Here is a 144,179-nt window from a genome sequence, read left to right on the forward strand (position 1 = left end):
AGGGAAGTGTTTTTAATAGGAAAGTGAACACAAGAACAAGGGGACACAATCTGAAGTTAGTTGGGGGAAAGATCAAAAGCAACATGAGAAAATATTATTTTACTTAAAGAGTAGTAGATCCTTGGAACAAACTTCCAGTTGACGTGGTAGATAAATCCACAGTAACTGAATTTAAACATGCCTGGGGTAAACATATATCCATCCTAAGATAAAATACAGAAAATAGTATAAGGGCAGACTAGATGGACCATGAGGTTTTTTTCTGCCGTCAGACTTCTATGTTTCTATGTTTCTATTTGCACTCTAAAACTTTGTTCTTAGGCTTTTTAATTACTATTTGTTACTGTTTTCCCCCCCGACTGGCTAAACTCCAAAGAAATAAAAAATTAATGGCTATTAACAGCAATCGGTACAGTCATAGTTCATTTCCTTGCCCACTTAACTGGGAGAGAAGCTTATCTCTACAGGTTTTCAAGTCTGACAAGCATTTCTATGCACTCTCATGCCAACCCCATTGGCAACTTGTAGATGTGTGGACTTGCACACCCAACTTGCCAAGATTGAGAAACAATGACAAAGGCTGTCATGGAAAGCCTTAAGGACGTTTAGTTAAAGGCATCTCATACCCTTGAATCATTTCCTTTTTTATAAACACAAAGCAGATCAAGAGCAACGTTTAACATAACTGCAATTTTGTTCAAGTGCTTTGAAAACCCTCGGACCAAAATGTCTCTTATAATTCTAAATAAGGGGGCACAAGTGATAAATGCCGCCAAAATAAGTGTCACTGAGAAAGAAATATGTATAGAATCTTGAAGTTTGCAAAAATAAAATAAAGGCCATTTTTTTAAAAAAAAAGCGCAAATTGGCCCTTTTTTGAAACAGCTTACACATAACTGTAACATATTCATCAGCTGGAAGGCCCAAATTAGTAAGAAACAAAGAAAAATGGAGGAAATATATGACTTCAACATTTTGTTGTAGGCCTCTCTTATAATTGTCACCACAATAAACTGCTGATACCTTGACCAACGGTAAATCTAGATCAGTGTTTCCCAACCTTGGCAACTTGAAGATATCTAGACTTCAACTCCCAGAATTCCCCAGCCAGCATTTGCTGGCTGGAGAATTCTGGGAGTTGAAGTCCAAATATCTTCAAGTTGCCAAGGTTGGGAAACACTGATCTAGATAACTTATTGGGGAACTTGTGTTCTTATTGAAGTTCAAGTTGCTGTTACGGTTGATCTTTCCTTTTCTTTATGTACTTTGTCGCATCATTTTCTCATTAGTAATTATGCAACACATTTTACCTGGTCCATCGCCCAAGGTCATGGACCTGCTTTGCAAGCAGAAAATTCTAGATGCCATCTCCTGAACCTTCCGAAGGCCGTGAGTGGGCGACCTGCTGCTTTGAGTTCTGCGCTGATTGCATCGCTGAATATCAGTTCTGATTGAAACAAACTGGCAACGCTGTTTCCAACTTAATGAAGTAGGCAACGTAAAACATATGATTTAAGGTCCTGTTTAGGGATTTAGCAGAATTAAAGTTTTTTTAAAAATTCCTTGCTGTCAAATACAGGGAAAAAACCTACAGTCTTGCTAGTGACGTGATCTAACCTCACCTCTTTGTTTCACTGCTACCTCTTTCTGACTTTCACCTCTCCTCCCAAAAATACACTATGGATCCAGGAATGAAATGCTGCTGGTTCAAACCAGTTTGGGAGAATCAATAGCGGACATGTGGCCCGGATTGCTGAACTGGTAGTAACCGCTGGCTGGCCATGCCTCTGAACTACTCACTCACCCTGTACCACCCAGTTTCTAGGTCTCATCCCCACAGCCTGAGCCAGCTTGCCTGCCCGAAGTGCTGCTCCCCTGATCTACCTGCCAGGTAAGCCTCTGAAGTTGCAGCCTACCTAGCTGCCCCTGCCCCCCACCATCACAACCTGCCTTCCCTTCTCCATTCCTACAGCCCATACAGTGAAGGGCTACAAAACGTTTTACTACCACACTGTGGGCATGGCTTATGCAGGACGCCCTGCATTTTCTTTCAACACCTTTCAGTGCAAATTGGGTGCTCTGGGATGGAGCTCTATTTTTGCTACCCCACTGTGTTCTCCCCCAATCCGGGCAGCAGCCCACCCCTGAGCCCATGGCCCTGGGATGCTTACCTGCCTTCCATATGGCCTTCCTGGTGTCCCCGTGGCCAGCTTGTGAAGGCAGAGAAGCAGAAGGCCACATTGAAGGCAGGCAAGCAACCTGCCTCCTTCCCCGCATGCCCACTTGCCTTCCCAGAGCGCTAACAAGGGCATTGCTGTTTACTTTTGTTTCATGTTGGGAGAAGGAAGAAAGTGAACAGTGGTGTCATGGCGGGGCTCCGAAAGGGCTGCCACTATCAGTCTTACCAACGCACTGGGTCTTTTTGGATGATGGATATGCTGATTAAGCCAGTGAAATATCTAGAAAGTAAGCTGAGGCTGGTAGTGGGCGGAGGGACTGAGACCCACTGCACTTGGCCTCAGGCCGACATGGTGACGCTCACTCGCCTTTTGGGCTTGACAAGCTCAGCTTCTGTGCTTGGCATCAACAGGGCCTTTGGCCAACTGTGACCCGCTTTTCTTTCCTTCCACTTTGGGTCCTGCTCCCTTTATTCAGCCCACAATGGGGGATGTGCTGCTTCCAGGCTGGGCCCCCCAAAAGCAGGGTGTGCTCTGCTGTTGTTGCTTGTGCCAGCATCGCATCCATGCAGGACAACTCCCTAGGCTATGTGCCCGCACCAGAGGTGTGTGTGTGTATGTGTGTGTGTGTTTATAAATGAGAACAAGAGAGAGGGAGAGGGAGGGAGAGGGGAGGGGGGAGAAAGTGAGAGGAAGAAAGAGGGGAAAAAAGGAGAAAGGTGAGAGAGAGAGAAAAGAGAGGGAGAGAAAGAAAGAGAAAGAAAGAAAGAAACATGAAGGAAGAGGAAGAGAGAGAGAGAGAGAGAGAGACAAGAAAGAGAAAGAGAAAAAGAAAAAGAAGGAAAGAGAGACAAAGAAAGGGAAAGAAAGACACATACAGAGAGAAAGTAAAAGAAGGAAAAAAAGAAAGAAAGATGAAGGAAGAGGAAGAGAGAGAGAAAAGAGAGATAGAGACAAGAAAGAAAGAGAAAGAGAAAAAGAAAAAGAAGGAAAGAGAGACAAAGAAAGGGAAAGAAACATACAGAGAGAAAGTAAAAGAAGGAAGGAAGGAAAGAAAGAAAGAAATAAAGAAAAAAGAAAGAAAGAAAGAAAAAGAAATAAAGAAAGACAGACACGCTTAGGACCACAATTGAGCCCAAAATTTTGGTTGCTAAGCAAGAGTGTTAATAAGTGAGTTTTACCACATTTTACAAGTTTGCCAAACCCACTTGTATAGCCCTGCCACACGTTGGTGGCATGACCACCAACTCATGCCAACCAAGCCACACCCACAGAACCAGTAAGGAAAAATTTTGGATTTCACCACTGTGTCGATCACCCTAAAAATAGTTTATAATTAATGGGAAATTTATGTATAATTTCTTTTTTCTTTACATATGTAACTGACTGGAAAAGGAGATAGAAAATCATTATTCCTTTGCCCAGCTTGTACTAACTTTATATTCAAAGAGGTGTAATAACTTGCCTTTCGTAAGCTTCTTAAAACCCACCTCTGTCGTCAGGCATGGGGGAATTGAGATATTCCCTTCCCCCTAGTCTTATAAAATTTATGCATGGTATGTCTGTATGTATGATTAGTTCTTTAAATTGGGGTTTTTAAAATTACTTTTAATATTAGATTTGTTTACATTGTCTTTTTACTGTTGTTAGCCGCCCCGAGTCTGCGAGAGGGGCGGCATACAAATCTAATAAATAAATAAATAAACAAACTGCATAATAATGAAGCAGGAGTTCAAACTAAGGCCTAATAAGCTTTTTAGATCCTGCTCGGTGCCTTTTCTATGTGTTTGTGAGAGTTGGCAAGAGCCAAATAGGTGCCTTTTGCAGATCATCCATCAAGTCAATAAATACTTATGATACTCTCCAAATAAAAGAAGCCCAAGTTGTGAAACATTATTACTATTTTACCTAGCTGAAAAAAGTGCTGTAAGATCTATAGCTATTTTGATCATCTCAGGAAAGCTAACAATCTGCCAAAACCTGAGCTGTTTTCATTAATCAAACACTTCTGCTTAATAGTTTATAATACGTTGGGATGGCTGACAGGTGTATTTTGCAAGGACACACAGACTGCTGCCAAGTTACAATTAACTTTTTAGAAAAAAAAAAGTCAGAAATTATAAATAACTATCAAGGCTCCAGATCATCTCCATGCATGAATTAACTCTCTGAGAGATATCTCTGGAGACATTCTGAAAATCATCAATAGCAATGAGAATCCCCAATAATCCAGCTTAGTTTCGATTTACCAGGGCTTGTTCAAAAATGATAAAATGATGTTTGACTAAAACTAATTTTAAAACATGAATAGAACTTCCCACTTTGTTCTTCAAACAAGAAAGGGGATTTTTTCATTATCGCTTTGGGAGTTTCCTGATCATTACTTCTGGAAAATCTAACCTTAACCTTCCTTCACAAATTCTTCATTGTGTGGCATTAGAGAAAAAAGGGTCATAGGTTCAATTTATTTTTATTTATTTATTTATTCATTTGTCCAATACACAAATACATAGGAAGAAAAATAGACATGTAGTAATATATATATAAGGGTAAAGTGAGCTTAGAGGAGAAGATATATGAAAGAAAGAAAATAGATATGATAAGTGAGAGAAAGGAAAGACAATTGGACAGGGGACGAAAGGCACACCAGTGCACTTATGTACGCCCCTTACTGGCCTCTTAGGAACCTGGAGAGGTCAATCGTGGAGAGTCTAAGGGAGAAATGTTGGGGGTTAGGGGTTGACACAATTGAGTCCGGCAATGAGTTCCACGCTTCGATAACTCGATTGTTGAAATCATAGTTTTTACAGTCAAGTTTGGAGCGGTTCGTATTTGAATCTGTTGTGTGCTCTTGTGTTGTTGCGGTTGAAGCTGAAGTAGTCATTGACCAGTAGGACGTTACAGCATATGATCTTGTGGGCAATACTCAAATCGTGTTTTAGGCGTCGTAGTTCTAGGCTTTCTAGGCCCAGGATTGTTAGTCTATTTTCGTAGGATATTCTGTTTCGAGTGGAGGAGTGAAGGGCTCTTCTGGTGAAATATCTTTGGACATTTTCAAGGGTGTTGATGTCTGAGATGTGGTATGGGTTCCAGACAGATGAGCGGTAGTCTAGGATGGGTCTAGCAAAAGTTTTGTAGGCTCTTGTGAGTAGTGTGAGATTGCCTGAGCAGAAGCTGCGTAGGATCAGGTTAACAACTCTAGAAGCTTTTTGGCGATATTGTTGCAGTGGGAAGGTTGAACTCATTCTTTTTAGATCATACTTTTTAAAACCAATTTTAATTCAAAACAATGATAAAAGGACAAAATATTTGACTGAGATGGATGGCAATAGAAATTGAAATGGGGGATAGGCTGATTTAGACCTACAATTTTGCTTTGTTTTTAGTTTTAGTGTTGTATTGGTATTTGTTTTCCATTTTACTCTTGTGATTGTTGTGTACAATATTCATTTTAATAACATGATTTTTAGCTGTAAACTCCCAAAGTCATTTGTGAGTTGGGTAGCCAGCCAACCAACCAACCAACCAACCAACCAACCAACCAACCAACCAACCAACTAAAGCTATACACCCAAAGATAATAATCATACTCACCATTTTAAATTTTTTTCAAGCATTCCCTATCACCCCTGTATTTCCATATGTTGATTACACTTCTGAAATGTTTTTAGATTTATTGGAACACAAATCTTACCATCTCCTGCCACACTATTTGAAAGTCATTAGGGTGGGTAAAAGTTACCTTAGTCCAGGGTTTCCTGACCTCTGGCCGTGGCCCACTATTGGGCCATAGCCTGTTTGAAAGTGGGTGGACAAGTGATAGGCAAGCAGGTGCACATGCAAAGTTCTACTCTTGTGAGTAGCGGGTCCTTACTCACACATATGAAACTGCACCGGTGTGTAGAGGATGCTTACACAGGGGACTTGTGCTCATAGACAAAGCTCCATTCACGTGAATGGAACTTCGTGCATGAATATACTCCGGTCACATGAGTGGAGCTTCATGCCCAAGTAAAAGTGCCCTCCGCTCATATGCAAAGTTCATTCTCGCAAGTGGAGGGCGCGCGCACCTGCCATTCAGACCAATGGAGCTGTGCCATCATGCACCTACCACTCCCATGTTTTCCCTCCCGCCCACCCACACCAGACCAGGCTGTCAAGGTGAAAAAGTTGGGGACCACTGCCGTAATCCATTAAATAAATGTGAGGAATGCCAAAGTAAAGGGGTATACTGTATATGATATAATGAATGAGGTGTGAGGAATGTGCACCTGAGATTGCAATTTTAGTTTGTTTCAAACTGATCAGGTTAGTTTACTTGTTTTGCATACTTCGAAGTACTCTTGTCAAATTTGGACACTGTCTTCTTTGTAAACAAATTACTGGCCTATGGGGGCAGATTATCTGTCTAGAATATCTAATTTGTGCTCTCCAAACAGAAATTAGGAGCCCAATTCAGCCATTCCATTCTATTGAGCTGTTGCACTACCAGAAAAATCCTGCAGGAAAAGGGCAGTATAGACAACCTTGGGATCTGGCAGGGGGAGAGCTGTGAATCATAAACAGAAATCTTCTGCTGTTTCCCAGCATAACAGATACAGTATGCTTGCTGACCTTAATAGAGACATTAAAGTGACAGGTCAAGGTAGTTGTGATAATGATAACTCAAATAAGCAGGGGATTGTGGCCGAGATGAAGAACTTACTTTGGAAAAGGGAAAATGTGAATCAAGTATTACATGTCCGTCATATAAGAAGAGCAAGGTATCCAAAAAGAGAAGCCACCTTCTGTTTGGTGATTCAATTGTAAGGGATGTAAATTTAGGAAAGGATATGGAGGTTACGAAAGAGGCCAGGTATCTGCCAGGTGCTACTGCCAGCAGAGACAAGAGGCTTATTGTTAAGATAGTCAACAATGCCAGTAAGGACTGTGATGTTGATGCTATTATACATCTTGGAACAAGGATGATCTGTCCCAAAAAGATGTACTTCCTGTGCAGAATAATTTCCAGAGCTTGGGGTATGAACTTAGTAGTATAGGTTGTAGGTTTATTTTTTCAGGGGTTTTTACCAGTGCTGTATATAAGGAACAAAAAGGGAAAGGCCAGCGTGTAGCAGAGTTTAATGTATGGCTAAAGAAGTGGTGTAAAAGGGAAGTCTTTGGTTTTATTAGTCATGATGTCTGCAACTGGTCCAATGGTTTGCATCAATCAAAGAAAGGGACTGAGTTACTTGGTATTAAATTCATAGATTTTTCTGTATAAGCATTTAAACTGAACAGCAGAGACAGAGAATTAGTTGATACAGAATATTTCTATCCTCAGCAATCTAAAATTAATATGGTTATTAATGCATGTAATATAGTTAATAATAATAAAATAATCACAATGACAGAATTGGACAGGACCTTGGAGGTCTTCTAGTCCAACCTCCTGCTTAGGCAGGAAACCCTACGCTACTTCATACAAATGGTTAACCAACATATTTTTTTAAACTTACAGTGTTGGAACATTCACAACTTCTGGAGGAAGTTCCACTGGTTAATTGTGACTAGAAGACTTCCAATGTCCCTTCCAACTCTGTGATTTTATTCTATTCAGAATAGGGAACAAGGAAAGTTCCGATGAGAGATCAGTTGCATTATGGACAAAGAAAGTTAAGGTTAGGGTCAGTGATGGGATTCAATTTTTCTTACTACCAGTTCTGTGGGCCTGGCTTGGTGGCATGGCAGGGGAAGGTTACTGCAAAATCCCCATTTCCTCCCATCAGCTGGGATTCAGGGTGCTGAGAATAGAAAGGGGAATGGCCAGTCAGAGGTGAAATTTAGCGGTTCTCCGAACTACTCAAAATTTACGCTACCGGTTCTCCAGAACTGGTCAGCACCTGCTGAAACCCACCTCTGGTTAGGATTAGGGTCAAGGCACTGCATAATGGGCAAAGAAAGAGATTCAGAAGGGACTTTCCCTGGTTTTAAAAGAGTTGATGGACTATTTGTACTTTCAGGCTTGCAAAATTCTGTTAATGTCTTTTTACAATAAAGTAGTATTAGCTCATCTAGCTGTGTATCCTATCTGCCTGGGAAGGCTAACACATGTGGCTGTTATTTCAACATCTGAAGTCCTTCCATAAAGCATGAAAGGAATTGTTGACTGAGCCAGATCATGAAATACTCAAAAAAAAAAGAAAAAAGAGTGGGGGAGAACAAATTTCATCATCTCTCAAACCACTTCTGTTGGCAAAATAAGAACATATTGCTGAGCTAATATAATCAGAATTGCAATTATACTTCATGATACACCTGCTAAGGATTTGTTTTTGTGATTATCTTAATGTTATTGTAGACAACATCATTGCTATGGGAGCTGTTCAGGTGTTAGCATTCTTGAGTAGCAATAGAAGTTGGATATAATCTGTTTTTGATCTCTGCAACCTTTTTCCCCCCCAGAGGATTATTGTGCAGTCAGTCTTTATTTTAAATCTGCCAGTTCTGAATGTCAGCAATTGAATAAAGAGCTGAACTTCATCTGCTGCAAGCAAGATATCCTAAACATTGGACATCTAGGAAGTTGACGAAAACTAGTTTGGAATAGATGGAAAAATAGCATGAATGGGATGGTTTATTTAGCCATGGTTCACTGAAAACCACCACAATGTTATTTATTTATGAAATTTTTGTATCAGTTCAATCGCAACTGACGCTAAATAGTAAGTTAGTCCCCAACTTACAATCACCATTGACCCACAATTTCTGTTGCTAAGTGAGACAATTGCGATCTTTTTGTGATCTCTTAAGATGTGTGACATCTTATGATTTTTCTTGCCACAGTTGCTAGGTGAATCCCTTAGTTGTTAAATTAATAACACAGTTGTCAAGTGAATCTAGCTTCCCCACAGATTGATTGTCATAAGATCACAAAAGGTGATTACATGATTCCTGGAAAATGCGAACACCATAAATATGAGTCAGTTGCCAAGCATTTGAATTTTGATCAAGTGAGCATAGGGATTCTGCAACGGCCATTAGTATGAAAAATCATCAGTCACTTCTCTTAGTGCCATTGTAAGTTTGAATGGTTATTAAATGAACCGTTGTAGGTCAAGTATTATCTATATACAGAAGAATGCAAATAGTAACATTATACATAATGAATGCCAGTAAATAAACAAACCAATAAAGAAGTTGCCATCATTCGGAATACATCACCTGAAGATCATGAAGGAAAAAGACATTTACAGCTTTTGGAGTATGCTTGCTTTGCTGTCCCCACCCACCAGCCATATTAATATAAAACCTCCTGTTTGAATGGATTGGTTATTCAGAGCAAGATACCCAGGTCCCAAACAATGTACAAATTCTAGAACAGGGTGAACCTTTTTGGCACCAAGTGCCAAAATGAGAGTGTGTGTGTGCACATGTGCCTGGTGCGCATGCTGGGAAGATGATCTTCTGGTTTGCAGTGTGCCACCTGGTCTTCCAGTTTCTGGGGTGCATGCATGTGTGAAGCCCAGCTGGCTGGTGTACATGTGGGTGCCAGAAACTGGAAGATCATCATCCCGGCATGCGCATGCACATCAGGCGGCTCTTCTTCCAGTTTTCATTTTTCCAGTGCTCCCACATGTGTGAAGATCAGCTGGCTGGTGTACTGGAACCCAGAAGAGCAATGGATGATGGCTTGCATGCCCGGAAATATGGCTCTATGTGCCACTTCCGGCATGCATGCCATAGTTTTGCCATCACAATTCTAGAAGATAGAACATCTTGGATTAAACCTGAAAACATACCAGTATAGTATTACAGGCAGTGTCGTTCATGTAATAGTGATTTACAGGCCTCTATGTTGGTTGAGGCAGGCAGGATTCCCTTGGGTACCATTTGTTGGGGATCAAGGGAAAGGAAGGGTTTTGCCTTCTCTTTCTGCTCAAGATCCCCATGGACAATTGGTGGCCACTGTATGACACAGAATGCTAGACTTGATGGGCTTTGGCCTGATTCAGCATGGCTCTTCTTATGTTCTTATGATGTACTATGACAATTGAAAGGCCGGCATGCCTTAGCAGCTTGCCGGCATTTGCCAAAGGGGCTGGATAAACAGGACATCAATTATTCAGGTGAGGGGCGATGGCGATCATTTACAGCTGCTTGGGCACCTCCCATGCTGCAATGCCAGTCCTTTTTCCCTTTTGCATTACCTCTCAAGTTGGACAATAATGGATCTGGGGTATTAACGGATGAACAATTGCAATTCAGAACAGTTTAATTTGTGGATCGTCTTCAAATCAAGTAAAACATGGGGTAGTTTTCAAATCAGGTCAAAAATAGCTTTCCAGTCAAATAAAATGAGTCAGAGAACTCCAATCAAGAAAAAAAAAATGGCACAAGCAATGTCACCTCTAATTTTTTTCTGGTGTGGGCGGAAAATTATAGTGTCTGAGCGGCAGTCCCTTTGGGACTGGGCGGCACTCTTTCCCTCTCACTTTTTTCCTCTCGGCTTCTGGGCAGGTTTGAAAAACTCTGAGTTGATGATGATTTTTAAGTGAGCGATTGCTCACTGCTCAGCTTAGAGGGAACTATGGGCACAAGTCATTGTATCCTGTACTATACTTCCCATTCCAGGAAAGCAGGAATGAAAATAGCTGGAGGCTGTTAGCCCTGATGCTGATGTTCCTCCATATTTAAACTGTTGATCTCTTACCAACTTCCCATTGGGTTCCATCTGCATCCAGGGGCGTTGTTGATACTCCTGTCCATGGACACAGCTGTTTTAACCAGCAGCTCAATTGGTTTCAAAACACTTTTCACCTCACTATGTTTGCCTGCCTCACAACTGACAGCATACATCTAAATTCCTTAACTATTTATTATGTTAGTCAACATACATTGATTATGTTAGTCAACATTACATTGATTTAATCAATCATTGAATAGCCAGTTTGTAGACTAAATATACTACATAAAGATAAACAGTAAAAGATAAACAGTAAAATATCTTAAAAACTAATACAAATCACCCCACTGACAATACTTTACAACAAGCTCAGTTTGTAGACACTAAGCTAACTAACTATGAAGCAAAATACCTGAATTCACAAGTCATGTGCATAATATCTGCCAGTATATATACGTTGATAAGAGGGTGGACAATTTTTTAAAAAAATGTTTAATTCTTTGGACGTATACTGGGAACAACAAGATGACTCAGGGCCTCGTGTTTCCTATATTGCATTAGTTCTGTTTAACGGATTTCCTGTGTGGTACAATTTCTGGCCTCATTTTTGCTGGGTTATCTGCTTTGCATTTTTCTTTCACATGCTTTGCCACAGATTCACTGACTGGTTTTCATATTAGTCATTTCCAATGTATCTTTGCTTGCAAAACCAGTAAATGTTCTTTTAAAACATTGAATAGAAATTTTGAGAGACCACCGCTCATAACATTGAACTTTTCACCACTCATAACACGACTCATAACATTGAACTACTCATAACATTGAACTTTTCATTCTTATGTTGTGATCTATTTCATGTAGATAAGCAATATAACAGACTGACTGTTCAACATTTCATTTTGTGGCAAAGTCTGTAGATTATACTATTTTTTGTGTTCCTTCGAGCAATGGGACAGATGTGGTATACTAGTGCTAGCAATCCTGGAAGATGTAAAAATTGGAAGAATTGGTCCTTTTCCTATGAATGATGGTGATTATATACAACCACAATGTTCAAACAACCCAAATACATATTTTCCTCTAATGTTTCTTCATCCTGAAATTGGAGTTGATTAAAAACAAGCATGTGAATAATAAAAGTATAACTATTTGCCTTAGTGCCCCATATATACTTTGTCTGGATGTTTGTATTGGACCCAAATCAGCATGGCTTTACTGAAGGCAAATCATGTCAGACTAATCTCATTGATTTCTTTGACTATGTCACAAAGGTGTTGGATCAAGGTGGTGCCGTGGATATTGCCTATCTGGACTTCATCAAAGCCTTTGATACGGTTCCACATAAAGAGCTGATAGATAAATTAGTGAAGATTGGACTTAATCCCTGGATAGTTCAGTGGATTTCAAGCTGGCTAAAGCATAGATATCAGAGAGTTATTGTTAATGGCGAGTATTCTGAGCAGAGACAGGTTACAAGCGGTGTGCCACAAGGGTCTGTTCTGGGTCCTATTCTTTTTAATATGTTTGTGAGTGACATAGGGGAAGGTTTGGTAGGGAAGGTTTGCCTATTTGCCAATGACTCTTAAAGTGTGCAATAGGGTTGATATTCCTGGGGGGGTCTGTAATATGGTAAATGATTTAGCTTTACTAGATAAATGGTCAAAGCAATGGAAACTGCAGTTTAATGTTTCCAAATGTAAAATAATGCACTTGGGGAAAAGGAATCCTCAATCTGAGTATTGCATTGGCAGTTCTGTGTTAGCAAAAACTTCAGAAGAGAAGGATTTAGGGGTAGTGATTTCTGACAGTCTCAAAATGGGTGAGCAGTGTGGTCGGGCAATAGGAAAAGCAAGTAGGATGCTTGGCTGCATAGCTAGAGGTATAACAAGCAGGAAGAGGGAGATTGTGATCCCCTTATATAGAGTGCTGGTGAGACCACATTTGGAATACTGTGTTCAGTTCTGGAGACCACACCTACAAAAAGATATTGACAAAATTGAACGGGTCCAAAGAAGGGCTACAAGAATGGTGGAAGGTCTTAAGCATAAAACGTATCAGGAAAGACTTAATGAACTCAATCTGTATAGTCTGGAGGATAGAAGGAAAATGGGGGACATGATCGAAACATTTAAATATGTTAAAGGGTTAAATAAGGTTCAGGAGGGAAGTGTTTTTAATAGGAAAGTGAACACAAGAACAAGGGGACACAATCTGAAGTTAGTTGGGGGAAAGATCAAAAGCAACATGAGGAAATATTGTTTCACTGAAAGAGTAGTAGATCCTTGGAACAAACTTCCAGCAGATGTGGTTGGTAAATCCACAGTAACTGAATTTAAACATGCCTGGGATAAACATATATCCATCCTAAGATAAAATACAGAAAATAGTATAAGGGCAGACTAGATGGACCATGAAGTCTTTTTCTGCTGTCAGTCTTCTATGTTTCTATGTTTGTAAAGCTATTGGTGAAGCCCTACTTCATCTCAAAGTATCCACCCTTGAAAAAACAGAAGACAAAAATCAACTTCACTAGGATTCTAATATATTTTATTTACGACTACTTCAAAAAGGAACAAAATTCAAGGCTCTTACCATATTCCATACAAAATATGACAAGCAACTACTAAGTGCAAAACTGTTTGGGTAACATATAAATATCATCTGACATCTGATCATTTTAAAAGAGATTTTGAGTGCACATCTGGATCAACAGACCATCTTTGTGATCCTAAAATGTCCTCAGTGTTGAACAAACATATTGGTTTTCTTTTGATTACAGTTGCAATGTGATAGGAAGTACTGTGAAGCATATTTGTTTGTCCAAATACAAGGGAAGCTGGGTAGATCCTCATTTGCAAAAATGCCACACACCTTTTTCTGAGATCTTTCAGGTAGTGATACTTTAAGGGGAAGGATAGCTTAATAGCTTCCCAATTCCAGCCGTGGTGATTTTTAATTTATTGATTGATTACTTTGTGTGTGTGTGTGTGTGTGTGTGTGTATCAATAAAATATATCAATATATCAATAAAATTAACTGCCTTGGAAATGGCCCTGGGTTGGGCCAAGAGGCAAAAAAGGAGCTGTGATGTTCCTTCAATATACCAGGGTGATTCGACACAAAATGTAACCCTTCCCTGGTACAGAGCTGAAGGGATTGGATACTGTAGCCTAGAGGATAATTCTCTGCCTTACAAGGCAAAGGTTGCAGGTTCAAGTCCCAGTGGGTATGGCTAGCTGATGAGACCAAAATAAGGCCGAAATAGATCTATCCTAGTCTCCCTTAATTTTCAAATTCATCTTAAACATGTGACACACACACACACACACACACACACACACACACACACACACACACATATATATATATATATATATATATATATATATATATATATATGTAGATTGTTCTGAGTTCGGGTTTTGCCCTGTGTAATGTTTTGCATGTCTATGCGACGTTTCGGCGAAATCACATTCACCATCTTCAGGCTGAAGTTCCAATCTTTGTGTTGTTGTAAATGGAATGTTAGCAACTGACATTTCTTCCTAGTATGTAGTGTGGGGGTGGAGATTTGTTTTGAATGTAGCAAATAGATTGGGTGATTATGTTTCAGTGATCTGATTGGTTGGTGTAATCATAGTTATTAGAAGGAATGACATGGAGATTTTTTTGAAGTGTTTTGTTTAAGGCTGATTTCCAAATATAAAATTCTAAAATCATAATTATTAGAAGGATTGACATGCTGATTATTATGAAGTGTTTATTTTGTTTAAGGCTGGTTTACACATTACACAGGGCAAAACCCGAACTCAGAACAATCTACATACATATACCCGTGAAAATTTACGAAAACAAATATCTTGCCTCTACGGGGAGGACACTTTCCTACTGACTAGGACCTATGAAAAACTTGAAGTCAGAAAAGCCTCCATCTTATGTGATCTCACATTCCTACGCAACTGCAGGGACAAAAAAATAATTCCCAAATAATTCCCAAATACATTCCAACATGTCATTCCTTCTAATAACTATGATTACACCAACCAATCAGATCACTGAAACATAATCACCCAATCTATTTGCTACATTCAAAACAAATCTCCACCCCCACACTACATACTAGGAAGAAATGTCAGTTGCTAACATTCCATTTACAACAACACAAAGATTGGAACTTCAGCCTGAAGATGGTGAATGTGATTTCGCCGAAACGTCGCATAGACATGCAAAACATTACACAGGGCAAAACCCGAACTCAGAACAATCTACATACATATACCCGTGAAAATTTACGAAAACAAATATCTTGCCTCTACGGGGAGGACACTTTCCTACTGACTAGGACCTATGAAAAACTTGAAGTCAGAAAAGCCTCCATCTTATGTGATCTCACATTCCTACGCAACTGCAGGGACAAAAAAATAATTCCAAAATACTTCCAACTAAAATTCCACCCAAAAACCCCAACCATAGAGAGGATCCTAAAAAGAACTGAATTAGCCCTAATCAGAAATGAACTCCACAAAAAAAGATTCATACTTGATGAAATCAACAAAAGTCTACTCTCTCTTCACCTTAAAATCAGCAACCAAATACACCCTATACTCTGGGATAAATTCAAACAAATATCAATCTGGAGAGCAGAAACAGAAACCCAATACAAGACAGACACACATAATAAGAAACTCCAAATACTAGAGGTACAGCAAAAACCCAGCCCTCCACAACAACTTATGACCAAAACAGTACATAACATATCAGACAGGATACTCACCACTACAGAAACCAATATTCTTTCAAAAGGATTTAATTTTGCAATAACTCCAAGACGCATACCAACTGAAAACATCATATGTGGAATTGAAACAACTTTAAATAAAATCAACCCAGATACTGCTAACAAAATCAGACTTAAAGTCACTAATATTCTCTGCTCTAGTAAACCTCCTAAAAGCAACATACAACAGGAAGAAAGAGATGCACTTATCAATCTGAAGAAAAACCAGGAAATAATAATCCTCCCAGCCGATAAAGGAAACTCCACTATAGTGATGAACACAGCAGACTACAAAGAAAAAATGACAAATCTACTACAAAACCCGGCCTACAAACTCCTAAGCACAGATCCTACCACCTACCTAGAAAAAAACCACCAAATCTAAAATCAAGGCCTCTCCCATCAGCGAAGAAATCCAGCAAAAAATCATCCCCAGAGAAAAATCTTCCATATGTCCAAAACTCTATGGCCTTTCAAAAATACACAAAGAAGGAATACCTCTCAGGCCAATAGTCAGTTCTATAGGCTCCCCTCTACAAAACCTTGCCAAATTCTTAGCCAAATACCTTCAACCATATACAGAAACTATTACCTCATATGTTCAAAATTCATTCCACTTTATACAAATAATTAAAAAACAAAACCTACAACCCGATGACCTACTTGTAAGTTTCGATGTCGTGTCCCTGTTCACACAAATACCTATTAAAGAAGCCTTGACAGCTATCCAGGACAAACACAAACCCCCCAAATATATCCTAGACCTTACCAACCACTGCCTGACCAATACATACTTCATCTATAATGAACAAAGATATAAACAGATAGAGGGAGCCCCCATGGGATCACCTCTATCACCTGTCATAGCCAACCTCTATATGGAATATTTCGAAAATAATGCTTTAGAGCAAGCCAAATACAAACCCAAACTTTGGCTGAGATATGTTGATGATACCTTTGTAATTTGGCCACATGGTAAAGAAAAACTAGACAATTTCCTCACACATCTCAACAGCCTACACCCCAAAATACAGTTTACTATGGAAACAGAAATCAATGATCAACTTCCCTTTCTAGATGTACTGGTCTATAAAAAACCCAATGGCAGCCTAGGACATACTATCTACCAAAAGAAAACCCATACCAACCGTTATCTAAATGCACACTCACACCACCACCCCGCACAAATCACCTCAGTGGCCAAAACTCTCATCACCAGAACCAAACGCTTAGCTGACCATGAGCACTTAAAAACTGAATTGAACAAACTCAAAGATGTACTAATTTCTAATGGATTCAAAGAGAAAACAATAACAAACCTAATCAATAAAGAGACACCCCCCAAAAAACAAGATCAAGAACAGGACAATGGCACCACCATCCTTCCTTACATCAAAGGCACCACGGATAAAATTAGTAAAATTCTGCACAAACATAACATCAAAACCTCATTTTGCACTAACCAAAAAATATCTAATATCCTAAGGAGCCCCAAAGATAAAATCCAATTGGAATACCAAGGAATCTATGAAATCCCTTGCAAAACATGTGCAGCCACATACATTGGACAAACTAACCGAAGAGTGAGCCAACGCATAGCAGAACATGTGAATGCAGTCAAAAAACAAGAAAAGACCTCCTCCCTTGTCCAGCACATTAAAAAAACAGGGCACGAAATTGACTTTGAAAAAACTAAATTACTCCACAAAACAGAGAATTTATATAGAAGAATTTCTCTAGAAGCTATCGAAATTGAGAGGAGACCCCTTTGTCTAAATAAAAGAGATGATACCTCCCGCCTGCCAGAGATTTGGAAACCAGCCTTAAACAAAATAAACACTTCATAATAATCAGCATGTCAATCCTTCTAATAATTATGATTTTAGAATTTTATATTTGGAAATCAGCCTTAAACAAAACACTTCAAAAAAATCTCCATGTCATTCCTTCTAATAACTATGATTACACCAACCAATCAGATCACTGAAACATAATCACCCAATCTATTTGCTACATTCAAAACAAATCTCCACCCCCACACTACATACTAGGAAGAAATGTCAGTTGCTAACATTCCATTTACAACAACACAAAGATTGGAACTTCAGCCTGAAGATGGTGAATGTGATTTCGCCGAAACGTCGCATAGACATGCAAAACATTACACAGGGCAAAACCCGAACTCAGAACAATCTACATACATATACCCGTGAAAATTTACGAAAACAAATATATATATATATATATATATATATATATATATATATATATATATATATATATATATACAGTGAACCCTCGAGTTTCGCGAGGGTTCCGTTCCAGGACCCCTCGCGACAGTCGATTATTCGCGAAGTAGCGGCACGGAAGTAAAAGCATCATCTGCGCATGCGTGATCTCTTTTTTAAAAAAAAAATTAAAAAAAATGGCCGCGCATGCGCAGATGGTGGGGCGACGGCAGTTCGGAGGCTGGCAATGTTTACTTTCCATGCTGGCCACCCCCCACCAGCGCCTCCGAGCTCCTCGCCGCTACACCCCGCCCGCCCGATTCGCCCCTCTCCCCTATTCGCCCCGTTTTTTTGCCCTGCCCAAGTTGCTAGTCTTCAGTTGCTAGTCCTCAGTGAGGAAATTTACTTTTTGATCCCAGACTTCATTTTAAACCTGGTTTCTTGCATTGCCCAACCAAGTTGCTAGTCCTCAGTGAGGAAATTTACTTTTTGATCCCAGACTTCATTTTAAACCTGGTTTCTTGCACTGCCCAACCAAGTTGCTAGTCCTCAGTGAGGAAATTTACTTTTTGATCCCAGACTTCATTTTAAACCTGGTTTCTTGCACTGCCCAACCAAGTTGCTAGTCCTCAGTGAGGAAATTTACTTTTTGATCCCAGACTTCATTTTAAACCTGGTTTCTTGCACTGCCCAACCAAGTTGCTAGTCCTCAGTGAGGAAATTTACTTTTTGATCCCAGACTTCATTTTAAACCTGGTTTCTTGCACTGCCCAACCAAGTTGCTAGTCCTCAGTGAGGAAATTTACTTTTTGATCCCAGACTTCATTTTAAACCTGGTTTCTTGCACTGCCCAACCAAGTTGCTAGTCCTCAGTGAGGAAATTTACTTTTTGATCCCAGACTTCATTTTAAACCTGGTTTCTTGCACTGCCCAACCAAGTTGCTAGTCCTCAGTGAGGAAATTTACTTTTTGATCCCAGACTTCATTTTAAACCTGGTTTCTTGCACTGCCCAACCAAGTTGCTAGTCCTCAGTGAGGAAATTTACTTTTTGATCCCAGACTTCATTTTAAACCTGGTTTCTTGCACTGCCCAACCAAGTTGCTAGTCCTCAGTGAGGAAATTTACTTTTTGATCCCAGACTTCATTTTAAACCTGGTTTCTTGCACTGCCCAACCAAGTTGCTAGTCCTCAGTGAGGAAATTTACTTTTTGATCCCAGACTTCATTTTAAACCTGGTTTCTTGCACTGCCCAACCAAGTTGCTAGTCCTCAGTGAGGAAATTTACTTTTTGATCCCAGACTTCATTTTAAACCTGGTTTCTTGCACTGCCCAACCAAGTTGCTAGTCCTCAGTGAGGAAATTTACCTTTTTGATCCCAGACTTCATTTTAAACCTGGTTTCTTGCACTGCCCAACCAAGTTGCTAGTCCTCAGTGAGGAAATTTACCTTTTTGATCCCAGACTTCATTTTAAACCTGGTTTCTTGCACTGCCCAACCAAGTTGCTAGTCCTCAGTGAGGAAATTTACCTTTTTGATCCCAGACTTCATTTTAAACCTGGTTTCTTGCACTGCCCAACCAAGTTGCTAGTCCACAGTGAGGAAATTTACTTTTTGATCCCAGACTTCATTTTAAACCTGGTTTCTTGCACTGCCCAACCAAGTTGCTAGAATAAAACCCCCCAGCCCTCACCTGTGTTTGAATTTCATTCACTCACTCAGTCATTCATTCATTCTTCTCTATGCCACTCAGTCCCAACACTGTCAACCCACAAATTACCATTTCCCATCCCCTTAATGTACTGTACTGTACCTCTACCTGTACCTGTACTGTACACATTGAATAACACACTTAGTCATCCTGATAGAAATAACAAAAATATTTATTTACATTTTTACATTTTTTGGGGGGGGTTAGCATAACTAGGATAAATCTGGATCTTCTTCTATCACCATGTCTACAATGGACGCTGCAGGTGATGTTGTGGCAGACCTCTTGGTTCTCGTGACAAACATAGTTATGGGCAGTTGTTGGCGCTTTTTCTTTTCCTTGGCTAACAAGGCTCTGTATGGTGCAATGGTGTTGTCAAGGGAGGCCTTAAATTGAAAATAGCGAGTCATGTGGGGATCCCAAAGTTCCGCCATGCGTTGGAGATTTGCAGCAGCTTTGTTCATTTCTGCAAGCCGCTCCAGCGTTAGGCCAACATCTTCTTGTTCCTCACCTTGTTCAGCTCCCTCTTCCTCCTCTTCTTCACTCGCTGACCTGGTCAGCTCCTCCAGATCTTTGTCTGTCAGCGGTAGGCCATGCTCATCAAGCAAACCATTGACTTCCTCTGGTGTCATGTCAACGAAGCCTTCTCCACCCAGTGCCTGTGCCAGCTTCACAGAGTTCTGGACTGCAGCATCTTGAATTTCTTCGGGAGCAAACCCCCTGTGAGCATGCACCACTTCTGGCCACAATTTCTTCCAGCAGGCATTCATTGTCTGCGACTTCATATCCACTAAGGCACTCTGAATGTTCGTCAGACAAGATGCAATTGTGTACTGACGCCAGTAGGCCTTCAATGTGAAGTTTGCATCAGCATCCATTGCTGCCACGATGCTTGCAAGAGAATTGCGCATGTACAGTGCCTTAAATGCGCGGATAACACCTTGATCCATTGGCTGGATAAGCGATGTGGTGTTTGGTGGCAAGAATTCGACTTGCACCCCATCATGTTCATGTTCCAGGTCATCATGGCCTCCCGCATTGTCCATTAGGAGAAGCACTTTGAAATTGAGTCCTTTGCCAGCCAAATAAACCTGCACCTGTGGGATGAAGCACTGATTAAACCAGTCCCGCGTGAGGGGTTTTGTAATCCATGCTTTAGGATTATGCATCCAGTACACTGGCAATGAATTCTTATTTCTGTTCTTGAGGGCTCTTGGATTTCGTGACCTATAGATTAGCCCTGGCTTCAGCAAAAAGCCTGCTGCATTCCCACACATGATCAAAGTCACCCGATCTTTCATGGCCTTAAAGCCAGGGGCTTTGGCTTCATCTTGCATCAAGAAAGTCCTTGAAGGCATCCTCTTCCAGAACAGGCCTGTTTCGTCCATGTTGAACACCTGTTCTGGAAGGTAGCCCCCTTCTGCAATTAGCTCTTTAAACGTGCCCTGGACAAAGTTTTCGGCTGCACCTGTATCTGCTGAGGCAGCTTCTCCGTGCAATGACACACTCTTCAGGCCATAGCGCCGTTGAAATTTTTCAACCACCCTTTGCTTGCTGTGAATGTGGCTGGGGCTGAGGCTGAAGAAGCAGATGTTGACGGCTGGGGGTCTCCAGGGTCATCAGCGCCTTCATCTACAGAGAATGACAGGAAAGGGAGAGAGAAGTGACTTGAATGAAAGCATACAGTCCTTCCTTCCCTTCTCTCCTTCCCTCCTTCCTTCCCTCCTCCCTCCCTTCCCTCCTTCCTTCCTTCTCTCCTTCCTTCCCTCCCTCCTTCCCTTCTCTCCTTCCCTCCTTCCTTCCTTCTCTCCTTCCTTCCCTCCTCCCTCCCTTCTCTCCTTCCCTCCTTCCTTCCCTCCCTCCTTCCCTCCTCCATCCCTTCTCTCCTTCCCTCCTTCCTTCCTTCTCTCCTTCCTTCCCTCCTCCCTCCCTTCTCTCCTTCCCTCCCTCCTTCCCTTCTCTCCTTCCCTCCTTCCTTCCTTCTCTCCTTCCTTCCCTCCTCCCTCCCTTCTCTCCTTCCCTCCCTCCTTCCCTCCCTCCTTCCCTCCTCCCTCCCTTCTCTCCTTCCCTCCTTCCTTCCTTCTCTCCTTCCTTCCCTCCTCCCTCCCTTCTCTCCTTCCCTCCCTCCTTCCCTTCTCTCCTTCCCTCCTTCCTTCCTTCTCTCCTTCCTTCCCTCCTCCCTCCCTTCTCTCCTTCCCTCCCTCCTTCCCTCCTTCCTTCCCTCCTCCCTCCCTTCTCTCCTTCCCTCCTTCCTTCCTTCTCTCCTTCCTTCCCTCCTCCCTCCCTTCTCTCCTTCCCTCCCTCCTTCCCTTCTCTCCTTCCCTCCTTCCTTCCTTCTCTCCTTCCTTCCCTCCTCCCTCCCTTCTCTCCCTCCCTCCCTCCTTCCCTTCTCTCCTTCCCTCCTTCCTTAAAAAACACTTAAATACACTTATAAAAAACACCATTCCTTACCTCGGTCTACCCCATCTGCATCTGTGTGTTCAAGACGGTTGTACAATTGCTGTGCCTTGGTTCGGATAGTGTTCGTATCCAAAGCAATGCTCTTTTTTCGGCAGTCTTCTAGCCACACAGACAAACCAGCTTCCATCTTCATAAGCCGTTTGTTTCTAGGCGTCACTACTCTTTTGGCAGCCTTGTTGAATGATATCAGAGAAGTTTGCCTTATCTTCTTCTCATCTTTCTTAATGTATCGCACAGTCGATTCGTTGAGCCCATAATGGCGACCAACCTCTACATTAGAATGTCCCGCTTTCAGCATGTCCAACAGTTCAATCTTTTCCTTGATTGTCAACATCTTCCGGGTCTTTTTAGCATCGCCTCCACTCCGCATTGAACGTTTAGGTGCCATCTTCAAAGAAGATCCAAACAGATCCAAGGCACAGATGGAAGACACAGATGCAAAGCACAGCAACTCCAAGGCAGATGGTAGACACAGATGCAAAGCACAGCAACTCCAAGGCACAGATGGAAGACACAGATGCAAAGCACAGCAACTCCAAGGCAGATGGAAGACACAGATGCAAACCACAGCAACTCCAAGGCAGATGGAAGACACAGATGCAAAGCACAGCAACTCCAAGGCAGATGGAAGACACAGAGGCAAAGCACAGCAACTCCAAGGCACAGATGGAAGACACAGCTCGAAGGAACGGCTCGAAGGAACTGCTCGAAGGAACTGCTCGAAGAAACGTCTGGAAGGAACGGCTCGAAGGCTCGAAGGAACGGCTGCAAAAACTTTTGCAAAAGTTGCAAAACCGATTGCAATTGCAAAGCTGATTGCAATTGCAAAGCTGATTGGCCGAGATTTCGGCCAATCAGCAATGACGCATGACGTCATCGGGCGGGAAAAACCAAGCAGTTTTTTTTTTTTTTTAAAAAAAAATTTTCCGGAAAATCGCGATGTAGCGCTCGCGAGAATCGAGATGGTAACAATTGGTTTAAAATAGTGAAATAGCCCTTTCGCGATCCTTGAGGACGCGAAACTCGAGGGTTCACTGTATATATATATATATATATATATATATATATATATATATATATATATATATATATATATATATATATATATATCACATCAGCTAGCCATACCCTCACTGGGACTTCAACCTGCAACCTTTGCCTTGTAAGGCAGAGAATTAACCTCTAGGCTACAGTATCCAATCCCTTCAGCTCTGCCCCAGGGAAGGGTTACATATTTTTGTGTCGAATCACCCTGGTGTATTGAAGGAACAGCATAGCTCCTTTTTTGCCTCTCGGCCCAACCCAGGACCATTTCCAAGGCAGTTAATTTTATTGATAGCTGACAATTCTATCTATCTATCTATCTATCTATCTATCTATCTATCTATCTATCTATCTATCTATCTATCTATCTATCTATCTATCTGAGCAACCATGGGAGAGTTAGCACAGGTAGCGGTGGTAACAAGTATTGGAGTAATAGATCCATGATGGTACAGTGATTAGAATACAATATTTATTGCCAGCAGTTCAATTTTCACTGCCTCAAGGTTGACTCAACCACCCATCCTTCTGAGGTGAGTAAAATGAGGACCCAGATTGTTGGGGGACAATATGCTGACTTTGTAAATCTCTTAGAGCTTTAAAACACTGGGAAATTGAATATAACTGGTGTAGGGAAGACCAGAAACTATTCCTTTATTTTTTTTGCTCTCCCCACACACCCATTTACTTATCCTTCTCTTTATTATCTTTGTCTGTTAAATTTGTGTTTGTATTTAGTCTTGGAAAAAGAACTTCAATAAAAATTAATTGAAAAAACAAATAACAAGCTTTCCATATATGTGGAGTAAGGATCGAGGCTTGTTGTTGGTCTTGATGCAGAGCCTGTGGAAGATTGAAAAAGGCTTCCTGGATCTCTACTCTGCATTTTTGAATTGACAGAAGTCAGTCTGATCATCTTCAAAGTATTTTTGAAAGTTTGGGAACAGACGTGTTAACTCTGTGGAAATAATCTATTTCTCTTCTTTGTTCTCTTATCAGTATTAATGTGTGCAGTCCTCTTCCCCGATTATAGACAACTGATGAAATAGACTTTGTTAAACCAAAGCTAAAATTTCCATAGTATATGCTTTGGTAATCTTTAAGGTGCCATAAAATTTTCTATTTGTAATAATCTTCAACCACATAAATAGGAGAACAAGCTAAAATCCAATAAAAAGCTGTTGGATTTCCTCCAAGTAAACATAGGGAATTGGTTTTTCTCTTGGAGTCGCTCTCTCCAAAAATCTCAGTGTATTTACTAAAGTGCAGTTTTTACAAAGACTTTAGGGAGAATCAGTACAATTAAACCAGTTTAAATTAGGACAACCTTTTGCAAAGCAGGACAAGATTGTTTGGAAAGACTTTAAATAGTTGTGTAAAAAAAAAGGAAGAAAAGCTTCTGGCAAGTGCATTTTGTCATGCACACTGTTCAGCAGTGGAAGCTTCTTTGCATATTACAATTGTGATTGCAATATCTATGTTCCCAGATAGTAACCTTTGAACATTTCAAATTCGGGGCTGGTGGGTGGGGGCTGGTAGTGTTAATCCTTGGCAAGCTCTCTCATGCACAATGGCTGTGCTGGCTTCATTGTGCAACATCTGAAGGGCCATATTTCCCCTACTTTGCTTTAGTAGTGACAAGATAGCTAATTGTTTTGCTAGCATAACGCCTAAGTTTTACATGGGGGAAAAAAATCTATATGTGCTGAAGTTCCAGTAAAATGCAACTAATAACCACATAGAAGCATTACCAAAATCAAGGCTGGTTATGATAATATCGGGAACTAAGTTTTCTCCTTTATCAACAGTAATAGAAAAATAATCTTATTCCATTTGCCCCCCGGTTAGGAAAATAATGTAGTATTGCCTCCGTATAGAAAGTAATGGATTTTTAAAAATGTTTCTGCATTAGGTTCAGAGTCTCACAATTGATACTTTCCAGAGGTACTTTCCATGATGGTGAACCTATGGCATGCGTGCCACAAGCGAGCTCAAGTCCTGTGCGCAAGCGTGTGGCGGCCAGCTGATTTTCGGGTCTTCTGAGCCCAACTAGCAGTCAGGAAGTTTCAGCCTCCAGAGGGGGCGGAGAAGGCCTGATTTTTTTTTGCCTTCCCCAAGTTCCAGAGTCTTTCTAGGAGCCCGGGTAAGGTGAAAATGGCCAGAAATGAAGAAGAAGTTCACAAATGGGCATTTCTGGCCTCCGGAGAGCCTCCAGGGGAGAAAGGCTGTTTTTACCTCCCCAGGCTCCTAGAAAGGCTCTGAAGCCTGGGGGAGAAAAAAACTCCCAGAACTTCTAGTTCAGCCAGTGTCAAGGTTCCAAATAGCATCCAAACTAAATCAGAGTCCAAGTCAAAGTACTCCTCAAAGTTCCATTTTTTTGCTGGAGCCATCCTGGCACCTACACTGAGAAACTAGAATCTGAGTTTCCCACTCAGTTAAAAGTTCACATCCCTTGTCCCACATCCACAAACTTGTCACATTGCCCACTCAGATTGTGCCAGTATGGCAAATCCTCCTTTCACTTCCGCCCAGGTGGGTGGGCATAGGATGGCCTTGAACCACTCGAAAGAATGCTTTATGGCTGCATCTGTTCCCTCATGAAAACCACCCCTCCCAAGTTCCCATAAACATCGGGCCTTCTGTAGGTAGTGTGGCAAGCCATTATTTTATCACCAACTTCTGTATGGGCTTGACAGCCAGAACCTGGTAAATGGGCCATTCCTGGCTTCTGAAGGGCCTCTGGGGTTGGGGTAGGGGTAAGACCATTTTTGCTTTCCACAGGCTCCTAGAAAGGCTCTCAAGCCTGGTGAGAGCGAAAAACAGGTGTGCCATCGCATGCCAGGAGCAGGGATTTTTTTTGTCATGCATGAATGCGCAGAGTGGACCACATGGAGTTATGGGTGTGTGTACACATGCACATGGACCCCCCAAGCCTCCTCTTTTGGCACACGAACCAAAAAAGGTTCACCATCACTGGGCAGGGTTATGACACAGCAATTATTCTTCCTATTAAATTGCACATTCTATTCATTCTGTATTTGCATGGGGATGAAAATGGCATTTACCATTGAGTGTAAGACTACAATAAGAATCTTTATCACATTAAACCTGAAAGACTTTCCTGGAATTTTACTTAATCAGAAATTTGAATTGGTAGAAATGCTATTTACCAATGTTATGCTGGAGATAATCCTAATTGAAATGCCAATGACAATGATGTCTCTGTAACATGTCAGATTTAATGGCTTCAGCACATCTTAATTATGATGATTGTGTTGAGTATGTTAATATGCCATGTAAATAGTTGCCTGAGGTGAATGCTGTTACCAGGCAGATTGGAAATGCTAGGAGGCGTCTGATTGGCTCAGACGCAGGACAGCTCTTTTGGCGCGAGCCTTAAGAGTATAAATAGAGCCGAGTTTCTCATTGCCGGCTGGTGAGTTCCCAGCTGATTGTCACTTGCGGAAAGAGCTGAATAAAGGGAACCACTGTTTAGCACTTCGTCTGGAGTCTCAATACTTTTCACTGGCGACGAGAACCGGAGAGAACCTACAAGCAAGATGAATCCTTCGCAGATCGGCCGAGCACCCGACTATTTCGACCCCGAAAAGGCGTCTTGGGAAGCCTACATGACCCGCTTCGAAATCTTCCTGGAAGCCGCCGGAATGGGGACCGCCGAAGACGACAGAAAGCGAGCCATCTTCCTTAACTATTGCGGCCCCGAAATCTTCGATTTGGTTCAAACGCTCACCGATCCGCTTCCTGCCAAGAACGTGCCGTGGCCAGACTTACAATCCAAGCTTGCGGGACATTTCAAACCCACGAAGCCAGCTGTGGTATACCGCCATCAGTTCTCCAGGATGGCCCAACGTGAAGCTGAGTCTATTAACCAATTCGCCACAAGACTCCGAACCGTACTGTCAAAATGCCGTTTTGACAGCCGAGAAGCTCGACTAACAGACGCGATCATATTCGGCATGAAAAACGCCACCGTACGCGGCAAACTCCTCACCGAGGACGAACCTACCTTGCAAACCGTCATCAAGCTAGCCCAGACAGCCGAGGTCGCCGAAGCGACTGCCAAAGACCTCCAAAGCCACGTCAACAAAGAAACCGTCTCTAAAATCTCCTCCACAGCTGATCCAGCCGACGACCTCAGCCCTCCAGCCGCCACCGACGACTCCTGCCTCCTGCTTCCGAGCGACCCCTCAAGACAACCGAGATACCCTCGCACACCAGCCCCATGCCCAGGTTGCCGGGGAAATCATCCGCGACTTCGCTGCCCGTTTCGAGAAGCCATCTGTCGCCGCTGCAATCGGCGCGGTCACATCGCTGAGGCCTGCCGGGCTCCCCTGCCTGAAGAAACCTTTTCCGCTCCTCGCCAACAGCGTTTCTCCTACCAGGCTCCACAAGCCCGTGAAAACCGGCCTCCAAGATCTTTTACCCGGAAAACCAACTCAGCCGCTAACCGCGACTACAACAGAGGTAACTGTCAAACTTACGTAAATTGCGCAAATTCAACGCAAGGCACCAAAATCATTATTTCTCTACTTTTAAATGGCAAGCCTTGTGATTTAGAACTGGACACCGGGTCTAGGCACTCTATTATGCCTTGGGACAAATTTAAAATGTATATGCCACATGTCTGTAAATCTAAGTTAACTCAAACTGCTTTGATTATAAGGGATTTCCAGGGACATGTCATCCCTGTATTGGGTAAAATTGATATTCCTGTACAGTTCAAATCTGTTAAATGTTCCCTACCTTTGGTAATTGTGGATGGGGCAAGGCATTCCCTCCTTGGGTTAACCTGGATGCCCCCCTTAGGTATTGAGATCTCTGGCATCTGTTTAGTTCAGTCCCCCTCTGATACCCCAGATTTTGTACATGAGTTTCCTGAAGTATTCAGCCCCACTTTGGGAACTTATAAGGGGGACCCTATCTCTTTCTCAATAGACCCAAAGGTTCCACCCATTCGCCTGAAGCCACGAAGGGTTCCTTTACCTTTACTGCCTAAACTAGACCACCAGCTAGATCAACTTATTGCTCAAGGAATCCTAGTCCCTGTAGAGCAAGGGCCATGGGAGACTCCGATTGTTACACCATTGAAACCGGACGGTTCGCTAAGAGTCTGTGCAGACTACAAGTCTACTATAAATAAGGCCCTTCAGCATCACCCCTATCCCATACCAGTAGTTCAGCACCTCCTACACTCCCTAGGAGAGGGAAAAGTCTTTGCAAAGATCGATCTTGCTCAGGCATACCTGCAGCTTCCGGTCGATGAGCCTACCTCTTTGGCTCAGACAATTGTCACGCACAGAGGTGCTTTCCGATGCACAAGATTGCAATTCGGGGTAAGCATAGCCCCTGGGATATTTCAGAGCTTAATGGAGCGAGTGTTAACGGGTCTTGAAGGAACCATATCCTACTTCGATGATATACTAATTTCAGCTAAAACCATTCCCCAATTGAACCAGAGAATCAGGGCTGTCCTACAACGACTCCAATCCAAGGGCCTCAGAGTAAAAGCAGACAAGTGTGTATGGGGCACCACTAGCATTGAATTTCTAGGGTATAGAATAGATAGTCAGGGCATCCACCCCACAACTGATAAATTAAAAGCAATTACCGAAGCACCTGAACCAACCAATAAGACTGAACTACAAGCTTTTTTAGGTCTTCTGAATTTTTATTCTATTTTTTTGAGACAGAAGGCAACGGTCGCAGAACCCCTCCACCGACTCCTTCAGAAGGGAATTCCCTGGACCTGGGGCAGACCTGAACGCCAAGCATTTACTCTAATAAAGACCTTATTGACTTCTAATAGTGTGGTGGTGCAGTACAGTTCAGTCTTGCCCATAAGGCTTACATGCGATGCTTCGGCTTATGGGGTGGGCGGAGTATTGGCCCACGTAATGCCAGACAACACTGAGGCACCTATAGCTTTTTTCTCCAGAACGCTGACCCCTGCTGAACGAAACTATAGCCAGTTGGATAAGGAGGCCCTGGCTTTAATAGCTTGCATTAAGAAATTTCATAATTACTTATTTGGAAGGAGGTTTGAATTAATAACAGACCACAAACCCCTTTTGGGACTGTTGCCTTCAGATAAACCTACCCCTCCGTTCATGTCCCCTAGACTGATTAGATGGGCTCTATTCCTCTCCAGTTATCAGTATACCTTAATACATAAGGGAGGGAAGTCCATAAGCCACGCTGATGGACTAAGCAGGTGCCCTTTGGCACAAAGAGGGGAAGAACCAGTTCCTTCTGATGATGTACTACTGTTAGAAATAGAAGAAACCCCCCTAACTTCAGCCAGGGAAGTGGCCGAGCATACTAAGTCAGATCCCATTCTTCAAACAGTAATTAATTGTATACACAGGGGTTGGCTTGGGGGACCAGAGGAGGGGGGACTGGCAGACTTTAAGACAAAGCGACTAGAATTGTCCTACATGAAAGGATGTGTACTATGGGGGGATCGAGTGGTCATTCCAACTACACTTAGGAAAAAGGTGCTGACTATGTTACATGTGGGACACCCAGGCATTGTCCGAATGAAGGGTTTGGCAAGGGGATACCTGTGGTGGCCGGGCCTAGATCTCGATATTGAACATTGGGTAGCTCGGTGTGACCCCTGTCAAGAGTCACAACCCAATCCCCCTCGAACTGCCCCCGTAGAGTGGGGAGAGCCCACTGGGCCTTGGTCCAGGATACATATAGACTTTGCTGGCCCCATTGGGTCCCAGTTTTTCCTGGTTGTCGTAGATGCCTTTTCTAAGTGGGTAGAGATAGTGGCTATGCAAAATATAACAACATGTGCCACTATTAAGGCTCTGTATCATTTGTTTGCAACCCATGGGTGTCCTGATGTCCTTGTTTCAGATAATGGGCCACAACTGACCGCACGACAGTTTGAGGTGTTTTTGAGTAATCTAGGGGTCAGGCATGCGCTAATCTCCCCTTACTCCCCATGGGCTAATGGGTTGGCTGAACGTTATGTACGTGTGGCGAAAGAGGCGCTGCGCAGAGCAGGCCCTGGGGAAATACAAAATAAATTAGACCAATTCCTGTTAATGCAACATATTACTCCAAATGCTGCCACCCATAGAAGCCCTGCAGAAGTCTTAATGGGGCGGAAACTAAGGTCTCCTTTAGACAGGTTACATCCTCGATATTCAAATACCATGGGTCAAGGTGAAATGTCTGTAATACCTGAAAGAAGCATGTATCTAGGCCAGAATGTATTTGCCCGAAATTTTGATGGGGGAGTTCAATGGGTAAAAGGAAAAGTCCTACAACAAAAGGGGCCTAAAACATATTTAATACAATTAGAGGATGGCCGTATTTGGAAACGGCACATTGATTACTTAAGAGGGCGGATTAACTCTGAAAATACGCAAACCGCCATTGTAACCTCTTCCCCCAAAGCAGACTCTTATGTACAACCAGAATTGTTGGATGTAGATTTGGGCTTACCGAGGCTGGAACGCTCCCGCGACACCAACGAGCCACCATCATCCTCCTCCGACGTCGATTCAGCTTCCATCCGAACATCGCTGCAGGCCGGAGCCCCCACTCGGGCCCAGCCAGGCTCCGGATCCGACAGAGAGCCAACCTCCACCAACGAAGTCCCAGACTCAACTGATCTGCGCAGGTCTGAGCGAGCCTCGCGCAGACCCACTCGATTGGAGGACTTCATCACATGGCTCAACTGATGGACAGTTGGCACTTGACTAAGGAGGGAGGGGTGTTGAGTATGTTAATATGCCATGTAAATAGTTGCCTGAGGTGAATGCTGTTACCAGGCAGATTGGAAATGCTAGGAGGCGTCTGATTGGCTCAGACGCAGGACAGCTCTTTTGGCGCGAGCCTTAAGAGTATAAATTGAGCCGAGTTTCTCATTGCCGGCTGGTGAGTTCCCAGCTGATTGTCACTTGCGGAAAGAGCTGAATAAAGGGAACCACTGTTTAGCACTTCGTCTGGAGTCTCAATACTTTTCAGATTGGATATCTGAAAGCTGAGCATGTTATTGCCAATGGCTGGAATCCAGGTTTGTGTGGTCAGTTTCCACTGATATGAGACTGCAAATAATTCTATTGTCCCAAATCTCCCCTAACTGGTTGGTTCCTTTGTGCCACAAACAGAACAGGATGGTGTATCATGCGGAAGAACAAACTTACTAAAACACTCCCGGATGGTTCATGATCAGGATTCCCGTGTGATGAGTCAGTACATCTCTTTGCTAAAGATAAATGCAGTTCCATTGAGTTATTATGTAACTAAAACAGAAAAGTCCAGACATTGGAGGAATAAGATTCTGCAATTGGAATATTGGCTTTATAGTATAGGTTGTGAGGAAGACTAGCTAGATTCAATAGTCAAATATCAAATAAAACATTTTTTAAAAAGAAAGATGGGGAAAACAGAAGAAATCCTTTGCAAGAATCACAATAAAGACCAGGATTAGAATTTCAATTGTGAAAATAATTTTCTGAGTTTGCTCAGAAGGACAGAGTGAAGCCATGATAATGCCCACTATTTTAGCAATTGCAATTTTTATTATCTGTTGTGGTTAGCTCTGGCCCAGCTCCTGCCCCAAGGACTGTGGGTGTGGGGGAAACATCCACATGCCGCAGGCCTGTTTTGCTCCCGGTGGAATCTGCTGATGAAGGCTCCTCTGACCAAGAAGACAGGAGTGACAGGGAGGAAGAGAGTGTGGCAGACAGCTCAGAAGGAGATCAGTTATCTAGCTCCTCCTTGGATTCGGAACAAGAGTTAATGATACAGCCACGCATGCGGAGAGCAATGCATAGGCAGCAACAACTGAGAGATTATTATCAAAGAAAATGAGGCCACCTGTGGTTGGGTGGGGCTGTGGTAATTAGTGAGGCAGCTATAAAGAGCAGCCTGTGGGTTTGGCCATTGTGGAGATTTATCTGATCGTTGTGTTTCGTGCCTGCCTTGCTGACTTCGACCTTTGTGTACTGATTTCCCCCCGCTTTGAAGCTAAACCAGAGCAAAGTGTGTTTCACTTTGTGAAAGAAGGACTGTGAATTGCCTCACAACTGGAAGCTAGGTATCTCAGAACTGATAAGGGACTTGTACAAATTACCAGTTTGTTTGGAGACAAGTGCTTTTTGCTATACAAAAAGAGTGCTTAGTTTATTTGCATTTTCGGTATAAAGAACATTGTTTTTAATTTTCAAACATGTGTGTGTCTGAAATTTGTATCTGTGAATTTTTGGGAGGATTCTGCCAGAGAGCTCGACAGAACATTATCCAAGTCTTCACTATTCTTTTCCCAGCTATGTAGAAGTTATTCCTTGTACATAATTTACCTTAACAGTGGACCACCTGATTATCCGGCTTTAATTCTGATCATTTGATCTATGCAAATTGTAGCATCTGAAGACATTAGCTCAGTCTTTATTTATCAGTATGACTCTACCTTAGCTGCTGCTTAGAACTATATATTCCCACCTAATGTCCAGTTTTAAAGCACCTATGCCAAATGAGAACAAAGAATGGAAGAAAGAAAGAAAGAAATGGGACATAGTCTATATACTATGGGATGTCAAAAACGCATCATCACGACATTGTCACATGATGTATTGGGACTTTTTTCCTTTTGCTAAATTGGGCATGGGTGTGGCCAACACGTGACACATCCAGTCCATGGACCACAGGTTTGACAGCCTTCGTCTGTAAGTTAGGCTTTATCTGGTGCCTACAGGTATGGGTGACCACTAGCATCAGGAATTTAGAAATCTGTCTTTGTTCTCTTTTGGTAGACATTCGGATTTTTGCAACTCACCGTTTTATTGTAATATTAGTGCTCTGTGCAAATAGAGGTGATTACAGCTGAGCTTATTCACATATTACACTAAATCAAGATATGTACTCTGGTTTGTTGAACAACCCCAGCTGTTGTTTTTATTGTCATAAATCATGACTTCCAGAAACAGCTCTATAATAAAATAGTGCATTCTTTCTATCTTGTAAATAGTTAGCTGTGTCAAATCGGAATTGTAAATGCCAGTCTTAAAAAAAAATCATCATAGGCAAATATTGTGTTTGTTTTTTGAGTCTTGCTTTTGATTTTATTTGGGGGGGGGACAATAAATTGCCATGAATCATGTTTGGTCAGTGTTTAAATTAAACATACAAATGAACAGAGTGAATTCATAATAATAAATGGGAAACAACCTGTTGATCTCTAAATGGGACAAAAGAAGGTTCCATGCATCACTTTGCTGCTATCTAGCAGCCATCTTTTATAAACTGAATATAAAACTATATTTGGTTTCTTAAAAGATTACACATAATTATTCTTAAAGACTGAAAAGTGTAAAAGCCAAAATGGATCAAAACTTAAAATTGCTTGCTTAAATACATCAGATTCTTTGTTGAATTTTAATGCTTTCTTCATTTGTACACACACTGTCGCACTTATTAGATTGGAAGTGGGATCCTCATGAAGCACCCTACCTCTCCCAAGTCACCTAAACCATTGTACAGAACTATTATATTTCACACTTTGGCTGCTTAAAGACAGTTTCCTGGTTCAGTTAGATCTGTTTCACATATTCAGAATAATTGCACTGTCAACATCACAAATAATAGTGGGAATGTAAAGTTGTTTGCCTTTGTTTTGTTTTGTTTTGTTGCTATAATGCACCTTGCGTGTTTGATCAGTGAAACTATATACAATAGATTGATCTTTACATGTTTGAAATGCTCTTCCCCTCTGGACCTAGGAACCAAGTGTTGTTTGCCTCAGTTTACTTTTCTCTGCAGAAGGAATTAAGTTGCTTAGCTCCTGGTTGTTTTTCTGAAAGACTGGTTTTATAACATGATCTTATATTAGTAATCTTCATAGTAGCCTTTTGTTTTAAAGTTCATGTGTCTGGAACTTAAGAGACAGGAGTGGTCGATAAACCTTACAGTTCTCACTTCTCTGTGGTTTTACTCCAGCTTTCTTCTTCTTATCTCCTGATTGCACAGCTTCTAAATATTGAGTTGCCCAAGCAAATAGTGAACTCATGCATGTTAGTTGATATTTGTATCACTAGTAACTGTTTTCATTTCCCTCTAATTGTTTCTATTCTTGCTGCACACCAGTTAACTCATTTGTCCTAAGTTCCTCTCTTGCTCTTAAAATAAAAATGTCACTTTAGAGCAGATCTAACCCACTTGGTACTTATGAGACCTTTTTGGCTACTGTATATACCCACCCTTGCCATTTGTAATGCTTGCTGGACCTGATAGCTTTAAACTCCAAAAATCTGAGTTTAGGCGACACTAAATCCCTTACTCCTAATCCAGGCCAAAGCAAACACTGAGTATATAAGGAAGTATAAGAAACTTAATAATTATTTTCCTTCAAGCGACTTGTTGCTCAAATTGAAAAGTCATGTCACAGTTTGATGCTTGATAAGTTCAGGCAAAGACTTATGCCATTTCCCTTTTTGTGTCAGTTGAAAATTGCAGAATTAAATGCTCTAGTCCTTAAATATCAAGAGGTCTATGAAATTGAAGAGGAAAAAAACACCATTTGATTGTCATATGGGTTGGTTGTAGGAGGTTTGGCTGTTATTAGTATATCTGACTTGGAGATGGTGATGATGATTGTTGACAGTGGTTTCATCTCAGAACTGCAGCAAAACACATTTAGGTCATCTGCCCCTTGTAAATTCTCTTCAGCATGGAAAGGAAGTGTTGTATCCTGAAATGGCTACCTTGTAACTCTGTAAATAGTTTGTTCCTCTTTCAGCGCTGTCTGAGCCCAAGCAGGAAGTCGCTCCTGATTGGCTCAGACGCGGCCGGCTCTGGCTTTGGCGGGAACCGCAAATATATAAAAGGAGCGGTTTCTCCAGCCAGAGTCAGTCGGTACTCGCTGAATTGTCACTTTACCTTGCTGAGCTGTCACTTATTCTCTGAGCTGAATAAAAGTACCGATTGCTCCAACCCTGTCTCTGGGTCTACTTCACTGGCGACGAACGGACGGAAGAAACTTCGCGTGCAACATGGACAAAATCCAGATCGGCCAGGCTCCGGAACTCTTCGATCCCGAGAAATCGACATGGGACGAGTACATGGCCACCTTCGAGATCTTCCTCGAGGCGGCGGGAATGCAGGACGCCGAAGCCGATCGCAGACGGGCTATTTTCCTTAACTACTGCGGCGCAGAAATCCGCAGACTAGCCCAAACTCTCACCGAACCAGAACAAGCAAGAGCCACAGCGTGGGACGTCCTACAACAAAAACTGGCGAGCCACTTCAAGCCGACCAAACCAGCCATGGTTTTTCGGCATCAATTCCACATGATGGTTCAGAGGGAAACCGAGTCGATCAGCCAGTTTACAACGCGGCTGCGAACGGTACTTGCTCAATGCAAGTTTAAAGACCCGGAAGCTCGCCTCACCGACGCCCTGGTTTTCGGCATGAAAAGCAACACGGTGAGAAATAAACTCCTCATCGAAGAAGAGCCGACTCTACAAACCGTAATTAAACTGGCGCAAACCGCAGAAGCAGCCGACGCGGCGGCGAGAGAATTGAAAGAGCACGGAAGGCGAGAACTCATTGCAAAAATCGACTCCGCGTCTCCCAGCGCCGTGGAAACAGACAACCCCAGCCAACAAAGTTCCAGCGGAGACAACTGCCTCCTGGTGCAAGACCAGCCGAGACACCTGAGAGCTACTCACCCAGCCCCCTGCGCGGGCTGCCGGGGAAATCACCAGCGCCATCGATGCCCCTTCCGAGACGCTACATGCCGCCGTTGCAACCGGAGAGGCCACATCGCCATCGCATGCAGAGCAACAGCGCCAGAGGACACATTTGCCACACCGCAATACCAGCGACCTCAAAACCAGACCCCCCAAGCGCGAGAAAGGAGACCATTCCGCAACGCGGGTCAAAGGAACTACTCAACCGCTAACCGCGACTACTATAGAGGTAACTCTCAATTTTCCGTGAATAACACGGCAACCAAAAAGGGGGCTAAAATTGTTATATCACTGTTACTCAATAACCAACCTTGCTCAATGGAGCTGGATACGGGCTCTAGATATACCATCATGCCCTGGGAAAAATTTAAACTGTATATGCCTAATGTATCTAAGGCTGACCTAAATCAAACCTCTTTGGTGATTAGAGACTTTCAGGGGGGAGTAATCTCGGTCTTGGGAACAGCAAATGTACCTATCGCATTCAAGAATGTTAAATGTACCCTTCCCATGCTTATTGTAACAGGGGCCAAGCACTCTCTTCTGGGTTTAGCATGGATGGAACCACTGGGAATCGAGATTTCGGGTGTGTGTAATGTAAACTGTTATGATATGCCTAACTTTGTGAAAGAGTTCCCTGAAGTGTTCAGCCCCACACTGGGATTGTATAAGGGGCCCCCTATATCTTTCTCTATTGACCCCAAGGTCCCACCGATCAGACTAAAACCTCGCAGGGTCCCCCTGCCGCTCCTCCCCAAACTAGACATACAGCTGGACAAACTCATTAGCCAAGGTATTTTGGTCCCTGTGGAGCAGGGGCCATGGGAAACTCCCATAGTTACCCCTCTGAAGCCAGATGGCTCGTTAAGAGTTTGCGCTGATTACAAATCGACCCTAAACAAGGCACTCCAACACCACCCCTACCCCATCCCGGTTGTGCAACAACTGCTACACTCCCTGGGGGAGGGGAAAAGGTTCGCAAAGATCGACCTGGCGCAGGCTTACCAGCAACTTCCGGTCGATGAACAAAGAGCAAACGCTCAAACAATTGTAACGCACAGGGGGGCTTTCAAATGCACGAGGTTACAGTTTGGGGTAAGCATAGCCCCAGGAATATTCCAGAGCATTATGGAACGCCTATTGTCAGGGGTAAATGGGGCCATTCCATACTTTGATGACATCTTAATTGCAGGGGAAAACCAGGAACAAGTAAACAAAAGAATAAGGGAAGTACTTAAGAGGTTACAGGACAAAGGTTTAAGAATCAAGCCTGATAAATGTGTCTGGGGAACCAACAGTATAGAATTCCTAGGATATAAAATAGATAAGGAAGGTATCCACCCCACAACAGAGAAGCTGAGAGCAATTAGAGAAGCCCCAGAGCCACGAGATAAGAATGAGTTGCAGGCATTTTTGGGCCTCCTTAATTTTTATTCCGTTTTTTTAAAGCAGAAGGCAACAGTAGCAGAGCCTCTCCATCGTTTACTCCAGAAGGAAGCCCGCTGGACATGGGGGAAAACTGAACGTGAAGCTTTTTCTCAAATAAAAAATTTATTAACCTCTAAAAGTGTAGTAGTCCAATATAGTGCTTCACTACCCATTAGGCTCACGTGCGACGCTTCGCCATACGGCATAGGAGGAGTCCTAGCTCACGTTCTACCTAATAAGACAGAGGCCCCAATAGCATTTTTTTCTAGAACCATGACCAGCACAGAAAGGAATTATAGCCAGTTAGACAAGGAGGCTCTAGCATTAGTGGCAGGGGTAAAGAAGTTTCACAATTACATTTTTGGAAGAAGCTTTGAGCTAGTCACTGACCACAAACCCTTACTAGGCCTGCTAGCCCCCAACAAGCCCACTCCACCTTTCATGTCTCCAAGACTAATCAGATGGGCTCTTTTCCTCTCAGGGTATCAGTATGAGCTCACCCACAAGGGGGGGAAGGAAATCAATCATGCAGACGGCCTAAGCAGATGCCCCATAGCAGACTTAGTGGAAGACCCTGTTCCTTCCACAGATGTGTTAATGATAGAACTCGAGGAAAACCCACTAACCACAGCAAAAGAGGTAGCTGCACACACGCAGCAAGATCAAATCCTTAAACAAGTGGTAAACTGTGTTCTAAAGGGATGGCAAAATGATGTTGTGAAACCTGAATTGTGTGATTTTAAAAACAAAAGACTTGAATTATCGTATGTAAAAGGTTGTTTACTGTGGGGGGATAGAGTGATCATTCCCAAAAGCCTAAGGGGAAAGGTACTCAAAATGTTACATGTGGGTCATCCTGGGATTGTCAGGATGAAGAGCCTGGCAAGGGGGCATTTATGGTGGCCAGGGCTGGATGCTGATATTGAAAATTGGGTTTCAAAGTGTGATCCGTGCCAAGAGTCACGACCCAGTCCCCCCAAAACAACTCCGGCTGAGTGGGAACAGCCTGCTGGTCCTTGGTCTAGAATCCACATTGATTTTGCTGGCCCAGTGGGGTCTCAGTATTTTTTAATAGTGGTTGATGCCTTCTCCAAATGGTTGGAAATAATAGCAATGAACAACATAACCACAAGTGCCACTATCAAGGTATTGAGCAGACTGTTTGCATCCCATGGTTGCCCAGATCTCTTAGTGTCTGACAATGGGCCACAGCTAACAGCCAGGCAATTCGAATTGTTCCTAGATGGCCTAGGGGTCAGGCATGCCCTCATCTCGCCTTATTCGCCCTGGGCTAACGGATTGGCAGAACGTTACGTACGGGTGGCAAAGGAGGCATTGCGCAGATCAGGCCCTGGGGATGTGCAACAGAACTTGGACCAATTCTTACTCACCCAACACATTACCCCTAACTCGCACACACATGTAAGCCCTGCAGAGTTATTGATGGGAAGGAAGTTGAGGTCACCACTAGACAGGTTAAACCCAAGGTTCTGTGTTAATAATAACCAAATGTGTACAAAACCTGAAAGAGAAATGTATTTGGGACAAAATGTATATGTAAAAAGTTTTGATGGAAATGTAAACTGGATGAAGGGAATTATTGTTAAGCAAAATGCTCCTAAGACCTATGTTGTTAAACTAGAGGATGGTCGTTTGTGGAAACGACACATAGACCACATTCGGAAGCGAACAGAAAATCAATTGCCACAAACCGCTGACATGGACTCTCCCCCTTCAACAGACTTTAGTACATTGCCCGAAATAAGAGACACGCAAAGAGACTTATCGGGCCAGGGGGAACCATCCAGCGACGCCGAACCATCCTCGTCCTCCGAAGCCTTCGTTGGGCCCGCCAGGCCAAGTCCGCAACACCGGGAGAACAGCGGCGAGCCATCCTCCACAGTCGGTGGCGAAGGAGAAATTGAACTGCGCAGGTCAGCGCGAGCTCCTCAGAGGCCCCACCGATTGGACGACTTTGTCACATGGCTTTCTTGATGGATGTGTCCAACTATGAGGGGAGGGGTGTTGTATCCTGTAATGGCTACCTTGTAACTCTGTAAATAGTTTGTTCCTCTTTCAGCGCTGTCTGAGCCCAAGCAGGAAGTCGCTCCTGATTGGCTCAGACGCGGCCGGCTCTGGCTTTGGCGGGAACCGCAAATATATAAAAGGAGCGGTTTCTCCAGCCAGAGTCAGTCGGTACTCGCTGAATTGTCACTTTACCTTGCTGAGCTGTCACTTATTCTCTGAGCTGAATAAAAGTACCGATTGCTCCAACCCTGTCTCTGGGTCTACTTCAGGAAGTTTTCTGTAACCAGTGATACTTTAAAAAGTTTTCTACATATTTGCTAAATGTCTATGGAGACTTTAAGACATCTAGGTCATGGTTGTTCCAAGCTGAAGAAACTTCTTGGATGAGAAGTGAAATGTCTTCAAAGAAAAACCAAAAAGTCTAGTTGCCTCTTGAAAAAAGCACCCTTGGGACACACATTTGCTGGTTCATTTACTGAGAGCTGATTCTTCAGCTTTTCAGAGTAGCTTCTTTTTTGCTCTTCTGATCTGCCCTGGAGAATAAAATGGTTTTCAATTGATAATTTCTTTAGCATGGTTACATTTTTACACCATCGATTTGTTGATATAAAAGCAAAGACCCCCTTCTTTCTTTTTACCGGATATCTGCAATTCTGTTTGCTCTCTGTATCCGAAACCCTGAAATATACAAGCTGCTATCAGCAATCGACTCATTTAGCAGACTCATTTACTAATTTTACATTTTATCATTTCCTTCATTAATTATCTCCGCTCCCCAAGTGGCACTTTTATAGATCTCTTTCTCTTAGGTCCTTAATATAGAAATATTTAAAATGCTATTGACAGAAGGAGAATCTTCTTTCTATTTTACCTGCAAATTGAAATGGAGTTAATAGATTATCTTCAATTCTCACAAAATGTTTGTCCCTAGTCCATTCTATTATGTCTACAGCTAACTAACTAATAACGTATTAACATATAATGTTTTTTTTCATGTTCTAATATCTTTATTTACAAATTAATTTTAAATAGAAATATAGTTTACTATACTTGTTTGATCCCAAATCCATTTTGTTATATAAATTACAAACTTTCCTATTGTTCAGATATTATGCTAAAACTTTCAGAGATTGTACATAATAAAAACAGATACCAGAATAATTCAGAATTCATGCTACTTCTATCAGCTGATTAAAATACATATTACAAATAAATAAATATGATTTTAATTACATAATAAGAGTATTTATAATTTATGCCATTTTGCAGATTGCCAAATTAGTTGCTACATTTACATTGGTCCACTTTTCTTGTCTATGCTAGATTTGTGTTTTGTTCTTGTTTCTGGTGCAAGGGTGTGATGCTTGAATATAGTTGGGCCATAAGGCAGTTGGACATGTATCATGACATCATTCAGGTACACCTGATCCATACTTTGTGTAATTTGTACGATTGAGACACAATTTATTTATTTATTTTATTAGTTAATTAATTGGATTAATATGCCGCCCCTCTCCGAGGACTCAGAGCGGCTCACAACATAGCAAACAATACACAATGTACAAATCTAAAAATCCAATTAATTTTACTAGAAAATTTTAAAACTCTACTAACATTTAAAATCATTAATTTCCATTGTATCAGTGCACATGATACAACTGCCACCAGATGCCTATGCAGTCCCTAGCAAATAAAATTTGTCTAAGTAAACTATTTTGAACTTTGAAACCAGTATGAACTTTAAACTCTGTATTTTGAAGCCAATATACCTGAATTATGACTTTTCCCAAGTGTCTTTCTATTCATTATTTCAATTTGGAGGGAGGGGAGTATATGACCTCTTTGAATTTTGGCAGCTATTGTCTCCCCAATTCTTTGTGCTGAAAATGCTTACTTTATGGCATGTAAGACAGTGTGTGGTTCTGCAGATGTTATCAGATTCCAGTTCCCAAAGGTAAGAGTTCATACGAGATATGGGCCAACATTATCTCAAAGTGGAATGATATTTCCTTACCTTGTTCCGATGCTAAATGCTTCCAGATGTAGATTCTTTTTTAAGGGGTGTTTTTAAACCACTTGAATCTAATATTTATTTCATTGAGTACTCCAACTTTATTATTTCTTTATTCAATTTCCATATTCAATTGTAAGCCACCCAGAGTGAGTCAATTACTTTGGGTGGCTTACTATATGTGTGTGTATGTGTGTGTTTATTACAAAACATATTACACACGCACACAAAATCAAAATACTAAAAAATATTAAAATGATAAAAAACAATAATATTTATTATTAGGGGGGTATGCGTTGTCCCTTCTTTATTTGGTATTTAGTGGACTTAGTATTTTTGCTTTGTTTAATGCTAATTGGATTTAGTTTTTCATTTGTATGATCTGGGATGATAGTTGCTTTGAAATTATTTTATTTAAATGGGAAATACAGTTTCCCATTTAAATTATGGTAATAAAAATAAAGGAAGAAACCAGAGCAAATTACTTTGACTATACAATTCTTATCACCTAGAACTAAGTGGTCTCTCGATGAAAAGATGAAAAGGCAAGAGATTCTTTCTCTCTCTCCACCCTTCTGTTTATTGTATTCCCCAGTCTTTTATTTTTTTTCATTCTGTTTCTTTGTTCTGATTCTACCCCTCCAAAGATATCGGAATGTCAGCAATGAAATAGCAGGCAAGGAGCATTTTTTTCAAGAAGTTAAACTTTCACACGATCTAAAAAGAATTATTACTTATATGTTAAACAAAATACAAGTTTGAAGAGGACTTAATTGAAGTAGGCACAAAATTCCAAGACAATGTCTACATCCAACTGTAACTCACTGCAGAGTCATATTCAGGAATGGGAAACTGATTAGGTGCCTGACCAACCAACACTTAAATTTCTACCCCTCCAAAGATATCGGGCCCATCCCAGGGTATATACAGTATGGGTGAGGCATGCCTTGAAAGAAAATATTGGTGCATCGCTGCAAAACGAAGCTATAAGTGCTGACTGCAAGCTGGTCCAATTACTATTATCTGGTTTTTGCTCTGACTAGGACAGCAGGCAGCTTCATTGTCTTCGCTGTTAAGACAATTTGCCCTAACATGAATTGAATTGCTAAGCACCTCAGCAAGGCCATTAATGCCACAAATGCTCTCAGTAACAATGCTGAAAACTCTTAGCACAAGTAGCTCTGAGACACAAACAAAAGAAAACACATTCCTCTAATGCTAGGCTGAATTTCATCGGAGTTACAAAATCTACTTTGAAGAAAAGATATTTGTGGGCTGTACTAAAAAATAATTCCATGGGACAATTTGAACCTTTCAGAAACTATATCCATTATCTGTTCCTTTTTTTATATAAAGCCAGTCACAACAAGTTTCCGGTTTTAAGCAAAATCCATTCTTGATGCAGCAATCAAGGGGATTTTGAACCACACCTCTTGTGGATGGGCCTCTGCAGTGAACAAAACATCCATTGCCGGGGTCATTTATAATAAATGTGCCAAATTCTTTGAGTGGTTGACCTCTGAAAAAATGCAGACCTGCTGCTTCAAGGGTTGGGAAGGTTTTGAGGAAATGCCTTATCAGAAAATAGACAAGAAGCTTGAAGGCAAGAGAGAAAGTTCTCTAGGACTACTTACTTTCCATTTCCCCTACCATATCAGTCTGCCAATGGAATGAGAAAACAAAGGAGGCGAAATCTGTCTTTGGATGCAATTTACTAGTTCTGAATCATAGAATCATAGAGTTGCAGACGTCATTTCAGCTACTGAGGTCCATCTTCATTTATTTATTTATTTTATTTTGTGAAAACATGTGTACATGATAGCAGGTATTGGTATAAATATAAACAAAAGCAAAGGAGGTAAATTTGGACAACAGGACAATAAGACAGAGATGGTAGGCACAATGGTGGAGTAGAGCAGTAGAGTACAGTAGAGCCCACAATACAAGAATGGTGGAAGGTCTTAAGCATAAAACGTATCAGGAAAGACTTAATGAACTCAATCTGTATAGTCTGGAGGACAAAAGGAAAAGGGGGGACATGATCGAAACATTTAAATATGTTAAAGGGTTAAATAAGGTTCAGGAGGGAAGTGTTTTTAATAGGAAAGTGAACATAAGAACAAGGGGCCACAATCTGAAGTTAGTTGGGGGAAAGATCAAAAGCAACGTAAGAAAATATTATTTTATTGAAAGAGTAGTAGATCCTTGGAACAAACTTCCAGCAGATGTGTTAACATATATCCATCCTAAGATAAAATACAGAAAATAGTATAAGGGCAGATTAGATGGACCATGAGGTCTTTTTCTGCCATCAGACTTCTATGGTTCTATGCATGGCCCTTACAGACCTCTTAGGAATGGGATGAGGTTGACTGTAAACAGTCTAAGGTCAAAGTTTTGGGGGTTTGGGGAAGAATCCCATGTTTGGGGCAATGTTCCCTCTAATTTTTTTTCGGTGTGGGTGGAAAAATATAGTGTCTGAGCGGCGTAGATAGATAGAGAAATAAATAAATAAATAAATAAATAAATAAATAAATAAATAAATAAATAAATAAATAAATAAATAAATAAATAAATAAATAAATAAATAAATAAATAAATAAATAAATAAATAAATAAATAAATAAATAAATAAATAACTGTGTACCTCTCCTATCTCTCCCCCTTTTCTCTCTCATTTGTTTCTCATTTCTCCCTCTTCCTTCCTTTTTCTCTCATTCCTCCCCTCTCTCACTTCTCTCTTTTTCCATCCCTGTCTCTTCCTCCCTTGTGTGTGTGTGTGAACTCTTGAACCATTTCTAAAAACAGGTGAGGGCTGGGGTTTTTTCCTACCCTTTATGTTTTTTACCATATGCTTTAAATCAAGTTACTTCTCTCTCTCTTTTGTTTCTCTCTCTTTCCTCTAATTCTCTGCCTCAATTATTTTCTCATTTCTCTTTTTTCTTCCCTTTTTGCTCTCATTTCTCTCTCTCTCTTCCTTCCTCTCTTCTCTCTCTCTCTTGCTTTCTTTCTCTCTTTCTTCCCCCCTCTTTCTCTCTCACCTTTCTTGACCCCTCTTTCTATCTCCCCCTCTTACTTTTTCTCTCCCTCCTCTTGCCCCCTTTTTCTCTTCCCCTTTCTCTCTCTCCCTTCTTTCTCTCTCCCCCCTCTTCCTACCTGTTTAACAATGGCCAGCTCCGTCTTGATGTGGGCTGCTGCCATCTTGTACTGGGATTGGGTGGCAGAGGGGACCCGGCGGCAGCGGGCAGCCCCCAGCGCGGTGGCAGGAGAAGAGGTGAAGTTCATGCTTTGGCCACACCGAGTGGGCCGAGGTCGGGCCCATTGCTCCAGGAGGAGGAGGTGAAGCCGGCTGCCTGGGGAAGTGGCGCATTTGAAAAGCGTGCCCAGTGACGCTGGAGGGGAGCCAGGCAGGAGAAAAGAGGAAAAAGCCAAGGAGCTTAGATGCAGCAACAGCAGCAAGGGAAAAAAATGAGAGCTGGTGTAATCCAGGAAGTGACAGCCACCGATCAGCTGGAACTGTGCACACATCTTCATTTCCGCGTTCCATCCTGTCCTGCTTGCTACCCACCCCTGCTGTTACCTACTAACTATATTATTGTGGGTACCTACTCAAGGAGACTACCTAGGTTACTGCACAGTTATGTTAACCTGATAAGAGACTGTGGATTTTGTAATCATGTTGCCAGTCAAACTTTTCATTTCATCATATATTCAAAACCTGTCACCAAAACGGCAAAAGAACAAGCAGGTCACCTTGAATGAATGAAATTAAAGTGGATAGACTAACACAGTTGCTTAGATGATCGCAGACATGCACTGTAGACACCCACGCACTATCACATGTGGTACAGATTAAGTTTCAGTGGCAAAGAGTCTTTTGGTGACATGCCTGAGATAAGACGACTGATGGATGAACTTCAAATACATCTGAAGAGTTTGGTGGTTTGTTTTTTTTTTAAAAAAGCACTCTCTTTAGCAATATTTAGAAACGGAGTTTCTTGGAAGTAGGCTTATATAAAAGAATGTGCAGGAACAATGATTGCTGCATGACTATTCCTTATTGAGACAAAGTTATCCAGGCAGTCAATTAAAAACAATCCTTGACACATTTTACCATGCCAAGAAAATATTTAAGTCCCCATTTCAAAGACCACATCTGGTATACAGGAATAAGTAGCCATTTACAGTAATGAAAAAACATATTTAATTATGCGACTTAGGCAATATATTTTGGAACAAGATTTCATGAGCTGCAATCTATATTCAGATGCTTCATTTAACATATAAATAATAGAGGAAATTTGACCAGTATACAGTAATACCTCATGATACGAACTTAATTGGTGCAAGGAGGAGGTTCGTAAGACGAAAGGTTCGTAAGACGAAACATTGTTTCCCATAGGAAACAATGTAAAGTCAATTAATCCGTGCAACCAAAAAAACCCCCGCAAAAAAACGGCTTTCGGCGACAGCTGCGAAGCAGCGCGGGTGTTTTAAAAGGTCGCAGCCGGCCTGGGGGGCTTGCCAGCACCCCCCGAACCCCGAACCCGGAAGTTCGGCAAAATTTCGGGGTTCGGGGGGGTGCTGGCAAGCCCCCCAGGCCGGCTGCGACCTTTTAAAACACCCGCGCCGCTTCCCATCTGTCTCCTGAAGCCGAACGCTAAAGCCGAACTTCCGCGTTCGGCTTCGGGAGACAGCCGCGAAGCGGCGCGGGTGTTTTAAAAGGTCGCAGCCGGCCTCGGGGGCTTCCCAGCAACCTCCCGAACCGAACCCGGGGTTCAGCAAAGTTTTGCCTCTTCTTACGAACTTTGTTCGAGTTACGAACCGGCGTTCGGGAGGCTTCTGGGAAGCCCCGCCGCCCGGCTGTTACCTTTTAAAACAGCCGCGCGGCTTCCCAGCAGTCTCCGAACGCCGGTTCGTAACTCAAAAAAAGTTCGTAACAAGAGGCAAAATTTTTCTGAACTCCGGGTTCGAATTACGAGTTGTTCGTAAGACGAGGGGTTCGTATCTTGAGGTACCACTGTATTACAGAGCTTGGTTTTGGCCACTCATGGGCAGTAGTGCTCATGGATTTTAAATAATTCTCCCCTCTATTCATACATTGAAATGTCACAAATTGAACCCAGGACCTCTTGATGTTAAAGTTATGATCTATTCTATACGTTTTGGTCCTGCTCCAATCAGTGTCAGTATTGAGAGAAAGAAAATTAAGCTTGCAATAATGTTCTGGCCCAATTAAAAGTAAATGCCATTTCAACTGAATGAGACTTACTTCTGAGTAGAATTGCACATAGACTTTTAAGAGCATCATGTTTTCCCCATGGTCAATTGACTTAATGGGAAAACTTTACCGACGTTAACAATTGGTAAAAAGGTGATTATATTTTAAAAATGGATGCAAATGAGGCTATTGATTTTGGACCAATTGGTAGATAATAAAGATTAATTTTTACTTAATCCCCCCACCCTACATTCTATTTGTTTTTTGTTTTTGTTTTTCTCATCTTCGACAATGCATGTCTTTTTATCTTTGTGCTATTTTTGGCTTATTTCTATCATTGTTGCACAAGCATTAAAAAAATAAACCGTTTCAGAGGATCGAGAGAATACATGGCCAATATTAATTCTCTCCTTCAAGAGGTAGAAATATCTTCCAAAATAAAATATGAATAATGGTGCAAAGTTACCTTATCGTCCTTTTTTAAAAGCAGGATACTTTAGAGAGCTAATTCCAATGTAGCATGTTGTGCATTCCCTAATGCAGAGACTGTGATGTGTTTATATTGTATTTTTTCTGATAATTCAAGGCTCTCTTCTCCTTTTATCCTTATAACAACAGCCCTGTGGTTAGAGGTAATAGAGGTGTGGGTTACAATTTACCTCGCTGCCAGTTTACTTCCTCATGCACCATGTGTCTGCACCTTGTGGGCACTTACGCAGGCACAGTACAAAACTGCCCAGTAATAATAATAATTTTTAAAAAGCCAAAAATAAAATGAAACTCAGCTTCTGTGCATGCTCAGAAGAAATAAAAAAATTAAAAACATTCAAAAACATTCAAAAAAAGTTTCTTACAAAGATAGCAGTGTCCACAGATTGGCACTGACCTATCCAGTTTAGTGACATCATTGTGATGTCACCAGCAGGTCAGTATTGGTTCAGCCAAACTGGTTCAAACCGAGAAGAACCTATCCTGAATAGAGATACAGTGTTCCCTTGATTTTCGCGGGTTCAAACTTCGCAAAAAGACTATACCACGGTTTTTCAAAAATATTAATTAAAAAATACTTCATGGGTTTTTTCCCTATACCACGTTTTTTCCCGCCCGATGACATCATATGTCATTGCCAAACTTTTGTTTGCCTTTAATAAATATTTTTTTAAATAAACTTTAATAAATAAACAGGGTGAGTAATAATCTAAATGGTTGCTAAGGGAATGGGAAATTGCAATTTAGGGGTTTAAAGTGTGAAGGGAAGGCTTGTGATACTGTTCATAGCCAAAAATAGTGTACAGTGGTACCTCAAGATACGAACCCCTCGTCTTACGAACAACTCGTGATACGAACCCGGGGTTCAGAAAAATTTTGCCTCTTCTTACGAACTTTTTTCGAGTTACGAACCGGCGTTCGGAGACTGCTGGGAAGCCGCGCGGCTGTTTTAAAAGGTAACAGCCGGGCGGCGGGGCTTCCCAGAAGCCTCCCGAACGCCGGTTCGTAACTCGAACAAAGTTCATAAGAAGAGGCAAAATTTTGCTGAACCCCGGGTTCGATTCGGGAGGTTGCTGGGAAGCCCCCCAGGCCGGCTGCGACCTTTTAAAACATCCACGCTGCTTCGCAGCTGTCTCCCGAAGCTGAACGCGGAAGTTCGGCTTTAGCGTTCGGCTTCAGGAGACAGCTGTGAAGCGGCGCGGGTGTTTTAAAAGGTCGCAGCCAGCCTGGGGGGCTTGCCAGCACCCCCCGAACCCCGAACTTTTGCCAAACTTCCGGGTTCGGGGTTCGGGGGGGGGGTGCTGGCAAGCACCCCAGGCCGGCTGCGACCTTTTAAAACACCCGCGCTGCTTCGCAGCTGTCTCCCGAAGCCGAACGCGGAAGTTCGGCTTTAGCGTTCGGCTTCAGGAGACAGATGGGAAGCGGCGCGGGTGTTTTAAAAGGTCGCAGCCGGCCTGGGGAGCTTGCCAGCACCCCCCCGAACCCCGAACTTTTGACGAACTTCCGGGTTCGGGGTTCGGGGGGGTGCTGGGAAGCCCCCCAGGCCGGCTGCGACAGTTTAAAACACCCGCGCCGCTTCGCAGCTGTCTCCCGAAGCCGAACGCGGAAGTTCGGCTTTAGCGTTCGGCTTCAGGAGACAGCTGCAAAGCGGCGCGGGTGTTTTAAAAGGTCGCAGTCGGCCTGGGGGGCTTGCCAGCACCCCCCCAAACCCGGGTTCGGGGTTCGGGGGGTGCTGGCAAGCCCCCCAGGCTGGCTGCGACCTTTTAAAAGAGCCGCGCCGCTTCCCATCTGTCTCCTGAAGCCGAATGTTAAAGCTGAACTTCCGCGTTCGGCTTCGGGAGACAGCTGCGAAGCGGCGCGGGTGTTTTAAAAGGTTGCAGCCGGCCTGGGGGGCTTGCCAGCACCACCCCGAACCCCGAACGTTTGCCGAACTTCCGGGTTCGGGGTTCGGGGGGTGCTGGGAGGCCCCCCAGGCCGGCTGCGACCTTTTAAAACACCCGCGCCGCTTCCCAGCTGTCTCCCGAAGCCGAACGCTAAAGCCAAACTTCCGCGTTCGGCTTCGGGAGACAGCTGCGAAGCGGCACGGGTGTTTTAAAAGGTTGCAGCCGGCCTGGGGGGCTTGCCAGCACCCCCCCGAACCCTGAACTTTTGCCAAACTTCCGGGTTTGGGGTTCGGGGGGGTGCTGGGAAGTCCCCCAGGCCGGCTGCGACCTTTTAAACACCCGCGCCGCTTCGCAGTTGTCTCCCGAAGCCGAACGCGGAAGTTCGGCTTTAGCGTTCAGCTTCAGGAGACAGCGGCGAAGCGGCGCGGGTGTTTTAAAAGGTCGCAGCCGGCCTGGGGGGCTTGCCAGCAGCCCCCCGAACCCGGGTTCGGGGTTCGGGGGGTGCTGGCAAGCCCCCCAGGCCAGCTGCGACCTTTTAAAAGAGCCGCGCCGCTTCCCATCTGTCTCCTGAAGCCGAACGCTAAAGCTGAACTTCCGCGTTGTGGCGCGGGTGTTTTAAAAGGATGCAGCCGGCCTGGGGGGCTTACCAGCACCCCCCGAACCCCGAACCCGGGTTCGGGGGTTGCTGGCAAGCCCCCCAGGCCGGCTGCGACCTTTAAAAACACCCGCGCCGCTTCGCAGCTGTCTCCTGAAGCCAAATGCAGAAGTTCGGCTTTGCCGTTCGGCTTCAGGAGACAGATGGGAAGCGGCGCGGCTCTTTTAAAAGGTCGCAACCGGCCTGGTGGGCTTCCCAGCACCCCCCGAACCCCGAATCTGGGTTCGGGGGGGTGCTGGGAAGCCCCCCAGGCCGGCTGTCATCTTTTAAAACAGCCGCGCGGCTTCCCAGCAGTCGCCGAAAGCCGTTTTTCTGCGGGGTTTTTTTTGGTTGCACGGATTAATTGACTTTACATTGTTTCCTATGGGAAACAATGTTTCGTCTTACGAACCTTTCGTCTTACGAACCTCCTCCTTGCACCAATTAAGTTCGTATCATGAGGTATTACTGTATTTACTTCTGCATCTCTAGTTCGCTGAAATTCGACTTTCGCGGGCGGTCTCGGAACGCATCCCCCGCGAAAATCGAGGGAACACTGTAATACCTATTGGTATTAGCCACTTAACTAATATATGCATTCCTCTATGCTGTGTGTGTTTGTGTGTCTGTGTGTCAGTCTGACACTTTATCTCACAAACCCAATCATAGTCTCTTCTGAACTTCTGTTGAATTCTTATTTCTCTTTGCTGCCATAACAACAACAATCAACAAAGGATGGCTGGATCTTCAGCTAGGATGAGAGGAAACATGAAATCAGGTTGGCCATCAATTATAAATAGGACTGGAGAAGTGTACAACCCTGGATATAATTAAAGAAGTATGATAAATAAGCAGAGAAGAGGGGGACATGAAGAGGAGAGGGAAGTATTGGGAGTACAGAGTAAAGTGAAAAGTACAAGTATACAAGTTATATACAAGTTGAAAATAAAAATAACTTGATGGCACATGGGCGAGTGAATGATAAGAAAAAGACAAAGAGAAAGAAACAAGCGCTCCTGAACATTTCAGATATTTTAGATTCTATGCCAGGTATGGCAATCAAACCCAGATAATATAAGATGTATTCTGAACAGAGTTTCTGAATCTCAACAATATTAAGATGTGATGTGATTCCACAATATATTCAATTCAATTCCTGGAATTCCCCACCAATATTTACAACTATGTTGTCTCAGAACTGATCAAACTGATTTAACATACATCATAATGTACTCCCTGTCAGTGACTACTTCACCTTTAACAACAACAACAAAAGCGCATATAATAGATGCAAACTGAATGTAAATCACTCCAAACTAGACTGCAGAAAATACAATTTCAACAATAGAGTGGTCACCGCCTGGAACTCAATACATGACTCTGCTGTTGCTTCCCACAACCCCAAAATCTTCAACCTTACATTATCTACAATTGACCTCTCCCCTTTTCTAAGAGGTCTGTAAGGGGCGTGCATAAGTGCACTTTTGTGCCTACTGTCCCTGTCCTACTGTCTTATTATCCTTTCTATTACTATGTTCTACTTATGTTATGTTATGTTATGTTATGTTATGTTATGTTAATGCATACTATAATACTATACTTGTTTGGCAAACAAACAAACAAACAAACAAACAAACAAATAAATGAACTATATGTTCTGTGCATTAAAGATAGATTACAACACATGACAAAAATAACAATTTGCTATTAATCTAATAAAAATTAAATGTAACATTACCAAAATACTGTACAAAAACCAATCATTATATTCTTTATATGTTTTTTAAATTAATTGAACAGCAGGAAACAAACTAATTGCTACTTAATTAATTTTTAATGTCACTCTGACAGATTCAGGCACCCATGAGGTTACAGAAAATATATAATTTAGAACAATTTATAATTATTGTTTTGTTCCACGTGGAATCCAGAGTGCTGCTGTAAGCAGATCAAAAACCAGCAATTTGCAAGGCAAAATGTCATTTATATCAACAATTAATAACTGCTTGACTTCAAGGTCTTGAAGCTAAGGGCAGAGTTCACTGAAATGGGAGAAAAGCTAGGAAAAGGGTGGATTTAAACTTTCTGGGCCAGCACTTTCATACTGGCAAATGACAACTAATTATCCAATAGGACTTATTTCTAGTTTGCAATATCTAGCAATGCTATCTCATGTGATCAAATTCAGTCATCTAAACCTAAGAGGCAAATTAAAGCATGCAAAGTCAGAGATTTTCTTCTGGCTCTTGGTTCAGAGAGCCTGACAGCTGTCTTATATCAAGACAGACCCTTGATTAATCTGATTCAACAATATCTGATACAGAGGTGGGTTCCTCCAGATTCGGACTGGTTCATCCAAACCAATAGCAAACTGCTAGTGACATCATGATGATGTCATGGAATCAGATTGGTCAGTGCCAGTCCATGGGTGCCGCCATCTTTTTTTTAAAATGTATTTTTGTGGGGAAAATTTTTTTCCAGGGTTTTTTTCTGAGTTTCTGCACTATGCATGTGGCATCATCTTGTTTTCAGATTTTTTTTGGGGGGGGGGGATTTTTCAGGAATTTTTTTCATTGCGCATGCTTACATACAGGTGGCACGCCCACATGGCAAGGGAGGTAGCAAACGGGTATCACCAATTCTCCAAGGGCTCAATAGGAATAATTTCTGATTTAAAAGGAGACATTATGCTAGTTACATGATGTCTGAAGGATTTTTTATTCTCTGCTTTTATAATTGATGTTTTAAATAATTTTGAAATTATTTAAAACATCAATGATAAGAGCAGACAATAAATAGATGTTCATCACAAAGTTTATATCTTCTTCTATCCAATATATAACTGCATACACACACAAAAACTTTTTAAAAAGTGAATAATACCAATATGGATGTACTGTTATTCTTCCCCCTTCCCTATTTTTCTGTTAAGCACTGTTTTTGTTACAAACTGGCAATTGCTTGGATTACAACACAAATGACTCTCCTATAAAATCTGAATAAATGAAACACTGATTCCAAAATATGTTCTCATTAAGAAACAGTCAAAATCAAGGATGTGATAAATGATCAAATTTACAATAATCAAAAGAAGGGGAAAGAGGTCATGGTAAGTTTAGAACATCATTATCCTCCTTACAGACCATTTATCTAATTTGTGAGGCATTCTGCAGAAGTCACCAGAAAGATTATCAACAGTGAGTGTTGCTGACATGAATATTCCAGCACTAAATTTACTGCTTAAGGTGCCTCCTAATATGAAGACAAAGGAATGGCCAAAACATGTATCCATTTATTACAGCCGGTTTCTCCATGTACATCGGAAAGTAAAATTAAAAACCTAGGTTTTATTCTGAGTCAAGCATATAAATGTATGTGAAGTTCTTAGAGAGGGGTGGCATACAAATCTAATAAATTATTATTATTATTATTATTATTATTATTATTATTATTATTATTACTGTTAATAATTATATTTCCTTCAGGGAAAGTGTGAATGGATTCTACTTCCATAGCTCCCCAGCTTTGTCCAATAGTTCATATCGTGAACAGACAATACAGATTTTGGAATGTGCCATTTAATAATTTCTGATCCCTTCAGATTGGAAGGGAAAGGTAAAACTTAGTTTAGAGCAGGAGTCCCCAAACTCAGCAATTTTAAGACTTACCAACTTCATCTCCCAGAATTCTCCAGTATTCTCCAGAATTCACCATAGCATTGCTTAAAGTCCACAAGTCTTAAAGTTGCCAAGTTTCAGAATGTCTGGTTTAGAATCTTCTGCGCCTCCTAAACCCTGATGTCCTGGAACTGTTCAAGCACCATCTCATCTCCCTTCAATGAATGTGTGAATAATAGTAACATGATATTGATATTCTACCTCACAAGTGAACCTCAGAACTATACTGAATAAAGTCTTGTATGCCGCCCTTAGTCTTCGGAGAGTGGCGGCATACAAATCTAATAAACTATAACTATAAACTTGTGCTTCTCTACTTCTTGATTTTCCCAGTGTGGAAGACTGTGTGGAAAAGGAGAACCCAATTGTTCCATCACTCTCCATTTTGTGAGCCGCCCTGAGTCCTCGGAGAAGGGCGGCATGCAAATCTAATAAATTATTATTAATTATTATATTATTATTTAAAGGTAAGAAGATAGCCTTCAAGCAGCCTTCTTTCTGGATCCCACATCCTATACCTCCATGCAGACAAATAGGGAAGGGTGAAAAAAGTTTATTATCAGATGCAAAGGACAAGATGATGCACTGAAGCTAATTCGATTGGCAGATAATCTTACCCATAGGAACAATTAGGGCAGCAATCTCCATTGTGCCTAAAAATGAGAGGCTAAATGAATTGGGTCTTGCACAGGCCTTGGTGATAGCCCAGGACATTTGGCATCTTCTGTATAGAGTCTAGACAACTTGATCTCTCACCAGTAGTATGGCGGTTCAATGTAGCTATGGGTGTCAAAGATTGAAGGAATAAAAACCTATCTACCTATCTGTTTATCTGTAAAGGTTTCAACAGAGCTTCTAAGCCTAATTAAGCATGTTAATAAGAGATGACATGGGTAGCACATCAATCAATCTATCAATCAATCCGATAAATAAATAGGTAAGTCATTCATATTGATGGGGTGACAAATTGGAACATGGTATGATGTGAACATTAGATACAGATTTTCATACTGATTTTTGTAAAGTTTAATTTTTATGTTTAATTATAGTGTTCCTTTATTTCCCCTTGTTAGAAATAAAGCTACTTATTTATTTGTGCTCTTCAATCAGAAGAGATTCCAAGTGACTTTAAAAAAGTGAATCATAAGAACTAAACAGATTACAGGGCGGAAAAAACTTAATCCACATGGCAGAGGAATAACCAGACACAAAACCACAATTTTTGTGTGTGTTTTTGTGGTGCATGTATGCATGTGGGTTCTAACTTACCTAGCTGACTGTTTGCTTCCTCCCATGCTACGGGGTCACACACGCAAAGTGCACAAGTGCATCCGCAGTGGCAAAAAACCCCCACCTTTTTTTTAAAGCTGGAAACAAGATGGCAACTGCATGCACAGCCAGAAATTCAGCTTCTGGACGTGTTTTGCTCCTGATGGAATCTGCCGACGAAGCCTCCTCTGACCAAGGAGGCATGAGTGACAGGGAAGAGGAGAGTTTGGCAGACAGCCCAGGAGGAGATCAATCATCTGTATCATCCTTGCATTCTGAACAAGAATTAATGACACATCCACGCATGCGTAGAGTGATGCATAGGAGACAACAACTGAAGGATTATTACAAGAGAAAATGAGGCCATCTGTGGTTGGGTGGGGCTGCTGTAATTAGTGCTACAGATAAAAGTGCAACCTGGTGTTTTAGCCTCATGGCAGTTTATCTGATTCATTGTTTCGTCAAGATCGTGGTTTTTGTGCTGTTCAAGATTGTGTGTGGACTCTCTGGACTTTAGAATTGGACTCAATTTCCCAGTTATTGGGTGAGCAATTGGATTGCATTTAACCTGTGCCTTGTGTGTACCAGAAAATCCCTTTGACATTTAAAAAGGGAACTGTTTCTGTTTTTCTGTTTATAAAAACTTTTGGGTTTTCCTTTTATCGTGTGGTGTGTGTCTTCCTGGACTAATTACTCTGTAATTACATGCGGTTGAAACACTCCGGCAGAACAGGAATAACCAAGTTTTAATGGCTTTTTAAAAAAATCAACAAGCTGAACCAATGTAATCTCGAAAGAAATGCTCTTCCCTATTACAGACGTTATGATTGACAAGGCTTATCCCCATGATTATAAAGATGATACTACCTAGAAGGAGGGACATGGCAAATGTTCACTGTGTCAGATCTTCTTTAACAGTAACCACTGCAAGTTGGTAATCTGGAGATACCCATGTCTTAGGTCATGTAGAATTTTGAAAATGACAACCAGAACTTGACTTGCACCAAGAAGTAAATATAACAAGTGGAATTTCTCAAGTATATGTCTTATACCCCCAAACATGCAGCAATATTAGTATTGTTGTGGTCTGAGTAAGTTGAAGCTTATAAGTGGTAGTTCAAGGAAGCAGGTTGCCTTAGCTCGACAAGGAATAGCTACAACGTGAGTTGTTATATTTCAGTTCAGGAAAGTGTATGACAGTTGCAGAAGTTATAATTGTGTAAAGAGATTTCTAGATATACTGTAAACATCACCTGCTGTTAAGCAGGGTCTGAGAATTCAGAATTTCCAGGTTACCAATAACTTTTACCAAGCAGTGTGAACCTACCAAGAATCAAACATGGTCTCTTGTATCTGAAAGCTTCTAAACCACAGCTTCTCTAATTTGCTGAGATTATGCCTTATTTTATTTTTCCGCTCCATATTAGTCAAAAACCACAACATGACCTCAATCACATTAGTTTAGCTCATAGTTGAGATATACTATAAGTATCATCCACATATCATTTCTATCATCATTACAGAAGCAGAATACAGTTTAAAGATTGATCATGTGTTGGTATGGTCAGCAAAACAGTATAATATGAAAGTTGATGATTCTGTATATAATCCAATGATAACGCTGTTTGGTCAAGAGAAGTGGATTTCAGAAATGATTCTGAGCTATAGCCTGATACAGTATGTATAACACTGGTTTATATGACATACTGATACTGAACTATATTTCCTTAAATACGACATAGTGGCCTAGTTCATGGATAACATAAACATCATAAATTATGGTTCATTAATTGCAATGGTGGTAAAAAAAGAGGCAATAAGCAAATAAGTCCCTTAGCTTTGAAATGGATGTACAGAATAGAATATAATTCTTTATTGGCTAAGTGTGATTGGACATAGAAGGAATTTGTCTTGGTGCATATGCTCTCAGTGTACATAAAGGAAAATATAAATTTGTCAAGAATCACGAGGTACAACATTTAATTATTGTCACAGTGGTCAAATAAGTAATGAAGAAACAATCAATATTAATAAAAATCTTAGGATACAAGCAACAAGTTATAATAATACAGTCCTAAGTGGGAAGAAATGATGAGAAAAAAACTAATAGAAATAGAAGTGCAGACTTATTAAAAAGTTTTACAGAAAAGGACACATTTACTTAGCTGGAACAAATTCTGATCTAGGCATGTGTGTGATTGGATTTTGTAAAAGTATATTTTGTTACTAACAGTTTGATTCTTGACCTATAAGTTTGTTCTCATATCTTGATGTTGCTGTTCCATCAGCAATAACATTTACTATACTATGTTAAAATATTGTTTACTAATCCTGAAGCTATATACAACTATGTACACAGTTTGCTTGCACTTGTGTTGTAATGTTGTTTATTTTTCAGAGCCAGAACAATTATTCTGGATGAAACTTGAATAATTTGGGTAGGGATCATCATAGTTCAATAACAAAACACAGCTTTATATGTAAAATTAGTCTTGCCAACCAATGAGAACAGTAACCTAGCTATTTACCTACATAGGAGGGAATGACCTTGGTTGTGTTACAACCAGGGGTGGGTTGCTTCGGGTGCAGTAGGCGACTGCGCACTGGTAGAGTCCACCAGATTGCGCAATTTGCATGCAACCATTCCGGTATCTGTCCTTCGGGGATCGCCATCTTTTTTCTTTAATTTTTCATATTTTCTGCTTTGTGCACATGTGCAGAAGCAAAACCATGCTGGGGACACATGCACACAAGACAACTGAAACTGTAAGTGCAGCGCACTGGTAGCAGCCAGTAATAGCAATCCGCGCATGGTTACAATTATCCCTTAATGTTGACTGTGCACTTCCAAACCGATCCCTTATTTCCTTAGCAATTTACAGCAATCAGTGTCTCCTCACTAATTTGAAACACTCAGTGTGCTTGAAAAAATGGATGATGTTTTTAAAAATATATATATACTTTATTAATTTATTAAGAATGGGGAAGGGGAAGGGGAATACAAAAAGAAAAATGGGAAGGGGATGGGGTAAACAGTCTTTTTATACGGTAGCATATATATATATTGTTGTATATTCATTTCAAATATAGAAGTAACAATATTCAGTAATCATATTTACATAATCTTATATCTGTAAGGTATAGTAATTTAGGGGTAACATAGTGCTTTACTTTTTATGCATTGATAAATAGATATTGTAGTAGAGATTGTAGATGAGGTAGGAAAAGAAAAGAGAGAAAGAAAGGGAAGAGGAAAGAAAGAAGAAAGAAGAAAGAAAAGGGGGAGGGGTAGTACCTGCAAACTAGCAGGAATATACATTATAACGACTTAGTTTGGTTATGTTTGTTAATTTTGTAGGTAAGAGATACTTGTGAGTTATGGTATTGGTAAATTGTTAATAATTATCGAATGGATTGAACTCGGACAGAGATTGTATTGGTTTTGGTCGTGATTTCTATTGTATATTTCTTTCTTTTAATTTATGGTTTTTTTGTTTTATTGCTTTTGAAGTTTGATAACCATCTGTACCATTTCTCCCAGGCCTTGTAGAACTCTGAATCGTTTTTATTTTGTATTTCCATTGTTATTTTTGTTAATTCGGCACATTCCATGATTTTGCTAATAATGGTCAAATTTGTCGGGGTGTCTTCTTTTTTCCATTGTTGTGCATATGTTAATCTGGCGGCCGTCAATATTTGGATAGCAAGGTATTTGTCTTCTTTGTTTAGTTTCTGTCTAAAAATGCCTAAAAGAAACACTTCTGGTTTGATTATGATCTTTGTCGAAATGACTTGGTCCATTATTCTTTTAACTTCTGTCCAAAATTTTTGAGCACATGTACAGGTCCACCATAAATTATAGTATGTTCCCTGTTTCTTCTTGCATTTCCAACATAAGGATGATGTTAAGCACCTCTGCTCCTATAGAGTTACAGGCAGGATTCCTTCACATTCCTTCTGTAACACCCTTGCTCAGCTCATTGCAAGATGATAAACCATCATAAATATTATTTGCATTTGAACTGATTGAATAACATCAGTTAATGAATGCAAATGTTAATTTTGGGAAGGGAACACAATGTTTTCATGAAATAGCAGTACCTGTTTAGAAATCTAACTATGGAGAACAAATTGTTTTGTATTCTCTACCATAATTTCTTTCACAGATAACTGTTGCATGACTACAATTTTTGAAAAGGTTTAAATATGAACCAGGAAGTTCCCACCTCAGAAAATAGCTACGTCTCTTTATATTGATCTTATCTCCATAATTATCTGCTTTCCATATCAGCCAAAGCTATAATTTTATTTAAAAATAAAGAGTCAGGAAGAGTTCATATTTCACAAAACGAACTGCCATAACAATGGTTTCCATGTTTGTCTCCTCTCACAAATTTTTCAAAATCTTGAGCAATTTGGTTCTCTCATCTTTGAAGGCAACTGCAAGAATTCCCAGCAACATGATTAAGTTGGGGAAACCCAAAATTGTAGTAATTTCTTCTTCTTAGAGCTTAGTAGACAAAGTATGGCCTTTCTTCTACTGTAAGACTTTATTATCATCACACCAACTTACATGATGGAGTTAATCATGTTTTGACTCCCAATAGTTTTTTTCTATTATATACTAACAGTGAGTTTGTATGCACCTATCAAACTGTGGAAAGTACAGTGTTTAATTTGCATTTCATCTAGCATAGAAATGAATTGCAAAAGCCCATGAGAGATAAAATAGCTTTCCCCATCCTTGTGCTTTGTACCTGATTTTGACACTGCCATCTCAGATAATAGAAACACATCTGCTTGCTAATATTGTTTCTGACAGTATGATCACTTCAGTATGCTTGTTCTTAGATAATAGATTGACTCCATTTTGAATGGTGGCAGAAACTGTGTATCTGTCTTTTTCTCTCTGCTTACTTCATAAAAACTTTTTGATATTGAGAACACAAGTCAACACTGACTATCATGGGTGGGTAGGTGTAAACATGCATTCTTCACTGTGGAAACTGTTCAAGCTTATCAACAAATATTTTAGTTCTTAGTAATTGCTAGTAGCTTTGACAGATTAGTGCTATTACATTTCTATTGTGTAAAAATTACTATTCCCACAATGCAATCTACCTGTTTTTTTTAAATGATCTGGCCACTCCTCTGCTATTCTTTTTTTTTTAATAGCTTAGCTCCATTACTATGCAATGAGCAATTCTAAAACTGCATGAATTAACTTGTTTGCAGGAGCAACATTCTGTCCTCCTTTTAAAAAGATGTTTTGATGAGATTAGATACTTACATACCTGAACTAACCCATCTATGAAATTATTATAGCAGTTTTAAAATCTCTGTAATGTTCAAGGATAAAATAATACAATCTGTTAAATGTGTGGTATAATTGTGGCATCTTATTATCGCCACATTAGCATATATATCATTCACTAACATGGTATTTATTAAACAATACTTCATGAACAAAACAATAACTGAAGTTCAGCGTGGATCAACTAATGAATGTTAGCTTCTTGTATCTAAGTGACATAGCTTAATATCTGAAACAAAATAAAAAGTTTTGTGTGGGAGGGGAGAATAGGATATGAAATGTCTCATCTATCAGTTCTAAGGCAATATCAAATACATAGCTAAACCATTACATCAACCCAATATCGTTTTATTTAACATGTCATATTAACACAGAGATGTATGTTTTTGCTGGATCAGAGCCTGTAGGGTTTGTTTTGTTAAGACTATTAGTAAAATTGTGCTTAGTCCAAAGAGTTCCTGGGAATAAGTGGTTGGAAGGATACACATACACATTCATAGTAACCACTTACATGTTATTTTCTTTATTTAATGATCGTTCAAAGTTTCAACAGCACTAAAAAATGTGACTTATGACCGTTTTTCATACTTATGACCTTGTACCATCCCCATGGTCACACAACCAACATTCAGACTCTTGGCAACTGATTTGTATTTATGATTATTGCAGTGTCCCAGTGTCATGTAATTTTCTTTTTATGACTGTCTGATGGACAAAATCAATAGGGAAGTCACATTCACTTTACAATCGTGCCACTAACTTAACAACTGCAATGATTCACTTAACACTGTGACAACGAATTCTTCTTGCTTCCAGAGAATGCATACCTGCAATTATATGAACAAACTATTTAGCCTCTAGAGCGAACAAAGTGTGGTCTGAGCTGTCTTCCCTCTATAAATACTGATGGGTAGGTGTGGAGTGCTGGCTGAGTTGCTGCAAGCTGTGTTGAAACTTCCTGGTTAGTTGGTGGGGTAACATCTTGAGTAATTGATGCAATTGATGTATGCTGATTAGATGATGTTTGTGGATTAGGAGTGATATCCTGAGTAGTTGGAGTCTGCAGTCTAGTCAGCTGTTTTATAATGTATGTCTGTGGTGTAACATCCTGGGTTTTGATTTGGCTACGAATTTGTGGTCTGGTCATGTGTTTATGGTGTATGTCCGTTTGCTTTGTGTGCGTGTTGGAGGGGGGTGCAGCAGTTGGAGATTCTGTTGTGGTCTGGCTTCTGGGTAGTGGTTGTATTTGGTCTGTAGCGTGGGTGTAGGTTTCGTATAGTTCATTTTTTAATGAATATGAATATTAAATGAAAATACAAGAGCTCACAACATGTCTCATAGAAGGCAGGGACTTAGATGAGTAGAATTGTTTGAAGTCCTTTGCCTTTTAGAGATTATGAATCAGTGCTGCAGAATTTCACTCCTAATCATCATGCTAAATAAAACGAGGGACAAAGAGTAATATAGTTCTACATCATCAGGAAGGCTGTGTGTTGCTTATCCTTATCCTAAGTGGTTCAGGGTCCTATGGGCCCAGGGGGGTGTTATATGCTCCTGTCATACCAGCTCCACACAAAATTCCAAGGTGTCCAATATTTTTGAAACTGCATCTAAGAGTCCTTTCCAATGTTACCAATCTTTGTAACTGTTAATGTGATAAAATAAAATGATTAAGTACATGGGGAGCAGACATATTTGTGTAAATGTAAAGCACATCAGATTTGGGATTTGTCCTGGCCTGATCAGTTTTTACAGCATTGTTTTTGCTGGTCCATATAAAGGCCAAGTATGTGATCTGAAAATCCACCATTAGGCAGTACATATTTGGTATTAAGTATCGACTAAGTTCAGATTCCAATAGGATACATTTATGCAATAACTGAAACTAATTTTTAGACTGAATTATAATTCAGGAAAAAGTGATTTAAAATATCACAGGGGTCAAAGAATGTTTCATAGTTTCTGGGATTTTTGTTCCCAGACAAATATGATACCTGCAGACTATTAGCAGATACCTCTCTGCAATTGATTTTATCAAATGTTTGGATTTGGGATCCTATCTAACATTTGGCATTATAAATTATATTCTGCCTGTAAAGAATTTGGATGGTGTCCTCATACTGATTCACAATATATTCAGTTTCAATATAAGCCATACATGGCATGGGACCAGAATATCTTCGAGACCGCCTTCCTAAAACCAAGTGACCAGTCAGGTCCCACAGAGTCGGCCTTTTTCAGGTTCTGTCAACTAGACAATGTCGTTTGGCAAGACCTAGGGGGCGAGCCTTAAAAACGCAAAACAAACATACCAACCAAAGTTTACCAAAACTTTCATTTGAAGAAATAGTACCAACATTATCAGATCAGTTTTGAATTATTTTGTGCCCAGTGGTTGTGCATTTATGCAGAATACGTCTCTATGATTACAATAAGGTATTTTTTATTCCTTTAGAGAAAGAGATAGAAGCAAGAGGACTGTATTATTTTGGAAGGGAAAACAAGTGGAATTATTCTGTATGAACAAATTGAATTTAAGGTTCTTTTATGCCATCAATAAGGCTGAAAACATAATTTATATAGTTAATGTACCCACTGAGTTGTCAATTAACCCAGAACATTTAGGAACACTTATATAATAAAATAATTTTTAAAGTGTAGTATGTAATCAGTAAAAGAAGTGAAGCAGCAATTAATTATCAAACTTGTTATATGTGAAATTTTTCATCTGTATCCTTTCACCTTCCAAAATTTATGTTAATAATTTACATCTAAGAATTTAAATTAGGAATAAATTAGGAATAATTTAAATCTGTGGGGCCAAATAATATTATTAAAACTAATAGCATTTTCACAGTTTTTCTGATATGGTTATGGCCTTATTGAGTTCAGCACTGTGACAGAAGGATGGATGCACAGAATCCTCCACTCGAAACAGAATACCCTACGAAACTAGACTTACAATCCTGGGTCTTGAAAGCTTAGAACTACGACGCCTTAAACATGATTTAAGTATTGCCCACAAGATCATATGCTGCAATGTCCTGCCTGTCAAAGACTACTTCAGCTTCAACCACAACAACACAAGAGCACACAACAGATTCAAGCTTAATATTAATCGCTCCAACCTTGACTGTAAAAAATATGACTTTAGTAATCGGGTTGTCGAAGTGTGGAACTCTTTACCGGACTCTAACCCCCAACATTTTACCCTTAGATTATCCACAGTTGAACTCTCCAGATTCCTAAGAGGTCAGTAAGGGCCGTACATAAGCGCACTAGAGTGCCTTCTGTCCCCTGTTCTATAATCTCTCCTATATCTCATATTTCTTCTCTACTATATCCTCTATAACCTTCATTGTGTATTATTGTGTATTGGACAAAAATAAATAAATAAAAATAAAAATAAAAAATTTCTAAGAATTAATCTTTTCCCATGGTCCAATGTTTTACCAAATTAACCTTCTCCATTCCGGTAGTTTTAAAATACGCATATATTTTGTTGCTATAAATAAACTTCTTTTTAATATTTTCTGTAAGATGCAGAACATTGGAAAATATTATTTCTGTAAACAAGAGGGTTTGTGAAACTACCTTCTGGGTGTTCATGGTGATTCCAGTCTAGACTGCCCTTACTGACAAAAACAAATCAAAAGGTAAGCAGCATATTATGCATTGGTAAAATGGATTGTATAAATCCTTGAATGTTTCACCATGTTCAAAGATGGGTTCAAATTGGTTTACCACCACTCTGTGATGGTGGGCATGCCTTCATGGTCATGTGACTGGGTGGGAGTTGTTTGGCAGTCATGTGACTGGGCGGGAGTGGTTTTGTGGTCATGTGAGTGGGTGGGGGTTGTTCGGTGGTCATGTGGCTGTGTGGGCGAGGCCAAGTTGACATCACTCACATCAAGTGTTAGGGTGCCTGGCCTCTCCTCACTTCAAAGGTCTCACCGAGATACAATTTTCCTGTTTATTTACTACTATTGATTATCCAAAATATACTATTTAATCCTATATATATATATAGTATGTCACAGAAGTGAATATACCCCCTGATATTTTGTAAATATTTAAGTATATTTTTGATGTGACAAAACGGAAGAAATGACATTTGGCTACAATGTAAAGTAGTATAGCTCGCCCTGGTCAACCAAGTAAGTTGAATGCCTTTGTTCAGCGTCATATCCAGAGGTTGGCTTTGGCAAATAGATGTATGAACATATTCCAGCATTGCTGCAGAGGTTGAAGGGGTGGGCTACTAACCGGAAGGCCCAATTGGGCTCTCCTCCATGACTTTGGAGGTACCATGAGGTGCAGAAGCAAAAAACCTCACCAAAACACAGGTGCACCTGCGTCTCCGTGCGCAATTTTGGTGCCTGCATGGGCGCAGAAGCATATTTCTGCTTGAAATACGCATGGTACCTCCAGAGCCGCGGAGACGAGCCCAGCTAGGTGTACCGGCTAGCAGCCCACCCCTGTGCAGGACTGTCATCCCAGAAGGAAGCTTCTTCTAAAGATGATGCACAAGAAAGCCCGCAAACAGTTTGCTGCAGACAAGCAGACTAAGGACTTGGATTTCTGGAACCATGTCCTGTGGTCTAATGAGACCAAGATAAACTTATTTGAACCATGTCCTGTGATGCGATGAGAACAAGATAAACTTATTTGGTACAGATTGTGTCAAGTGTATGTGGTGGCCTACAGTCAAGCATGGTGGTGTGAATGTCATGGTCTGGGACTGCATGAATGTTGCCAGCACTGGGGAGCTACAGTTCATTGAGGGAATATGAATGCCAACATGTATTGTGACATACAAAAGCAGAGCAGATCCCCTCCTTTTGGAGACTGGCTGCAGGGCAGTATTCCAACATGATAATGACCCCTTACAAAATGACCACTGCCTTTCTAAAGAAGCTGAGGATAAAGGTCATGAACTGGCCAAACATGTTTCTAGACCTAAACCCTATTGAGCATCTGTAGGGCATTCTGAAATGGAAGGTGGAGGTGTGCAAGGTTTCTAACATACACCCGCTCCATGATGCCATCATGGAGGAATAGAAGAGGACTCCAGTGGCAACCTGTGAAGCTTTGGTGAACTTTATGTCCAAGAAGGTTAAGGCAGTACTGGAAAATAATAGTGGCCACACAAAATATTGACACTTTGGGTCCCATTGGAATATTATTACTTGGGGTTGTACTCACTTTTGTTGCCAGCAGTTTTGACATTAATGGCTGTGTGTTGCATTATTTTGAGGGGACAGCACATTTACACTGCTATACAGGCTGTATACTCATTCTTTACATTGTAGCCAAGTGTCATTATTTCAGTGTTATCACATCAAAAGATATACTTAAATATTTACAAAATGTGAGGGGGTGTACTCTGTGACATATTGTATGCTATATGTGAACATATATATTATCTACTATATATTGTATAACATACAAAATATACATTATATACTATATATATTGTATGTGTATGCACACACACACACACACACACACATCCCTCTTCTAAAACTACACATTCAACTTCACTTACTACGTTTGGAAAAACACATCCAGAGTCCACTTTCTGCCACAAAGTAACCATAACCTCTGTACATTAGAGCATTACACATGCTTTCAGATGTTCTTCCCTAACTTGCACATTATTGATAGAGCCAGGAAATGTCATGATGGATTGAGTAAAATGAGATGAAACCTATTAACAATGCTCTTGATTAGGAACCAAAATTTTGGGCTTAATTGTGGTCATAAGTCAAGGACTATCTCTGCCTTCCTATGCATGGCAGCCTTGTCCTAATAGACTCTATTTCCTTTCTGGCAATTTTTCTCTTTGTTAGAGACACAAAAATAAGTTTCCTGCTGCAGCACAGGGTTGGACTAGATGGCCTCCAGGGTAAGGTGACCAGGTGTCCCAACTTCAGCAGAACAGTCCCGCTTTTCAATTATTTTTCCCGCATCCCATGGCGGTTCAAAAATGTCCCAATTTTGGAGCTGGTTCCCCCCCTCCGTCCCGAAGCCTGGCAAAGTTTGCAAAACGTTTGGAGCCAAACGTGCTCACAGCCCTTCCAGGGAGGCGTTGAGCTTCTGCCATTCGGCTTTGGAAGTGGCCTCTCCCACAGCTGCCATGCCCCGCCCGGCTGGAGCTTCCCTGGCGGTGGCGGCAGGTGAGCTTTGGGGCCCAGCAGTGGGCATCCCAGCTGCCTAACCTCTGTCCCGGCCCAGCCAGTGGGCTAGTGCCAGCCCCGTGCCCATGCCCAGTGCAGTGCCAGTGTGTACAGTGTCCGGCAACACATCCAGCCGCTGCCATCGGTGCCTTCCTCTCACAGCCTCCTGCTCACTCCCACTCACAGCTGACTGCCCTGCCACAGCCCCCGGCTACTGCACGGTGCCGCTGCTGGCGGCACCCTCCCACTCCTACTTTGACCCCTGCTTGGCACCGCCGCCTTTGCTGTCCACCCCACTGCCCCTCGCACACCAGAGTTTCCTAGCCCCGCTGCCCCTGCAGGCCCACCTCGGGCCCAAACCCTTCCCACCGCAATGGGGGAGGCGGCAATGTGGTGTAGAAGAGAGAAAGAGAGAGAGAGAAAAAGAAAGAAAGAAAGAGATAGCAAGAGAGAGAAAGGGAGAGAGGGAAGGAGGGAGAGAGAAAGAAAGAGATAAGGAGGAAGAAAGAGAGAGAAAAGAGAGAGGAAGGGACGAAGAGAAAGAAAGAGGGAGGGAGGAAGAGAGAAAAAAGGAATTTTTTTGGCTAAACTTTTTTTAGTCCCCCCCCCCCCATGATGTCCCTTTTTCCCAATCTTAAAATCTGGTCACTTTATCCTAGGAGCCAAAAGAGGCATGGGGGTGGGGTGGATCCTGGAAGCAGGGGTGGGTTCTAACTTACCTCACTGCCATTTTGCTTCCTCCCATGCCGTGGGGGGGGGGGGCGGTGGAGGCCACACGCACAGTGATGGAACTCGGATTCTGTGCATGCTCAAAAGGAAAAATAAAATAAAATAAATTCCAAATAAATTCCAAAAAATGATGGTGGCGCTCACAGACCAACACCGACCAATCTGGTTTGGTGATATCATCGTTACATCATTAGCAGGTCACTTCTGGTTTGGACAAACTGGTCCAAACTGGGAGAAACCCACCCCTGACCATGACATATGTTGTTTAAGGCAGCGTTTCTCAACTTTAGCAACTTTAAGACTATTGACTTCAATGCCCATAATTCCCTAGACACACATCTTAAAGTTGTTGTGGTTTAGAAAGGGACATAAGGACTAGTAAACTAGATAAAACGTATCATTTTTTAAATCAATATAAAATTGAAAAAGATAGGGTGATGCCTTTGGCTAATCCAAACTACTTGGTCTCCTGACCCAAAAGTTTCCTATAAAATTTGACATCTGTTTATCAATGTTTCAATTACAATTTCCTATTACAAGCTTAATTTGAGGTAGCCAAGGAAGAAGATCAGAACTTCTGGAAACAAACAATATGTTCCTTAACAAGTTATAGTTATTCAGTATTTATTAATATAATTGTTGACTCTTTTACACTTGTGCACCTAAGCAAGATGTTATAACTGCAGTGCTGTATGTCATAGCTAATAAGCAGGACTGGTTGATGGTCATAAATATGGTTGGCAAACTTATTTATCTGCAATTTTGTGATCCAATAAGTTACCGTATATTCTGAGTCAAATTAATATTAATTAATGTTAAAGAACCAGTGTAGAAATAGGGAGACGAAGAGCTTAAATCCTGCCTTACTTAGCCTTTAAAACTAGCTGGGTAACAGTCTGGACCAATCACTCACTCTCAGTCCAGCTCAGCTCACCAGCAGAACAGGATAAAGGAATATTGTGTATGCTTGCTGCCTTAAATTATTTGTAAAAATAATAAAGGTGCCATAATAAACAAGCAAATAAATAACGATTTTGACATTGTAACACCAAACAAACAAGAACAAAAACACACACACTGGAATTTCATGTCTTTATACTTTTCTTCTTACAGTGTCTTATATATACTCTGTGGTCCACATCTTATAGGAGAATAACTCTGGATGAAGTGATGAGGTTGCCATGTGTGAGAGCTCCTTTAAAGACTGAAAAGGGTTGGTAAAAGCAGACTGCATTTGTATATGCAAAACAGAGACTCATTAATAGACAAAGTGTGACCATTTTTATAAGCTATAAAGAAAACACTTAACAGGAGTTAGGAAACAGAAGCCAGGTTTCCTAATTCATCTTTACACTGTTGTTTAAATTATACCCAAAAAGGAATACGCAAAGAGATCATCTACATGGATGGAGAAAATAACTCCATGATTACTTGTTAAATGAATTGGAAGTATTTATTTATTTATTTATTTATTTTTATTTATTAGATTTGTATGCCGCCCCTCTCCGTAGACTATTTATTTATTTATTACTTATCATGTATTCAATAACTGAAATGATTATACAATACATGGCATGAGTCACTATTACTGATTTATACAGTATGTTGCTGGTGTAGACTATTGTGGTTAAATAAACATTGGCATCATACTTTGGAAATGATCACACACATTTTTTCCATGGAAGCTATAGCTGTATATGAAAAACAATGTGTGTGAAATTGTTGTTAAGATTGCCTGTTTCGAATGAATCAAATCCAATGTGAAACGTTTTCATAGTATATGTATTGACTATTCATAATTACTCTATATTAATGATACAGTTATTTCAAGGATTCTTCAAGCAATTCACGATACAGTAAATGTTCAATTTTACAGAAACATGTTGAACAGATATAAAACAGAATAGACACAATTTTAAATAAAGGACAAAGTCTTCCTGAAGCAGTTTGATCATTGATATAATTTATGTCAACTGCATAATTAAATAATTTATGTACTTTAATTACACAGGTCAGGTATGAACTGATATACATGACATAAATTGCATACATTTGGACTTAACATTTTATCCTTTTCTCCAGTTGGTTCATAAAATGGGGAATTTAGTTTCTCTTGGTTTAAATTAAACTACACTTCTGAAACAGAACCCTGCAAAGTTCCCCCTTGTCTATACAACTAATCTCATCATATAATTTTAATGACCTCTGGAAATCTTTCTTTTTAATGTTGCCTGCTTATCTCAATTTGTATTATTATCTTGAGCATCCAGAGAATGGAGTGCTACTTCATAAGTATGCTTAAAGTTAAATAAATAGTTCAAAATGCCATTTTATTCTTTGTATATTTATCAACTTAAGTCTGACCATGGTTTAATTGCAATTTTAAGGGAGGACTTCCAGTTGTATGTGTTGCCAGTAACTTGCGTTTGTTTTTAATCTTTATTCACTCTTTAAGGTGTATGTTCCAAGTATTTCAAAAACCACCAACTGAAAAAAGACCATAAAGGAGAATATTTGTAGCTCAAGGATGAGTGGGTTTGGGTATTCTCTGACCTTGATTTTTCAGACTAGAGCTGATGAGGTTACTTAGTTCCTTCTTGCTTCAAATGCTCTACTATCATCCCAGTGTCGAAGCCCACCATCTGAACTGAACGACTACAGACCAGCTGCTCTAACATCTGTAGGTATGAAAACCTTTGAAAGGTTGAAAACCATCATGGATCCATTGTTAGATCCCCTGCAATTTGCAATTTGGGGAACGTACTCAGAGATCTAATCTTGGATCTTCCTGATAACTCTTATTTCATAATTTAGAGACAACTGGGAGAGCAAAAGGCCAGCTGGCACAAGGAAATAATAATTTAAAGGCAAACATTTGTCTTTCTTCATATGCTGTGGATTGCCTGGATAGATATTTCTGGTACTGGCATCTAATAAAACGATTGTAACAATATTTCTCTGTCTCCTTTTCAGGTGACTGAATCAAGCAAGCAACTCTGCTTTCTTTATTATGGACTGTTTATTTAGCAAAATAAAAGCAACTGTTTTAAATAACACTATTTGAATACTGTTCCTGATTTTTTGAAAGCCAAATTATTATTTATACAAAAGCAACTATGTATACAGTGGTTCCTCTACTTAAGAACTTAATTCGTTCGGTGACCGGGTTCTTAAGTAGAAAAGTTGGTAAGTAGAAGCAATTTTTCAATGTAAAAGCAAATAATGCGTGCAAACCCATTAGGAAAGAAATAAAAGCTTGGAATTTCGGTGGGAGGAGGAGGAGGAAGAAGAGGAGGAGGACAGTCGCTGCCCAGAGCGAAGGGAGTGGCAGAGGTTTATTCCCTCCCCAAGTGCCCAGAGAAAGGAAAATGCTTCGTTCACTCTGGACTGCCAAAGCCTCATTAAGCGCCACCGAAAGGCTCCTCTGGCAGCCCAGAAGAGCCTGAGATGGCCGGGATTAAAGGGGGAATGGCAGGAAACTAGCCGGGCCTTCATGCTGCTCTCAAATTTCCTGGGAAATTTTTCCAGGTTCGGGTTCTTAAGTAGAAAAAGGTTCTTAAGAAGAGGCAAAAAAATCTTGAACATCTGGTTCTTATCTAGAAAAGTTCTTAAGTAGAGGCCTTCTTAAGTAGAGGTACCACTGTACTACTACTTTCTCCCGTTAAGATTTTTGCAGCTTCTGAATACAAGCCAGTGAGCCATAGTAATCCATAATTCTGTTAGGAAAACTGCTTGACACCATTTAGTAAGCGCATAATACTATATTTTCGATGCATTATATGAGAAGAGTTTTGGCAAACTGGATTGTCCAAGGGGAATTGAAACACTAGCATTGTGTGTTTGTTTGCCACGGTGGCTGTGTGAATGAATTTCATTTCACTTGCTGATGTGACCATTGCAAATCTATTTTTAGATGTCTAATCCTTCCAGTAGAACATGTCTTCTTTTTCTGATTAGTACAAAGCTGGCTGCTACTCAAATGATAATTACATCCCAGCCCATCACCTATCACAAGCCAACAAACAAGATGTTAAGCTATTTTAACTCTTGCATGCCAACTAATGTTGCTGCTGGTTTTGTACTGAGCCACAGCAGCTCAGCAGAGATACAAAACGATTTAAGATAACCATGGTAAAATCAATCACAGCAATTCTCTAAAATCAAAACAATAAAAGGATGCCTTTCAACCTCATTTCATGAACTTTATCAGTAGGTTCAGGAAACACATTTAAATGTTATGGACTTGCTATTTTGGAATTATAAACTTACTCTTTTCCTGTAGTGTTTGAGAATTTGTGGCAATAAATGAGTCCTTAATGCCACTCTGTTATAACTGCAGAGTAAAAAAACTTCAGTGCAGATTTCTTTGCCTGTATGTAACAGAGTTGGAAGGGAGGTAATCTAGTGCAACCTGCTGCTCACGCAGGAGACCTATATTAGGGATTCAAACCACCAAACTGCTGACTTTTTCCTTTCTGCCTAGGCCAGTCTCCAACCTTGACAACTTTACGATTTGTGGACTCCAATTCCCAGCATGTGCTGTGGACTTATTTATTTATTTTATTTATTATATTTGTCACACAAGTATAGAATTATAGTTTGTATTAACATAACAATACATAAAGAAGGGATCAAAAGGATAATAGGACAAAAGGACAGGGACGTAGGCACAATAGTGTGCTTATGCATGCCCCTTACAGACAGACCTCTTAGAAAAGAGGAGAGGTCCACAGTAGATAATTTAAGGTTAAAAATATTAGGGTTAAGGGAAGAAACAACAAAGTCAGGTAGTGAGTTCTAGGCATTGATCACTCTGTTGCTGAGGTCATATTTTCTCCAATCCAGTGCTTTGCATTTAGTTTGTATCTATTAGTGACCTTGTGCTGTTGTTGTTGAAGGTGAAGTAGTCACTAACAGAAAGGGCGTTATGATCTTATGAACAACAGTTACATCAGTTCGGAGGTGACTTAGTTGTAGATTGTCTAACCATAGTATTTGAAGTCTAGAGGAGTAAGGTAATTTGTTTCGAGAGGAGGAATGAAGGACTCTTCTTGGGAAGTATTTCTAGACTCTCTCAATTGTATCAATGTCAATTATGCAAGGTGGGCTCCATGCAGGTGAGCGGTATTCGAGTATTGGTCTGACAAATGTTTTGTAAGCTCTGGTTAGTAGATCAGTGTTTCTGGAGAAGAAGCTACATAAGTTTAGGTTTGTAACTCTTAGTGCTTTTTTAATAATAGTAATAATAATAATAATAATAATAATAATAATAATAATAATAATAATTTATTAGATTTGTATTCCGTCCCTCTCCGAAGACTCGGGGCAGCTCACAACAACAATAACAATACAATATAATACAAATCTAATATTAAAAGGAACAAGTTGTTACAGTGACCTCTGGCACTTAGGTCATTGGATATGAGTACTCCAAGGTCTTTGACAGGGTGAGGATTAGCTATGAGTTCATTACTTCCAAGTATGTATTTAGTATTCTGATTCTTTGAGAAATTCTTGGAGTTGAAGTCCACAAGTCATAAAGTTGCGAAGGTTGTAGACTCCTGTCTTAAAGACCCTATTTCTCCAACTTTATATGTTAAAAAAGAAAGGAGGAAATCCACCCACTTAGCCAGATGACAAAATGCCTTAAAATAGGAAAGCTGACTTGCTTAGAAGTTAGTAATAAAATCCAAGCTTCAGATGAATCTTAAAAAGGAATGCATAGAAATAACATAGATGTATGTTATATATTTGTACTTGAAATTATAGCTGTCCCCAGTGAAAAATGTATCTCACCATAAAAATAGCACAGGCTGCTGCAAATGATTGATTGGTTGGATTGCACCCCATGGATATCACAAAGGCCAAGTTAGCATTCTTTGCATACTGTTGTGTATGGCTTAGGTAGTCATCACTATCCGACCACTTTGGCAGATTCTGCTGCTGTACTTTCTTGTATATTTTCAGTGTAAAGGTCAATAGTTCACCTAAGAGTTCCCTGAAAATTGGCCATTACTCTATATGTTACCATTTAGAATATTTCAGTGTGATTTTTTTAAAAAAATCTTAAAATAAGTTTCAAACCCCTCTTTCTTTAAGAAAGTACATATTTTTTTCATTAGGGAAGATAAAAATATGGTGGGCTTGATTCAGTTCTAACACGGTTAAGGATTTCTCTGTGGTCTTGTGATCTTTCAAAATGGATTTGTCTTTATTTATTTTTATTTATTTATTTATTTTGTCCAATACACAATGAGGGTTTTAGTGGGTATATATCAATATACACATAGTAAAATACATGATGAAGGTTATAGAGGAGATACTCATAGTAAAATATATCTAAGAAATAATAGAAAAGAAGATATAGGAATAGAATATATCAATGAAAGAATAGAAGAAGAGATATAGGAATAGAGGAAAGGTATAGGAGATATAGGAGAGCAATAGGACAGGGGACGGAAGGCACTCTAGTGCACTTGTACTCGTCCCTTACTGACCTCTTAGGAATCTGGATAGGTCAACCGTAGATAATCTAAGGGTAAAGTGTTGGGGGTTTGGGGATGACACTATGTAGTCCGGTAATGAGTTCCATGCTTCAACAACTCGGTTACTGAAGTCATATTTTTTACAGTCAAGTTTGGAGCGGTTAATATTAAGTTTAAATCTGTTATGTGCTCTTGTGTTGTTGTGGTTGAAGCTAAAGTAGTCGCCAACAGGCAGGACGTTGCAGCATATGATCTTGTGGGCAATACTTAGATCGTGTTTAAGGCGTCTTAGTTCTAAACTTTCTAGGCCCAGGATTGAAAGTCTAGTCTCATAGGGTATTCTATTTCGAGTGGAGGAGTGAGGGGCTCTTCTGGTGAAGTATCTTTGGACATTTTCAAGGGTGTTAAAGTCTGAGAAATGGTGATCATAGTAATGACAAACTGATGTTAATAACCTTTATATCAAGTTTGGCCACTGCTTAAATTGGCGCTGGATTTGTAATAAGTCATTTTGAAACAATCCTACAGATCATTTGTGGCCAGTCACCCTTATCCTAACCATTCACGTTCCTTGAAACTTCACTGTATGGGTGTTGACAAGTTCTTGCTGCTTTCATCAAAAAGACAAAGGCACGGCCATGTTACTGGTCCATAATATCTCCTTTAAAATATTTATAATGTATATTATGAGGTAGAGTACATTGTATAAGGATCTACAAAAGGAAACTATGCTACTTTCATTCTTCTGTGTCCCTTGTTCCTCCTTGAAGACATTTCTGCTTCACTATTTTTTTTAATTCTCAGTAAGTTGATTTATTGCTTTTTACCAGTTTATTTCTAATTAAAGGAATAAACTGTATGTTTTATTTATTTGTTAATTTAAAAAAAACTAACTGCAAACTGCTTCTGAAAGTGTAAAACACTTGTCAAAATGCCTCATTTATTCTTACAGGGGATGAAGGATTGTTACATCAGACTAATCCAAAACACAGAGGCCAGATATATTTTCATGCTCATTTTGGCTCTGGCTACATGGTGTCAGTATGAATAAAGAAACTGGCAAAAATACAGGGGAACATGCATTTAGCAATGACCGAAACCCACGCCATTCTTCTTGTTCCCATTATCATTCCTGCCACGTGGAAAGTAACATCCAAAGTGGACAAAGTATCTTTGAAGTTTCCTTTGGAATTAAGTTAAAGAACTAGGACAGACAATTGGGGTCTAAAAGGAAAGGTTAATTATAATAATTTTGACATATTTCTCAAGCTCATCACATATCCTCTTAGAAGAGCACACAACAGATACAAGCTTAATATTAAACGCTCCAAATTGGACTGTAAAAAATACGACTTTAGTAATCGAGTTGTCGAAGCATGGAGCTCATTACCGGACTCCATATTATCTTGCCCTAACCCAGAACATTTTACCCTCAGACTATCCACAGTTGACATCTCCAGATTCCTAAGAGGTCAGTAAGGGGCGTGCATCAGTGCACTAGTGTGCCTCCCGTCCCCTGTCCTATTGTCTCTCCTATATCTCCTATATTGTATCTACTATTCTTCTATTCTATTCTTCTTATACTACTCTCATATCTCTCTAACTGATATATTCTATTCCTAAATTTTCACTTCTATTCTTTCTCTAATATATTTTACTTGAGTATAACCTCTATAACCTTCATTGTGTATCGTTGTGCATTGGACAAAACAAACAAACAAACAAACAAACAAACAAACAAATAAATAAATAGCATGGTCAGTGTAAATAGGTTAGGATATAACAAGGTGAAACAGAAAAAAAACCCCACTTGATTAAGTACTAAAAACATAGTTTGAGACAGAAAATATTATTATTATAGAGTGTAGAACTAAAATGAGCATTTTATTTTACAGTTATAGGCATTAATTATTATAGATGCTTTGGATATTACAGTACTAATCCTTCTTAAATGGAAGAAAATAGAGAATAAGACCTATTAAGGTCAACATATTTCAACTGCTGTGATTGCTGGTTGTGATTTATTTTTTTTCCTCTCTCTTCACTCCCTTAATTATCCAAACTTCAATCCAAACGTATGTGATATTTTTGCACTTTTGACTACAGCTCCTTTGTTAATTTATGTCTGGTTTGCTTCAAAGAGAGATACATCATGGATGTTTGGATTCCCTGCCTCACACTATTCCAGCTGTCCTGCAACTCTTTCTTGGGCATGCTTTTTCATTTTTTAAGAACACGCTGTACTGAAATAATAATCCAGAATAAAGTGTTTGCCAATAATCTTTCCTTATTTCCTGTACACATGGAGACAAATGTGTCATAGAATCCATACATTTAATTCTATTTAGTTGAAGCTGCTTTGATGCAGGGCAAATAAAACCAGCCTTAGTTGAACATATAATATACAGCATTACGTTTATTAAGCCTCTGTAATTAAAAGCATAAACCCTACCTGGACTTTTGCAAATGTCATCTCACAGATGATAACAGGATTAAAGATGCAATTCTGTCTGCACTTACCTGGGAACAAACTCACAAAATCTCATAGGGTTGTGTTGTGAATCATCTTAGGAACAGCTTGTAAGCTGCATTTTGCAGATAAGCATTTTAAAAGATACCGATTCACAGTTTAAATTCGTTAATGGCCATTCTGAATCTTTGAATAGGTTATAAACAAAATGTTTAAGTTTGAAATACTCAAAGAATGTCAGTACATTAGGGCAGTGTTTTTCAACCAGTGTGCCGCGGCACACTAGTGTGCCGTGAGACATGGTCAGGTGTGCCGCGAAGCTCAGAAAGAGAAAGAAAACAAGAGAGAGAGAACGTAACAAAGAAAGAGAGCGAGAGAAAGAGAGAGAAAGAGAGAAAGAAAAAGCAAGAGAGAGAAAGTAAGCAAGTAAGAGAGAAAGAAAACAAGAGAGAGAAAGAAAGCGAGAAAGAAAGCGAGAGAAAAAAAAAGAGAATGAGAGAGAGAGAGAGAAAGCAAGAGAGAAAGAGAACAAGAGAGAGAAAGAAAGAAAGCGAGAGAAAGAAAGAGAGAGAGAGAGAGGGAGAGGGAGGGAAGGTGGGAGAGAAAGACAGGGAGGTAGGGAGGGAGAGAGAAAAAGCAAAAAAGAGGAAGGGAGAAAGAAAGAGGGATGGAGAAAGAGAAAAAAAGAGGAAGGGAGAGAAAGAGGGAGAGAGAGAGAAATAGAGCGAAAGGGAGGAAGAGAGAGAGAGAGAATTTTTTGTCCAAACTTTTTTTAGCCCCTCCCCCCAATGTGCCCCATGGTTTTGTAAATGTAAAAAATGTGCCGCGGCTTAAAAAAGGTTGAAAATCACTGCATTAGGACACTATTTTTTCTTATTCAGAAGTCAGGGCTGAGTTTATCAAAAAGTGTCCAACAAACTCATAGCTAAACTAGGCTCATCTTGATATACAAATTAGTTCATCATGATGAATTAGCAACAGGGTGGAAGGAAGATGATGCATGTTTGCTAGAATATCAGACTCCAGCTAGATAGTCCTGCAAGAGTATGCATACTCTCCAGTTATCTTACTTGCATTTTAAACATGTTCAGTGGTTTAGGAAATGAGGATTCGTTACACATTTTTGTTCAAAGAACTTGTGCTCCATAATGCATTCCACATTTTTTTTCTTCACAACATCAACCTTGTGAGGTAGGAAAGATTGCTAGTTAATGCATGGCCAAGTTAACAACTGAAATTTAGGTCACCCAATGTAATAACCACTGCAGAAGATTAATTTTCCCCCATGAATGGTGTACATTCTATAACATTATAGCTAACATGTTCTTTGTGAATCTCTGAATTAATTGTTGGGTTGGAACAAATGCTTTTTACACAATAGATTATATAAATCTGATTAATTCACTATTAGTTTGGATGCAAGTTAAATTTTTAGCTGTCTGGGAAACTGCTCATGCAGATAGATATTGTGAGTTATGATGGATGAGAAATTGAAAGTGTGGCAATGTTTACATGAATAAACGAATTCTAGAATATAGGCGAATCAGGTTGGTAAATGCATACTCATAATTGCACTTTTCCAAATTTTGTATTCATTTCAGCATTTTTAAATTGTGGCCAAATTTATATTCAGCAAAATCAGAGATTCCAAAAAAATAAAAGAACAAAACAGAATTATTTCTTGCCATCATATATTTTCTCCATGGGTGAAATTCGCTGTTAATAATTGGAACCCCAGAATTGCATTTACCAGAACCAAGGCATTTATTTGATAAATTAAAATGACTTTATTAAGAAGTAAACTTGAATACCATGTTTTTTAAAAAGCCCTACTTTTTTAGGCCTGTAATGCCTTCAATGAAATTTACTCCAGCATAAGTACATAAAAAAGCCTTCAAGTTTAAAGTAAAGACTTCCCATGCAATACTACATTCCTACATTACATTTATTGGATTGCATCATTAATCAATTAATGATAGGGACTAAATTCCCCTTAATACACTAATCATCTTAATATTCATGTCATTTGGAAACTAAATGTAAACTTTCAAGAACTTAGATTTAGTATTGGGGAATTACAGACAAAAGTAGCACCAAGGGTGGGACATTTAATAGTATTGTAGGGGTCCCTGACTTACAAATTCCCATCATACCGCATGAGATTGCTGGAAATTATAGTTCAACAATGACTGCAGAACCTCAAATTTCCCAATGCTGATTTAAATAATTCTCCATCACAGTAAAGCACATATTTTATGACAAGTGACCTACCTATCACCCAATGTTGTTCACATTGGGCATCCTTAGACAAATGCAAGGCCGTCCTTTTACAGACTCCGTAATGGAGGCTGTGATATGGCTTTGCATGGAAATTAATTTTTGGTGCTTTTATACTTCCTTCTTCTCAAATTGATGATAAGCAAATTCCATGTAAGTGTCTAAGCTAATAGAAAGGGAAGGAAAGCATGTAACATTATATGATGCTTAAGAAGCTTAAGAGCTGCCTTGAATGGTGACTTTTCTGTTTAAGCATCATCTCCATAGTGCTGTGAAGAAGGAAAATAGTACACAATAGATATATAGGACATTAGGGCAAAATGAAAGACATCTAGTTCAGGCCACTTGGTATTAAGCATTTCTGTTGACTTTGAAATATATAGCTAAGCACCAAGCTGTTCTTAAGTGAGTGCAAACATGGACCTGGATTGTTGGGGGCAATATGCTGACTCTGTAAACGTCTTAGAAAGGGCTGTAAAAACACTGTGAAGTGATATGTAAGTATAAGTGCTATTACTTATATGGAAATATTTCCATATCACCTGTATGTGAAAAACTCACATCAAGGGGAAATCCTAACCATAAAATATACATATCAGGACAGGATGATAGCTTGATTGAAAAGTCCTTATTGAACTACAGACATAATCAGGTCTAAAACAATGGAGAGTCGGTAGATACACCCTTGGGATAAGCAACTTCCCTTGTTTCTATTCAGAAAGCAATAAATTTCTGATGAGCCTTCCAACAAAATGCACTTCTTCATGTGTGTTCCGTGATTGTGTTGCAGATTTGTGTCATACTCCCTTCCTGGACAGCTGAATTTGCTGTTAAAAATGGTGTTAATACAGTGCAAAAAAGCATCACGTGTAAATAAGCAGAGAACCCACAAAATTGTAGAAAAAGCTTTATTTTGGTAAGAATGGTATCTGATTATAAATATTTTTTTTCTTTTTCTATACTATAGATACAAAAATATTATCTGTAAACAATATTTCCTTACCTACAATATTTCCTTGCCTATAATCTTTTCAGAGCTTTCTGCAATGGAAATAACATTACAACCAGGGGTGAAATTCTCCCGGTTTGGGCATGCCTGTCGGTGGTCGGAGAGCCGGTAGCGACAGAAGCGCAAAGCTTTGTCCACCCACCCGAACATTTGGGTTCTTCTACCCTCTGTGCATGCGCAAGGCATTCTGCACATGTGCAGAAGGTAAAAGAACCCAAATGGCAGCGTCCGGACAGATGGGTGAGGTTTCGTGTTGTGGTCACTACTGGCTCTTTGACCATTGGCAGGCACACCCGAACTGGGAGCATTTCACCCCGATTACAACCATCCAAGTCTAAATGAATGGAGAGATTATTCCACTCATGCACAGTGGCCTTTTGGTTTCCTACATCTGGTTTTATCCCAAACTCTCAGTTCTGAAAGCCTGTAGCAATTTAAGATGAAAGACTCAGTTGGTAGAAAAATTGGTCTCTAAACTACAGCTTGTGGAACTCTGGGGCCCTGTGCATCCACAGCTCCAAACTCAAGCTTCAACATAACTAAAATGTCTAGCCAGCAATATAAAATGAATACATTTGATGTCATGGAATTTTACCCCTCACTACATTTCTATCAACACTAATTATTTGGCTTTCAAAAGTTGAACTGTATACAGTCGAGGTGTCTGTATACTTGAAAAGGGCGGAAGGTTCCTCAGTGTGCAAAGAATAATCTATGGTAACTCTGTGGACATAAGTTTCACTAGATGTATCAAATGTATGCATATTTATATTGCTTCTTATAAAAGTACATGGAATAACTGGAAAAGCTTTTATTATCATTAATCACATTCTATATATCAGCAGAAGACACACGCTTCATTGGCATTTTGCCAGTGCAGTCTCCATAGTTACCCAAATCTATTTCTCTGGACCAACTCTGTGTATTTGCCTGTAACTGTTATGTGTATATCATAGCATCCCAAAACTTTGTAGTCCATACAGGCGACTCCAGCCTGGCACTGAAGACAAATCCGATAGGTGTTAAGCTGTATCCATGGCCCTGTGATACTCAGCCACTGCTGAGTGAAGCCCAGATTATTTAGTACATTTAAAATAGTCCAAGGCAACTGATGTACATCATATCCTGTATACTGTTTCTCTCAAAAACTGATATAGTTAGTACATGGAGCCAATGCACCATCCTTGAGTCCAAAAAAGAGGAATTTTTGAATATGTTGACAATAATCTTCTCTCTTTCTTTCATGGCCCATTATTAGCAATGAAAAATCACTTCAGTTCTATCAGTTTCCTCCCCCCCCCATATATTTTAATTTCAGTACTGAATGAAACTGAAAGCAGTATATAAACCCATGCCAAGGAGCATGATACAAAGCTCAAAGCTACAACACAACTTAATACAGAGGATAATGTGTTCGTAATATAATGGAAGACTTAAGAATACTTAAGGCTATCCAGGGGAAACTCAATACCAAAGGGGAACCAACAAAAAATGGAACCAAGAGCCATCTATTATAACAAGTGGACAACACCAATGACATCTCTAATAATATTCTCTAATAATATTTTCAGCTCATAGTATCATGTCTACAATATTATCAAAAGCACTGTGTTTAAATCAGCCTTCTCCATGATTTCCAGCATGTTCTCATGACAAATTCTAAAATTTTCAGGCAGAATTCTGATTGGCTCTGCTGATTGGGAATTCTTATCTTAATACTATTAGAGAATAGCAGCCTGGAGAAAGCTAGTGCAGTAGGCAGCATTCTTCTTTTTAAAATAAACTGCAGTATTGATCCAACATTTTTTTAACCTGTCTTTCAAAGTCGAATCCAATCATAGTTAAAAGGCACAAGCAATTTTTAAATCCTGACTGGTGTGTTGTATAATTTTAATGAAACGTATTCAATATTGTCTAGATCTCAGTAGATTACTCCAGATCATGAATTCAAGGCAACAATCAGCTGATGATAGACCAGCTTTTATTTCTTTTCACTGGAAATATTTTTGCTTGATAGTTAATAGCCATCATGAGACTATTTTGGTGGCAATGCTTTCTAATGGCATACAATTTCATTTGCAGTTCTGCTGCTTTACTGTTAATGAAAATGGAGAATTCCTGTTAGCAGTGGTATCAATGAATAAGTATCTAAAATTGCAAGATAATCAAACTAGTCTATTCAAAATATTCATTAAACACAGTGACCACATTGCTAGTAAGGCTTGCATTCACTCACATGAACTTGAAGTTCTGATGGCAATGAATTCATTTTTGAGGGAATCATTTTTTTTAATATCATGAGATCTAAGGTTAAGTAAAACTCTGAAATTATCACCAGCTTCTATTTAAAAATAGACAAACAAATAAGACAAAAGTGGCAATAAATTAAGAAACTTCACAATAATTAGAGTTTCTCTTTCTCAACTGATTTGCTTCCTATTTTAATGGTGATTTCTGTTCTATTGTACTGCAACTTTTCAAAAGAGATACTGCAGGAAAGCAGTTAGAAAAGTGCTTATTCTGAATTGATTTAAAATCGTATGGTTTATCATGTAGCTGAAGTATATCACTAAACATCTGTATGATTTATTGTACGCAAACAATGTATAGCTTGTGCATCTCAAAGCACACTTAATCTCTCCTTCCTAATAGTTCTCAAATGAAATCCACACTGTTTATGCACTATCTCCAGCCATCTCATTCAGTTTTTATCATCAGACTAAATTAAATTGATAAAGGTAACCTATTAAAAAAAAGTAGCTAATGTAATTATAGCCAAGCTGAAAATGATTTGCTTTTAGCCAGGGAATTTCAGAGAAGTCAACAGTCTTCAGTGTAACAAGAATGCTGCCTTATTTGGTACAGCAAGCTTATTTTTTTAAAAGACAATTATGTCAGGAAAAGCTATTAAGTTCAACTGTATTGGTAACATGATCTATATTTTCAGAAAAACAGTCACTGTTTTTAATCAAAAATGAATCTAATTCCTGCACTTTTAAAGACACATTGTAAATACACTTGCTTGTGCTGCAGTGTTTTTTATTGCACGTAGACCAATGAAATACAGTAGTAAACCGCACCCCAAGAATATAAATACAATATAAAATGCATGTGCATACAGTTCCTCACATACACAGACACACAGACACATAAATGCACAAAAGTAAAAATGGAGAAAGACAATGAAGCACTAAATTCACAAAAGGTTCGCATTATTTTCTGGGAGTTAGAGAAGTTACGAATAGAAACTCTTGGCCATGAACATACTTACAGTACCTCCATTAAATCACATACAATTGTTTTAAAAAATAACCATCAGCCTGCAGTAGAAATCAGGTTAGAAATCTACTTTGTTTTCCAATGGGTCTGTCTATAAAGATGTGTGTGTTTGTGTGTGCGTGAGTGTGAGAACTTTGTTAATACTGTGCAAAAAGGGGGGGAAAACCCCTCTCATTCTTTTCAAATGTGCAGTCATATTTCTGGTGCTTATAGCCAAATTTTCTCTTCCATTTTTCAATGTGAACAATTTGTATATTGAGATACTCCTGACTCTATTTTTAAAAAACCCATAACTAGCAATAAATAAGCTGTTTAATATAAACACATTTTTCTTGTACAATATGCACAGCTTGAGGTAGATGTTTTATAGCCTTACTGCTGATGTCTCATATTATATCCCTTATCCCTGATATCATTGGGTGAAACCCAAGAGAATTGGATCAAAACAAAAATACACTCCATTTGCAGTATTTCTGATGGATCTTATTAAGGAGCATGTAGGTTTTCAAGGCTATAAGCTAATGAGCACTTAACTGTATACGGAAACAAGTTTAATGAAACTCGCTCCCGACTTAACATGCATTGGATGATCAAACTGCGTAACAAAACTCATTAGAAAATGTTTCAATGGCTTAATCCAAATAGACTTTAAGCATGGTTTCTATAGTTGTTTCCTGCCTGAAATTCACACCGATCTCAGGAAAGATAAACAGGTGGCCAGCACTTCTTCTTTTCCTTTCAAGGATTGAATAAATTAAAAGCAAACAAAAAAAAGGCTACTTGTGCTACTGACACACCCAATAATAGTAAAAACAACTAAGGGCGTTATCTCTAGCTCTAAAATTAAACAGTCAGCCAAGGGCTTCTTCCTATTTCCTCCACTATCAGGAGAGCCCTGCCTAGCTTTTCCATTAATGTTTGGCTGAACCCTTGCTACAAATTCAACTTTTCCTGAAACATTTCTTTTACATAATCCTTGCAACTTGCTTTTGTTCCTTTCCTGGGACACCACTCCCTACTTACCTAACCTCCCCACCGCCACCTTTGCAGCATATAATCCAAAAATAATAATCCAAATGACTTGGAAAATGTAGTTTCCTTTTTCCCCCCAGTGGTCAGTCACTCTTCTGTTTCCTTCCATTTGGATAAGACATATGCTGCATACAAGTTCACCTGCTTTGTACTTCAATTCAGATAAATAGTACAGTATCTTCTTCCAACTGAGAAAAGTCACTCTGGAGTTTTGAGTATTAGCCAGTCTCCTGATGTGTTCCTTTAAGGGGGAACTATTGTTTTGGCTCTCTTTCTTGCTTTTTAATATGCAACATACCCTCCCATTTCTTTTATCCCACTCACCACATGCCCTTTATACCTTGGATTCTGAATAGGAGATTTTACTGTTCCCTTCCTCCAAGCTGGAGTCACTTCCATCCTGAATACCACCATTGTAATCAGACCATGTCCCTCCAAGAGTGCACGGAGCTGTATTTCCCAAGGTACTGATGAAACCTCCAGGGTAATGAGAGAGCTCTCCAGTGCTGGCATGCAACCTCCGGTCTGCTTTTCTAGGACAGCACAACATCCTTTTGAAGGCCTTACGAAAATCAGGGCTCCTGCAGTAAATGATGGGATTGAAGGCAGAGTTGGCATAGCCCAACCAGTTGAAGAATACAAAGAGTTGGTCTGGTACAAGACCTCTATTAAAGACTTTGACTATATTGACCAAGAAAAACGGTAGCCAACAGAGAGTAAAAACCCCCATGATGATGCCCAGAGTTTTAAGTGCTTTTTGTTCCCTTATAGCTAGAATCCGGGATGTTTTTCTTCGATTAGTTTGGCCATTACCCAAGATAGGCAGGTGCTGGTGGACTGGATGCTGGTGCTGCTGGTGATTATTGTAGAACCTGCCCTCACACTTATCAATCTTCTTCATCTGCTCCTTGGCTTCTCTGTAGACTCTAATGTAGACAAAAATCATAACAAAAAGAGGGATGTAGAAAGAGACGACAGAGGATGCAATAGCATATGCCCTGTTGGTGACAAAGTCACAGCAGCTGGGGTCATCGTAGCATTGCTGAGCCTCGGGATCTTTATCTCTCCACCAATGCATCATGATGGGCAAGAAGGACACCAAGGCAGAAATGGCCCAGACAACACAGACAATGATCTTGGCACGTTTTTTGGTCATGAGGCTCTGGTAGCGGAAGGGCGAAATGATGGCCAAATAACGGTCAATGGCAATGACGCACAAGGTCTCTATGCTCGCTGTCACACACAAGACGTCCACCGAAATCCAGCATTCACATAGGAAGGAGCCCCACAGCCAAGAGCCTTGCACTACTAGGGTGGCCCCAAAAGACACCACCACGGAGCCCATCACCAAGTCAGCACAAGCCAGGGAAGTGATGAAGACATTGGTGAGGGTTTGCAGCCGCTGCGTCCTCCCAATGGCCGCTATCACCAGACCATTGCCCACCACAATGAAGGTTACCATCAAAGACATCAGGAGGCTCATGCCCACCACCCACTGCTGGGACAGCTCTTCCGCCTTCCAGCTGCCAGGTTGATCCAAGTCAGTGGAGAAGTTGAGGGATCTCAGGCCAGCCTGAGCCGTCAAGTTGGTTCGGTTGGGAGGGCGATCCTCTAAGAAGGGCCATGCCTCTCCCATGGCTGTGCGGCGAGGCCAAGGGGGTCAGCTTAGGGCATCCAGGCTGGAGGCATGAAGGCGAAGCGAGTCCTTCTCCCCGCCAGCGCCGTCGGAACGGCGACCGACTTGCTCCGAGGCTGCAGCATGTTTGCGAGCGCTCCGCCGGCGGGCTCCGGCGTCCAGGACGCCTCCCCGCGGCCCGCGCGTCAAGCACTCGGCAACCAATGGGCGGCCGGAACAGCCGCCACCTCGTTTACCTCAGGAACGGGACTCGCCTGATGACCGAAGGGGCAGAGCCCGCGGGAAGCCCTTCTCGGAGAGGAGTTGGCGCCGCCGCCGCCGCTCTCAAGGAGCTGACGACCCCACCGAGTTCCCGGGGTGGCCCTTGCAGCGGTGTCTTTTCCTCTCCCCCCACAGCGCCCTTCCTGTCCGGTGGCTGAGGGAGTTCAGAGGGAAGCCTTTTCGGGAGGGGCGCGGAGAGGGTCTGCCTGCCGCCTGGCTTCCCACGGAGGGAGGTCCCGTAGGGAGGGCGGCGTCGAAAGGTGGAGGCTCTCGGGAAGGGGCGTGGAGCGGCCTCTTGGGTGTCCTCGGGGCATCTCCTGCTCCCTCCTGTCTAGTCAGAGGGGGGTTAACCCGCGTTTCTCGCCCTCTCGTTGCTGCACACCAGACGAGCCGCAACCCGCCGTCGCTTTTCCTGCCGTCTCTGACCTGCGGAGCGGCCGCTCCGTGAAAAAAATAACGAGAACGGGGAGGAAGAAGGAGAGCGCCGAGAGTGGGCGAGGGCGGCGCGCGGTCAAAGTTGCCGCTGCCTCTTCCTAACCCGCGCGTGACTCTCAAGGGGGGAAAAAATGCGGCCGTCTTTTTTCCAGGTAGTACAGCCGCGAATTAGTTGGTGTTTGTGCATATGGCGCTGGAGAAGCGGCAAGTCGTTTTCAATAGCGCTTCTGATCATAATTTTATTAATTAATTAATTTGTTTGTTTGTTTTGTCAAGTACATGTTGGTGGTATGCAAAGATATAATAATATTCATATACTTGATACTAGTAAAAAAGAAACATTAGGACAGGGGACGAAAGGCATCCTGGTGCAGTTATGCACGCCACTTACTGACCTCTTAGGAATCGGGAAAGGTCAACAGTGGATAGTCTAAGGCAGTGATTTTCAATCTTTTTTGAGCCGCGGCACAGTTTTTACATTTATGAAACCCTGGGGCACATTGATCGAGGGGAGGGTGGGGGCTAAAAAAAGTTTGGACAAAAAAAATCTCTCTCTCTCTTCCTCCCTTTCGCTCTATTTCTCTCTCCCTCACTCTTTCTTTCTCTCCCTTCCTTCTTTCTTTCTCCATCCCTCTTTCTTTCTCTTCCGTCCTTCCTCTCTCTTTTGCTCTCTTTCTCTCTCCCTCCTTATCTCCCTCTATGTCTTTCTCTCTCTCTCCTTCCCTCCCTCTCTTTCTCTCTTTTGCTTTCTTTCTCTTGTTCTCTTTCTCTCTCTCTTGCTTTCTTTCTCTTGTTCTCTTTCTCTCTCTCTTGCTTTCTCTCTCTTGTTCTCTTTCTCTCTCTCGCTCTTTCTCTCTCTTGCTTTCTTTCTCTCTCTGAGCTTCGCGGCACACCTGACCATGTCTCATGGCGCACTGGTTGAAAAACACTGGTCTAAGGGTACTGTATATATATGTTCCGCTATTCCCCCCCCCCCCAAGTGCAAAACATCAACTTTCACATCTTCCAGATCAGGTCAGGAAAAGCAGCCCCAAAGAGTTCTGGAGAGCTTCAAAACTTGTGCTCTTATGTTGGGTTGTTTCTTGCTTGCCAATAGTCTTTTTTGAGGGGGGGGGCATTCAGGAACAATGGTGTGTTCACTTTTTTATCTTCTCTAAACTGATGTCCAGCAGGTGTGCTAGGGGTGAAAGGAATTTTCTTCCACTTCATCTGCACTTAACTTTTGCCAGCAATTTTAGTTTTAGATTGGAAACTGGCTGTCCCAAACGTTTTACTGCCTGAGGCAATTGAAAGGACAATGGCCTTCTCCATTCCATGCACAGAAGCCAACAGCTGCTGTACAGGAAGTCCACGCATAGAAGGAATGTACATTGCTTATTTGTTTCAGCACTCTGCAAAGACAGAGCTGCAAATGCTGTGACAATGGTGCCACACATGTCTGCCCAACATGTAGCAGAACATTTCGTGACTATATAGGCCAGTGATGGCGAATCTATGGCACGGGTGCCACAGATGGCACGCAGAGCTATATCTCCTGGCACGTGAGCCGTTGCCCTAGCTCAGCTCCAATGTGCATGTGTGTGTTGGCAGGCTGAACTTTGGTTCACACAGAGGTTCTGGGAGGATGTTTTTGGCTTCCAGAGAGCCTCCAGCGGCGTGGGGGGGAAGGCATTTTTACTTTCTCCCGGCTCCAGAGAAGTCTTTGGAGCCTGGAGAGAGCAAAACACGAGCCTACTGGGCCCACCAGAAGTTGTGAAACAGGCAGTTTCTGGTCTCCAGAGGGCCTCTGGTGGGTGAGGGAAGCTGTTTTCATCCCCCCAGGCATTGAATTATGGGTGTGGGCACTTGCACATGCGCAAAAGCACTTGTGCACGCTCTTTTGGCACCCGAGGAAAAAAAGGTTTGCCATCACTGGTATAGGCCTTACCAGCCACCTGTGGACACATCACGTACAGCCCACAACCAATTAGATGTCAAGGTCCTCCTCAAATATGATGGATGAGCATCATTTATTTCATAGGCGTGTGTCCCGTCCTGGTGGAGAGATCATATTTCTTCTCTTAATCTTATGGCCAGCCCTTGTGGCTTATTATGATAGCACAAGGATTTCATAAATGAATAAAAGAGGCATAACTTGAAGATAATAATTTTCTACATAATATCATAAGCAAGAGAGTAAATGTAAAGATTATATCATGAGTTAATAGTACATTGGAGTGGGAAAAAGAGGGTGTAGCCAATTTAAATATGTCAAACAGTATTCTGGTGCATGAATAGGAATAACCCCATCTGCATCTCACTTCCTCTTTGTTTGCACGCAACTAGGCTCCTAGAAAGACAGTGTCCTTGGTTTTTTGCCCATTTCACATGTTACTCTTTTAATGGTTTATTATACCAAGTGTCCTCAAGGCAGCCCACAAAATAATGTAAAAACCATATCTCTCAATAGCAGTGTACATACAGAAATTACAGGAGAGGGTGGTGGGGGAGGAGAGAGAGAAAGAAAGAAAGAAAGAGGAGAGAGATGTCAAGTTAAACAAAAACATTGTAGTCAGAATGTAATATTATTATCTAGCCTAGACAGCAACCATATTCACAGATCTGTTAATATAATAATATATTTTATTTTATCTTGATTCAATATGTAGAAATCCAAACTTTGTGTTATGCTACTTTAAAAAAGTACAGTCAGTTGTGCATTATTTAATAAACTAGGATTCACCATTTTATGGCTATATCCAATGTATAACTCTAATCATTGGCAAAAGAGAAAAATGTCACAATAAATTTTCTTTTCATCAGTCTCGGTTAGAACACTCTCAGAATGATAGAATTACATGTGAATGGAAAGTGAATGTACACCAGACTGATATGTAAATAATGAATTAATTTTATATAGACGCCTCCTTAATATTACTGCCATCACAATCCCCAGTATTTTCAGTCCTTCTCTTACAACGTTTCTCTTTCCAAGTAAATACAGATGGCTGGGAGCCAAAGTAAATGAAATGTGTGACTATAGTTCCCATGGCTTCTTTCTTTAAAAGAAGTAGCAAGAAAGAGAAATAGCAAGCAGAGATCATGATACAAAAAATATTTGTTTAAATTATTCTTTCCACACTGTGGCCCCACTAATAATACTGCTTCCTCTCCCAGATTCCTGTTTATTCCTGGATAACAGCTAGCATTAGCAGTGGTGACAATTTTTATCCTGCATCAAATAATATCTGATTGGATGCTTTTAATTACTATGATTAAAACACCGCACATTACATGAAGATTATTTCTCCATCTGGCTCAGAATGCTAATGCAAGGCAAGGAGTCTTTAATCCTTTGCCTGCTACCAAGCCAAGCTGAACTGGGTACCATGCTAGCCTTCTTTATTTAAAAAAAAGAAAAGTAGATAGCATTTGTAGTTACTGAATGTGAGCTGTATCATGCTGATTTTGTGTGCCCAGCTATTTTGGAAGTAAATACAGTGGTACCACTTCTTACGAACTTTTTTTTACAACACAAACCCGGTGTTTAAGATTTGTTTGCCTCTTCTTAACCATTTTCACCTTACGAACCCGAGCCCAGGTTCATGTGCTCTCTTACTGCGCATGTGTTCCCTTACTGCCGCAGAGATTCCCCTTCCTTGTGACTGCCACGCTGTAGGGATTCCCTGCCTCTGGACTGCCAAAGCTGACTGTTGCCGGCCGAAGCACCTGGGAATTCCCATTTGCTTGGAATCCCAGCTGTAGCAAGGACCAGCGCTTCAGCCTCAGACAAGGCTCCCTGGCTCTGACTCCGTGCCTGGTACCCACTTCCTCTGGGGGAGTCCCTTCAAGGTGCCCAAAGCAGCGGACTTTAATTCCTCTTAACTTCCATCCTCGCGGACCCTTCCTGACGCCTCCCTGTCAACCGCCTAGGAAGAAGAAGAGAGCAGAAGGACCCGCGTGAGGAATTAGAAGGACGCCCATGGGACTGGGTAGGGAGAGCCGGGCAGAGGAGGAGGAGGGCGCAAGGCAGGGTTTATTCCCAGGCTTGGTCCGAAGGCCAGGCCGCAAAGTGAGCATTGGAGTCGCCATGATCTTTTGGGGAGCACTCCGTCACAGAGGTCTCATGTTTTGGCTACTGAAGGCTTCGGCGCACAAAAGCTGAGGACAGGTGCTCCCTTCTTGGGAGAGGGACTTGGACCGAACAACCTCCCGCTGGAGTTTTTGCCGGTCCATGTTGAGAAACCGGGGCTACGGCAGGAAATATGCTGCTGCCACCGCCACGCTCTGGCTTCCCAAGACCACAGTCCAAAATCCCTTCTGTCTTGGTGGGTCTTTTGCCTGTTGCCACAAGATTCCCCCAGTGGCAAGCAAGGCTCGATGGAGCTCGTTTGCCCGTCTTCCCAGTCCAGAAATTGCCTTGCAAGGAAAGGAGGCAACGACGTCCCTGTGGGTGAAGATGGAAGGAGAAAGTCCCTTCTGGACAGGAGGGAAAGCTAGACGATTCCCAGGGGTGGAATGCCAAGGTGGCTTGTGTCCCAGTGGAAAAACGTTCCTCCGGATTTGTTTTCACCACCGCTGGGATCGCTTCTTCGTAGCAATTTTTTCTTTTCTTTCATTTGGTTAAAAACACCACCCTTCATTTATTCCTCCTTTCCACTCTCTCTCTCTGTTTTTCCGAGCATCTGGTTTTTTTGAGTGAGGTTGTGTTTATTTTATTTTTTAGAGCTTGGGAAGGAGAGGATGGGGCAACGAGAGACCTCTGGCTTGCCTGCACCCCCCCTCTGCCGGCCTGCGTTTCCCTGATTTTCCTGGCTTCCAAAAGAAGCCGGGTGGCTGGAGGAAAGAGGGACCAGGGACACTGCACCCCCACTCTGTCTGCCTGAGTTTCCAGGGACCTTGGTCCTTCTTTCCTCCAGCCGCCCGGCTTCTTTTGGAAGCCAGGAGAATCAGGGAAACGCAGGCAGGTGGAGGGGGGTACAGTGTCCCTGGTCCCTCTTTCCTCCATGGACAATGTTCCTCCAGGCCTTCCTGTTCTTTACTATTCTGGAGTCCATTTAAACTCACGCCTATCATCTCCATCATCCCTTCTTTTGCTCTCAATCTTTCTCAGCATTAGGCTCTTCTCCAGTAAATCCTTCCTTCTCATTAGGTGGCCAAAGTATTTGAGTTTCATCTTGAGGACCTGGCCTTCTAAAGAGCAGTCAGCATTGATCTCCCCTAGGACTGACCAGTTTGATTGCCTTGTAGTCCACGGGACTCGCAGGAGTTTTCTCCAGTACCATAGTTCAAAGGCCTCAATTCTTTGGCACTCAGCCTTTCTTATGGTCCAATTTTTGCAACCATAAATTATATTGGGGAAAACCATAGCCTTGATTATACATATTTTTGTTGTCAGGGTGATGTCTCTGCTTTTTAGTATGCTCTTTAGATTTGTCATAGCTTTTCTCCCCAGGAACAAGCGTCTTTTAATTTCTTGGCTGCAATCCATATCTGTGGTGATCTTGGAGCCCAAGAAAATAAAATCTGTCACTGCCTTCATTTCGTCACCAACTACTTGCCAGAAATTGAGAGGGCCTGATGCCATGATCTTAGTTTTCTTAATGTTGAGTTTCAAGCCAACTTTTGCACTCTCCTTCTCCACCTGAATCAAGAGGCTCTTTAGTTCTGCTTTACTTTCATATTTCTTCTGGCAATCTTAATTCCAATCTTAATTTTGATTCATCTAGCCCCTCCTTTCTCATGACATGTCTGCATATAAGTTAAATAGGCAGAGTGGCAGTATACAACCTTTCTGGACTTCTTTCCCAATTTTTAACCCATCAGTGGTTCTGTGTCCAGTTCTCACTGTTGCTTCTTGACCACATATAGGCTTCCCCAAGAGACAGATGAGGTGATCTGTTTAAGATATGTTTAAGGCCATGTAACAAAACTAACATATTTTATTCTGAATCAGATCACTGAATTATTTGTTTCCTGTTTTTTCAAATTCAATTTCACAATACTTCAAACCCTTAAATTCTGCAGGTGATGTTTACCACTTGGAAACTATGTACAGAATTAGGAAAATGGAATGACTGATGCTATACCAGGTTGCTTTCTGGAAGGTCAGGTGTCATTAAGGTCAGGATGAAAATCTGAACTGTGCCTCTCTCTGAGTTGGGCAGGAAATACAGTTTTTGGCTGCTGTGCAATTTCTCATTAGAAGAAAAAAAAATCCAAGAATTCATGGCTTCATTGGAAAGAATGCCTAAAAATGTTAGTCCTTCACAAGATCACATCCCTCTTAAGTTCTTGGCGTCAAAATGAGGAAGGGGATGAATCTCTAAAGTAGGTAATTCCAGTCCTTGCATGCTTCTTGGGGAAGGGAATAGGCATCACAGGCCAGAATGACAAACAACTGTTTCCTCGGCAGGCATCCTGGCTGTTACGTCTGGCAGCATTTCCAAACATGTGGAGGACACCAGGTTCAAGAAACCTGGCTTAGATTCTGAAATCTCATGACAGAAATGATTCATTTGTCCTTTCTGTTTTTCAAAAAGATTGATTAGGATTTGTACTTTTTAGAATGGCTTATGATGCTGATGATTTTTGACTATTAGTGTTTTTTTTAAATGGATAGGTTGGTTAGATGTGCGAGAACACTGGGAATTGCATGACCTGAAAAAGCATGTATAATAAATACATGTAAAATAATAAAGATATTTGAAACTTTGATACTTATCTAACCCTTTAACTCCTACATTACAGTGGGTTTAAATAACAATTTATTATTTAGGGTTGATTAATATAAGGCACTATATAATAGTCTTCTCCAGTTGAATGCATCTCCAGATGTGTCAGCATCACAACTTCCAGAAATCTTTGGAGGGATTTTTCAGTGGCTGAGAAGCATGCCAAGAATACCCGAGAGAAATACTGTTATTTATTTTAAATATATTTATCCAGCTTTTCTAGCTTAAGAATCCCTAAAATCATGTCAATCTTATTCACACCACATAACAACTCAGACAGGAAAGTAATAGCCTCCAGGTTTACATATTGTACATCACAAAAACACCAACCAAGATTACAATATTAGCAGGCATTACTAAGAGCCCTGTTTGAAGTATCGTAAAATGTGCTATTCATTTTTGAAATTTTAATGCTGTGCAATGATAATAATGTTTTCATTTTATCTATGGCAGGTGGTTGGGTGGGTGGGTGGCTGGATAGGTGACTGGCTGGCTGGCTGGCTGGCTGGCTGGCTGGCTGGCTGGCTGGCTGGCTGGCTGGCTGGCTGGCTGGCTGGCTGGCTGGCTGGCTGGCTGGATACATACATACATACATACATACATACATACATACATACATACATACATACATACTGTATTTTTCAGAGTACAAGGCACACCTTTTTCCTCTGTAAAAGAGGCTGAAAATTTGGGTGCATCTTATTCTCTGAATGTAGCTTTTACTAAACTTTTTTCCAGCCCTAACAAGGTACTAAGGAGTGAAGCGACCTTCCCGGCTTTGCTAGCTAAGTGATCTTCCCTTTGCTTGTTTTTTTCATTGCTGCTCCCACAATCAGCTGAGCTTCTGGGCTTTTTTAAGCCCTAACTAGATGCTAACCAGTGAACCAATCTTCCCTTTGCTAGCAATTTTCTTCCAATTTTTTTCAGTCCTAACAAAGCGCTAATGAGTGAACCTATCTTCTATGTTTTGCTAGAAGTGACCTTCCCTTTGCCTGTTTTTCTCATTGTTTGTCTCTCTGAAGATAAAGGGAAGTAAAGTGTTTTAGAACTGTTTTTTATCCCCACCATGGGATTAAAATGCAAGCACATGTGCTCAAACCCAGCAAACTCATGTGCTGAAGCTGATCTGACTGAAGACTAGCCAGATGAGTGCCTGGTAGGCAGATTATTTTTTCCCTATTTTCTTTCCCCAAAATTAACGTGCATCTAAAATGTGGTAGGTAGATAGGTATGTATGTATGTATGTAGGTAGGTAGAGGATAGACAGACAGACAGACAGACAGACAGACAGACAGACAGACAGACAGACAACCTAAGTATGCATTTTCCTCAGTCTTGAGTCCTCAACCATAGGCCTAGGATTGGAGGGTTCTGCCAAGGATGTTAGCTTTTACTAGCATGCACTGTTCTGGACAGAGAACTGTGATGTTGTTCCTGGAATATTCTGGAGCCACTTTCCAAGCTTAGGATTTCACAGTCCCAAGTGACTACTATCACTGCATCTGAGGTGGGTTCCTACCGGTGCGTTCCACTGCATATGCTCCGGTGGTAGCCCGCCAATGAATGCAATTTTGGCGCAGCGGCTCCAGTGCAGTCTTTGTCGATCCGTTTGCGCTGCCAATTTTTTTTTTTTTGGTACTTTTTTGCAATTTTCCAGTTCTGAGCATGCATGGAAGTAAAATCATCCCTCTGACCATGTGCGGAAATAAAATTGCGCAAGAGGACACCTACATTCACACTTGCTACGCTTGCATGCACGTGCAAAACATTGCAATGCGCACCGGTAGGAAATTTAAGAGGAACCTGCTCCTGCTGTGCACTCACCTGAGCTTTGATTTAACCACACTGACTTCTTGTTCTCTGACAATCTCTTTCCCCAGTAAGCTGGTGAACTTTGGCTTCCTGTTTTGTCTGAGGTCACTTGAGAGTCTCTGTGATGAAAGAGAGCAAAAGAAAATGATAAGATCTAGCCCACAAAGAATCCATTTACAAGAAAGGTCTGAACCGCTGTCTGGATTCAGAAATCTTTCTGGCAAGAGTATTTGAATGTCTGCTTTATCTGTTCTCCCTTATGAACCTTCTAAATGAAATAGTCATTTCTATTTAAGTCCCGTTTTTGTCTCCCTCGGAGCGTCTTCCAACTGAAAATGAATAACATCGTTTTCTGCCATTTTGATGTGGGAAATATGTAAAAACGATAATGTAAACCCTAGTATAGGCATATCATAGTTAAAAAACAGAAAACCTCTGAACTCCCTTTCCTAATTTTGTCTCATCCATATTATGTACTTCCATTATAATATCCCATAATATGACCTTCTATATTATATACTTCCATTATAATATCCCATAATATGGCCTTCCATTCTATTTTACAGCCTCAATACACTCCTTCAAATGTGAAATATAGCTCTCATTGAACTCTGAAAATCTTTGTAGTATATAAAACTAGCACTGTAAGTAGTATAATAAGTTATTCTGCCTCTACAGCAATTTTAGGCACAGTGTGTTAAAAGAAGGACTGTTGCTGGTCTGTTGCTGAAGCCCCTTAATTTATAATTAAGAATAGAACTCTGAGACACTGTTTTAACCCAAGACAGAATAATGGCATTTACGAAGTCAGTCATTGATGATTTATGAGATAAGATTTAAACACCTTTTTAAGCAAAGGTGGATTAGTGATTGGTGTATTTGTTATGCCAAGCAACTATGTTTTATTTAATAAATTATAATGAAAGAAATCATGACTTAGCATTAACATGAATCTGATTGTTCTAATTTTTATCCTAAAATTGGAGCATATCTTGAGAAAGCTGCACACGCAATGATAATTTCCCATATAGACGAAGTGATTTTACTAGTATGTACATATTTTGATCGTGCTGGTTGTGCACTATAGAAGTTGCTTGGGAAGATAATGGTTGAACGAATGCATGCAGAAGCTTTTTTTTTAGTTTGTAGCCCATTTCATTAGATGCTTCAAATGAAGTAGATTCTATTCTATAAAAGTTGAGACCAGTTTCTTAACTCATTTAGGTTCTGTGAGACTTTTTTTTTTGTTTCTAATAACATTTAAAAAACTGTATTTACTTTTTGGTAAGTGACACAAACACACACTGTTAATTTCATCAGCCAAAATTACTTGCTTGTTAATATCCATCTGGAACACTTGTCATTATAGCTAGATATGAAATGCGAAGCATTAGCTTGTCACATCACACAATAAGGTAAAGCAGATACTACCTTTTACAAACACAAAACAAAAACAGACTGCTTTGAAGTCAAGAGGATATTTTCTGTAAAGCTCAGTCAGATCCACTCTGTGTAAATTATTAAAAATGGAGGGGGGGACAAAATGGAAGAAAATAATTAAACACAATAAAGATTGTCTTGAGTCTCATTGTATTATATCACCTCAGCACTCAATTTTTTTCTACAAAAATTCTTATAGATTGCCCATAAGGATCTTTTGGTAAGCTTTAATCTGGGGAAAATGTCCTGTCTGAAAAATATATTTGTTAAAATATGTAAACCCTAACCCCCAACATTTTTCCCTTAGACTATCCATGATTGACCTCTCCAGGTTCCTTAGAAGTCAGTAAGGGGCGTGCATAAGTGCACCAGTGTGCCTTCCGTCCCCTGTCCAATTGTCTCTCCTTATCTCATTTATCTTTTCTTCCTTTCAAATTTGTTCACCTATACTTTTATATCTTTTCTTCTATTCGTTTCTTTAGTTATATTAGGACATATCTATTCTCTTCAATGTTTGTATTGGACTAAGTAAGTAAGTAAGTAAGTAAGTAAGTAAGTAAGTAAGTAAGTAAATAAATAAATAAATAAGGAATATGGAGGCATGTACCAAACGTGGAAGCGGATTATGGATTTTTACTAGCTAAACTGAAAGCAGGTGTCATCCACACCTTTTGGCAACGTTAGCTTGCTGGGCTGCATCTTTTCCTGTTATGTGTTGTCCTTGTCAAATAGAGGCTCCTATCCATTCTGTACTCAAACAGGTATGCATCCTACTGACAAAGACTTTTTGGCATGTATTTATCCTTCCAAACATGTGGCAGGTTAGGAAGTGAGGTTACAACTCTGTGTTGCCCAAATACATATTTGTGTATATAATAGTCTTTTAAGTTATTTTTAATTAAGACTCACTGTATGTCTATATGTTTAACCTTGCACTCTCCTAGACACCTCCATTATTGAGAATTTTAATGGAAAATAGAAGAGTTTAAAAAGTTATATCCTCTATTTGGGTACATCCATTAATAATGGTATACTCTTACCATTAATTTCTAGTGCCTGATTCCACTATTCTAAGTTTTAGTCTTAAGGAATTAAGATGTCATATTAGCATCTTAACAGATTTCAGATATGAATGAAAATGAGGTGATACTATATGAAATATTCATAAATAATATGAATGAGGTGGTAGTACCAAATCCTAGGACATAGATGATTGTTGCATCTTGTCAGTGTATCAGCCTCTCCACATTGAACACAAATCCCATTTATTCTCTAATTACATATCTCCCCCAATGCTCTTTTTGTTTTTATTACTTTAATCACAGTTCAATGCACTGCCAAGTGTAACCGTGCTATTAGTTTTACTTGCAGCATGCAGTTAGACAAAAATAAGTATATAAAAAGAGGCTACCTGGGATCAAGATGACATTAACTAATCAAATTGCCTTATGAAATTGACTACCGGGAGAAGGTGACTTCAATTTGTACTTTCTCTCCCTCCTCCATTCCTCCCTACATACATCTTAAAAACATGGCATCAAGGCAGTGGACCTGTGAAAGCTCATTGATAGAAAATTGTATTTTCTTTCAAAGAACAAGCAGATATAGCAGATGGACCCAGGAGCTACCATGCTATTTATCAAAACGCATGGGGAATTTCTAATATTAATCTTACTCAAGCAGAAGGTCTTATACTGTGTTGTTTCTCAGTAGCAAACAGCACTTGCAAATCACCCTATGCCTTCTTTAAATCCTTCTATCATGATAGATCCTACCACAAAGATGAACATGTTTGGCGAGATTCTTTAATTCCAAACTTGAAGCTAGCTTTCCAATACAAAGTGTGGCAATTGCAGGGGCAACAAATTGCTACTCCCTCTTTAAATACCTTCAGATTGCTTAGTCTCTAATTGTTGTTTGTTTATTCATTGTTCTTCCAATTTGCATACCAAGTCAAAAAGATGGATTGTGACAACATTCAATAAAATATATAGCCAATTAAAAATACATAAACAATAGATATTAATAAGAATACAAAAATATAAAACAAAAATGAAACTCAGCAGTTAAATAGAAATTAAGAGACTGTGACAGAATGAGGTCCCAAATCTTCTATCTAAGGATTACATCTTAAGAAACTTAAGAATCTTAAGAAACATTCAATATAGTCAATATTAATTGTTGTGCTTACGACTGACCATTGTATCTATTATCGTCCTTATATTTAATCATAGTCCCATTTTTTTTCATTCTATGCTCCTTGACTTTTATTATTACAGTTTGCAGATCATTTGTATTTTCAACTATCTTAGCACTGTCATTAGGAAAGCACAGATTATTGATGTTTCTTTCTCCAGTTTTAAAACACCACCCATCTTGAAATCTTGCTTCCCTTAATATACGTTTCTACTGTTTCTACTGTTGAGTTCTCTTTACAATTAGGAAGCTTGTTTAATATTTAACCAAAATCTGTTTCTCTGAAGTTTCTACTCACAAAGGCATGTTGTTGGTAGACCTGTCTTAACACAAAGAGTATGGAACCCAAGTTCATCCTGATCTGTTTCTGTAAACACGACTTTAAATCTCCTTCAATGGATGATAATACGCAAGAGGACCTCAAAGGGCGGGTAGGAAGCAACTGAAAGATTTATTTCAAGTTGCTTACCGACTCCCAAACTGATTAAAATGAAATCCCTCTGGTGCACAAAGCAACAAAACAAATAAGTACATCAAATCCCAAACCAACAACAAAAATTTCACAGTGAAAAATGAACCTGTCAACATCTCATTTATTTCTTCAAACTGAGACCAACCCAGTGGCTGAAAAGATGGCTTCTAAGACATTGAGCCAAGGTTTAAATCAGTGCACCTGCTCTGCTCAGATTTTGCTTTGCCAGACCTTAATAAAGTCTGCTTTTTTCGCTCATGTGTTTTTCTTTTAAAAATGTCTTCACGAAATTTGACCTTGACCCAGTAATCCATCCTGAAGCCACTAGGAATGAACACATCAGAACTGGCATCAATCTTTCTTTGTCTGTTTATGTATTTATAACCATAATACTGTAGTATTATCCAAAGTTCATGTTTGCCAGTGAATAACAATAGCCAGATTTTTTGCTTTGCACATTGCATTTATAATCATAAGGATTATACCATTTAAGATATCCAAGCCTAGAAATTATAAACCAGCATCAGTTTTCTAAGACCATATGTACTTTAAATACTTTTTCAGAAAAGAGGAGCTCAAAGATATGAGTTAAGTGACTTTCTTTGTCTGAAAATGTTTCTACCTGCCTAAATATGTGACCATAAAGTATCATACCAGAAAAATACTATAGATCAGATTTACTAAAATATCTGTATATGTGTGGTTATAAAACTACATGCTTATCCATCAGCCTAGTTCAATAATATTATTAACCATTTAAACTACAGCTTTTCAAAAGTGAAAATGAGCATATGTATAATTTTAGCAAAAAAAAATGCTACAATAATTTATGAGTGATGTAGAATAAAGTTACAGATTTAAGTACTGTACTAGAAACAAAAGAAACAAAGCAATCCAAAAAAAAAAAATCTAAAATGCAATGAATTTATCTACTGGAATTTAATTGAAAATTTTTACAACTAATTGTCCTTTGAAATAATTCTATTGTTGAGCAGGTTATAACAAATTGATCAAAATGAGATTGAAAAGAATCCCATTCAAGTTTCCCCCCTCGTGTATTAGAACATAACAAGGTTGCAAATCTTAGCTTTCCTGTGATTGTGTCCATTGTTGGTCTCCTCCACCCCAAACTCATTAAAAAATACTGTAGCAAAATGTAGCACAAGTTGTAAATCTTCTTGCCAATAATCATAGGGTGTGATACATCCGAGATACCTTAAACTCTTGAAATGATGATTTCAACATGATTTCATAACAATTTGAAGGGCATTGTGGTGTCATAGTTACAATACTGGACTGTCACTTTCTGGACTTTCTTTGTTTTTCCTTAAAGATGTTTCACTTCTCATCCAAGAAGCTTCAGTTCAGTTCAGAACTGAGAACCTTCTTCAATGAGAAGCAAAACATTTCAAGGAAAAACTAAGAACAGTCACTTGTTTTTTGAAAAGCACCGATGCGACATCTGGATGATTGAGAATCTCCACAGAATGATCAGAGACATATGGCAGCTGAATCTACGGGAGGAATGGGGATGTAGCCAATATCTCAGAACGAACTCTCCCCAGTTTTTTGAAGGGGGATAGATGATCTTTCAGTCTTGAAAGAGTCTGTTAACATAATTTTACAATAAAATTATTGTACTTCTGTGTGTGCTTATAAAATAAATACTTCTGTGTATGCTTGTTGGCTGGACTACCTCACAAAGCTGAAAGGATCAACACTCAAGGAAGTTGCTAGAGGTTTAGGGTAAATGTTCAGTCATCTTAAAGACAAACAAATTCTGGCAAATATTCTTGTGGATGCGATCCATTTTACCAGATGCAATAAAAATCACTCTAATCTTTTATTTGAATTTATTATTCCAGTGTTATCCTAGATCCAAAAAATTGGGACTTTGGACAAATGGTTCTTTCTGATGTTCATCATATCATATATATCTGCTAAACTAGTTTTTTCTTATTCTGTTTTATGACTCGAGAAAATAGATTTATAATATACAAATTCATTTTAGCTTGAAAACAACTCTGTAAATTAAATTAGTTTGATAGGCAGGGGCACTGTTTACAGTGCCAAAATAGACCAGAGTGCCTTGCCGTTTAAAAAAAATCTCACTCTGTTAAGGGCCATATTGGGTCATTTGGAGTGAAAATGTGTGGGATGAAGCTGAGAAATGGTTAGGATATTTTTTTACAGTCCTATTTCAGTATAGAAGGATGGCTCAAATGAATTCCTAAAACTCATTCCTATGCGGTACGTATAAGTGTCTGTTCTGAATTTATATGTTGGCTGTTGCTGCTTTTCTTTGAGGGCTAAATCTAACTCATTATTAGGCAATTTGAAGGAAAAACAAACAAAAAAAGTACAAGGATTTTTCAATACTAGAGGTTTTTCTGCAAAAATTACTCTTGTTCATGGCACAAGCGCAGGGGTAGGTTCCTCCCTGTTCAGACTGGATGTCCTGAACCGGTAGTGACCCACTGTTGATGTCACAATTGGCATCATGGATCCAGTTTGGTCAGTGCCAGTCCATGGGTTCATTTTTTTCAGATTTTTTTTACTGTTTGGAAGTTTCCCCCCCCCCTCTGTTGTTGCTTGAAAAAGGGCCCTCACACCCGCCCCCAGGTTTATACTTATCTTTATTCCTTCAGCCAAAGCACAGCTGATCAGTTCCTTAGTTGTGTTTCGGGCTGATTGTAGCTACTAAGCATATGCAGAAACAGAATTGCATGAGAGGATGTGTGTGTGTGCATGCAAAATGTTGTGATGCAAACTGGTGGTGAATGTAAGTGGAGCCCACCTCTGCCCAAGTGTTTCCTTTCATTTGATGGTTATACACCATCACATTTTGCCGATAAGAACATTTAAGGACAGCATTATCCATTTCAAATGTCTTTGAATGCAAGACAATGATGGAAAAGTAACTAAAGGATTTTTATTTGAAATGTTTCTTTTAGTAAAACTGCAAGCAGGATAAAAGTGACTGTGATGAAACATTCCTGAAAGAGTAAGTGTCTAAATGGATTCCTAAAGAGATACTCATGGCTCTGATAGCTTACCTTAATGCCCTGCATTTAGATACTAGGTTTCGGAAAGTAATTCTGTGACAGCTTTCTTCAGCTGGCATCCTGTCCCATTCAGATGTACTGATGGACTCATTCTCGTTGATCGTTGTCCTCATAATTACTCTGTTTATTCATTAAAATGTTTCATCATTTGCTATTAGGTCTTCTGTTTTTAGGAGGCATTTTTCCTTAGAGTAATAAATTGATTACATAGAGGATACTGATCTTGTATAATGGGTTTTTCCTCTTTCCTTCTTTCATATTTATCTGGACAGTCTGCCCTTGTTCATTTGCTGAGGCATTAAAGGTGACCCCATTCTCATATTCTGATCCATGTTGTCATGACAACACAGGGCTATTTTGTTGTCTACCATTTTACCATGCCCTTGAAACTGAGGTAGCAGAACTATCAATCATGTCAGTCCAAATATCATGTGAACGGGAGTTTGATGTTATTCTGACCCGAGCTATTTGCTGTGACCATTTGGCCCCTTTCCGTCCATTTCCCAGTTGCTACATTTGTGGGAAAGAGGTGAAGTGGTCATATAATCAAAACACACATTGGTAGCAAAGGCCAGAATGGAACCAGAATAAAGCAGGAAATGACAAAGAAGGAACAGAGGTTAAGGTTATCCTCTCAAACACTGCAAACCTGCCTATTTAACCTCTTTTGTTCTGGCTTTACTCATATGTCCATCAATTTATGAATGATTTGATTGATCCTTTAACAGTTTGTGTTCATGTGGGATGCAGAGCTTAAATGTGGCCCAGTTAGTATTCTTAATTTCCTTTGATAACTCAAAATTTAGCCATATACTGTATTTTTCGGTGTATAAGATGCACCGGTTTATAAGACGCACCTAGATTTTAGAGGAGGAAAACAAGGAAAAAAGCATTCTGAACCAAATAGTGTAATATTGTTTAATAAAATACCAATGTAGCAGAATGCTTTTTACAACCATGTATACTTTTTAAAAACGTGTATACTTTTTAAAAACATGTACACCTTTTACAAACTTCAAACTTGGCAGCTCAGGAAGAAGCCAGTCATCATCTTCCTTATCTTCGATAGACTCTGATGAGGAAGCAGTGATAGATCCACGCATGCGTAGAAGAGAACAGCTTCATAGATATTATAAGAGATAATAGAGTCCACCTGTGGTTGGGTGGACTTCAAGTAATTAGGGCTGCTGTTAAATGGTCAGCGTGCTGGCCTCACAGTGTGGAAGATTATCTGATTGTGCTTGTGGAGTTTGCATTGCCGTTCCGGATTTTCCCAGGACCTTGTGTTTGGATTTCAGGACTCTGACCATAAATCATATTGAGTTTACAATGTCTGAAGAGGAGTAGCTGTGACGAATTCACAACTGCTAGTAAATTGACTTGAGTTTTTGTTATTTCACGGTATTCAAGTTTGTTTGTTTTTACAAGTGAACCTTTGAATTCAAAAGAGGGTTTTTCTTCTATTTTTCTTTGGATAATGAAACTATTGTTGCCTTGTCTTGCGTGTGTGTCTGTTTTTGCTACTTTTACATTTAATTGAAGGCTCGTGCCAGGAGCCGGCAGAACACCCAGGCTCCAGAGGCTGAAAATGCCCTGCCAGAGGCTCTGTGGAAACCAAAAATCCATTGGCTGTGCACATATGCATGCTGGAGCTGAACTAGAGCAACAACTCACATGCCAACAGATATGGCTCTGTGTGCTACCTGTCACAGATATAGAACAACCAAAAAACAATGGCAAAAATGTATTGAAGTTGTTACTCAATGAGAAATAGGTATTCCAGTATATAATTTAATGGAAGCTTGGTACCAATCTTGGTAATCCCATACAGGAGTCAAATTGGCAGAAATTATAGAAACAGGTAGATTCACTTCAGCTTCAAAGCAAGAAAAGCAGTGGAAGATTATACATTGTTAATTGATTTCTTTTAGTCTGGCACATACATTTCAAAAGTATTCTTCTAAATATTGGAGAAGTCATTAAAATGACTTTTTTTTTCATTTGTGATGATCATGTCTATTCTTTTGGTGTAAAGTTTTTGGGTAGCTAAGCATCATGATGAATCAAATAATTAAGTGCTTCCCAGAATTAGGCTTACTGCATTATTTACAGGACTTAATTATAAGCTAAAATAACTTTTGAATTAATTTTAGCAGCCAAATTAAAAATTGTGGAACATTCCAAGCAATTTTGTCAATCTTGATAGCCTGAAATTCCTCACCATGGTCCTGCATTTAATCCTATGGTCTAGCTTCTCTCCCATTGGGGATCTTAAATAGGACTATTTGTGGCTATTGACAGATACAATAGAGCTGGAGAAACATGAACACTTTTTTAGCTGTTTAGCTATGAAGCAGGACTATTGAGTTGGATTACAAACATCCAGAAGATGTTTACATGATAAAAGTGTGAGGTTTCTGTATCTCTTAATTAACAACTAATGGTTACCTTGAATTTTTCAACCCAGATTTGGCAATACTTCTTTGAAGTTGAGAATAATCTTCTTAGGACATGTTTAAAAAGCCTTCATGTAACCAGTTTTAACCTACACACAACTCAAGCAGTTGTAATTGTGACATGGCTTTTAGTCTAATTGATGGATGCAGTCTTACTACTACCATACTATCTGTTTCCACTCTACAATTTCCCAACAACTTGAAGACAACTGCTAGCATTTTAACTTATTGGCTTTACAAATGTAAATAAAATTACATCCTCTACCAATTTTTTTTAATTTAAAGTCTGTGACTAAAGATTGAGGTTTCTGAAGTATCCACACCTCAGGTTTCAAATTGGCTTGGAAATTTTAATTTCAGTTAAGTCTTTTTCAAACCAATGAGGCATTTTAGTTTCAAGCATTTAAATCCCACTGATTTTAGTGGATTAAAAATGGTTCTCTAGATTGGGGTTATGATTTCATACGGTTTCATAATCTAATCCAAGATTAGAACAATTAAACAAGTCCCCCAACCTGCACATAGCTCTACCAATACAATAACTCCAAGGTTTTCTTCAATCAGGCAACATTTTCTGAAACTTGAAAATAATATTTTCTTCACAACCAATCAATTTGATGAGTTAGCTATTTCTGTAGGATAAAACTGAGACAAATTTCACATAGGAAGACTTCAAGAATTAATATAAAATGTTAGAAGTGTAAACTTAAAAAAAAGTGTCTTTGAGGATGAAAAAAACATATTGCACATATACAACTGTAACATATAACATCTCTATATACTGTATGTTTGAAAATATTTTAAAATGTAATTGTTTATTTTCATTTTACCATTAAACAATCCATTTACAGTACTGACAGGTACCAGCTGATCTTAGAATAATAAAGACTATGTATTTGGTTTTTATACAATTTTTATTACTGTAGAAGCAACTCAAAACAACAAATACAGCTGATACTTCTTTTTCCTATTTTCCACAGCACAACCCTGTGAGGTGGGTTGCATAGAAAGAAAATGATTGCCTCAAAGCCATCCAGCCTTCCTTCTAGCCCGCCAAAGGCAAAAATGTTGTGACATGCCACAATACATCACATGACACAATCACCCATAATCTAAGTACTTGTTCCCTCACAGATCCAAGAAGATTTGGATCTGGATCTATACAGAGCCAGGGTGATACAGTGGCTAGAGTGTAGCACTGCAGGCAACTTCAGCTAACTGCTAGCTGTAGTTCAGCAGTTCAAATTTCACCACCAGTTAAAGGTTGACTCAGCATTCCATCCTTCCAAGGTGGGTAAAATGAGAGCCCAGGTTGTTGGGGGCAATATGCTGTTTCTGTAAACTGCTTAAAGAAGGCTGTAGAAGTATTATTATTATTATTATTATTATTATTATTATTATTATTATTAATTAGATTTGTATGCCTACCCTTTCCGTAGACTCGGGGCGGCTCACAACACAATAAAAACAGTTCATAACAAATCTAGTAATTTACAATTTAAAATATTTTTTAAAAACCCATTATTAAACAGACAAGCATACCATACATAAATTGTATAGGCCTGGGGGAGATATCTCAGTTCCCCCATGCCTGACGACAAAGGTGGGTTTTAAGGAGTTTACGAAAGGCGAGGAGGGTAGGGGCAGTTCTAATCTCTGGGGAGAGCTGGTTCCAGAGAGTCGGGGCCACCACAGAGAAAGCTCTTCCCCTGGGGCCCGCCAACCGACATTGTTTAGTTGACGGGACCCGGAGAAGGCCCACTCTGTGGGACCTAATCGGTCGCTGGGATTTGTGCGGTGGTATATAAGTCTAAATGCTATAGATCCCAAGTTTTACTTTTTATTTTAATGAGATCAAGGGAAGAATGCTCTATATGCATTAAAACAGTGATCATATAGATCAGAGCTGGAGAACCGTGGGCCCTTTATGATTGGTGGACTTCAACTCCAAGTGTTCGTGAGTCAGTCATGCTGATATAGAGGTACAGCTAATGCTAGAATTAGCTAGAATACTAGAATAATGATATATAAAAACTCAGTGCCTGGAATTCTGGTGCCAAAAGTCTTGCCCAGCATACTGCTCAGCCAGCCCAGTGATAATGTATTTTCACACAAAAATATGCAAAGCAGAGCCTAGACAAGAATGCTTAACCACAGTTGCCTAGCAAAATAAGCTCACTTCTAAAGGCTTCCACTGCGTCTTTGACGTCCTTGCTGCTAGTCCAGGCTGATCAAATTCCACATTGATTGCTAATTGGTTCTTTGACTCTGCTAATGCCAAATTCCTGTCACCACACCTATCATCTGTTGGGTACTCGCAACAGTCTTGGCTTTAACCCATCCCTCCCCTACTGTATATAAAACTTGTTGGCCAACATACTTCTCCTGAACCCAGCTTTGCCAGGAAGACAGGCAGGAAAGTTTTATGCATTTTTCCGTTACATCTTGCTCATCCAACTTGAATATTTTAATTGTTTATCTTGGTTTTGTTTTCTTAATTTGCTGAGGTCACAAAGGACCTTTTTAAACTGAAAATCTTCACACACTTCCTCATTTCTGAGTAATCTTTCTATCTCATTTTAAATGTCTTGTTCCTTTTTATCCCCTCAGATTCTAATTACTCATTCATTTCTTTTCTTTTTCCTAGTTGTTTCTTGGATCTTCAAGTTTGGTTTCCTGAATCTCTATTTGTCCCCGGGTCTATGTCGGTGGTGGGATTCAAATTTTTCTACTTTTGTCTGTGGGCATGGCTTGGTGGGGTGGCATCTAGCTATGAGTGACATTGAGTTGGCCACATGACCCCCCACCAAGCCAGGCCCACCAAGTAACACCCACGGAACCAGCAGAACAGACAGCTCCTGTGGCCTGTCCTTTTATGGTTCCCCCTCCACTCCAATTTGAAGTACCTTAAAGGGAAACTACCATCCCGCTACCTTCTGAACAGCTCTACTGCGATGCAGTCCCACTGACGCAGCAGGCTGTTCTTCTGACTGGGTCTGGCAATGGGGCCAGTGAGAAGAAAAGAGTGGTGATGGGACTTCATGCCTCTTTTTCAGCCTGAGTTTTTGGTGCAAAACGCCTGCAGCCACACACACCCTTTTTCTTGCAAGAAGCCTCTTTGCCAACCAGAAATGAGCCAGCAGAAGCGGCTGCAGGCTTCTTGCGCCAAAAACTATTGAAGCCCCCCACCAAGGTGTGGATGAAGTTGAATGTGATGGAGGGCAAGCTGGTGGCATGTGGGTGGAGGCTCTGGGACAAGTCCGGAACCAGTCTGATGCAAGGGTGGAGCCAGGGAATGGCACATTCCCCTACCCAGCCAAGGTGAGCAGTGAGTGGCCGAGTGAGGCGAACAGGTAGGAGGGGGCGTGGCTAACCAGAGGTGGTATTTGCCAGTTCACTGAACCAGTCCAAATTTCCACTATCGGTTTGTGTGAACCAGTCCAAACTGGCTAAATACTATTTGTATTTGTATTTATTAGATTTGTATGCCACCCCTCTCCATAGACTCGGGGCGGCTCACAACAGTGATAAAACGGTACATAGAGACAAATCTAATAATTAAAATCTATCTCTGTTCTATGTTCATTTTGACTAAGACTGTTGTTGCAATCACAATCCCATACCTTTTATATCTTTTCCAAATTCTAAATTCAGCAGTCTGCAGAAACTTGCTGTTGTCATCCTAATGGGAAAAGGGAAGTTGCTGCATCAAGCTATAAGCTCTGCTCTTTTTGTACATACATATAACATGACGATACTTTTGTCAGTGTGCTCTACTTGTTTCTCCTTGTGCCTTCCTCTCATTTTTAGATGGTGCTGCCTAAATTTAACTTGTTCCTCTGAACTCTTTGAATGAATTTTCCTTGTTCTTTAGAAAGGCTTCAATTCCAATTTCCATTTTGCCCAAGAAACCTCTTATCCTGTGAGCTAACTAAAGGGTCTTTCCCTTTCCTCATTTTATATTTGAGGTCACTTTCCTGCAACCTGCTAATTTTTAATCCTGGTCATCCAATTATTTTCTTCTTGTCCATGACAATTTTCACCAGCTCTACTCATTGCCCAATTGTAAGACACCATCAGTCCCTCTTTTTTCACATAATTGATGTTCATGGCACAATCAATCATGAAATAAAAATAAAAACCCAGAAATGAAACTTTCCAAGAAAGTTTCATTAAATCCAAAGATGCATAATCAAAACTGAAGCTGGATAATAAAAGGTGTCAGAAAATAAATCAGACTTGTTTTACAATGTTGAAATAGAAGAGTGTGAGTACCCTTCCGTAGTGACTTCATTCTTGCAATAATATTCAAGAAATCTGACACTGCCCCAGTAATAAAGCATTCAAAGCTAGAAGCAAATATGACATCAACAGTCCCCGGAGATTTTGTCTGGAGATCCTGGATCATAAAGGGTGTGGGCTACCTAATGTCAACATTCAGGGTTGGCATCAATTAATAGAGACAAGAGTTTGTGTCATGAGCCAAATAAATATAACACTTGAACTTTTCAAATTAGTCTGAAAATATTCCTCAAGCTAGATATAACTTCATTAAATAGTAATTTTCATTAAGCACGAAGGGCATCCACAAGCAATAATTCAACCTTTTTTCCATTGTAGGTCATTCTAAATGCACTGGCCAATAGTTTTCCAATTGGGCTATTAGTTGTAAAGGCCACCACTTGCAGTCCAAAATAAATTGCAGTGCACTAAGTTAGGGGAGATTTTTAGTAGGATCACCTACCAACTCAGAATAATAGATTTTTTAAAAAATATATAATTTAAGGAGGAACAAGGAACATATCTGTGTATTTGTGCATTTGCATCACTTTAACAGTGATGAATAAAATAAATTTGTATAGAAAGGGGGAAATAAAAATTATTACAGTGTCACAGCTTTTTTAATTACTTTTCATTTATTTTTATATAAAAACTAGACAAATTGTGCCCTTTTGGATAATCCCTTTAGAGATACTTCTTTACCTAAACAAATGGACCAGAGGTGGGCAAAAAAGCAGTAGAAGCAGCAGCAAATTTTGACTGGCTTCTCCATTGAGCTTCTTTATGGAAAGCTTTCCTTCCTTCCTTCCTTCCTTCCTTCCTTCCTTCCTTCCTTCTTTCCTTCCTTCCTTCCTTCCTTCCTTCCTTCCTTCTGTTGTGGTTAGCTCTGGCCCAGCTCCTGCCCCAAGGACTGTGGATGTGGGGGAGACATCCACATGCTGCAGGCCTGTTTCCCCACCACCACCACCACGGTGGAATCTGTTGATGAAGGCTCCTCTGACCAAGAAGACATAAGTGACAGGGAGGAAGAGAGTGTGGCAGACAGCTCAGAAGGAGATCAATTATCTAGCTCCTCCTTGGATTCAGAACAAGAGTTAATAATACAGCCACGCATGCGGAGAGCGATGCATAGGCAACAACAACTGAGAGATTATTATCAAAGAAAATGAGTCCACCTATGGTTGGGTGGGGCTGTGGTAATTAGTGAGACTGCTATAAATAGCAGCCTGTGGGTTTGGCCATTGTGGAGGATTATCTGATCGTTGTGTTTCGTGACTGCTTTACTGACTTTTGACTTTTTGTGTGCTGATTTTTCCCCGCTTTGAAACTAAACCAGAGCAAAGTGTGTTTCACTTTGTGAAAGAAGAAGGACTGTGAATTGCCTCACAGCTGCAAGCTAAGTATCACAGAACTGATAAGGGGCTTGTACAAATTACCAGTTTGTTTGGAGACAGTGCTCTTCGCTATACCAAAAGAGGGCTTAGTTTAAGTGAATTTTCATTATAAAGAACATCGTTTTGAATTTTCAAATGTGTGTGTGTCTGAAATTTGTACCTGTGAATTTGTGGGAGGAGTCTACCAGAGAGCCTGACAGAACACCTTCCTTCCTTCCTCCCTCCCTTCCTTTCTTCCTTCCTCCCTCCCTCTCTTCTTCCCTCCCTCCCTTTCTTTCCCTGGACAGATTTTGTTATTTGTGTTAATAATGGATCATAGTGGAAAATATAGCTTAATAGGATTTTATAGAAGGGCTAAGTCAGAAGTCTGGATAGAAACAATAAACTATCACAAGAACCTGCTTCATCTGTATCCTGCCTGCTAAACATTGTTCTCAATTGCCCCATGGCAAAGATTCCACTTACTCAATTATTGGGTTTTTAAAATTATTCTTTATTGCATTTTTATTCTTAATGTTATTTGTAAGCTGTCTTTTGAAAAATGTATTATGAACTGCAGAATTAAATCACTGTACTAAATAAATATTAGGGGGCTGACCTGGTTATAAAGGCAGGATAGGAATTCATTAATAATTCTTACATTCTGCTAAATTGATTCAGATGTCGCTCCCTCAATGATGCCTTGTGCCCTCAGTAACTTCAAAAGAATTTCTCAATACCTCAAAGTCATAATGCAGAAGATTTGTCGAGGAGGAAGTATCAGATCGGTATAATCCTCCTGGGAATCTTTCATTTTTGTGGCTGACTTCACAGATTTGAACACATGTACTTTAAAACTAAGTATACAGGTTGGCTAAGGAGTGTGAGAAATTAGAGCTCTTGTATAACCAGCATGCTGCCTTTGCAAGCCACTCAATGTTCCCTTAACTTGAAGGGATATTTTCTTTGGATATTTTAAAATAGATGTTTGCCGATCTTTGTGATTTGGCAGCTACTAAAAGGAAAGCAAGCCATACCATGATACATACCATAGAGCAGTTTTTCAAGTTATTAAGTCACTGTTAGGAGTTGAAATCTAGCAGTGCCGGGAGATACTGCTGTGGGCAAGAGGAGCTACTTCTCAAAACCAGTAATAAAGGAGAGAATCCTTCTAGACAGGTTATTTAGAACTGTACAGAAAAATGAGTGCATTTGGTATGCTTGAGAATTCTGAATATATTGCTAAACGTTTGTAGGAAGAAGTAACAATCCTTTATGGTTCATTTATTCCTCAAGGTCAAATTATTTCCTAGTGTTGCTGAACAGACATTGCTAGGAGCCAATGAGACTTCTTTATATACACCATGGAGAATTTGACACCTTATGTTTGTTTCTTTGCAGCTTGGCAAGGTAGGACTAACGAGGCTGAATGACTTGGAACAGCCAGTGGGAAATGTTACTATAATTTATTAAACTGACTGTGACCTGGAATGATACTTGAGAGGAGACAGGATGAAAATTCCAAATGCTATGTTTAGCAGAATGATAGCATTGTGTACAGATGGGTTCCAAAGCTCTAGTCTCATGGAATCTGTGTCATGATAGTTATTATAAAACTACATGGCAATCTAAATGTTTAATCTCTGCCTGCAGAAAGCTGCAAATTAACAAAGATGCCTATCGGAATAAATTGGATTTAATTAAGTCCAATTGATTGCTATATGCTTAGTAAATTCATAGCCAAGGCATTCCCCCACCCTGATTTGAATTATGCAGTCCAAAAAGTGGAAGAATATCTAATAATTATATTGAGGTGTGAGAGACAGAACTTTTTTTGTTGCTGCTAAGTCACCAATTCCTTCTCAAACAATCCTGTGCTTTTCTGACTGCAGTTCATTCATTATGTGGAATTAAGAAACCACCAGAATTTTTTATTATTATTACATAGATAGAAGGGCTCAGTATAGTTCATACTATATATTTATATGAATGTCGAGCGGTAGGAAAAGCAAGTAGGGTGCTTGGCTGCATAGATAGAGGTATAACAAGCAAGAAGAGGGAGATTGTGATCCCCTTATATAGAGCGCTGGTGAGACCACATTTGGAATACTGTGTTCAGTTCTGGAGACCTCACCTACAAAAAGATATTGACAAAATTGAATGGGTCCAAAGACAAGCTACAAGAATGGTGGAAGGTCTTAAGCATAAAACGTATCAGGAAAGACTTAATGAACTCAATCTGTATAGTCTGGAGGACAGAAGGAAAAGGGGGGACATGATCAAAACATTTAAATATGTTAAAGAGTTAAACAAGGGTCAGGAGGGAAGTGTTTTTAATAGGAAAGTGAACACAAGAGCAAGGGGACACAATCTGAAGTTAGTTGGGGGAAAGATCAAAAGCAACATGAGAAAATATTATTTTACTGAAAGAATAGTAGATCCTTGGAACAAACTTCCAGCAGACGTGGTTGGTAAATCCACAGTAACTGAATTTAAACATGCCTGGGATAAACATATATCCATTGTAAGATAAAATACAGGAGAAAATACAGGGTAGACTAGATGGACCATGAGGTCTTTTTCTGAGTTCAGTCTTCTATGTTTCTATGTATAGTTTAAACATATTGACACTGTGTTTATGCAGTCTCAAAGTGGATTCAGCAAAAAGACAGATTCAAAATTACCCATTTCACAAAACAGATTAAGGAGGCAATAGGCCCCAGATAATGTATTCTATAGAGAGAGGCAAGCAAAAAGATAATAATTCTCTAAAGATCTAATAGATCAGCCAATAGCTTGACAGAGATAATGACTAGTAAGTAGGATTGGGGTAAATGGGCCATAATAATAAAATTTGATTTCATGAGCAAATTAATTAATTAATGGAAGCGTAAAAATAAAGATTATTTGAATACATGAAATGAAAACAAAAGGGAACATTAGGACAGGGACAGTAGGCATGCTGGTGCAGTTATGCATGCCCCTTACAACTTCTTAGGAATGGGGTGAGGTCTACAGTAGGCAGTGTAAGGTTAAAATCTTGGAGATGAAACCACAGAGTCAGGTAGTGCATTGCAGGCATTGACTACTCTGTTGCTGAAGTCATAATTTCTGCAGTCAAGTTTGGAGTGGTTTGCTTTAAGTTTGTATCTATTGTGTGCTCTTATATTGTTGTGGTTGAAACTGAATTAGTCATTGTCCGGTAGGACATTGTAGGAGATATTTTTATGAACTATGCTTAGGTCATACTGAAGGCGACATAATTCTAAGTTGTCTAAGACCAGAATTTCAAGTCTGGTGACATAAGGTATTCTGTTGTGAACAGAGAAATGGAGGACTCTTCTCAAGGATGGATTGCGAAATTTGCGTGTGATCACTGTGGTGCCAGTCCTTCAGGCGCCACCATCTTTTTTCTTTACTTTTTGGTATTTATTGCTTTCTGCTCATGCGCAGAAGCAAAATCTCATGAAGGGATGTGCGCAGTGATGGGCTCCTACGGGAACGGTCAGGAACGCAGTTCCGGTAGCAACATTTGGAGCTCCTCCCCAGAGCACCCAATTTGCACTGAAAGATGTTGAAACAAAATGCATAAGCCATGTCCACAGTGTGGTAGTAAAAATTTTGGTAGCCCATCACTGGACATGCGCATGAGATTTTGGTGATTATTTTGCTTCCGCACATGCATGGAAGCAAAAACCACCAAAATCTCTGTCACGTGCATGTCCCCTTGCAAGATTTCTGTGCACATGCAGAGAGAAGCAAAATCACACTGGGAATGCATGCACACAAAACAACTCAAGATGCATGCGCAGTGTACTGGTAGCATCAGGTAAGAACAATCTTCCCCTGAGTCTTCTCGTGAAATATCTCTGGACACACTTAATTGTATTAATGTCCGATATGCAGCGCGGGTTCCAGACAAATGAGCTGTATTTGAGAATTGGTCTAGGAAATGTTTTGTATGCTCTGATTAGTAGTGAAATATTACCGGAGAAGAAGTTACACAAGATTAAGTTTACAACTGTTAATGCCTTTTTAGTGATGTTGTTACAGTGGGCTTTGGCACTTACATCATTAGAGATGAGTATTCCAATGTCCTTGACAGACTGAAGGTTGTTTACAAGGTTTTGTAAACTCAGCTTGTATTTTGTGTTCTGATTTTTTTTGCCAATGTGCAAGACACATCATTTGTTGGTTGAGATTTGGAGTTGCCAATTGTTTGACCATTCTGATAAAAAGTCAAAGTCTTTTTGAAGGGTAGCAGCATTGTTGGTGGTGTTAAATAAAACTTAAAAGAAAACTCTAATTAAAAGGGATTCTGCATGGTCGTATATATTATAACAATTATTAAAACTGATGAATGAACAACTTGTTAAATTGTGTATAGATAAGATCTGGGCTGCAAGCATCTGGATGACCACTAAATGACAGTCAAGTAGCCAAGATATTTATCTTCCTGCTTCTAGGAACAAATTGCCTCCAGAAGTTGTAAATGCTCCAACACTGTAAGTTTTTATCTATTTGTCTGAAATGGTGTAGGGCAGTGATGGCGAACCTATGGCATGCATGCCACAGGTGGCACACAGAGCCACATCTGCCAGCACGTGAGCCCTTGCTTTTGCTCAGTTCCAGTACACATGTGTACTGGCCAACTGATTTTCAGTTTACACAGAGGTTCTAGGAGGGAATTTTCAGCTTCCGGAAGGGCTCTGGGGGACGGAGGAGGGAGTTTTTGCCCTCTCCAAACTGCAGGGAAGCCTTTGTAGCCTGGTGGGGAGCGAATAATGGGCCTACCAGGCCCACCAGAAGTTGGGAAATAGGCCATTTCCAGTCTCCAGAGGGCCTCCAGGAGGTGGGGAGGCCATTTTTGACCTCCCCAGGCATTGAATTATGGATGTGGGCATTCATGCATGCACAATAGCATGTACAGACACACTTTTGGCACCTAAGGAAAAAAAGGTTTGCCATCACTGGTATAGGGCTTCCTACCTAAGCAGGGGGTTGTCCCTTCTGACTATTCTATTCTATTCTATTCTATTCTATTCTATTCTAGTCTAGTCTAGTCTAGTCTAGTCTAGTCTAGTCTAGTCTAGTCCAATCTAGTCTAGTCTAGTCTAGCCCAGTGATTTTCAACCTTTTTTGAGCCGCGGCACATTTTTTACATTTACAAAATCCTGGGGCACACCACCAACCAAAATGACACAAAATGATACCCTAAGACACTCTCTTCTCTTTTTCCATCCCTGTCTCCTCCCCACCCTTGTGTGTGTGTGTGTGTGTGTGTGTGTACACACTCTTGAACCATTTCCAAAAACAGGTGAGGGCTGGGTTTTTCTCTCTCTTATTCTTTGGGTGCTTTTTATCATATGCTTTAAATCAAGAGTCACTTCTCTCTCTCTCTCTTGTTTCTCTCTCTTTCCTCTCATTCTCTGTCTCAAAATTATTTTTTCATTTCTCTTTCTTCCTCCCCTTTTTGCTCATTTTCTCTCTCTCTCTCCCTTCCTCTCCTTTTCTCTCTCTCTCTCTTGCTTTCTTTGTCTCTCTCTCCTCTTGCCTTCTTTCTCTCTCACTCTTGCTTTCTCTCTCTCTCTTTTCTTTCTCTTGCTTTCTTTCTCTCTCACACTCTTTCTCTCTCTCTTTCTCTCTCTCTCTCTCTTGCTTTCTTTCTCTCTCTCTCTTTCTCACTCTCACTCTCTCAGCAAAAAGTTGCGAGACCAGAACCTGAGCTTTCTTCTTCGCAGCACACCTGACCATGTCTCGCGGCACACTAGTGTGCCATGGCACACTGGTTGAAAAACACTGGTCTAGCCTAATCTAGTCTATCTAGTGATAGCATTGATACAGTATTTACAGGCTATATATGGTAGTCCTAATATATTATCAGCTGTATATTTGCTGCAGCAGAAGTCCCAAAAGACATTGATACTAGTTAAACTCATCATCATAAATTATCTAGTTTATGCTGTGGCAACCACTAGGACAAACTGGGGGAAGGGAGGAAATTAATGACAATTATATCTAATGGCCAGGAATTACTGGCAACTAGGGAACCATAAGTAGATAAACAACTGAGTCATATTGGCCTGAAGCAAAGCTGAATGTCTTAAGATCAAACTGATATTTAAAAATATATTGCATATACAGTAATTAGCAAATGAATATCAAATAAAGCTTATGTCCTTTCACAAGAAGTATATTATAGTGAGGGGTGGGTTCCAACTTACCTCGCTCCTGATTTGCTTCCTCACATGCCACGTGGCTGTGCCACATGGCTGTGCCACATGGCCGTGCCTCATGGATGCACACATTGTCCGTGCACAGTGCAAAAAAGACCCATTCTTTTTTTAAAAAACCCAAAATGCAGGAAACAAAATGGTGATACATGCACAGTGTTGGAAACTCGGCTTCTGTGCATGCACAGAAGGAAAAAAAATTAAACATTCAGAAAAAATATTTTTAATTTTTTTAAAAAAAGAGATGGTGGCACAAACGGACCGGCCTTGACCAATCCGGTTCAGTGATGTCATCATCACGTCACCAGTGGGGAGTTACCAGTACGGATGAACTAGTCAGAACCAGGAGGAACCCACCCCCGATTATAGTAGATATTTGACTTCCTGCTTTGTTTTACAGTTTCTTTTAATTTCTATTCAACTTCTACACAAATATCATTTGTAACACAAGTAAAGGCATTAAGAAATTTGCAAAATTACCTCAGCACATACTAATCTTTTTGTCAACCTACCTGTTATTTATAAAAGAAAATGTTGTAGTACTTGAGAATAATCAAAATATTAGTCCACTGCCAAGGACAAGAATGTTTTAGATTGTAGACTTTGAAAATTACTGTGTTCTTAATCAAATTCTCTTCACCTAACTGTTCAATTTCTACTTGTTTAAACCACAATATGTCTTTACTGTCGTATATCCTATTTTTAAGCACACTTATAGATAACATTAGAATAACAAAAAGAACATGGCAAGATAGTGCCCCAAATTTTTCACCTTTTGTAACACAACCTGCCTCCCTTTACTGTAACTCAGATGCCACTGTCAAATACGGAATATATCTTGAACAGCCCCCTAAAATTGTATATCGCAAATGGTGAATTCAGGACATCACTCCACTTTGCTCTATAAACACATATATGCTTGACATTAAATTATTAATATGATTGATTTAAAGATGTTGACTTGTCTCAAATCATAAATATCATATCAAGATAAGAATCTGTGAACTCAATATTTTGCACCTATGTATACAATTCTGTTGTAACTATTATTATACCGACTGAGCCTGAATATTACATTATCACAATATAGGCATAAATATTCATGTCTACACCCACCTGTCTACAGTATTTTTCTCCAACTTCTTCTTTTCTGAATGCACTTTACTTTCATTATTATCATAAAATAGGAAATTGGTGTAGTTTATTCTCCCTCCAAACATGCTGACATCAAGCTAATTTATAAGGCAGTACAAGTAAATAAGAAGGCAACATTGCCAATTCTGCAATATTTTAAAACCTTGCAAGACTGAGTGACTTTGGGTTTGGGGGCCTACTGATTCTTAGACTGCACCATATTTGGTGTTGGTTGGGGTAGCACCTTACCAGACAGATCTGGTATACATCTGGGAAAATTCCTAGACTCTGACTTCTGCTAAAAGAGTAGGTGGCAGTCAAATCTAGGAGAGCCTTTGCACAATTTCATGTTGTGCATCAATTCTGCAATATATGGATTGCCTGACACCATTTCTGACTGAAATTCAACTGACAGTGACCATGGAGGTGAAAATGAGTGATAAGGACATAAGAGATGAAAATGAGAGATAAGGATGAGTACAATTTGTTCTGGAGCATCTGAAAGTCTGATGTTACACCATAAAAATACCAGTAGAAAGCTTCTTTGCATTGGAAAATGAGCAGCATCATTTTTCTTCCAAAAAAAAAAAAAAAAAAGAACCAGGGAGGCTTGGTAACTATAGGTTGGAATGAAATCTGAAGGAAAAAAATGGTATAACTAGAAGAATTTCTCCAATCTGTGCCCAATTATATTTAACAACAGACGATTATCTTAGACCCAAAGAACATTCTTGAGGCAGGTAAGATGGTAGAGAAACTTGAAGAGGCTAAGCTAGAGTTGTAGCCAGTGTCCATTTCATTGGACAGGATTTTCCAAAAACCTTAAATTAAAAAAAATGCCTCATTTCAGGCAAACCCAAAATATTCTCTTGGAGTCACTCAAGAGACTGATTCAATGACAATTTTTTCCCCATAAAGAAATGGGATTAGTTGCATGGGAACCCCATTAGCTTAATAAATTCCCAAATTATTGACCCAGTGATAAAATCAGATCAAACATAATCTGCTTCCTCCAGGGTTTTCATTAGCTTCAGATCAACCATCTTTGTAACAAATGTGCCCAGAAAGGGATTGTTGGAGACTGGATTATCTTTATTAGGAATTGTTGGGTCTCCTGAGGAAGAGACTCTTCCACCCACCGCAGGCAGCAGAAATTAGGGCACGCATGAGATAGAAACTTTTAATACAGTGAGCTATATGTGCCATTTGTCTATGTTTTCAACTGTGCCGGAGGCAACAGTTTTCTTGATAGCTAATATTTGTTTATTTTACGAAAGAGATGGAAACTTGCTTCTTAACTCTGGAGCAACATTTCATTGCCGAAGGACTGCATTTTCAGGTTTCTTATTTATCTTTTTGTTTTGTTAAAAAAAACCAGGTTTCTTAACTAAACCCAGAACCATCAGCAGAAGTCAGGGACATATGGTAAATGTCTTTTGGTAAATATTGTATACCTCCACAAATTAATTTATCATTATTTTCTTATTAGTTGGACAATACGTTCTCCTCCCGCCATTTACATATTACTTTTATTTTAACCAGTGATAAGCTACCAAAATTTTTACTACCACACTGTGTGTGTGGTTTATACATTTTGTTTCAACATTTTTCAGTGCAAATTGGGTGCTCTGGGGTGGAGCTCCAAATTTTGCTACAAGAACTGCATTCCTGGCCGTTCCTATAGGAGCCCATCACTGATTTTAACGCAAAACCAGTTAGAACCAATACTGATCTTTTACAATTTTCCCCTCTCCAATTTTTCTAGACTTACAAAGATGTAGAAATAAAAAGGCTGCAGCTGTTCTCCGTGATAGGAACATCTGGAGGATATCACATAAAACATTTACCTGTTAACATGTTCACGCTTATAAGTGATGGTGAGTTGAAATATTTGCATTCTAGCATCTGTTTCCAAAAAAACCTAGTGATTGCCTACTGTTTCATGTTGTGTCATGCTGCAGTAGGGAAGTGTAAGAAGGAATGTTTGCAAAAGTTTCTATTGTAAACTATTGAATTCAAAATATATTTTAGTTAGTTCAACTTTTTTTCCTGAACATGAAGATGATGACATATGGAGTACATTGATGCAAAATGGATAAAATTTATTCATGGAAAATTTCATTTCCCCCCCTTTTCCTATACAGTGATACCTCATCTTACAAACGCCTTGTCATACAAACTTTTTGAGATACAAACCCGGCGTTTAAGATTTTTTTGCCTCTTCTTACAAACTATTTTCACCTTACAAACCCACCGCCGTCGTTGGGATGCCCCGCCTCCAGACTTCCGTTGCCAGCAAAGCACCCATTTTTGCGCTGCTGGGATTTCCCTGAGGCTCCCCTCCATGGGAAACCCCACCTCCAGACTTCCATGTTTTTGTGATGCTGCAGGGGAATACCAGCAGCGCAAAAATGGACGCTTTGCTGGCAACGGAAGTCCGGAGGTGGGGTTTCCCAGTGAAGGGAGCCTCAGTGAAATCGCAGCATCGCAAAAATACAGAGGTCTGGAGGTGGGGTTTTGAGGACTTCGGTGTTTTTGTGATGCTGCGATTTCACTGATGCTCCCTTCACTGGGAAACCCCACATCTGGACTTCCGTTGCCAGCGAAGCGCTCGTTTTTGCAATGCTGGGATTCCCCTACAGCATTGCAAAAACACAGAAGTCCAGAGGTGGGGTTTCCCATGGAGAGGCGCCTCAGGGGAATCCCAGCAGTGCAAAAACGGGCGCTTCGGCTGGCAAAAGGGGTGAATTTTGGGCTTGTACACATTAATCGCTTTTCCATTGATTCCTATGGGAAACGTTGTTTTGTCTTACAAACTTTTCACCTTAAGAACCTCATCCCGGAACCAATTAAGTTTGTAAGACAAGGTATCACTGTATAATGTTCCTGAATATAAGGATCACTGAATTTAAGAATGAGCTGTCACTACCAAGCTACTTTTAGATTAAAGGAATGTTTGAATAAGTAGTATTCTAATCATCTTAAATGTATTAATTACATACAATGGGATTTGGGTTTCAGAGTGCTATTCAACCATCTAAACATAGCACAACTCTTCATAATTTTTACTCTTTTCTACTCTAATTGCTGATGGGCTTTATTTATACTTGAAGAATAGTGGCTTGGCTGTTGTCCTGAGAAGCAGCAGAGATTATTATATTTAGAAATGTGCTAGGTAACAACAGCTATTTTGCAGAAAAAAGAATCACATATCTTAAACAGTACAATTACAACCTATGCATTTCATTCTTGGATTCTAATTAATACCTTCATTGTTAAAATGGAAGATATTGCATAAAACATTGCAGATATAAATAAAATAAGTATGCACGTCACATACGTTCAAATCTGTTCTGTCCCCCTTGGTTAAATCAATGCCCGGTATCCATTTTCTATTATCTTATAAAATGGCACATTCTATTTTTTGTCTCTTTACAAAGTAATTTAAAAATAACATTGTTTGTGTCACATTGCCATTTATCAATAAAAGACAGTAAGTAATGCAAAATCAATTTTGTTTATTTCTTTGTTTTTCAACTATAGCAGCTCAATAGCAAGGAATTAGTTTATTCAAGATATATATATTAATTCTAAGGAAATTAGAGGACTTCATGATGCTATACTTACACGGCTCCTGGTGCTTCTGTTTCTTTGAATGATCCCAACAGCCAACAAAATCGAAGAAAATCAGCTAAAATTAGAATAAGAACATTCATTTGGTTAAGTTCAGTTGATAGGACAGTGGCACTTACCAACTGTTTTTTTAAAATTTTAGAAAGCTAAGCAGGTGACATCTGACTGTCACTTGGAAAGGAACTTGCCAGAAAATATTGTAGTTATGGCTAAATAATAAAGTAAACAAGGGGGTGGAAGTAAAGAAAGTATCTTGTAAGAAAGCAATAGGAAACCTTTTCCATGCTACTGCCAAGGAAAGTAAATATGCACAAAGTAACTTGGAATGAAACACGATTTGAAGAAGAGTTACATACTTAGACATGAAAATTGATAGATTCAGACTCAAGAATACAAGGAAAATAGTTGTGATTGGGATCGGTTAACAGCTCTTACTCTCCCCTGGATATACTAGGATACCAAAGAAGGATGTCTAGGTTTTTTGGGTAATTTAAACATGACCTAAGCATAGCCCATAAAATCATCCGCTACAATGTCCTTCCTGTCAATGACTACTTCAGTTTCAACCACAACAACACGCAAGCACACAACAGATACCGGTACAAACTTAAAGTAAACCTCTCTAAACTTGACTGCAGGAAATACGACTTTAGTAACTGAGTAGTTGATGCAAGGAACTCACTACTTGACTCTGTGGTTTCATCACTTAACCCCAAAAACTATACTCTGTTGACCTCTTCCAATTCCTAAGTGGTCAGTAAGGGGCATGCATAAGTGCACCACTGTGCCTTCCGTCCCCTGTCCTAATGTTTCTATTTTACTAGTATCATCTATATAAACATTGTTATATATTTTGTATACCACCAATATGGACTTGACAAAACAATAAAACAAATAAATAAAATAAATCTCTGTTGGGTGGTATCTACCTGGAGTTTTCATTAACTCATCTTCTAACACTTAGATAGTTCCTGTCTTCTGACATATATACTTGCATCTACTTAGGACACATACTCCTGAACATCTCTTTGTGGTTGTGCTTTGAGAATAACTAAAAGTGGGTGGTAAACATGCATTGCTTCTTCTAACATTCTTGGCTGTTTACAACCATGGCCCACATTGGAGGAGGAAGGGACGAACCTTGTTTGAACCTTTGTGGGTGGGATGAGCTAATTTAATGGATTAGATTCAGCCCCTGGGCTAGAAATGCTCCATCCCTGTTATATAATAGGGCTGCCGAAAGCCTTCAAGATGTTTTTGAATGTTTTGCACAGCCTGTTATATAACATTAGATAAAAGGGAACCCAACTTTGCATTGCATTGTGCACTGCGATTTCCATTGTTTTGAAAATCAACAGGCTGACAACAAAAATTAATATGGTGTGCTTTCATGGTTGCAAAGACATTGAAATTATAAAACTGACAGGATTGACATATTTGTTAAATTTTTATGTGATTTCTCAAACAATATCTTAAAGTGGTTTATATTCCAGTTTAAAAACAAGAATAAAACAATAAAAAGTCTAATACATACAGTATATTAAAAATAACCAAGAAACCATTAATAACATTATCTTTTAAACAAAATCTGTTTCTAGTATTCATACAAAATAAATGGTTGAAAACAAAGTTCTTCAATAGGTGCCAAAATTATAGAATCATAGATGTTGTTCAAATAGTTCAGGGACTTTTACAGAGATAAGATAATTGTATAATTGATATACCATCAATTATACAATAGCCTGAGAAGCTTTCTGCTCTTTCTATATTTGAATAAATATTATATAATGTGTAAAGCCTCATTAAAAACATGTTGCAAAATGTGGACTACAAAAACATTTAGTTTTTCTCTTTATTTAGTAAGTTAAATGGCAAAATTGTTAAACATTACTGTGATCTGAATACACACATACATTTTGGTTAGATATGTGTGTTATGTATGCACTACCTGTGTGTGTTTGTTTTGCATATTGACTTCTCATCTTTATAGATGCTATGTGTCTTCTTCTTGGGTTGTCTGGGAGTTTCACGATTCTGTGCAGTATTTTAGATGTCCCTAGCACTGTACTCTTCTGGACAGAGAGCTCTTGTATTGTTTCTGGCATTTGTGATACTAAAACTTCTCCAGTTTTAGTATCACCGCCCTGATTGCTCCTACCATCATTGGATAAGGTGACCAACATTGGGAAAGTGGGACACCATTGACCGGGGTTTGTGTTTGTGTTGTGTTTCCTGATTAAAAATTTGGTCTAGGAAATAAATAAATTACTTACCTAAAAAAAGAGCTTTTGTTCAGTGGTGAAATCCATTTTTAAAAATTATCTGTTCTATGGGTGTGGCTTGGTGGATAGGGAGTGGCTTGTTGGGCATGGCAGGAATAGGATACTTCAAAATCCTCATTCCCACCTCACTTTGGGGCCAGCCAGAAGAGATATTTGGGGGTTGTCCAAACTACTCAAAATTTCCGCTAACAGTTCTACAGAATCTGTTAGAACCTACTGGATTTCACCCTTAGTTTTGTTCCTTTTTTGCTCTCAAATGAGTTTAAATAAATTGCCATTTATTTCATCTGTCCTGATCTCACAACCAAATAGAGTTAGGGTTAGTGGTTGATAAATCGACGTTTATGAACCTGCATTATAGTTACAACAATCACATCATTCCAGTTGTGTCCACATCAACAATTATATAAGACATGATGTTCTGCTCTTCATTGGGTGTATTTATTTATTTATTAGGAAAGGCCAATTGTCTGGGGTGCTTTAGGAATTTGGATTCCCAGACTAGTGGACTTCATTTCTTAAACTGTCTTGCTTGTAAGGTTCTAGGTTTTCTTCTTTGTATTATTGAAAATGCAGCAATTGTTGGAAAAACATCCTCCATCACCCATCCCACCCATTTCCCAGATAAAGTTGTAAAACATTAAAGTTTTAAAACATCTATTCATGATGTGATTGTGTATTTCAATGTTCTCCTACCAAGTCTGTTCCAAATAGGCTGAGATAAAATCCTGGTCATCCCTGTTCAGCTTTTGGGACAGTTTGTTGTGATCCAACATAATTATAAGGAATCTGACTGGGAAAAACCTTGCAGAGCTAAAATTAAGCACCTAACCCTTTAAGAAACACATGCAACCTGACTTTCTCTATTACTGCTTGCTGTACTGGTTCTTCGGCAATGAGTGTTCCTTAGATGGCTCATTGCAGAGCATTCTGATAGTTGTAGTTTCCTGTCAACTTGAAACAATCGGTACCTTGGAACATTCAAACTATGATTCCTAGAATGCTAGGTGCCCAAGGGGCACTGGCTTCTTGCGAGACCACTCTCTCTCAGTGGCAGGGTGGCTAGTTCAAGTTGTCATAGTGACAGCAGGGGGGATGTCGGACAGTTGGAGTCGGAGGCATCTGGGAGTCATGCTTCTTTCCTGACAATTAATTTTCTTGTGAGAAAGCACGGGTTAGTCCTAGGATCAGAGAAGTGTCCGGGGCCCAGTGTGGAAATAAGTGTGTGGATGTTGTGACCACGAATGTGAATGAGAGAATCGGAATGAGTGCAAATTGTTCATGGGTGGAGAGAGCCACTGCCTTTGATCGTGTGATCACGTTCAATCATGATCTTATTGCGAGTTTTGGGTGACTGAAGTTTGGCCAAGAAAGCGTCTTTGTAGTATCTGGATGAAAGAAACTTTGCAACTGGTAACAGTTATGCAGCCCAATTATGTGCCTCAAAGGTGATTCTTTCCAAAAATAGGGACTTTTAGTAACACCACAGGACGCAGAACAAATCAATTAAAATCGAGATTGTCCCGCCAAAAGTGGGACATCTGGTCACGTTATCATTGGGACCACTTTGATCTATACCTTCCAATCCTTTCCAGTTCTTCCTTTCAGATTGTGGTACTTTTCCAGCTTCTTATCTATAGAGATTCTCAGTCATCCAGATCGTGGTTGTCCCAAAAGTGCTTTTTCAGGAGTTTTCTTGTTTTTTTTATCTTTGAAGACACTTCTCGTCCAAGAAGCTTCTTCAGCTGTGGCTCAATGATGGAGAATAGAAGAATTTATATTCCTTGCAGACAGCTGGGAATCTGCATCCTTAGAGAATCTAGTATATATGTATGTATTGTATATGTATATAGATGTATATATAAGTATGTGTATATGTGTGTGTATGTGTATGTGTATCTGTATGTATGTATATCATTTTCTATTTCTGAATGTAACAATAAGATCAAAAAGGAAGAAAGACAACAACATAAATTTCATCTTCTATTTCCATAAAATTCAAATTTCCAGATAGTTGTTTAGGATGCTGAGCACCCTTTGTAGTGGTAGTGAGAATTATCATGCCCTGTTTAATTTGATGCCGCACCTGGATTTTGTATTAATATGGAAGCGGAGTTTGTATTTTCAACTGAGTCCAATTGTAGATGCAAGGAAATATCAGTTTTTTAAAATGCAGTTACAAACATTAAATTTTAATATTGGTATGAATTGTTATTTCCTATCATAAGTCTTTCTATTAACTATGGCTTGTATTCCTAACAAGCACTGATCTCCTTCTGACCTGCATAAATCTGCATTCTTTCTAACATCCTTAGTGGGCAAAAAAAAAAAAAAGTTGAAAAGTTGTTTATTAATTGCCTTGTAATTTTATAAGATAATTCTTAGATAGATAGATTAAGCCCCCACCATGTTGAGCTCCATTCCTAGAAATCTCCTTAGTACGTTCAGATATGGTTTTTTGGCAGTAATACTAATATGTGTGACATTTGCAATTAATTGATATTTCTTATCATTTTCATGTTTCCAGGAAGTCTATTATTCAAGTATTAATCATATCTGACACTGAGGAAGTTCCCTGCCAAAAAAAGGTCACCCAGGCCCTGTGACCTGCTGAGACTATAGAAATACATCTTTAATATCCCTTTACGTTTTTCACATCATTCTATTTACATTAGAAATGCAATATTTTACTGATCATAGCATGATACATTGATAGAAAGTCACATTATTGCCTGCTCTTAATGCTAATTTGTAAAAATATTATGAAGTTTCCATGAAAAGAGATAATTGTAAATTAAATTTGAATGTGTAGAATATTCATCCAGATTTTTAGAGGCAATATGGTGTTGAAGTCATTTTATTGTCACTAACAAAATTAATGGAATCTAATAAAACTAATACAAATCTTTGACATACAGCAATTCAGAAATACATTGTAGATTTACTACCTTTAACTGAAGTCTATGGTAATTAGAGCTAGCTTATTTTCTTAATAAGATGTTTTATTCTACGTCAGCAAGCAAGATATTCCCTATTTTAAAAAGGGACCTTAAAATTAATCAAATTCTCTTCTAGATAGTGCCCTGAGATAAGGCAATGTTTTGAAATAATTTTTAAGGCAAGTTTGCCATTCTCTGAGGAGTAAGAGAACATTAGTTCTGCAAACAGAAGGGAAGAGCATGAATTTCCCAGAAGAGAGCAAGTCCCCATTTAGAATATCAATTCTAAGAATCTAAACAATATCTCAGCATTTCTTATTTATTTTAGTGGGTTATTTCAAGTTGCTGAACAAATATCTTTCCACTCTATCACATACTGTACATTCACAATTTCACATCTAGTTTACCAGGTGTCTATAGGGCAGAAATGGATATGGTCCTCCCAATTTCGTAAGCTACTTAAAACCCACCTCTGCCGCCAGGCATGGGGGAATTGAGATACTCTTTCCCCCTAGGCCTTTACAATTTTATGCATGGTATGTCTGTATGTATGTTTGGTTTTTTATAATAATGGGTTTTTAATTTAATTTAATTGGAGAGGGGCGGCATACAAATCCAATAAATAAATAAAATAAAGAAATAAATTATTTTTCAGTCCCACAAATGTAACAACTGAAATTCAATGATACATTTTCCAAGTTTCCCTAAACCTAACCCTAGAACTTTTTCAACATCTACATCAGGGAATGACCCTCTGTTATTTATTGTCCCCAAAACTTGCACTGAGAAAGTGATTTGGACTCATTTCAAGGTGTAGAAGGTGATCAAGGGTAAATTTAGCATCTGTAAATCTTAAACAATTATTTGTTCATTTAATACCCTAAACAGCTCTCCCATTTTGATCACTCAGGAGGTTTAACAGCTAGGTCTCTTTTAACTTTAACGCAAGACAAAATCTTCATTCTCAGGCTCTAAAATGTTACCCAATTCTGATCTTTATAGAACAGAATTTATAGAGGTACTGACCTGGAATCAAGCAAAGCTAAATCAATTGCTAGTCTTTCTCTTTTGAAAGAAAGGGAGGACATACAAACAATAAAAATATATATTTAAAGTAGATGATTTTAATATTGTATTAAGATTACAATATTGGTTATAAAAACAGCCAGCTTTGCATTACATGGTACATTATTGTATGCATATGTAGAAAGCCAGCACCCCAGAAAATGAAATATTTGGGGAAATATTTAAAAAGGCAGAATATTGTTTCCAAATGTAAAATAATGCACTTGGGGAAAAGGAATCCTCAATCTGACTATTGTATTGGCAGTTCTGTGTTAGCAAATACTTCAAAAGAAAAGGATTTAGGCGTAGTGATTTCTGACAGTCTCAAAATGGGTGAACAGTGCAGTCAGGCGGTAGGGAAAGCAAGTAGGATGCTTGGCTGCATAGCTAGAGGTATAACAAGCAGGAAGAGGGAGATTATGATCCCGCTATATAGAATGCTGGTGAGACCACATTTGGAATACTGTGTTCAGTTCTGGAGACCTCACCTACAAAAAGATATTGACAAAATTGAACAGGTCCAAAGACGGGCTACAAGAATGGTGGAAGGTCTTAAGTATAAAACGTATCAGGAAAGACTTAATGAACTCAATCTGTATAGTCTGGAGGACAGAAGGAAAAGGGGGGACATGATCGAAACATTTAAATATATTAAAGGGTTAAATAAGGTCCAAGAGGGAAGTGTTTTTAATAGGAAAGTGAACACAAGAACAAGGGGACACAATCTGAGGTTAGTTGGGGGAAAGATCAAAAGCAACATGAGAAAATATTATTTTACTGAAAGAGTAGTAGATCCTTGGAACAAACTTCCAGCAGACGTGGTAGATAAATCCACAGTAACTGAATTTAAACATGCCTGGGATAAACATATATCCATCCTAAGATAAAATACAGAAAATAGTATAAGGGCAGACTAGATGGACCATGGGGTCTTTTTCTGCCGTCAGACTTCTATGTTTCTATGTTTCTATTATATTTCTTTAAAGGAGAAATGTAGAAATATGGTCTTAGAGACAGAAAGAAGACTCAGTTTTTCTTAATAGCTCCCAGCAGACATCTTGTGCCATTAAAAAAGATTGGGCCACCCTATTCAGAAACCAGTCCGTTTCCCTGCCCTAAGCAGCTATTGAGGAGGCCAGCTTTTAGAAATGCAGATTTGGTAATCCATTCAGAAAGCCTGGGTCAAGATAGAAACTCAGATAAGCAACAAACAAAGGGTTGACAAAATTATCTCAGACAAGCACCTAAGATTTGTATTTGTATTTATTCTTTTGCCCAGTTATGACCCCTACATAACCCCTACATGGCCCCAGAGGAATCTGAAAACAGCCAATAGAATAATAATGGATATGTTCTTGCACAGGAATAGGAAGAACAAATATAAAGCCCAAAGAAGATATAAAAACACACCCACTCTCAGCTCCATTTTGGCAGCTTCCCAGAATTACATTAGGATTTGTTTGTTTGTTTGTTTGTTTGATTGTTTGATTTGTATGCCGCCCCTTTCCGTAGACTCGGGGCGGCTCGCAACAACAGTTCATGACAAATCTAATAATTTACAATTTAAAATTTAAAATAGTTAAAAAACCCCATTTTTAAGCAGACATATCTACAAACATACCATATATAAATTATATAGGCCCGGGGGAGATATCTCAATTCCCCCATGCCTGACGACAAAGGTGGGTTTTGAGGAGTTTACGAAAGGCAAGGAGGGTAGGGGCAGTTCTAATCTCTGGGGGGAGCTGGTTTAGTTGACGGGACATTGTTTAGTTGACGGGACCCGGAGAAGGCCGACTCTGTGGGACCTAATTGGTCGCTGGGATTCGTGCAGCAGAAGGCGGTCTCGGAGATATTCTGGTCCAATGCCATGAAGGGCTTTATAGGTCATAACCAACACTTTGAATTGTGACCGGAAATTGATCGGCAACCAATGCAGATTGCGGAGTGTTGGTGTAACATTTTGGGGAAAGCCCATGAATGCTCTCACAGCTGCATTCTGCACGATCTGAAGGTTCTGTTTCAGCAATAAATCATCTTTCCAATCAGCCTCCATGTTTCCAGTGTCTTTCTCCCAACTTGAAACTGAACCAGATGGATTTTCTTTCCAAACATAAATAAAGGCAGAGGTTGTTTCCTCCCAGTTCACACTGGTTCTATAGATCTGGTAGTAAACTGGTGGTGAAGTCGTGGAGCTGGTTCTGTCGATGCTGGTCCCTGGATACTGCCATCTTTTTGTTTGGAATTTTTTGGGGGAGGGGGGCATTGGGAATTTTTTGTTTGTTTTTGCTGGTTGAGTTGAGTTTTCAGGACTGTGCTTGTGCCGCCATCTTGTTTTTGGCTTGGTTTTGCTTCTGCGCATGCACAGAAGCTGAGTTTTCTACACTGCGTATGCGTGCACTGCATGGTGCAGCCACATGGCATACAATGTACACACAGCCAGGCGGCGCAGGAGGAAGCAAACTGGCAGCAAGGTAAATTAGAACCCACCTCTGAATAGAAGCCAAAGAACACATCCATTTGCCCATCTAAACAGTTTTTCTTTCAAAGAGAAAATAAAATTCCACAAGAGCACAGGGATAAAAGAGCCTCTCCAACATTTGCACCCTAGCAGACTATGACCAGCAGGACATTAAATGAACCAGAGAATTCTGAGGTCAGGCCTTATCTCAGGATTAAATTTCATATGGAATTCATTATTTGCTTATAAAGTCTGTAAATTTGACTCTTGAATAAAGCTATTTTAATTCACTTAAGTTTGTAGCCTGCTGAAAATCTCAACATTGCACTGCTATCTCTATAAAAACCGAACACAGCTGTTTGTAACTTCACTTGATGCAGAAAAAATTCTCACTATTATTTTAAACTGTGAAGTACTTCTGAAAGTGATTTGTTTCAGAAAATTAGAAATGTGTTAATGCACTTTATTTCTGAAGAAATTCAGCATGGTTTAAGCTTGATGTCAAAAACACGATTAATACATATAAAAATCTTCCAAGTGTATTTAGTAGCAATCCTGTTTCCCCCCAAATAAGACATAAGCACAATCAGACTTTTGACTGCAGGGCAATAAGGCCAAGAACTTATTTCAGGGTTCAAAAAAATATAAGACATAGTCTTATTTTCAGGGATACATGGTACCAGGGTGCAAAGAGGCTTCAAGGCAAAATACATGACCCCCCCCCTCCCACTTTCTGTTCAATGGTATCCACTTCTCACAATATCTGGATATGTCCATGAGGTTTTCTTGGCAAGAATTTTCAGAAGTTATGTCCTATTACTTCCTCCTTGGGGTTCAGATAAAGTGACCATCCCAAGTGCCCCTAACTGGCTTTATGCCTATGGTAGAACTAGAATTTGCTGTCTTAATCACTATACCACATTTGTTCTCTAGAACACAATGGATAATAATATAACATAATAACTGTCTGCAATTCTTAAAGCAGTTGTATCAGTTCCTTTTGTAGCTGGTCTTGTCCTTTGTTCTTGTTATTTATTTATTTTTGCCCTCCAGTAATGTTAACGTCTCATGTGTAAAATGTGTTTGCCTGTTACAGTCACAATCAATTGAAATCCTTGTTGTAATAGTAGTGTAATACCTACATTTGCAGACATAATTGTCAACTATCAATTGTATTTACCTCAGGATCTTGAAAAAGATTGTGGCTGTTTTACAGAGTTGAAACAAGTGATACTTGGGTAGTCTCATAAACTCAGAATCAAGCGTTAGAGACTGAATCCTTAGAGCCATAGGCTTTTACAGAAATATGATACATAACATTATTTTTACAGATAATGGAGAATTCAGGTAATGTAATAACATTAATATTTTGTGACAATTTTTTTGTAAAAATGATGTTACAATGGATTTTTTGGGTATAATTTTTTATTATTCTTCACACCTTACATAGATTCCAATTTACATACCAACCAAAATATAATACAATACAATATCAAATGCCAAATTCTTAATCAAATTAATCAAATCTTTCTAATTATGTATCCAATTATTTCATTGGATACATAATTCATCCTGTGCTACCTCCTTTCCAAATGCTATCATCCAGATTTTAGATAATGTTCTTCGCTTTCATTTATATTTAAAGTGCTATAGATATCTAGATTTCTCTTGGCTATTTGCTATTTTTCCTAACTGTGCCATCGTGCTTCAGTCTCATTCTACCATTCTTAGAAAAAACATTCTTACTTTCATTTGAAAAAAACCCACATTTTATCATAGATGCCCTTAACAATAGAAAATATCCAAATTCATGTCTCTTTAAAACCCCAGGAAGGAAGAAAATACAAAATAAAAAAGGAAAAAGGAAAAAAAGAAAGAAAAAAAAGAGCGGAAAAAAGAAAGAAAAGAAGAAATATTGTATCTTAATCTATACATAGGAGGAATGGTTGTTGTTAGAAATTTTTAAATACATTTCCTACTCAATTCATTTATTTCACTTCTTTCATTATATCAGTATATCGTTTCTACTTTAACAGATCAAAATAAATATAAATCATTATTATTCCACTATTTTGTGCAAATTCTATTTTCCATTAAAAAAGACCAAAGTATTAATATTTTCCCCTTATCTAGATATTTTCCATTGCCGTTCTTAGTGTGATAATCTTCCCTAATCTATAAATCCCGCTGCCAATCCCAGCGAAATAGATGTTACAATGGATTGATTGGCTAGTACAATTGGTCCTCAATTTACAAGAGTTTGCTTAGTGACCATTCAAAGTTACAACGGTACTGAAAAAACTTACTTATGACTGTTTTTCACACTTATGACTGTTGCAGCATTCTCATGCTCATGTGTTTAAAATTCAGACACTGGCACCTGACTCATTTTTATGATGGTTATAGCGTCCTGGGGAAGGGGGGGGGTGTTCCACTTACCTTCACCACCAGTTCGCATCTTTACATAGAAAAACTGCTTATGGGATATAACTACTGAACGTTATATTAAAACTCAAACAAATTACATTGAAAAGATAAGGGATTCCCTAAACATAGGAGGATATGATAAATATTTAAAACTTTTTTAATGGGAACTAAGGGCCATTTTGTCAACAGAGCAAACAAGACCTGGCTTTTCTGGCAGGCCTGGAATTAGAACTGTGATTGTAATGTATGCATGGTTTTTTAATGATATTATCGCTTTTATCATACTGCTGATTTTATTGTTGTATTATTTACTTCTCTCTTTTTTTTTTACTATTGCTGTATTTATAACTGTTGTCAGCTGCTCCGAGTCCATTTTGGAATGAGCGGCATATAAATATAATAATAAATAATAATAAACATAATGCATACCGTATGTGTAACTGCAATTTCTCTTCTTCCTTCGTGGGTTTTTAAATATCTGGTATTCAGATAAAACAAAGGTTTTCCTATCTTTTGTCACAATGGAAGAAGTCACACTACTGGACTTCAGTAATCGTGCCACTGAACTTTGATTAGTAAGGCTTGAGAGACCAAGGTTACACCTTTTCTCCCTAAAAGGAGATATTTCTCTGAAGGCACGTTAAAGAATTATGCAAGCCTGTTTGTTTTATAAAACTGTTGTGACTAACCGTTAAGGTGATCCTTGACCTTGAGAGCAATTCCAGCTGACAATCTGATGTCCTGTTCTCTTTCATGGGTTGCACAATTTGGAAATATATTTCCTACTCTGCATTGGATTGATTTGTTTGGGCAGGGAAATACTTATTTTTTCAATAAGTTCTATATTGTGTAAATGTCGCAATTATGTTATTATGTGCTGTTTTCTGTCAGTGTGTAAGAATGTCAAGCATTAAGGTGTTCTTGTGTGTGTGTGTGGTATCTGTAGATTGTTTACCATTCTTTAAAAAAATTGTCCACTGACTGTTCACATTTCCTTATGTGAATCTTCAAGTGAAATAGAATTTTTCAGGCATTATCTTCTAATAATACGATCACTTTGATAAGATCCCATATGAAATCCACATATTTTACTATTGGTTGTGGTAGTCCATTCATGAAATATAAACGTTATTGTCTTTTCCTCTCTTATTTTTATCATGTAGACCAGAGCTTCAGGGTATAGCTTAATTACCAGACATTCAAATTGGTAGTATTGCCTCACTTTGAATATTTCCTGCCGATCCTCTAGACAATTTCTGGAATTTTTGAGATAGGAATAAATGAATGAATAAATAAAGGAAGAAAAGAAATATCTGTCTTACAAAATGTTGAAAACACAAGTATCATAGAAAAATAAAGCTGGCTCAAGATCTGTTATCCTGCAGATGTACAATATATGGGCTCCTCTGTGGTGTGTTTACCCCACAACCCTCTGGTGAATTTTGGCCAATATTTACCTTGCTTTACTTTTTTCCCCCCTTTCAGTGTTTTTCGCTCATTCCAAGCCTCTCTTTGAAAGTCTCCGCATTTTTTTTCCAGCCAGCAATTTTATCATCTGCTTGCCTATAAAACTTGTAGTTTTATAACTTAGCAACTAGAGTGTTAGCATTTACCATCTCAAGCAAAGCCCATAACTTTTACCTGTATATGCTAATGACAGAAACAGGTGTTGTAGCTAAAATAACAACTAAATCTTTTAGCAATCCAGCACAGAACAATTAAGAATGCCATTCAGCTGCTGGGGGGGGAAATCTATTGAATTTATTGGCTTTACTTTTTCTAATGTTTTCTCTGAATCTTGGTAGGCGGTTGATCAACTCACCTAAATGTTAAACAGCCTAGGCCAATGATGGTGAACCTTTTTTTCCTTGGCTGCAGAAAACGCATGTGTGTGTGCTATTGTGCATATATGAGTGTAAGGTGACCAGACGTCCCGCTTTCCGCAGAACAATCACACTTTTTCATAATCTTTCCCGCGTCCTGCGCCATTTCAAAAATGTCCTGATTTTCTTCCTTCCTCTCTCCCTCTCCCTCTCTTTCTCCTCTATGGTGACAGCGAAGCATCTTAGGGTCATCCTGGGCGGGTTGGGCTTCCTGAAGAATTCTTCTTGGGAACCGAGTGAAGGGATCCAGCTGTGGCAACCCGTTATTGAGGCCACACTCGCATGACACGGCCTGGGCACCAGCAGCCAGTATATTGCCAAGAAGTGAGGGCATGACAGAGAGAGAAAAAAATAAAGATAATTTTTGCAACCCCCCCCCCCCAATCAATGGTGTCCCGCTTTAGCAATCCTAAAATCTGGTCACTTTATATGAGTGCCCACATCCCTAATTCAATAACCCCTACATGCACCACCCCTGTGTTGCCTGCTCTTGTGCATGCATGTACAACCCCTCCTTCTTCCCTGCTCCCCCATTTCCTGATATCACTGGCCTAGACAAAAAGAATTCTAGCAATTTGGAAGAGTTCCTAAAGCACAAAAGCAGGTTCAAAAAAGTCTTTCCCCCCCCCACCAATACAACAAAGGGCCAGGAGTAAAATAAAATTTCCTTTATGTTGTTACAGTGTTGATAATCTTTAACTTACAGTACTTACTGTTATTTGAATTAGCAAATACAGAAGTACACATATGCAAACAATTGTGAAGATTCATATGATTCTAAATAGGTGGTCTGGGAAATCTGTGGAAAATTGTGGAAAGAAAAGCTTTATTTACAAAACTTCTTTGTGCTTTAAAGTTTCTTTAGAAATATGACTTTGCTTCTAATCCCTCTATTAAATTCAAAAGCATATTTGTTGGGTTTTAACCTATATTTTGTCAAGAGTACCCACTTGACTATAACATTTTGCTGTTTAGAAAAGTTTCTGAGATGCGTTTGTATCTTATTTGAGCTCTATTTTACATAGGTAGATGTCCTTCAACAAAACCCTAAAATGCTTGTAGGGTCTTTCATATCAGAGTCATATAGACCAGCCTTGTCTTCTAAACATCATCTTCCGTTCATTTTTGGTGCAGATAAAAACTAAAAACTGCCTTGCCTTCCTTTTACTGCCCTGCCTTTCTGTTTAGAACGTTCTTCTCAGTCTCTCATCTTAATCTTCCCATTGGAGATAACTTGTCAGTCTGATTACATGGACTCTAACCCACAAAGGAATCTACATTCTTTTCTAGACTTGCTGGAAGAAGTTTGGCTCGAAAGGAATGTTGGGAGAGAGAGAAAGACAGAGAGAGACTTACTCCCCACTCCTGTCCCCCTAACTGGCGTTTTGCTGCAGAAAGAAAATGATTAGGTGCATAAAAGCTTTCTAGAAACATAGCTATTTTGGACTATTAATGAGTGTTACAATATGAGGGAAAAGCTTAATCATCTTTTTCCTACCTTAGGACCCCCAAGCAATTATTATAACACAATATACAGGCCTGATCAGAAATATAATTATATTTTTTCATTAAGCATCTTTCAAGTCTTTTTTGTGGTGATATAATCATATTACCATTTTGAAAGGAGATTTTCATATTGTTTTCATTTTACAGTTTTACTATTACTCATTACTATGTCTGCCCTATTTCTCCCTTTTTCTACAAGTTTGTTTGTTAGTTTATTTATTCATTCATTCATTCATTCATTCATTCATTCATTCATTCATTCATTCATTTATTTATTTATTTATTTATTTATTTATTTATTTATTTATTATTGGATTTGTATGCCGTCCCTCTCCGCAGACTCAGAGCGGCTAACCTCAGCAATAAAACAGCATATAATAATAATCCGTGGGACTAAAACAGTTAAAAACCCTTATTATGAAACCAAACATACGTACAGACATACCATGCATAAAATTGTAAAGGCCTAGGGGGAAAGAGTATCTCAATTCCCCCATGCCTGGCGGCAGAGGTGGGTTTTAAGCAGCTTACAAAAGGCAAGGAGGATGGGGGCAATTCTAATCTCTGAGGGGAGTTGGTTCCATAGGGCTGGGGCCGCCACAGAGAAGGCTCTTCCCCTGGGTCCCGCCAAGCGACATTGTTTAGTTGATGGGACCCGGAGAAAACCCACTCTGTGGGACCTAACTGGTCGCTGGGATTCGTGCAGCAGAAGGCGGTCCCTGAGATAATCTGGTCCGGTGCATGAAGGGCTTTATAGGTCATAACCAACACTTTGAATTGTGACCGGAAACTGATCGGCAACCAATGCAGACTATGGAGTGTTGGTGTAACATGGGCATATTTGGGAAAGCCCATGATTGCTCTCGCAGCTGCTTTCCTTTACTTTCTTGAAAAGACCATGTATATCAATCTCTTAGGAAAAACTTTTAAGAGAATGTTTAACATGGTCTTATGAAGCCATTGGCACTGCCATGTAGATCAAGAATGCTACTTCAAGTATTTCATAGGTATGGTCTTGCTTTCACATCTTCCTCCTTTGCTTATGCTAAACTTTAGCTGGTAAATGGGATGTGGAACTGTACAACCATACTGTACTTTCTAAATGTCCCATTCATAAATTATGATCTGTATGCTAAATATGGCAGGAATCTTTTTAAAGTCACTAGTTATACCTCAAAAGGAATAGGCCCTATCCTAGACTGTAATTTGAAAACAACAACAGAGCATTGCTGAGTGTAGACATTTTTGAAGAGCTCAGTTCTGGGACTTGACAGTCTAACAAGGCAAAATCTTACTTTTATTTCCTTATACTACAGAAATTAGGCGTTAAAGTCCCCCCTCCTATTAACAGTGGATGTTTTGAAATATGTTCTTTCAATATGGGAGCTTGTTTAGGAATGTGTATTGTAATATTGTGTCTGAACATGTACGTAAATGAAGAATGTATGTGTAGCTCCAGTCAAATGAATCAGAGCACTACATTGCTCTATTTATTTGATTGTCCCTAAGGTGAACTTCCAAATCTTCCAATTATTAGCGAACAGCTCCTGCTGTGCATACAACTTGATGACACTTTAAAAATACTATAATTACTAAATAATATTTACGGTATCCAACGTTGTTCATTAATAAGAACATAAGAAAACAGCCTTTTCCTTTTCCCCTTATTAATACTCTGTGCATTACAGTTAGCCTGGTGTTAGGCAGGCCATATCTAGAGACAGACCTGGCTGGGATTCCAGGAATATGTATGACTATTATGATAGGTTATAACAGAATCTTGGTTTTCTCTTTTCTCTTTTCCACTAGCAAAATCAAGAGAGAGTTATTCTGATACTAATAAAGGATAATATTTGTAGCTCAGGGCACTGTTCCCCGAAAGCTGCACACGCCTTTTTCACGGCTGCGCGCTCCCCATCCCCATGCCAGCCACGGGGAGGGGGGCGGGGAGGCGCCGTCAGCAGAAGGGAAGGGAGCCGCAGCCACCCCTGCCTCCCCACAGTTCCTCCGGCCCCTCGGCCTTTCGGCGCTGCCCCCCGCCCGCCCCCTCTGCTCCTCCGCCGCCTCCTGCCTTTCGGCTCGGCTCCTCCCGCACCCGGAACACACACCCTGCCCGTCTCACCTTTGCCGAGAGCACTTTCGTCCCGGGCTCTCGGCAAGGGGATTGCAGGAGAGGCGGAGCAGGCATTCTCTCAGCGGAGGCCGGCGAAGGTGATATTCAATGTCGGGGGCGCGCGAGCGAAGGCTTTTCTTATTTTGAATGTTCCGGGGGGCTAGCAGGGGGATTTGGAGCGCGCGCAATGCCCGAGCCCCCTCGACATTGAATATCACCTTCGCCGGCCTCCGCTGAGAAGAACGGAGAGAGAACGAGAGACAGTGAGAGCAACAGACAGCAAGATAGAAAGTGAGAAAGAGAGAGAGAGAGAGAAAGGGGGAGAGAAAGAGATAGCAAGAGAGAAAGAACAAGAGAGAGAAAGAGTGAGTGAGAGAGAAAGAAAACGAGAGGGAAAGTGAGAAAAAGAGAGAGAAAGAGGGGGGAGAGAGGGAAAGAGAGAGAGAAAGCAAGAGAGAGATGAGAGGAAGGAAGAGAGAGAGAGAAGAGTGGAAGGAAGAGATAGAGCGAAATGATAGAAAAAAGGGGGAAAAAGAGAAATGAGAAAATGATTGAGGCAGAGAATGACAGGAAAGAGAGAAAAACAGAGAGAGAAGTGACTCTTGATTTAAAGCATATGGTAAAAGCACTTAAATAATAACAGAAAAAAAATCCAGCCCTCACCTGTTTTTATTAATAGTTATGTTTTTGGTTTTGCTGGTTGATTTAGTTTTAATAGTAATGGATTTTGATTTTTTAAAATTATTAATTTCTTTTAATAAAAAAGAAGGGATTTTTTCCTTATTTATTTATTTATTTATTCATTCTTCTATGCCGTCCAGTCCCAAAGGGATTGTCGCTCAGACACTATACTTTTCCGCCCACACCAGAAAAAAATTAGAGGGTACATTGGCTCAGGGTTGGTATGAAGGTTCCTTGGTGTCCCCTGAGTTTGCTTGTTTTCTTGCAGATGTTTCATTACCTAAACTAGGTAACATAATCAGTGCACCAAGGAGAGTTATTCTGAGTTTCTGAGCTCATAGGTAAGAAAGTGAGGACAAATGAAGGAAATACTTCTTCACCCAGAGGGTTGTTGGTTTATGGAATTTACTTCCAGGAGCACCATGCTACCGCTACTAAAAGGATATTGGGAATTTTGAAATTAGATGTCTATAAAGCATTCGATAAAGTTAACCATAGCTATTTATATAAACTATGTAATGAACTAAATATGGGGGGGAAATTTTGTGAAACTATAAAAGAGATTTATAAAGGAAATGAAGCATATATAAGAGTGAATGGACAAAGAACGCAGAGTATTAAAATATTAAACGGCACCAAGCAGGGATGCCCTTTATCTCCAAAATTATTTGTAATAGCAATAGAGATCTTATCTAATAAGATAAGACAAGATAACACTTGGGCAGGATATAGAATAGGGGAATTAGAAATGAAAATAAATTTATTTGCAGACAATGGAATTATATTGACCCAGACCCCGATGGAGATGATTAAAGGTATAATAAACATTTTACAAGAGTTTAAACAGAAATCGGGACTGTCGGTTAATATGGGAAAATCAGAGATTATGTGTTTAAATACAGATCCGAGAGAACAGATAGAAACCAGGAAAGAATCAGAGTTGAAATTAGGACTTGAAAAAATAAAATATTTGGGAATTTGGTTATTGAAAAATCCAGTGAAAATTGAAGAGATGAATTATAGATTAATATGGAGGAAAATGTTGAAACAGATGAGGAGCTGGAAAGAGAAAAAGCTAAGGAGACTCTCTAAAATAAGAGCTTTAAAAATGATGATAGCTCCCAAAATGATGTACCTATTTCAGGCTATTAGCATGTAAGGTTAAAGAGTGGGAAAAAAAACTAAATTATTGGATTGAAGAAGATAAGAGACCAAGAATAAGGAAAAAGTGGTTAATTGCGAATGAAAAAGAGGGGGGATGGGGAGTTCTATGTTTGGAGCTGTATAGGGAAGCTTTTCAAATGGAAAGGTTAATGGAGTTGCCATTATGTGAAAATAAATGGGTGAAATTGGAGAAACAGATAAACGGGATGAAGAATAGAGAATTAATCTTTAGAAAGTGGAATAGGAGTGATATAGGTAAATTAATAGGCCCCATGAAAGGGACTATGGAAATTTGGAAAAAATGGCAGGGGAAAATAGGATTATATAAATCTATATAAATCATCGCTTTATGTAATAAATAGAGATAATGAAACGAACTTAAATAGGGTTATAGGAGAGTTGAAGGGAAGAGGGATAACTAAGATAGAACAGTTATATGAGAAGGATGGCAGGCCAAGTAGAAATCGTATAGAATGGTGGTTAGGTAAGGAAAGGTGGTTACAAATAAATGCAATATGTAAATATCTTAATGAAAGGGAGAATAAAGAAGTACTATGGAGGGAGGAGACAGGGTTAGAGAAAATAATAAGAGAAAAAAGTGAGGGGATAAAGGCGCAAGCAACCAATATATATAAATTGCTAGTGCAGTCAGAAGGGGATACGATTGATGGATTGACTAAATGGTGGCAAAATGAGATACAAGTAGAGGTACAAGAGATGGAAAATTTAGTAGAAAATATAAGGAAAATTAAAAATACAAGAATCGGGGAAATGAGAAGGAAAATATTACATAAGTGGTATTTTACTCCCGTTCAATTCACACACTTTCAGCAGAATGTCAGGGGGAATTGTTGGCATGGGTGTCAAGACAAAGGAGTGTTTATGCATATGTTTTGGGAATGCCCGATAGTGCATGAATTTTGGCAAAAAGTGAAAGAGGATATCAATAGAATGCTAAATATACAATGGACAATCACTAAGGAAATGGCAGTACTAGTAAAAAGCAATGCGATGGGAGACTTTAGAGAAATAAAAAAAGCAGCAATAGAAAGCGCTCAGGCAGTAATAGTTTTGGGTTGGAAGGATGCGACAAAATGGACAATGCAAAATTGGTATAGGTACATGGTAGACCATACTCAATTTGAAATTATGGAAAAAAGGATAAATTCGGATAATGAAACTGAGTTGGGACAGCTGATGGGACGGTGGGACAAGGTAAGACGATATATGACGAGTAGAATCCGAGACCAAGCTACAAGAAATAAATTGGAATCACTCTATAATATGTAAACAGATATATTGCTCTTGGGTCAAGTGGACTATACAAGAAACACCCCCAATTTGGTGGTGGGGAATGTGTGTGTGTCGGGGTGGTGGGCACAATTCACTATGCACTGTTTTATGTTGTGTGATATAAAATTTGTTAAAAATCAATATTTTTTTTTATTTTAAAGAATTTACTTTCAGAAGAGGTCGTGACAGCTGTCAGCCTGGATAGCTTCAAGGCAGGATTAGACAAATTCATTGATGCCAAGTGTATCGGTAGTTATTGAAACGGATGTCCATGTGCCGCCTCTATGTTGGTTGAGGCAGGCAGGATTCCCTTGAGTACCATTTGTTGGGGGTCAAGGGAAAGGCGGGCTTTGCCTTCTCTTTCTGCTCGAGATCCCCATGTACAATTGGTGGGCCACTGTGTGAAACAGAATGCTGGACTCGATGGGCTTTGGCCTGATTCAGCACGGCTCTTCTTATGTTCTTTGTTTTAGCCTCTGGATTATCTAAATATACACAAGTCCCTTCTTATGGCAATTTCCAAATTACTTTAAAATGTCCCAGATCTGTATGATAGGACTAGGGAAACAAATTTTTTTGCGTGTGAGCTGGAGACAACTCTGGAATAGGACAGGAAGAAAAAATATTGCTTTATAAGTGAAAATTTGTTCACATGACATAGGATATAATTTACTAGTCCATATCAGCTATTTACATAAAGTTTCCTCATCATTTCAGACATATTGGATCTACAACTCTCAAAATCTATCCAGGAATATCTAGTTCTAGCCGTAGCCAATGTAGAAGGCACCTAAACACAGCTCAGACATTTGAAGAAGATAGGAGATCACTATCTCATGTGGCACACAAGTACTTGCCAGAATTCCTTGCAGCTGCTTTAATGTTGCTGTAGGCCTCTTGGCAAGTTGTCTTCCTGTTTTTTCATCAATTTTGGAGAGACATCCAGTTCTTGGTAATGTCACTACTATGCCGTATTTTTGTTTCTTTCTCCTGACTGATAACTTTCCAACAATGAGATCCCTTTGATGCTGTTTTAATTCTTTGTAGACCATGGCTTTTGCTAAGAGACAACTGAGTAAATGTCAGAAAAATTCCACTAGATCAGCTAAACCTTATAAGGGCTTAATCAGGGTTATGTTAATTGATGGCAGGTGCCTACTAATGACTATTTACCATCAGTTTGAATGTGATTGGTTAATTATGAACGCATCCACATTCCTAAGGCCGTGAAGTGAAGACTTACGCATCCACATTATTTTAGTTATATTGTTATTTCCTCCCTTAAGAGATTTCAGTTTGTTTTTCAATTGAATTGCACAGCTTATATGTTATATGAAAGGTAGAATAAAAATCTGAAGTGATTTATCTTAGTCTGACTTTTTTACAACTCAAAAACCTGACATTTTAATAGGGGGTGTAGAACTGTTTATATCCACTGTAGATAATCTATTATCTACCCCTTCTTAAAGTCTTAGTCTTAATGTGACATTTCTTTATTACCAAAAAGTGAAGTATCTTACAAAGAATGATCAGGGCAGTACATTTATTTCTGTTTCTATGAGCAACCCACTTAGGTTCCCCAGTGAGTGGGTGCTCTTTAAATGACAAGAACATGCTAATATTTCATCTAGCAAAGAGAGACAATGATATGGCAGATCTATTTCAATATTATTCCTGGAACTCTTCCATATACTAGTACTTGCTGCCTAGTTAGAAAATAAGTATCACAGTTTTGAAACATTCATAATTCTTGTCTATATTAAAAGAGTGTACTGTTCATAAGGTACTGGTCCCTAAATGTATGTTAAACTCAAGTCATCAGAAACTCTGCATTTTTATGATGTTTTAATTAATTTTAATGGACCCTGTTACAATGCTGATTTTCTAATTTATCATGCATAGAATTTTATCCTGAAGATTCTGTTATTAGTTAGACACATAATTATGATGTTTTTATGTCTTTGCTTCTTGTGTCCAATTTTGTAAAACTGATATAAAATATTAGAAGCTTGTTGATCTGAAAAAAATAGAGTAAAACAACCCACTTAAACAATAAAAATCCAGCGTTCTTCAAACTTGGTAACTTTGATACCATGCTTGCATGGGGAATTCAAAAGTTGAAGTCCATTAATCTTAAAGTTGTTAAGATTGAGGAACACTGGGACAGGTAATATAATAAGTAAAAATGGGAAGAAAAAAATTAGGACAGATCTAAGTCTTCCCTTTCCTCCTCTTTTTCTTAATAAATTTTATGAACTTGTCTCATTTCTATGGCCCTTCATCACTTCTAATAAGTAAATATATAAGTAAAATAAAGACTATATGCTTCTTCCTTTTCTTTAACTATTAAATACATTCCAAAGTATATGATATAAGTCATGCTGCAGTAAACACTTCTTGAACTATAGCCATGTTCTAGTATTTCTGATTTAAAATTTCTACATGCTGTTTTTATCACTGTTGTTAGCCGCCCCGAGTCCACGGAGAGGGGCGGCATACAAATCAAATGAATGAATGAATGAATGAATGAATAAATAAAATGTTACAAAAACAAGCCTTCAAAAACCGGCTCCATTCATCTTTAGACCCTACCCACCCACCCCCAATTTACCTATGAAATGTAACTTTATAAATAAACCAGTAATATAAATAAATATTAAATACAAATCAATCAGTAATAATTTTTTCTTATGCATTTTCAGATGAAATTGAAAAGCAAGTGTAGTAATACTGAGGACTCTCTGTCCAATCCATTTTTGAATTATTTTTTATAAGATAAATTATGTAGAACACATCCAGACAGCCAGTTTAATGGCCTAGTCTTCAAAGTGGCATAAAATTGTGCTACCAGTTTGTTCTGTCCATGTAGATGGTCTCCAGTTTGTTCCCATAAAAGGCAGGTGAGTGATATTTTCTCGTTTATTGCAGATGAAGACAAGTTTCTATATCAAGAAGTGTACCTTGAAGTGATATTTTCATATTCAAGTTCTCCGAAATATTAAAATGAAATTAAAACCCCAAACATGCAATATGAATATTTGAAGCATTTAATATTTTAAATTAAAAATATTTAGTTTACAGAAATGTTACATACTGTATTTAATTAATATTTAAAATTAAATATCTAATTTCCAAAGAATACTTTTTTCCTGGCTTACATTTTCAAATAATAAAGGTTTGACACAAAAGATGGGTTTCTAGGAACAGCTAAAATATCCTGTTGCTAGCATTCCTAAATAGCAAGAAGAGACCATTCTTAAGTACAAGTGTCCTTTCCAAGAAACCAATTGATTATAACTAACCTCTGAACATTTTACAGTGTAAATAACTAGTTTTCTTATTATCAGTAGGTGAAGCAGAATTTTTAGGGGTTTAAGGCTTAAGCTATCTTTGACTTATAAATGCTTAGAATACAAAACTCTGACCGCAGAGGTCAGTTATGTTTCTAATGGTGATGCATCAGGAGTGTTCTGTCGGGCTCTCTGGTAGACGTCTCCCAAAAATTCACAGGTACAAATTTCAGACACACACGTTTGAAAATTCAAAACAATGTTCTTTATAATGAAAAGTCCCTTAAACTAAGCCCTCTTTTGGTATAGCAAAGAGCACTTGTCTCCAAACAAACTGGTAATTTGTACAAGTCCCTTATCAGTTCTGTGATACTTAGCTTGCAGCTGTGAGGCAATTCACAGTCCTTCTTCTTTCACAAAGTGAAACACACTTTGCTCTGGTTTAGTTTCAAAGCAGGGAAAAATCAGCGCACAAAAGGTCAAAGTCAGTAAAGCAGTCACAAAACACAATGATCAGATAATTCTCCACAATGGCCAAACCCACAGGCTGCTATTTATAGCAGCCTCACTAATTACCATAGCCCCACCCAACCACAGGTGGCCTCATTTTCTTTGATAATAATCTCTCAGTTGTTGTTGCCTATGCATCGCTCTCCGCATGCGTGGCTGTATCATTAACTCTTGTTCTGAATCCAAGGAGGAGCTAGATAATTGATCTCCCCCTGAGTTGTCT

At 39.6% G+C, this 144,179-nt stretch overlaps 2 protein-coding genes and 1 long non-coding RNA gene across 3 annotated transcripts; 1 reads left to right on the forward strand and 2 right to left on the reverse strand.

The window, feature by feature from the left end:
• Positions 1 to 10,277: 10,277 nt before the first annotated feature.
• LOC139168594 (putative CENPB DNA-binding domain-containing protein 1) lies at positions 10,278 to 22,443 on the reverse strand. Its single transcript, XM_070754217.1, has 3 exons — positions 22,008 to 22,443; positions 21,108 to 21,188; positions 10,278 to 10,390 (listed from the first exon to the last, which is right to left on the reverse strand). Exons 1-3 carry the CDS (start codon positions 22,402 to 22,404, stop codon positions 10,278 to 10,280), a joined length of 591 nt encoding a protein of 196 aa, XP_070610318.1. The 5' UTR covers positions 22,405 to 22,443.
• An 18,639-nt stretch (positions 22,444 to 41,082) lies between these two features.
• On the forward strand, positions 41,083 to 69,688 carry LOC139168428 (uncharacterized). Its single transcript, XR_011559290.1, has 4 exons — positions 41,083 to 41,198; positions 63,283 to 63,398; positions 69,106 to 69,334; positions 69,624 to 69,688. It is a non-coding gene; the product is annotated as an uncharacterized lncRNA (long non-coding RNA).
• Positions 69,689 to 80,894: 11,206 nt separating this feature from the next.
• ADRB1 (adrenoceptor beta 1) lies at positions 80,895 to 85,356 on the reverse strand. The gene has a single exon (XM_070752675.1). It carries the CDS (start codon positions 84,836 to 84,838, stop codon positions 83,537 to 83,539), a length of 1,302 nt encoding a protein of 433 aa, XP_070608776.1. The 5' UTR covers positions 84,839 to 85,356; the 3' UTR covers positions 80,895 to 83,536.
• Positions 85,357 to 144,179: the final 58,823 nt, after the last annotated feature.

This window comes from Erythrolamprus reginae, chromosome 5 (assembly GCF_031021105.1).
Source record: "Erythrolamprus reginae isolate rEryReg1 chromosome 5, rEryReg1.hap1, whole genome shotgun sequence".
In the NCBI taxonomy this organism is placed as follows: Eukaryota; Metazoa; Chordata; class Lepidosauria; order Squamata; family Dipsadidae; genus Erythrolamprus; species Erythrolamprus reginae.

What these genes read in the sequence shown, in the direction of transcription:
- LOC139168594 (XM_070754217.1), bottom strand. Translation starts at nt 22,404, where the DNA reads ATGGCACCTAAACGTTCAATGCGGAGTGGAGGCGATGCTAAAAAGACC. An exon ending in TGCAGATGGGGTAGACCGAG is followed by an intron (nt 21,189 to 22,007) that starts GTAAGGAATGGT and finishes CATTCTCTGTAG; the next exon opens with ATGAAGGCGCTGATGACCCT. An exon ending in CCCAGCCACATTCACAGCAA is followed by an intron (nt 10,391 to 21,107) that starts GCAAAGGGTGGT and finishes TTAATACCCCAG; the next exon opens with ATCCATTATTGTCCAACTTG.
- ADRB1 (XM_070752675.1), bottom strand. Translation starts at nt 84,838, where the DNA reads ATGGGAGAGGCATGGCCCTTCTTAGAGGATCGCCCTCCCAACCGAACC.